The 144179-nt window shown below is 43.4% G+C and overlaps 1 protein-coding gene across 1 annotated transcript; it reads left to right on the top strand.

Annotated features, from left to right (window-relative positions):
• The first annotated feature begins 52528 nt into the window (after nucleotides 1–52528).
• CUNH3orf52 (chromosome unknown C3orf52 homolog) lies at nucleotides 52529–111148 on the top strand. Its single transcript, XM_077481402.1, has 6 exons — nucleotides 52529–52692; nucleotides 79166–79280; nucleotides 94557–94696; nucleotides 100681–100754; nucleotides 106080–106249; nucleotides 110560–111148. The coding sequence occupies exons 1-6, from the start codon at nucleotides 52585–52587 to the stop codon at nucleotides 110565–110567; spliced, it is 615 nt and encodes a 204-aa protein (XP_077337528.1). The 5' UTR covers nucleotides 52529–52584; the 3' UTR covers nucleotides 110568–111148.
• The last annotated feature ends 33031 nt before the right edge of the window (nucleotides 111149–144179 follow it).

Here is a 144179-nt window from a genome sequence, read left to right as displayed (position 1 = left end):
AATATGGCGCCGATCACCGGAAGGAGGGATGTGGAGAGGTGCAGTGGTATAGCGCCCAGACAGCACAGCTACACTCACAGCTGCAGAGAAGGCATTAAAATCAGCAAAGAAGCAGGAGGGGACGCTCAGAATGGTGCTAAGTTCCAGACACAGCGATCCTGCTGGGCAGAGAAAACGCTATGGAGAAGGAAGGCGCACCTGAGCAGACAGCTAGTGAGGTCGCCACAGGGGGTGAGTGATCTGGCTGTGTATTGAAGGGGCAGGGTATTCTGAGTGTTGCAATTTCCCTCTCCCCTCAGGACATGGGTAGCTTAACTTTACCTGTTTATTGTTTCCAGGGGTTGGCCAGTAGGTCCAAAGGGAAAGCTACCTCTAAGTCCCGGCGCTGTGGGTATTGTAACGCAAAGCTTCCACAAGACCACAGCAAATATTTTTGCGATAAGTGCATCTTTAAGCTAGCAGGCAAAGAAACCGCTCAGGTAATGAAAGAGTGTCGCGCTTTGCAGTCTGAGATGCTAGCAACCCTCCAGTCCTTCCGGACTACATTTGAAAAAAGGCAAAAAGAGGGTCCCTCTGGTAGAGACACCCCCCCCCCCCCCCTCGCAGGAAGACCTGTCCACGTCATATACGGGAGGGTCCCAAGACCAGGTCTCCTACGTGGAGGAAGGTCAAGTTCCAGACTTGAGCTCTGGGGAGGTGGATTCAGACCAGGATATTCAGGGGGAGGCTAAGCCTGGGGGTCTCCTGTTTTCAGCAGACAACATGGAGGGTTTGCTAAAAGCTATTTATGCCTCAGAGGATATACAGGTACCAGCCCAAGATGGGGTATATAGGGGCCTAGGAAAACTGCAGTCCAGAACGTTTCCAGTTCACCAGTCCCTAAAGGATATAATCCTCAGGGAATGGAGGGAACCTGAGTGTAAACTTCTTAGGCTAAAAGCCTGGAAGAGAAGATGTACCTTTTTTAAGGACGAGGAGGAAGAATTTTATTTTTTTTTTATTCCTCGCTTAGACGCTGCCCTAGCACAGGTGTCCAAAAGGTCTGATCTGTCCTCTGAAGATTCAGGTAATATTCAGGACCAGATGGACAAGAAGTCTGAGACTTTGCTCAGGAGGGCCTGGGAGGCGAACGCGACGGCGATGTCCCCCGCCTTAACTTCTGCTTGTGTAGCCAGAAACGCAGATGCCTGGCTTGGTAGATTAATGGACCACGTCTCGCATAAGAGGGAGTCTAAGGAAATAGTTGCATATGTGGTGGACGCAGCGGTGGAGACTCAGAACCACGGCCAAATCAGCTGCACTTCTGAATTCCGCTAGGAGGGCCCTATGGGTAAAAACGTGGGATGGGGACTTCACCTCTAAGTCCCGTCTGTGCAGGATCCCCTTTGAGGGCTCCCTGCTCTTTGGCTCGGGTCTGGATCAGGTCCTCTCCCGGTCCACAGAGAAGGGAAAGAAATTCTCGATGAAGCCTAAGAGAGAAAAGGGCAAGAATTTTATTTTATTTATTTTTATTTTTTTCGTGGCCCCCGTCAAAAGGTCAACACAAGGGGAGAAGTGACCAGAGGAAGAAGTGGGGTATTGGGAAGGGAAAGGAAAAGAGTATGATCCTTTTTTCCGGTTCTTCCCATAAAGAAACCAAATGACGCCACCGTAAAGGTGGGCGCAAGGCTCTGCAAGTTCCTTTCGGAGTGGGAGAAGGTTACGCAGAGTCCATATATATTACGCAGAGTCTAGCACAGGAACCCCTGATAAAAAGATTTCTGTTGGCCAGGAAAAGGATAGTCCCGGTTAGTTCGGTCAGATCCCTGGGGACCTCCTGGGCAGAAAAGGCAGGCGCCTCAATTGACCAGATCTGCAGGGCAGCAACGTGAACGAGCCATAAGACATTTCTGAGGCACTACAGAGTGGAGCTGTTGTCTCCTCAAGACTTGGCATTTGGCAGGAAGGTCCTACAAGCGGTTGTCCCACCCTAAGGTAGACCTGAACTTCTTGCTCATCGTGTCAGGTGTGCCGTCCTGGAAGATGACTGGAGAAAATGACCAGTTACTTACCGTTAACGGGTTTTATAGGAAATCTTCCAGGATGGCAGGCCTACTTCCCTACCCTTTATGTTGGTATGGTGTATACACTCCTCACAGAATGTTCCTTGTGACACTGGTGTGGGTCTATCCTTTGCCATAACTGAGGGTCCGAGGGAGGGGTGGGGACTTTTAACTATGTTGTTGATTGTGTTTCCTGTCAGGTGGACCAGTCATCTCTCAGGTGTGCCGTCCTAGAAGATTTCCTAGAAAACCCATAACCGGTAAGTGTAATTGGTCATTTTTTTTTCCTTTAGAAATGTAAGAGATATCTCCAGATGAATATTGCAGCAAAGTCCCATTGCATGGCACCCTGTGGATGATCTGGCATCTATCTTTGTATCAAAGACCTGAAATTATGATCTACATTGATAAGCAGACCCTTCAACCATTCTGGAACACAGTCCTAGTTATCTGTCACACTGCATGTGAGACAGTATTAGGGCAGAGATACTCTGTTTGTCATGAGAATTCAGCAAAGCACACAAGAAGCTATGGGTAGCTGCAATTAAACTATTAGAATGTAGACATACTTGCATAATTATCTCTTCTGATCTGGTGTTAGTAGCATGGATAGGACATGTGGCTTAGACCGTCTCTCTCTTCTCTTCCTCCTTCTAGTATCTTTAGTAGACATGTGCAATTAGTTTCATAACAAATCAAAATTCAGACAAATTTTGAATCTTTCAGACATTTGGATGCATCCGAATAAAGAAAAATGAATTTCAACTAATACGAAAGAAATTATAGCAGCTATAACAAGTGAATTTGACATGATTCGGTAATTTGTTAAAGATCTAATGAAACAAAAGGCCAACTCAAAGTAAAACTTACAGTCCAATCAGCTGATTAATTTTGTGCTGGAGGTTGGATTACTGGCAAAGTGCAGTCCTGAGAACTGAGTGAGAAGGGTGTTGTATTGTATTTGAGCAGAGGAGAAGAGATAATGTCAATGGAAAGTCGTTTGTTTATTGAATCTATTAACACACACAAACTACGAATCATTATCACGAATATATATACATACATAAATATCGGATTTCAACTAATACGAAAGAAATTATAGCGGATATAACAAATTAATTCGACACGATTTTAGATTCAGTATAACGAATATCGACAATCTACAGAAATAATGAATTATCTGAAAATGAACGAATATAACAGAGCAAAATTATGTATTTTATGCATAACAATGAAATTAAACTAAAGCCCCATACACCAGATTTTCTTCTGATTTTTGTCTTCATATTTACCAAAACCATGTAGTGCAAGGGCCTGCCTGATTGCATACAAATTGAAAAACCTAAGGTTTTACCTCATATTGTATGGTTTTGGAAAATCTGCAGAAAATCTGATAGTGTGTATGGGCCTTTAACAAAAATTTTCGTTGTTCACAAGTCTAGTAGACCTACAGGAACATCAGAAAAAAAGGCATTAGGAGACCTTCCAACTTGCACCAATAGTCACAATACAACCTGAACCATCCCATAAGTTCCCCAACTATGGGAATTCTACTAATTATCCAGGGAAAAAAAGTAACAAGATGGATGTTTTCTTTGTGAGAGAGAAAAACGGGTTGCATTCATAAGCAGAATGCAAGGATCCAGAAACAAGACTTTGAGGCCTGCATGCAAATAGTATATACACTATAAAAATACAATTTCTGTCCAGCGTAAGGAGGCTGAATGCTCCAACCTGTCATGACTGGCAACTATTTCCTCCTGAAAAGAGGATCTTGCACATCCTATTGAAACACAGCAGGAGTCAGCCAAATTGACTCATTCAGAGATTCCATTATGACTTGAGAGGCTGTCTGTTTGATAGAACCAGACCCATGAACAGGAGAATGGTTATATGGAGTTAGAAACATATACAAAAAAGACTTTCCCTGGTAGCAGCGGTAAAATGGAGCAGTGTGGGAGAATATGCAGCTGGGTAAGAAGGGTGTTAAACCCCCCTTTAACTTCGCCATGCAATGGTTAAGGATTTGGTCAGATATATATATATATATATATATATATATATATATATATATATATATATATAATTTAATTTTTTTTATTTATTTTTTTCATGTATTATTTGGTTAACCTTTTTAAGTAAAACAATTTGCAAAAATGAAGTGTAACTGTACATCTTCTAAGAATATTAAATTGTGAAACCAGTAGGTGGCACTAGCCGTAAAGAAAAAGATTTTGTCTCAGGGTGTTGGTTCATAGTTCTGGTGCCTTGGATGCCTTATGCTGTGTACACACGGCTGAACTTTTCGATCGTGTGTGGGCTTCATCGGACGTTTGCTGTCGAAAAATCAGACAGACTTTAGATTTAGAACATGTTTCAAATCTTGTCTGTATGCTAGTCTGACGGATGAAAACTGACGATGGGACAGCTATTGGATACTGGCTATGAACTTCCTTATTCTAGTCCAGTCGTACGTCATCACAGTGGAATCCATTGGACTTTGGTGTGATTGTATGTGGCCAAGCATTCGTGAAGTCTGCCAAAAGTCAGTCGGGAAGACCGTCGGACCTAGTCTGCCGGAAAGTTCGGTCGTGTGTGCACGGTGTAAGTTATCACAGTGCATGATTTGGCACAATTTTAAATGGTGAATGTGTTCCTATATCCCCTATTAAGTAATGTTTGCTAAATGACTAAAACTATTTATTTTTTATTTTTTCCATGTTGTCAGTTAAAGTAATTTAATTTATTTGTCAAAAATAAAATAAAATTTATTGTAAGGTCATCAGCCTGCTTCAGACTGTATTCTTTAGTGTATGTAGAACCCTAACAATAAGCTTCTCATTTATTCTTTTTTGGTCTGTTAAATATATTATCGAAAGCATTTTAATATAACTGTTCAAAAAGATTTGATCCTGCCGGAATTGTAATGAGCTGCTCTCTCCATCTTCTTAGTTAACATTGTTCCCAGTTCTCTCTGTGGACTACAGAACACCTCACCCCTAAACATGTAGATGAGGAAAGGGGTAGATGTTCTTTAGTGCTAACACACTTGCTGCCTAGACAATGACAGTGGCAATGCTGCTCCTCCATAGATAAAGCACAGTAAGTGGGTATCCTCCTAGGACAGGAAGTGCGTTACTTGCGGATTCACCAAGTAAAAATACATTTTAAAAATGCATTAAAAGAGAAAACTAATAAAGTCAACACATCTAAGGGTTCTTTAGCGGCATTATATTACATTTTTGTTCTTAGGTTTAAAGAAAAAACATTGAGCCTTTTGTATAAAAAGTACGATAACCAGAATGTTTTCTGTTTACCCTAGCAACCTATCAGAGCCATTACATCTTCAATCCTGCACGGCAGAAATGACAGTTCTTATCAGTTCGGTCTTTATTCATAACACAAAAGTGAGCAATGCTTCTGTGATATTTAGCCTGAGGAGACAGTGCTGCATCTTTTCAAAAGAACTGCTCCACTCTTCTATTGGTCTAATGGGGAGAGCATTTCCTTATCTTTGCCCATAACAAAGGAAAGTCTTATTTCCACTGCATTATACTAGGAAGCTGCTTGGCACTAAACTCATATAAAAGTTCAGTGTGGGAGAAAAAAAAAAAAATGTATTCCATTTCTAAACTTGGTTAATTCATATTGAGGTATTATATACAGAAGCACACATCGGTCAACCTATTCCTTGAATCAATTATGAAACATAAAAAGTATCAAAAACATTAGATCTAATTAAATATGTTTTTATATCTAGTAAAATGTATTGTGTATGTGTGTGTGTGTGTGTGTGTATGTGTATATATATGTGTGTGTGTGTGTGTGTGTGTGTGTGTGTGTGTGTGTATATATATATATATATATATATATATATATATATATATATATATATATATATATATAGCACTGACCCCCGAAGGAGCAGCTGAAAATTTGTTGGGCTTACTGTTGCCTTCTCCACCTCGCATGCTTCTAGGGGTTTCCCGAGGTAGTTGACCCAAGAACTGCAGAGACTGACGCCAGATCCACTTAAAGGGATTTTTATTTGCAAAACGTAGTTAACGACACAGTCCTTTAGCATAGGATTAGAGGGTTTAGGTGGAAAGTCCAGGTACTCTTATTGTCAAACTCAGTAAGAAACAAAATCTCTCACTTCAGTAAATCCAGAGAATAGCCATTCACAACTGGGTCCTCACCCTAATTGGATAGTCCTTCTCTCACCAGGCCTAGCAGCCAACAGGGTGTTTAAATCAGGAACAAGTCTCTGCCACCGCCTTTGCTATAGAACACATGAGGGAAACTTGAAGGCTTGTAGAACACTCGTGTGGTAACAGTATCTTGCAGCCAGACCGGCGATATCACACAAGATTGGATTCACGTAGGTCCTTCAGCTTGTCCAGGCTCTTGTTGAGAAGCCAACCTTTGCGTGGCCTTCTCCCAAAGAGTCCTCCCCTGGATACCTTCACAGTTGCTGGGCCTCTCCACTAACCGAGACGGCACCGGATCACCTCCTTCTTTCAGTTTCCGTGCCTCGGGCTAGCCAGCCCCAAGACTTAAAGAAGGGTGGATCCACACCCCAGGCCATGGAGGTCCTGGGGGCTGGTCAGGAGGACCAGGACCAGGACCATGCAGTCAGAACATGCTTCTGGACTGGAACCCTGAAACATGTGACATCCCCACCTTAAGTACCCTCTGCCAGCAGGCGCAGCAAGAGCGACACTCCCACTGGGCTGCTTCAGAGAGAAAGTAACCTTAATGCACCCAACTAGACTGTGGTTCAATTCCTGCCAAAAGTGACAGCCCAACCCATTACCAGGCAGAACACCCTGCAGTCGAGCCAGACTAATGCTGAGGTCAAAATTTAGAACAATTAAACCCAAACCAAACTACGGTTTAAAGGTGAATTTAAAATTGAAAAAAAACACATAACGCATGCTCTTTAGGAGCTGGCGCTATATATATATATATATATATATATACATATATATATATATATATATATACATATATATATATATATATATATATATATATATATATACACACACACACACACACACACTTTCTCACAAAAGTGAGGTATCTTTTCATGTGACAACACTGAAAAAATGTATACATTGCTCCAATGTAAAGTAGTGAGTGTACAGCTGTCCCCTCAAAATAACTTGACACACAACCATTAATTAAGGAGGGGTGGGTAGATATAACCAGGGCTACTCCAAACCATGTTTTGACCCTTAATCACCCAAAGATCATAGGACTTTTGCGGTACCCAAAATCACAAATCATAAATAAAAAAGGAACATATCATTTATTAGAATATATAAGAAATTCATAAATCACAACATAAATATCAAAACTATTTTTTACAATACAAATATATTAAAATTCCTGGGTGGTACTCCCCACAATTGAGTGGGGGTGTAATTGATGTTGGTGTAGACGTAACCTCAACTAGTTTTGCGGCACTGGTTGCTTCCTCAGGAGGCGTCAGCCCAAAAACGTCTAAAGAAGATACAATACAAAATTATAGTAACAAAGCAAAAAAAAATATTGATAATTGAACAATTTGACATTGATAATCATAACAAAACAAAAATATTGGATTATTTAATTAAACTATGCGACTCACCAACAAAACCCAAGAGGAGTTACGCGGCAAAACAGACACCAAAATGAGGGTGTTTCCCCTGGGGGCAGGCACGGGGGTATATGTTTGCAGGGTAGAAAAGTTCTATAAATAAACATATCGGGGGGTTTCCATTTAAGGCTTGCACACAGGTTAGAGAAGAGAAAAGGGGAAAAAGGAAGAGGAATAAGGAGAGTGAAAGAAGAGAAGGGAAAGGGAAGGGGAGAAAGGGGGGGGTGAGGGAAGAAGGGGAGGGGGAGAGAAATGAGAGGGGAGGGGAGAGGGAGGGAGGGGAAAGAAGATGGGGAAGGGAGAAGCCCGGGGGGAAAGGGGGAGGGGAGGGAAGGGAAAGTGGGTGAAGGTGGGAGAAGGGAATATAGGGGGAAGGGGGGAGAGAGAGGGAGGGAAAGGGGGGGTTGGGGAAGAGGGGGGGGGGGGAAGGGAAGGGAGGTGGGGGGGGGGGAGGACAAGCTTTAACAGGGAGAAGCTCAGTGGTACAAATTGATCAAAAGCACTCTGAGCTGGTGCCTGGTGAGAAGTCAAGCAGAGCCTGAAACAACATGTAAAAAGTATGAATATAAAATGGGGAAGTGCAAACAGGCTCACAGGTCGGAATGTCAATCAGACCGACAGAGGGACCAGAACTGGCATCAGCGGGGGGTGCAGTATAAAAGGGCTTACCTAGCTGCCAAGGTATAGAGAGTGATCCTGGGTGTAGAGCCGCCCTGCGCAGGCGAGCGAACGATAGCCTTTTAAGCCCCCAACCCGCTCAGAGTACTTTTGATCTGTTTGTACCACTGAGCTTCTCCCTGTTTAAAGCTGCATATTTCTTAGTTACCAATTCCCGGGTGCATTATTCCCAAATCTTATTGTCAGTAGGTGGGTGCTTTTTTAGCACACCTTCTGGACATTGGGTGATCCTTCTGGGTTTTCTACTTTACAACATTTACACAAACCCTCCTTCCTCTTCCTTGCCCTCCCTTCCCTTTTTTTTGTTTTGTTATGATTATCAATGTGTAATGGCTCAATTGTCAATATATATATATATTTTTTTTTTTTTGCTTTGTTACAATAATTTTGTATTGTATCTTCTTTAAATGTTTTTGGGTTGACAACTCCTGAGGAAGCAGTTCTGCGAAACTAGTCGAGGTTACGTCTATACCAACATCAATTACACCCCCACTCAATTGTGGGGAGTGCCACCCAGGAATTTTAATATATTTGTAATATAAAAAATTGTTTTAATATTTATGTTGTCATTTATGAATTCCTTGTATATTTTCTAATAAATGATATGTTCCTTTTTATTTATATTTGTTGTTTTGGGTACTGCAATAGTCATACGATCTTTGGGTGATTAAGAGTCAAAACATGGTTTGGAGTAGCCCTTGTTATATCTACCCACCCCTCCTTAAAGTGGTTGTAAACCCTTACAACCAACTTTGACCTACAGGTAAGCCTAGATTAAGGCTTACCTGTAGGTCCAAGAAATATCTCCTAAACCTACACGGTTTAGGAGATATTTGCCGAAAGGCAGGCGCACTGAGCGCCGCGGTCAAAGGCGATATGCCGCAAGTGGCTGCTCCCATGCGCGGGAGTGACGTCATCACGGCTTTGCCGAATGACAGCGGCGGAGCGGCGAGGCCCACCGAGAAGATGAATGCGCCGTACTACAGGGGACAGCGGTGACTTCGCTGGCTCCTATGTCAGGTAAGTGACACATAATGGACTACTATGAGATGCATAGTAGTCCATTATGCTTTACCTTTGCAGGGAATGAAAGAGGAAGTAAACTCATCAGGGTTTACTTCCTCTTTAACTAATTGTTTGAAATGTAGGATGATGGTACCTTTAACTTTATTGTTACATTATTTTGAGGCTAAATTTGTCTAAACCACTGGCAACAAAAGGGAGTACACCCCTAAGTGAAAATGCCAATATTGGGCCCAATAAGCGATTTTTCCCTCCTGGTGTCATGGTGCTCATTAGTATTACAAGATCTCAGGTGTGAATGGGGAGCAGGCGTGTTAAATTTGGTGTTATCACTCTCACTCTCTCATACTGGTCATTGGAAGTTCAACATGGCAAAGGACTCTCTGAGGATCTTTTTTTTTTTTTTTGTTAATCTTTTTATTTAATTTCTTAGACAAACAAGCAAAACACGACAACAAATGATACACATTGAATCTGAAATACATTAGTAGAATAACACGATCCCATCACAGTGCATAGCAAAAAAGGAAAAAAAGAAACAAACAAAGATTATAGTAATTACCAAAGAGAATATATTATACATTTTCTAGGCTATCCCATGTAGACATTCAAATGTCAAGCCTCACCCCATATACTGCGGGAACAGGAGGAAGCATACATAGGTCCACTCTATCACCAATAGCCCCAGGTATCCCCTATGGGGAACACCCATACAATGAATCATTACGCCTATCTATATTAGATGCCTTGTACGATTTGTCCACTTTGCCCAGACTTTATCATATTTACTAGGGAAACCTCTTCCCCCCCCCCCTTTTTTTTTATTAGGTGTCTCTATAGAATTGAAGATTATTTATCAATTGTTTCGAATATAAAAGCGTAGGAGGACAGGGTTTCTTCCAATATAATGCAGTGGCTTTCTTGCATAGAATAATGTTGTATTAATAAATATTCGCTGAATCACTATAGGGGTAATAGCCTCTACCAAACCCAGCAAATAAACAGACATTAAAGGAGCAGAGGTGATAGTTTATTAAATTCACCACCTCCACCCAAATTTTTTTTTATACATAGGCAAGTCCAAAAGAATCCCCTCGAGATGCTCCGCACATCCAGCAGTTAGAAGAGCAACCAGAATTTATCTTTCGAAGTTTATAGGGCGTGATATATGCTTTTTGTACCCATTTAAATTGGATCATGCGGTCCCTCAAGGGAACCAGAGATCTCAGAGGGAAATCCCATACACAGATCTGGTATATCTCGCATCCACCTAGCTCGAAGACCCTCTAGTGGCAAAATAGAAATTTAAAATAAGATGAGCGTACAGTCTTGAGGTAGGCTTATTCAGACACTCAGACCTAAGTACTAATTCCAGAGTGGATTGTATCCTCATTAAATCCTGTGGAAACTGTGCATAAAAAGTGTGTAGAAGCTGGTAGTATCTAAATAGATAGGAACTAGGTAGAGTAAAAGTTGAGGTAAGTGTGGAGAAAGTAGATAATTTAGTAATCACTTGAGAAAGTAATTTAGAATTTTTTTTGGTCCATGCAATAGGCTCTGGTGTTTTAAAAAATTGGGGAAGAGTAGGGTCAGGGGCGTACCAAGCGGGGGGTGGGGGGGGGCGTTCCGCCCCAGGTGCCACACATTGAAGGGGGTGTAAGTGGCTGGGTGGCATTGCTATGGGGTTCACTTTGCACTCAGACACTGTCTGACAGAATCCTGAAGGGAATCCCTGGCTCTGGCTGCTCTGTTTTTTGTGAACTGGAACACCCCCAGCACTGCGTCCAAAATGGTATGGTCTAGTTTCTGTTTTCACCTGCTAGCTCCACCCACCACTGCTGAGCAGCCGAGCTGAGTGTGTCATCATTCAGCGTGGGGGTGGCTGCTGCTACACACTGTGTGTCCACACCATCTTCTGGAGTCTAAACCTCCCCAGCTGAGAGCTGAGGTGAGCTGGTGATAGAGGGTGTGTGGGTTGTTAGAAAACACTGGAGGAGTGTGTCTGTCCTGCCATCCTTACTGTGCTGGTCTGTCATAGAAGGGGGGGGGGGGGTGTTGCTGTGTCCACCGCCACCCAGGCATAGTGTAGCTGACCTGATGGGGGGGGGGGAATACAGGCGTGTGCTGTGTACAGGTTGCAGAATGCAGGCGTGTGCTATGTACAGGTTGCAGAATGCAGGCGTGTGCTGTATACAGGTTGCAGAATGCAGGCGTGTGCTGTATACAGGTTGCAGAATGCAGGCGTGTGCTGTATACAGGTTGCAGAATGCAGGCGTGTGCTGTATATTGCTGTGTGACCACCACCCACCTATAGTAGCTGAGCTGTGAGCTTACCTGGTAAGGGGAGGGGGGGTGTTGCTGTGTTCACAAACCAGGTATAGAGTAGATGAGCTGATCTGATAAAGGGGGGACTTACACCCACATCTTGCAGCCATCAGATTCGTCCAGCAAGCAGCAGGTCACAGCAGCATCTTGCCATCTTCCCTGCGGCCATCAGATCCCATCCACAGTCCAGCAAGCAACATGGCTTGTCAGCAGGTCAGTTCCCAAATCTGAATCAAATCATCAATGCCAATGCTGTCCCCAGGGAGGGATCCAATCCAGAGATCGCCATACAGTGGGATCGCCATACAGTGGGATCTCTGGATCGGATCTGTCCCTGAGGACAGTAGATAATGCAAAGTATGGGCCATACTTTGTATTGTCGGCTGTCTCCCCGTCTCACTCTGTCTCCCTCATAGTAGCTACAGTCCAGCTATCCACTTTCCTGACCTTGGCACGATATGTCCAAAAATGTGGCATCTGCTCACACCTGAGTGACTGACACCTCTGTCCTGTCCCGTCTATCTGTCACTGGCTACCATGGATGAACAGCATCGGCTGTTATTGCAAGGAGTGGGAGGGGACGTCACCATCCCCCCACAGCTCCGCCCAGGTCTCCTATCCCACCCACAGACCTGAGCCACCAGCCAGCTGGCCAGAGACCCGAACAAAGCCAAATTTGCCTTTGATCAGGTCTCTGATGTAGAAATCTGGAAGCGACAGCACAGTGTCACTTCTGGTTTACTCTGTAGCCAACAGCGCCATTTAAAAAAAAGCAGAATTAAAAAACACTGATCTTGGCAGAGGAGGGTGTTTTTTGTGGGTGTTTTTACAGCTGGGGGGGGGGGTGCCAGATATAGGATGGGCCTTGGGTGCCAAATGCTCAAGAGGTCAAGGAGAAGGTTCAGGTGAAGCCGGGTCAAGACACTGGAAACAGGAACAGATCAGGTTAACAAGCACTAGCTGAAAGACCACTCAGAAAGGTTCATGTGTCAGTGCTCAGTTTAAATAACTACTTGGTGCCCATACATGCACCTGTGCACGTGCATTGGCGTGCACCTGTGTGTGCACATTGGCGGATGCTTTGGCGCACGCCTGTCCATGCACACGCCAATGCAAGTCCTTCTTTACACTGGTGCGCCCATACGTATGCGCAGGCATGCATCTGTTAGCCGGACTTCTCTTACAGAGCCATTGTGGAGAATGTCAAAATAAATACATAAATTTAGGTATAGTTTTCATTTTTAAAAGATTAATGCAAAACAACAATGTCCAATTTACCTGCCCTGTAACTGTTCAAAAGGAATCCAGTATATCTAGGGCCCCTTTTAACGAGGGGCCAGCATCATTTAAAAATAATAGAAGATCGTCTGCATACAAAGCTACCCTCTCTTCCAACTAACCAAACCGCAATCCCTTAATATTGCGGGAAGTGCATAGAGCCTCCGCCACCAGCTTCATGGCAATCGCAAAAAGGGCTGGAGAGAGAGGGCAACCCTGCCGAGTTCCCCTAAATAATGAAATGGGAAATGACAACCCTCCTCCCATTTTTACTGCAGATGTGGGACCTGTAAGACCTGTAACCATTTTATAAATACCATTGGAAAACCCATTCTGCGGAGTACTTCCCTCAAGGAGGGCCACTCCAGGGTATCAAAAGCCTTCTCGATATCTAAGGAAGCAATGACCCTAGATCCTATATTAAGATGTGAAGCATAAATATTAGTATATAATCTTCTCAAATTCACATCAGTAGCCATGCCAGGCATAAAACCTGTCTTATCTGAGTTGATAATATTCGACATCAAAGGTTGTAGTCGTCAGGAGATTAACATAGTCAAACTCTTGAAATCTACATTCAAAGGAGCAATAGGCCTATATGAAGCACAAGAGGATGGATCTTTTGGATGCTTGTAGATTAAAACTATATGAGCATGACTCATTGATTGTTGGAAGGAAGGAGCCTTGCCAGTACAGGAGCTAAGAGCTCTCCATGAACTCTATAAAATTCAATAGGAAGGCCATCCGATCCCGGTGACTTCCCCAATGTAAAGGAGCCAACGACAGAAATGACTTCCTCTGATGTTATAGGACGTACTAGCATCTTCCTCTCATTATCTGTTAACCAGGCCAGTGCGACTGAATCCAGCCACTAGGCTAAGTCAGTCGGCTGGAAACCAGAAGTCAACTAAGATGTATATAATGTCTGATAAAATTGCCAAAAAGTCTCCAGAATTTTAGGCTGTGTACAGGTCATATCTCCAGAGGAGGTGTGTATTTCCGAAATCGGAATACTAGGTTGTTCATGTTTAGCCATCATGGCCAAAAAACAACTATTACGGTCTCCCTGCTCAAAACAATTCTGTTTATTTTTATATAGGTCTATCCTCGTGGCCTCAGCCATATGCAAATGTAAAGCCCGTTTGCTATGGAGTAAAGCATTAAAATTAAATTCTGAAGGATCTGCAGTATATTGGGCTGTTTTTTTTCTCCACCATAGATTTCAAAGCATCATTCTTTACTCGTTGAGACTTCTTGAACACTTTAATAGCGGACATATATCGTCCTCTTAAATAGTCATTCCATAGTATTGTCGAAGTGGATGACCCTGTGTTAAACTTCCAATAATCTACTGGAAGGGGCGAGATTTTATTAGCTATATCTGGATGTGAAATCCAACGTGTGTCTAATCTCCACAGTGCTGCATCATGAAAGTGCAGACGAAGTGTAAGCATAAGCAGAGCATGGTCAGCTAAACTACTCAGTAAATATTTAACATCTACCATATCCGCTAGTGTTGCCAAATTAACAAAAGCTAAATCTATGCGGGATGTCGTCTTTTATAAGAGGTTGGAAAACACGAATATGATCTAATTAATGTTTTTTTCCCCATCGCAAAGCTTCTACCATGTCTACCACCTGGGCCAATTAGAGAGCTCTACAAAGAAATTTTTAGGACAAATTATTCTATCCAAAACAGGATCATGTATAGCATTAAAGTCGCCCATTATAAGTAGCTTAGCTGGACTGTAATATTTTTTTTCCCACAAGACTATATAGGGGGTCCCCACAAAAGGAGGTGGTATATATACTGACCATTATATATCTCTGGCCCCACAGAAGAAACACAGCCAAAACATATGTACCCACAGGGTTAGAGAATACATCTTCCACCATGCAGGGTAAGGATCTACTAATCAATATTGAAACCCCTCTAGAAAATGTGGAATATGTAGCATGGTAAGCCTTCTATACCCAAGGCTTCTTAAGGGCCAAAAGCTTGCTCCCCATAAGGTGAGTTTCTTGAAGTAACGCTATGGGGGTTATTTATGGAAGGCCTTTCCTACCTTTCTCCAACACCATCCCCAAAAAACAAGGCGACGTGGAGAAGGCCTTATCCCCAAATCTATCAAAAATAGGCAACTATAAAATATTTGTCCTATAAAAAGGGGGAAAGAGTGAGAGTAAAAAAAAAAAAACAAGGGGGTGGGGAGGGGCAGCAGAGGTGTGGGGGAAGGCAAGAAGAGGTGCCTCCACAAAACAGTTCACTCCCACCGCCCCAGATCTGTGCTCCGAGGCAAGAGGGGAGAACTGTAGTTGATTCTGGGGGTGTCTAGGAGAGGTCCACAAAGCGCTGATTGGATTATTAATTCACTTATCTTCCATCTCTAGCCAGACGGAAGCAGCAGCTGGGGTGTCAAAAAAAAAAAAATGTCTGTCCACCATCTATAATGCACAATCTGCTAGGAAAAAGAAGACTGAACTGTATACTCTTTTCACATAGTCTCTTACGGATCTCCGTAAAGAACTTACGGAGTTACTGAACTTCTTGAGAATAATCTGGAAAAAGTCTTCTAGCGTGGAGACCCTATTTTCCACCTCAGAGACCCTTGTTTTAAACCTATCTAAGTCCCGGCGGCTCCGAGAAACATCTGAAGCTATAAGATGCATTTACCCTTTAAGAGTCTCTTTACACTCCATAATATCTGCCAAAATAGCTGCGGCTGAGGAGGAGTCCTCCATGGAGGTGGCTGTGAGGGATACACAGAGGAATATAGTCGCTCCACAGCACCAGGCAGCACTAGGTAGCTGAGAAATAGCAGTCATTATTGCTTTTGCTGTCTTTGCTTTCTTTGTAGGGATAATTACTGCTGCAGAAGTTGTATCTGGCCCTTGATGTCACTAACTTGCTTGTTGTTGCTGAGCGAGTCTGCGCCTGAGACATCTATTTCCAGCCAAAGGGGACCGTCTTTATTCTCTCGGAAGATATAATTATTATAATGAATAATTAGAGCCCTATTAATGTGTAAATTGACTGAGGTTAGCTATAGGTCAAGATATATGAGAAATATAGAAGAAATCCCCATCCTTTACTCTGCAAATGGTGTATAACAGTAATTTTAATATAGTATAGTAATGATGTAAAATATGATAGCACGTGCTGTAAGGATGGGTCAAGGGTCACAGCACAGCAACAGATGAAAATAAAAATGTCTGCTTTTTTTCCCCCTATTTTCCTTACCAACCCCCCCGCCCTTTTCATCGTTTGCAGCAAAGTCTTATTCCACGTACACACAACCGGACTTTTCTACGGACTTTGTCCGACGGACAATCCGACGAACTTTGCAGCTGAGGTCCACCAGACTTGCAAACGATTGGACTTGGCCACACACGATCACTCCAAAAGTCAGACGGATTTGAACGTGATGACGTAGAATAAGGAAGTTAATAGCCAATATACTAATATTACAAGAAGGATTTGAGGCAGCCTACATCGTCAAAAGATCTGTGGTGATGTTAAGCGCTGCACAAACTGTTGACGCTATATAAATCCTGTTTAATAATAATAATTCTCCAAGATATTTGGAAAAACCTTCCTGCTGACTTCCTTCAAAAACTATATGCAAGTGTACCTGAAAGAATTGATGCTGCTTTGAAGGCAAAAGGTGGTCACACCAAATATTGGATTTCATTTGGATTACACTTCTGTTCATTTACTTTCTATTTTGTTAATTGATAAAAAGTAAACTATTAACCTTTCTATTTCTGAAAGCATTCTTAATTTACAACATTTTTTCACACCTGCCTAAAACTGTTGTATGTATACAGTATACAATGCCTTGAAAAAGTATTCATACTGGTTGAAATTTTTGGGGATTTTATGTGATAGACCAACACAAAGTGGCACATATAATTGTGCAGTAGAAGGAAATTGCTAAGTGGTTTTCAAAATTTTTCACATATAAATATCTGAATCTGTATATCCACCTTTCACTGCAATTACAGCTGCAAGACTTTTTGGGGATGCCTCTACAAGCTTTGCACATCTAGAAGTGAAATTTTTGACTATCCTTCTTTTCAAAATAGCTCAAGCACTGTCAGATTGGATGGAGAGCGTCTGTGAACAGCAATTTTCAAGTCTTGCCACAGATTCTCAGTTGGACCTAGGTTTGGACTTTGACTGGGCCATTCTAGCATATGCATATACTTTAATCTAAACCATTCCATTGTAGCTCTGGCTGTTTGTTTAGGGGAGTTGCCCTGTTGGAAGTGAACCTCTGCCCCAGTCTCAAATCTTTTGCAGACTCTAACAGGTTTTCTTCTAAGATTGCCCTGTATTTGGCTCCATCCATCTTCCCATCAACTCTGACCAGCTTCCCTGTCCATGCAGAAGAAAAGCATCCCCACAACATGATGCTGCTGCCAGTTTTCCACCATACATAGCGTTTTGCTTTTAGGCCAAAAAGTTCAGTTTTTGTCTCATCTGAGCAGAGCACCTTCTTCCACATACTTGCTGTGTTCCCCACATTGCTTCTCGTAAACTGCAAATGGGACTTCTTATGTCTTTCTTTCAACAATAGCTTTCTTCTTGCCACTCTTCCATTAAAGGCCAGATTTGTGGAGTGCATCAGTTGCCCTGCAGACCGATTCTCCCACCTGAGCTGTAGATCTCTGCAGCTCCTCCAGAGTTACCATGGGCCTCTTGGCTGCATCTCTGATTAATGCTCTCCTTGCCTGGCCTGTCACCTTAGGTGGACGGCCATGTCTTGGTAGGTTTGCTGTTGTGCCCTGCTCTTTCCATTTTCGGATGATGGACTGAACAGTGCTCCGTGAGATGTTGAAAGCTTGGGATATTTTTTTATAACCTAACCCTGCTTTCAACTTCTCCACCTGTATACCTGACCTGTCTGGTGTGTTCCTTGGCCTTCATGGTGCTGTTTATTCACTAAGGTTCTCTAGCAAACCTCTAAGTGCTTCACAGAACAGCTGTATTTATACTGAGATTAAATAACACACAGGTGGACTCTGTTTACTAATTAGATGACCTCTGAAGGCAATTGGTTCCACTAGATCAAGGGTGCCCAACCTTTTAAAGAGCGAGGTCCACTTAAGCGACTTGGTAACTGGTCGTGGGCCACAATGACCATCTGTTCAGATAAAAGGGGATGGATTGGAGTGGAGATAAGTGGGGTGTAAACGGCCACAGGTCAGTTTTTATATCTGCAGCTCAATAGAGGTGAACGGAGGGTCAGACTGGTAGCGTCAATGGGGCCTGAGGCTGTTTTTACACTGAAGGGTGCAGACAAGTGCACCTGTGGCTTTCCTGCAGGTTAGCTGTACTTTGCCATAGACTTCTTTTTATATCCTGCGGGTGTGGTGCATTTTCTGAAAGCCCACCAAACCTGCAGCTAACAGAAGTCTATGGCCCAGTGCAGGTAACCCGCAGGTGTTCTGCACTGCACCTGCGGATCGGTTTGAAAGCGGCTCAGTAACCACCGCAGAACAGATATGCCCATATATACACTGTGATTTAAGTAATAATAAACTTACCTGAATGGAGATCTGTTATTAAAGGTATCAGTGGCTGTTGTCCAAGGCAGAGTGCATTTGTTATCACTCCACCTGTGATAGGAGTTGGCGCTATATAGGAAGCATCGGCTTATGCGGCTCTGCAGCCACTTCCTCTAACGGTGTGTTTTTGTTTTTTTTGTTTTTTTTAATAGAAGCTCTACCAGTGGATTTATTCACAACACTGATGCTCTGGGATGGTGGGTTAGCGACCCATGATCTGGGCTTGCCAACCCATCATCCCAGAGCAGGAGGTCCCGGGCCACATCAGAGGGCTCATAGGGCCCCCGGGCCACCGGTTGGACACCCCTGCACTAGATTTTAGTTAGGGGTATCAGAGGGAGGCTCTGTCACTGTAAGAATTCAGGAAAATGTCACAGGATCTGCATTTAGGGTCAATGCGAGGTTCACAACTATAATTTCTGAGTGGAGAAAGGCTTTCTCCAGATTCTGTTGTCCTGGATCAGGACATTCCATCCTATTACCGTGTTTTTCTAAATGCCTGCATCTACCGCTTCCAGTGTGGGAGATGGGAGGTCTCACCCGGGATCAGGGGGCCACACCCAGAAGCCAAGAGACAGAGGGTCTCATTGAGGGTTCAGACGGTCCAGCCAGAAGACAGTAAGTCTTGCTTCCAGGAGAATGCCAATCCTTAAGCTATAGGTGGGCTGTGCTGTGACTGAAGGCTAGAGAGCCAAGTGTTTCAAGAGAGCAGGACAACTCAGTCAAAGGGACTTGTAAGAGGAGCAGGAGTGCTGCCAACAAGTGAGCCAGGTGATTCCGTATTTTCGTTTATGCATGCTATCTGGAAGAAACCTCTGTGTGGGCAACTAATATACATGAACTTTTCCATTTATTGAATAAAAGTGGGCTTCCATGCCCTAAAACACAGTATTGGACTGGTGCAACTCATTGTAAACGCACCCATTGCTTGAGTTTAATCACCTGAATTCTACAATATCTACTGTATAGCAAATCAAAGGGTGTAGTCCATAAATCTGTGAAAATGTGTGTGGTGTTTTTTTTTTGTTTTTGTTTTTTTGTTTTTTTTCTTATAAAGCCGAGTGCAAATCATAAATCCCAGTTCATCAGTAAAGCAACCATTTCAAATCACCACATTCTTTGTCAAGCTACATTTATTAGTAAATCAATGATTTTGGATGACCATGTTCTTTTGTCATTCAGCTTGACAAAGAATGTGGTCTTTCGAAACCATCGCTTTACTGATAAAATGTGATTTTTATATTTGCACTTTGATATACAAGAAAAAAAAAAAAAAGCATTTTTACAGATTTAACCACTTGCCTACTGGGCACTTAAACCCCCCCTCCTGCCCAGACCAATTTTCAGCTTTCGGTGCTCTCACACTTTGAATGACAATTACTCGGTCATGTAAGACTGTACCCAAGTGTTTTTTTTTGTCCTTTTTTAAATACAAATAGAGCTTTCTTTTGGTGGTATTTGATCACCTCTGGGTTTTTTATTTTTTGCGCCACAAAGAGCAAAAGTGGTTAAAAACATTGTGCTCAATCCTGACACACAGTCAAATGCTCTGCTCTTTAGGTGTGCCATTAATTATAAATAGTACCCCACATATTGGCAAACATGGGGTACTTTTGGTGTGGCGCAATGTTAAAAAAAAGGGTCAGGGACTTCTTTTCCTGCATTTCTCCGGGTAGGGAAGCCCATTGAAATGAATGGGCTGCCCTACACGCAGCACGCAGCCACACAGATGTGAACCAAGGGCTTGCTCACACGTCAGATTGGAGGGGTGGTAAAACCACATGGTTGAGCTGTTTTTACCACCCCCAACTTCTCCGGCTTTAGCTGCAGAGGCAGCAGCTAGGAGTGTATACATGCTGTGGCTGCAGGTGGAGGTATACCCAGGGGGAATGGGGCTGCACTGCAACTACCCCACAACTGTGTGCATTGCATGGTTGTGGTGTGGTGATGCTGCATTTACGGGCTTAAAACCTATTGCCTCATTAACGCCTGCCAAATGCCTCTGAAAAGTGATCCGAGCATGGATTGCTTTTCAGAGGAGAAACAGTCCTTGCTGCTATCACAAACAAGTCCTAAAAAAGCAGTTCTGATGGTACAGGAATGGGGGAGGGGGGGGGGGGGGTGGCAAGATTAAAAGTAACATATACACATACACACATGTATAAAGCCCTTTTGAAACATTCTAGCCAAGTACTGCACTGTAGGGGCAAGTAGAGAGCACAGCACACTCCTCCTCCCTTTACTTTCACTTTGCTGAGGCTGATGAAGCTCCCTCACAGTGCTGATGGGAATAGGGAGATTGGGCTCATCTGACATCCCTTCTCTACCATGATCTCACGTCACACCTGAGGACCTCTGACAGTCTAGTGTGTTACTAGTAGTGATAGTAGGTAAAAGCAGTTTTGTCATTGAATTGGGGTCAGGGTTAATAAAGGCCAGGGCTGGAGTACTCATCCTGGCAGTTCTTTAAGAATGTTGGCAAATGTTCTGGAACTAGTGGGTGGAGTTGAGCAGCTGTCTTGAATATTTATGCGCCCTCAGCTAATCCCAAGGTGTAGACCTGGCAGGGGACTGAGAAGACCATAAGTAGACATGAGCCATGCCAGTGGAGGAAGTCGGGTGGAAGATGGAGAAAACAGTGCTGTGGAGAGGCTGTCCTTGAGGGGTCCCCTGCTAGGGAGGAGTTTTGCCTCAGGCTTGAGCTTGGGAGGCTCCCCTGAATGGATTCCACCACAGAAGGCATTTGAAGGAATTTATGACGCAAAGATAGCAGGAGAGACAGGGAGTAGATCAGCACAGTACAGGGACAAGAGGGGGGAAAAGGGTCAGCTGGAACAGTGCTCTCTTGAAAACCATGATGTGCCAAGTCTTCATCTAACCATGCCCTGGGGAATCTCCATGTGTATGTGTGCCACTTGGAAGGACTGTGGGAGGGCAACAGCCAGGTGGGCTGATGGCATCCAAGTGGGCTAGCAGACTTCTGCAGTGGTAGAACTGGTCTTGGTGTCTACAGAGTGACAGAAGGAGATGTTGTTCACTCTACTAGTGCTACTTTATCCACAAAGGGACGAGAAGTTCCTAATCTGTAATTGGATGTTGCTGAATTAGCAAAGTGACTGTTGGTTCACTATGTACAGCACCTGCTGATTACTCCAGATGGAACTAAGTTTTTGCAGGAGGAACAAAGAGGGTTTCTTTGTAAATAGGAAGGAAGTTGTCCCCTTTTGTTCTATGTTGTGGACATTTTCAAGTTGGGCATCCCATCCCAGCACTGGGCTCCACTCAGTAGTATTGCACTCATTGAGGATACTGTGTGCTCTCACACACAGCACCGAATGAGGATTACTGTCAGCAAAGCTTGCCCCCCTCCCCATGCAGTCTTTGGTTGCTAGGACTACCAGCATCCTAGCAACTGATGACACACTTTTCAGTCCACCTCCCAGCTCCACTCCACCCCCTGCCTTCAGCTTCTGCTTTCTGCCTTTCTCCCCCTGGTAAGAAAGCTGCATTTTTAGCACCAGGCACCACAAGAGACAAGACCCACATTTGCTAGTGGGTGCCCTGGGCTTCTTTCCCCACCTGTCAGGAGTGTAGCATGAAGCCAAGTGAAGTGCTGTGAAACGCCTCCTTGGCTCTGTGCTTCAGTTCGGACAGGTGAAGGAGAAAAGATGGAAGGCATGTGATCTGACCCTTTGATCAAAAGATGTATACAGTTTATTCACATAAAAAAATGATAAAAGCATATGCAAAATATCTACGTATTCATAAAAACAGGTTAACAACATATTCACGTTAAAAAACGTGTTTTTAAAAACAGGCATGCCCATACAAGGACAAGCATTCAAAGGGTGGGCTAACACGTTTTGAGGATGTCCTTAACCACCTCAATACAGTGCAGTTACACCCCCTACCGGACCAGACCAATTTTTAGCTTTCAGTGCTCTCACAGTTTGAATGACAATTACTCAGTCATGCAACACTGTACCCATATGAAACTTGCATCCTTTTTTCCACACAAATAGAGCTTTCTTTTAGTGGTATTTAATCACTAGTGAGTTTTTTATTTTTTGTGCTATAAATAAAATAATACGTCAATTTTGTGAAAAAAATGCCTTTTTCTTTGTTTTTGTCATAAATTTTTGCTAATTAGTAATTTTTCTTCATACATTTTGGCCAAAATGTATACTGCTACCGTATATACTCGAGTATAGGCCGACCCGAATATAAGCCGAGGCCCCCAATTTACCCCCAAAAAAACTGGCAAACTTATTGACTCGTGTATAAGCCGAGGGTGAGACATGCCTGTCCATCCCTGTGTGTGTGTCCGTCCATCCCTGTGTGTCCGTCCATCCCTGTGTGTCCGTCCATCCCTGTGTGTCCGTCCATCCATCCCTGTGTGTGTGTGTGTCCATCCATCCATCCATCCCTGTGTGTGTGTGTCTCCATCCATCCATCCATCCATCCATCCCTGTGTGTGTGTGTCTCCATCCATCCATCCATCCATCCATCCCTGTGTGTGTGTGTCTCCATCCATCCATCCATCCATCCCTGTGTGTGTGTGTATCCATCCATCCCTGTGTGTGTGTGTGTCTCCATCCATCCATCCATCCGTGTGTGTGTGTCTCCATCCGTGTGTGTGTGTGTGTGTGTGTGTGTGTGTGTGTGTGTGTGTGTGTGTGTGTGTGTAACTACATTTCCCATGATGCTCAACTACACTGCAGAGTGCATGAGCATTATGGGAAATTTAGTTCCAAAACATCTAGGGTGCCAAGGTTCGCCATCACTGCACTAAGCCCTTGTACACACGGTCGGAGAATCTGTCGGAATGAGTCTTATCGGACCGTGTCGTCAGATAATCCGACTGTGTGTGGTATGCATCGGACTGATTCTGTCCGAATCTCCGTCCGACCCAATTTTCCAACATGTTGGAAATATTTCCCGACCAACTGGGCCGGACGGACCTAATCCGATCATGTGTAGAGCATTTTGATCGGACCAAGTGCCACGCATGCTCAGATCAAATTCCTACATCAAAGCTATTGGCTACTAGCCTGAATGTAGTCCCATCGTAACGAAATTACGTCATCACGTTCTGAAAGATAGGATTTTTCGCCAACTTGGCCCGACCGTTTTGTATGCAACAGTTTCGGACACAATCCGTCGGACTAAATCCGACGGGCAAAATCCGACGGATTTGGTTGGCAAAATCTCCGACGGTGTGTACGTGGGCTAACAAGTCAGGAAAGTACAAATACCCCCCAAATGACCCCTTTTTAGAAAGTAGATATTCCAAGGTATTAAGTAAGTAGCATGGTGAGTTTTTTTAAGTTGTAATTTTTTCCCACAATTCTTTGCAAAATGAAGATTTTATTTTTTATTATTATTTTTTTTTTTACAAAATTGTCATATTATCAGGTTATTTCTCACACACAACATATGCATACAACAAATTACACCCCAAAATACATTCTGCTACTCTACCCGAGTATTGCGATACCACATGTGTGAGACTTTTACACAGCCTGGCCACATACAGAGCACCAACATTGATGTAGTACCTTCAGACGTTCTGCGAGCAATAATGACGCATCTCATTTCTCAACCACCTATTACACTTTTGAAGGCCCTGGAGTACCAGGACAATGGAATTGCCCATAAAATTACCCCATTTTGGAAAGCAAACACCCCAACGTATAATCTGTGAGGCATAATGGGTATTTTGAATGGTTAATTTTTTTTCAGAAGTTTTTGGAATATGTGGAAAAAAATTAAAACGCATTTTTTTTTTTTTTTTTTACACAAAATTGTCAATTTATGAGATATTTCTAACGCATAGTATGTATATAGCAAAAATTACAACCCAAAACACATTCTGCTACTCCTCCCGAGTATGGCGATACCACATGTGTAGGACTTTTACACAGCCTGGCCACATAGAGAGGCCGAACATTGAAGTAGTACGTTCAGGCGTTCTAGGAGCATAAATGACACATCTCATTTCATTCCTACCCATCACACTTTTGAAGGTCCTGGAGCACCAGGACAGTGAAATTACCCACAAAATGACCCCATTTTGGAAAGCAAACATCCCAATGTATATTCTATGAGACATGGGCTGCAAATAGGTACTGGGGTACTCTTATGGGCTGGAGATAGGTACTCTGATGGCCTGGTGACAGGTACTCGGGGTACTCTGGTGGCCTGGTGACAGGTACTCGGGGTACTCTGATGGCCTGGTGACAGGTACTCGGGGTACTCTGATGGCCTGGTGACAGGTACACTGATGGCTTGGTGACTGGTATTTGGGTACTCTGAAGGGCAGTGACAGGTACTCATATGGACTGTGACAGGTACTCGGGTACTGAGATGAACTGTGACAGGTACTCGGGTACTGAGATGAACTGTGACAGGTACTCGGGTACTGAGATGAACTGTGACAGGTACTCGGGTACTGAGATGAACTGTGACAGGTACTCGGGTACACTGTTGAGCCGTGACAGATACTTGGGTACCATGATGGACCTGTGACAGGCACTCGGGTACCCTGATGCGCCGGGACAGGCACTCGGGTACCCTGATGCGCCGGGACAGGCACTCGGGTACCCTGATGCGCCGGGACAGGCACTCGGGTACCCTGATGGGCCGGGACAGGCACTCGGGTACCCTGATGGGCCGGGACAGGCACTCGGGTACCCTGATGGGCCGGGACAGGCACTCGGGTACCCTGATGGGCCGGGACAGGCACTCGGGTACCCTGATGGGCTGGGACAGGCACTCAAATACTCTGATGGACTGTGATTGACAGGTACTATGAGGGGTGGTGACAGGTCCTCTTTATTGGGGGGGGCAATCAGTGTGATTGGTGTACACTAGGCGGTAACGAGCTGTTACCGCAATTTCCTCCTCCCACACGATCGGTGTGTGAGGAGAACAACCCGGTAACATCTCGTTACCGCGGTTTGTTTACATTTTAGTGATCGGCTGTGAAAGGATCACAGCTGATCACATGGGTAAACAGCCGGCCAATGGCTGTTTACCAGCGTCGGTGACGAGCAGTGTTCCCGGGGAACACGCCGCCACCGGCGTGCGCGCATGCGCCGTGCACAGCCGGGGTGTTGCCATCTGTGATCGGCCGTGACTTCATCACAGCCGATCACGTGGTAAACAGCCATAACCAATGGCTGTTCACCCCCTTCGTGGCGAGCGGTGTCTCCGTGACACGCCGCCACCGAAGAAACAGGGATGCGCGCACGATCATATGACAGCCTCCCGCCACAATAGGTGCGCCGCCTGGCCGTCATTTGACGGCCGGCGGTCAGCATCTAGTTAATCAGAGCCATGAGTAATAATAACACTGCATATATATATATATATATATATATATATATATATATATATATATATTATAATATGGACCAACATTATAGGGGAGTGGTTAGTAGGGAGATGTTACGTGATCATTACTCCTTAGATTTTCCGCTATCCATGTCCCAGCGCTCTATACAGTGTAGAGGAATGTAGTTCATGTGGTTTTATATAACTTTAAACAGATTGTTTCCATGTGCGTGAATCGGTTAAGACTGTATAGATGTATTGTAGCTTGCAGGCATTAGGAAGCAGATGCTTCAGTGTGTATTCTGAGTGCTGCTTGTCAGAAGGTTACCTTGTGCTGCCAGACAGAGTATAACTGTTTAAGGGTATGAGACGTTATCAGTGTATAGAAAGTATGGGCTTGTTTAAAGAAAGAGACAGTGGGCGGATCTGTCTTCTTCAGTTCTGATAGACAAAGCTCTGTCAGTAGCACTGTGCTGGGGAAAAAAAAAACACAGGAATACCAATGAACGGTGCCAGTTGCAATCTGAAATCACCATTCAGCATTGGTGAGAGAGCAGGGAGGGGGGGGATTATTGAGAGAGCTGGCGGGAGGGGGAATTGGTGATAGAGCTGGAGGGGGCATTTGTGAGAGAGATGGGGGGGGGGGGCCTTGGTGAGAGAGCTGGGGAGGCATTAGCAAAGATGACAGTTTGCAAGAGCTGGAAGCATTTGCAAGAGGAGAGAGAGGGGGGGGGGGGCATGTGTGAGAGAGTGGTGGCATTTGTTAGTGCTGGGGAGGCATTTGTGAGAGGTGAGAGAGCTGGGGGGGGGTATTGGTGAGAGGTGAAAAAGCTTGTTTCATTTGTAAAAGCTGAGAGGGGCATTTATGATAGATGAGAGAGCTGGGGGTCATTTGTGAGAGGTCTACTGGACCTGACTCTTACTATGGATTGCACACTCCTATCCCCTGCATTCTGTGGATAACACTCTTGTTCCCTGCATTCCATGCATTATGTACTCCTGGAGCCTGCTCTCTGTGTGTTATGTGTTTCTAAAACCTGGCACTGACTACAGTCCTCTCTGCATTACATACTCCTGATCCTTGAACACACTCTGGACCCATGCAGATGGCCTCAGCAGCATATCAGTGGGCATGCCTCCCGACCCAGGGACTGGGCCCCGACCAACCCGCACCATGGCTGGAGCCTGTGAGCACTCCCACCACCACGACCCTTTAACCACCTCAATACAGGACACTTAAACCCCCTTCCTTCCCAGACCAATTTTCAGCTTTCAGTGCTCTCTTACTTTGAATGACAATTACTCAGTCATGCTACACTGTAACCAAATGAATTTTTTATCATTTTGTTCACACAAATAGAGCTTTCTTTTGGTGGTATTTATTCACCACTTCATTTATTATTTTTTGTAATATAAGCGAAAAAAGAGCGAATTTTTTGAAAAAAAAACAAAATTTTCTACTTTCTCTTTTAAAAGAAACCAAAAAAATCTAATTTTGGCGAAAATTTAGGCCAAAATGTATTCTACTACATGTCTTTGGTAAAAAAAATCCTGATAAGTGTATGATCATTGGTTTGTGTGAAAGTTATAGAGCCTACAAGCCATGCTATGCATAATTGAAAATGTATCAATCCTAATGCACTGATGGCCTATCTCAGTTCTTGAGGCCCTAAAATGTCAGGACAGTACAATAACCCCCCAAATGACCCCTTTTTGGAAAGAAGACAGTCTGCGGTAATTGGTAAGAGGCGTAGTGAATTTTTTGAAGTTGCAATTTTTTCCCCACAATGCTTTGGAAAATTAAGAAATATATATATATATTTTTTTTTTTCACGAAATTATCATATTTACAAGTTATTTCTCACACATGGTGCAGGCATAATTGCAATTACACCCCAAAATACATTCTGCTATTCGTCCTGAGTATGGAGATACCCCATGTGTCAGACTTTTCCACAGCCTGGCCACATACAGAGGCCCAACATCCATGTAGCACCATCAGGCGTTCTAAAGGCGTGAATTAACACATTTCAACACATGAAACACATTTCATTTCCTGAGTACCTATTACAATTTTGAAGGCCCTGGAGCACCAGGACAATGGAATTACCCACAAAGTGACCCCATTTTGGAAAGAAAACAACCTAATGTATATTCTATGAGGCATAATGAGTCTTTTGAACATGTAATTTCTTTCCACAATTTTTTGGAAAATGTGGAAAGAAAATAAAAACCTATTTTTTTTTCACAAAGTTGTCAATTTAGAAGATCTTTCTAACACATAACATGTACATAGCCAAAATGACACCCCAAAATACATTCTGCTACTCGTCCTGAGTATGGCGATACCCCATGTGTCAGACTTTTCCACAGCCTAGCAACATACAGAGGCCCAACATCCATATAGCACCATCAGGCGTTCTAAAGGCATAAATTACACATTTCATTTCCTGAGTACCTATTACATTTTTGAAGGCCCTGGAGCACCAGGACAATGGAATTACCCACAAAGTGACCCCATTTTGGAAAGAAAACAACCCAATGTATATTCTGTGAGGCATAATGAGTCTTTTGAACATATAATTTCTTTCCACAAGTTTTTGGAAAATGTGGAAAGAAAATAAAAACCTATTTTTTTTTCACAAAGTTGTCAATTTAGAAGATCTTTCTAACACATAACATGTACATAGCCAAAATGACACCCCAAAATACATTCTGCTACTCGTCCTGAGTATGGCGATACCCCATGTGTCAGACTTTTCCACAGCCTAGCAACATACAGAGGCCCAACATCCATATAGCACCACATTTCATTTCCTGAGTACCTATTACATTTTTGAAGGCCCTGGAGCACCAGGACAATGGAATTACCCACAAAGTGACCCCATTTTGGAAAGAAAACAACCCAATGTATATTCTGTGAGGCATAATGAGTCTTTTGAACATATAATTTCTTTCCACAAGTTTTTGGAAAATGTGGAAAGAAAATAAAAACCTATTTTTTTTTCACAAAGTTGTCAATTTAGAAGATCTTTCTAACACATAACATGTACATAGCCAAAATGACACCCCAAAATACATTCTGCTACTCGTCCTGAGTATGGCGATACCCCATGTGTCAGACTTTTCCACAGCCTGGCCGCATACAGAAGCCCAACATACAAGTACCACCTTCAGGCTTCTAACATATAGCATGTACACACCAAGAATTACACACCAAAATACATTCTGCTGAGCAAAGGGTAAAAAAAAGGCTCACCTGTGGTTTTAGCAGACAGGGACACCGTTCCAGAGCAGTCAAAGCATTTTCTAGACAGCCAAAGGAAATGTCCAGGAATTGTCCAGGCAGCAGACATATATGGAAAATTATGAACATGGTTCAGTACAGTCCAAGGTTTAGCAGGCAGTTCAGGCATAGGCATGTCCAGTTCAGGTGGCAGGCACAGGCATGGCCAGTTTAGGTGGCAGGCAAAGGCAGGGCCAGTTCAGATGGCAGCAGGCGGCACTTTGTACATTGGGCCTTGGTCAGGTAAGACCCGAGGACAGGGGTAGAGGCTTCTTCCCACCCAAATCTCTACGAAGCCTCCGAGTCTCCAGACCCTAATCTGAGAAAACGAAAAACCTGGAGAAAAAGGTTTTCTCCACTCGGAAAACTTTTTCTGGAGCCCCTCACATGTGAGACCCCTGTGCTGTACAGTGGCAGGGCAAATGATCAGTTCAGGAGGCAGGCAAAAAGCATGGTCATTTAACAGGCCGAGGTCAATTCACGTTGAAGGCAGAAATATGTTTGGCAGAGGCATAGTCATTTAACAGTCCGGGTCATACACAGAAATGGCAGAAAGTGGATACTGGAAAGAAATCATCTTCACTTTACTAATAGTTTAGTGAAGTATGATAGCTTCAATAGCAAGTTCCAATGCAGAGGCCTGGCTGGGAGGGACAGTCTGGACAGTAGTATCGGGTGTCACGGCGAATTCCTCTACTTGTACACACACGGCATTTTTTTGGGGGTTTGCGATATGTTTGGGTAGGAGGGAGGATGTCGGGAAAGTGCCTTTCATGGAGTCTGGCTACTGCATCAGACCGAATTAGTTGAGTGGGTTGGCCATGGGGATAGACAAGGGCTGTGATGACATCTTCTTTGGTATCTTAGATAGGTCAGGGAACTTTGGGTGCTCTTAGAAAAAATAATATAAGAATTGAACATGGCCAATTGCATCAAAATAAACGGCGACTTTCTTGTACCAAAACCGTGATCTCCTGGTGGCCAAGTAGGGCTGCATCATCTGGTCATTCATATCCACCCCCCCCCATGTATAAGTTATACTCGTGGATACATTTTGGCTTCTGGATGGGGCCTTTTCTTCTTTGCAGTTCCACCAAGGTGTCATTGTGTATTGTGGAAAGGATGTAGACATCTCTTTTTTTATCTCTCCACTTCACCGCTAGTACCTCGTCAGTCCGCATACTGGCCATTTCACCCTGTTTTAATTTCTTGGTGACCAATATCTGTGGGAAACCTTTGCGGTTGGTCCGTGCTGTCCCACAGGCCACAGTCTGCTTTAGGTATAGATGGCGGAAAAGTGGGAGACTTGTGTAGAAATTGTCTACATATAGGTGGTAACCTTTCCCAAGCAATGGTTGGATCAGCTGCCAGACAATTTTGCCACTTGTTCCCATGTAGGTAGGGCATCCAGGGGGGTTTAGCTGTCTGTCTTTTCCCTCATAAATTATGAAGTCATATGTGTAACCCGTGGCCCTGTCACACGCCTTATAAAATTTTACCCCACGTCTGGCTCTTTTACTGGGCATGTATTGTTGTATTGCAAGTCGCCCAGTGAAGTGTAATAGGGATTCATCCACACAAATATTTTTATCAGGGGTAAACATCTGTTTGAAACTGGCGGAAAAAAAATTGATTAGGGGCCGAATTTTGAATAATTTATCATAACTGGGATGATTTCGAGGGAGGCATTGGGCATTGTTATTGAAATGTAAAAATCTCATGATCATCTCATAACGGTTTCTGGGCATAATTGATGAATAGACCGGCATGTGGTGGATAGGTTGGGTAGACCAGTAGGAATGGACTTCATTTTTTTTTGTTAGCCCCATGTTGAGGGTTAGGCCAAGGAAAATTTTAAATTCTTCCACGGTGAGGGGTTTCCAAAAAAAAGGACGGGCATAGGAGGAACTGGGATTGTTGGCTATATGTTGGCTGGCATATAGATTACATTGCTCCACAATGTCAGTTAGGAGATCATTGGTAAAAAATAAATGAAAATAATAAAGTGGGGTTACATTTTCCGTCTGTATCTGAGGGCCTGGCTGGGATGTAAAAAGGGGAATAACAGGTTCTACTGACGTATCGGGCAGCCATGTTGGATACAGCAGAACATCTGGAAGGCTAGTATGGGCACTGCCTCGTTGATGGGATGCTCCGTTGCTGGTATCTGGCCTATCTTCAAGGAAGGTTGCAGAACTGCTGGTGGATGCCTGCCTATCCCGGAGTGCTGCGCTGCTGGTGGATGCCTGCATATCATCCTGGAGTGGTGTGCTGCTGTTTGATGTCTGCGCCTGCTCATTTCTCCTGTTTCTCCTTGTTAGGATTCTATCTTCCTCGGTTTCCATCTCGGAGCCACTGCTTTCCACTGGCTCATAATCGCTATCCGAGTCTGACGGAGAGAGTTCCCCGCTACTCTTGTCCGACATACTCTGGAGCATCTGGAAAGCCTCCTCTGCGCTCTACGACCTTTTAGTCATGTTGACGGGCAGATGTCAGATGGCGGGCGGAAGATGTCAGATGGCGGGCGTCAGATGGGCCTGATGGCGGGCGTCAGATGGGCCTGATGGCGGGCGTCAGATGGGCCTGATGATGGCGGGCGTCAGATGGGCCTGATGATGGCGGGCGTCAGATGGACCTGATGATGGCGGGCGTCAGATGGGCCTGATGATGGCGGGCGTCAGATGAGCCTGATGATGGCGGGCGTCAGATGGGCCTGATGATGGCGGGCGTCAGATGGGCCTGATGATGGCGGGCGTCAGATGGGCCTGGTGATGGCGGGCGTCAGATGCGCCTGGTGATGGCGGGCGTCAGATGCGCCTGGTGATGGCGGGCGTCAGATGCGCCTGGTGATGGCCGGGCAGATGCGCCTGGTGATGGCGGGGCAGATGCGCCTGGTGATGGCGGGGCAGATGCGCCTGGTGATGGCGGGCAGATGCGCCTGGTGATGGCCGGGCAGATGCGCCTGGTGATGGCCGGGCAGATGCGCCTGGTGATGTCCGGGCAGATGCGCCTGGTGATGGCCGGGCAGATGCGCCTGGGGATGGCGGGTCAGATGCGCCTGGTGATGGCGGGTCAGATGCGCCTGGTGATGGCGGGCAGATGCGCCTGGTGATGGCGGGGCAGATGCGCCTGGTGATGGCGGGGCAGATGCGCCTGGTGATGGCGGGTCAGATGCGCCTGGTGATGGCGGGTCAGATGCGCCTGGTGATGGCGGGTCAGATGCGCCTGGTGATGGCGGGCAGATGCGCCTGGTGATGGCGGGCAGATGCGCCTGGTGATGGCCGGGCAGATGCGCCTGGTGATGGCCGGGCAGATGCGCCTGGTGATGGCCGGGCAGATGCGCCTGGTGATGGCGGGGCAGATGCGCCTGGTGATGGCGGGTCAGATGCGCCTGGTGATGGCGGGCAGATGCGCCTGGTGATGGCGGGGCAGATGCGCCTGGTGATGGCGGGGCAGATGCGCCTGGTGATGGCGGGTCAGATGCGCCTGGTGATGGCGGGTCAGATGCGCCTGGTGATGGCGGGTCAGATGCGCCTGGTGATGGCGGGTCAGATGCGCCTGGTGATGGCGGGCAGGTGCGCCTGGTGGCTGATGTGTCAGATGGCGGGCCGATGTGCCAGGTGTTTTTGGGGACACTGTGTTTTTGGGGACACTGTTTTTGGGGACACTGTGTTTTGGGGGACACTAGCTGGGAGATCAGTGGGTAAACAGCAGACAAACAGCTAGAAAACTCACTGATCTTCCCGGCTGAAGCAAAGATTTCTCTTCCTCTCCTCACTGACAGGTTCTGTGTGAGGAGAGGAAGAGATGAGAGCAGTTACAACTGCTCTCTATTTACATTACATGACGACTGTGATTGGACACAGTCGTCATGTGATCAGGAGGGCCAATCACATGGCCCTCCTGTTGTATTTTTCTCTCCGGTCTCCGGGGGTCTCAGGCAGATCGGGATTGCGCCACTGCGCGGGCACGTGGCGGCGCGATCACCGGTTATCTGCCGCCCATCCCCCTTTGTTTACTTACGATGGCTGTGATTAGACACAGCCATCGTGCGGATCAGGAGGGCAAATCACATTGCCCTCCTGCCGATCCGAGATGCGGCGTGTGAAGGGGGACACGCGCGCACCGGGATCGCGCAGCTGCGCGGGAGCGCGCCCGCGCGATCCCGCTTCTTTGACAGGACGTTCAGGAACGTCCTGTCAGGAGTAGAGAGCTCCCACCTGGCCGTTTATATGCAGTGGCCGGGTGGGAAGTGGTTAAGCATGGTCACAGGGAGAGTGGATCCCTACCCTGCACTATCCATGGAGTAGTGGGGGTCTCTCTCCAGCAGCCATGGATGAATCATACTGAGTCCTGGAGATCGGACCCCTTCAACATCCATCCATCGATGGTGTCATGAACAGGTGTGACCAGATTGTATGGACTGTAAAGAGGAAATAAAAACGCATGTAAGTGAATAAGAATAACGTTTATTTAAGATAAGTGATATAAATAAGTAAACACCCCAAATACAAATGGTGCTCAACCAACCAACAGATAACATATACAGCCAAAGGCAAGTACCGAAATCAAACACGTTATCCAGGCCAGGTTCATACACAGGGGATCAGCAAATGAACAAGGGCAGGACAAGAGAGGGAGATGATGGATGGGATCAGGCTTGCAAGGGAAAAGGAACACAGGAGGGACAGGATCAGGATGGTATTGGGTACAGGCTCAGGTTACAGGGTTCTGGATACAGGTTGCAGGTACAGGCAAGGAAGAAAGATGCCAAGACAAGCATGTGAGGGCTTGCCGGATATTTATGGGACTGCCAGTGATTATCCTCATGTAACATCTGAGCGCAGGGAGTGTTGTCTGCTCCATACTGCCAGGATCCATCCGCTGGTGGACGTCAGTACTGCAGCCCAATGATGACATATCACCAGCAGGGAAAGACTCTCCTGACAGCTCCAAACTGCCAGGAGACACCTGCTGGTGGACCTCAGTACTGCACGCCAAATGATAGATCTTACCAGCGGACGGACCCTTTCCTGACAGATGGCTACTATATCTATGTGATGTCCAGGAGGCACAGCAGTTACTAAACAAGAATGGCAGGGTAAGATTTTAAAGAATCACAGTTCAAAATCTCTGGCTATCTCCTATATCCTGTCCGCAGTCTCTAACCACTTCCTGTATCTTGTCTGCAGCCTCTAACCACCTCCTGTATCATGTGCACAGCCTTGAACCATTTTTTTTTTGTATCATGTCTGAAATCTCTGACTATCTGACTATCTCCTTGTATTCTCCTTGTATCATGTCTGTGTCTAATCATCTCTTGTATCCCCAAATCTCTGACCATCTCTTGTCTTGCATCATGTCTGCAGTCTCTGAGGGGGAACCATGGAGTGGAGTCAAGATTGAGAGCACCACCAGGATGGGGATCATGGAAGGAGTCAGACATGTGTGGACTGCGGAGAAGAGACTATAGTATAAAACCAGAGCTGGAGCCCAGAGAGGCCCGTCTGACTGTGCCCTGCACTGTGCACCTAAGAGGACGTCAGTGACAGCGCTGCCAGTCCAAGGGTGTTTCACTGATGTAAGGGGGGAGTGAATACAGTAATGTAAAGGGGCATGCATATGAAGGTTCCCCCCTTATATCAGTAACCCCCCCCCTTAGTGTATTCACTCTGCGGAAGGTGATCACTGGTCTCCAGAGACCCCCCCCCCCCCACATCAGAGTTCACAGCATTCCCCTTTACATCGGAGACTGTAGGATTCTGCAGACCCTAATGTAAAGGGGAACTCTGATGTAAAGGGCAATACTGCAGACCCTCATGTAAGAAGGACATTTAGTGTAAAGGAGAATGCAGTGGGCTCTGATATAAGGTAGTCTCTGGTTACCAGAGCCCCCCCCTTCCCCCTCCCCCTTACATCAGTTTCCCCTTAGATCATGATCTGCAGTGTTCCCCTTTTTATATAAGCGTTCTCATGCAGTGTAAGGGGGAATCCTGCAGCAGACTCTTGATGTATGGTGGAACTCTGTGCTGGCTGGGTTATTTTAACCTGACCCCCATGTAAATGGAGAAATGTGTTTTGTTTTTGTTTTTTTGTTGTTTTTTTTACTTTTGTTTAACTTAAACACATTGCTAATAGCACTAGCTACATGTCAATAGTTTAAATATTGATATTTTTTACTGTTTTGCACTGAAAATTGCCATTTTATGTACTTATGTCAGTAAATATGTGGTTCTGGCAGTAAATTTAATGATTCTTGTCCTGTTAGTAAATTTCACTTTGAGGGGTTGGCAACACTGCTGCTACACACACACAGCTGTGCCCGGTATGCATGACCATTACAGGAGCCCTTGCATAAAGTTGGGGAGTGCTAAATCTTTTTCTTTTTTTTTTTTTTTTTATTCTATTTATTATTTTTAAAGTAAGTGCTAAATCTTTGCAATAAAAAAATCTTCCTATAACATTTCAGCTGAGAAATAAAAATACATTAACATTTTTTTTTTCAAATATATCTCCTCTTTGAAGCATGTGAGAAAAGAAAAACTGTTTATATTAGTGCCTATTTACAGACTGTAAAACTACAGACTGTGATGCCATTATGTAAAACAATGATAATAATGCAGCATCTCTCATTAGTATGAGACTCGCTTTACTGAGATGCCAAAATAAGAAGATCTGCTTCCATAGTTTTAAAACAGCGTATTTATCTTAACAGATTGCCAACACTTTGCCAGTAACAAAGCAAACAACCTATTAGATTTAGCCAGCCTTGCAATGCAATAAAAGAGCCTCTCAATCTTGTTCTACAGGTCCTGAAAAAAAGCTACACCACCTCTTCATAGATGGGGAGAATGTGAATGAACCATTAATCCTGCACTGCAAAAATGACAGTCCATACATGTGCAAGACTGCATTTACCATCTGTAAACAATGACAGAATATAAATAATTCATAATAATAGTGCAGCATATGTAGTGTGACAAACACTAAACTCACATTTTAAAAATAACTAACTAATACATTTACAAATTTTTGGATCTTTATATGCAATATGCAAATGCTACAATACAATAATTAGTTAAAGGTTAACAAGGTCATATATTTGAGAGATACATCATACCTCCTTAATATTAATAATACAGCATACTGTGTTTTAAAAATAATCAGCTAACACATTTTCTTAGGCTGGATTCACACCTGTGCATTTTTAGTGTTTTTTGCATTTTGCAGATTTGCACTACAGAACGTGTTCCATAGGAAACCATGGTAAATGGACTATAGTGCAAATATGCAAAAAGCACTAAAAATGCATAGGTGTGAATCCAGCCTTAAAGCGTCTTAGCGAATTGTTGGATCATTCTACAGTATATGGAATATGCAAATGCTACAATGCAATACTTAGCTTACTGTATACTTTATGCATTTTTTGCTAACAAGGTAAGATATTTGAGAGATACATCATACCTCCAACTGCCCTGGGTCCCAAAGGACAGTCCTGCTATTTACTAACTGAATTCCATTCTCACTGGTCCAGGTGGCAGCTAGGCTAAGTCATCTACCATAGAAATGAAATGGTGGCCACTGAGCCAAGCTGTCTGCTGATTCATTTCTATGACAGGCAATTTGGCCCAGCAACTGTGTATTCACTTCTAGGGCATACCGTTTCGCTGCTGTACTGGGGTATATGCTGATGTTGTTGTTAACACGAGTACAGCATACAGGCATATGCGAAAAAAATCTAAAAACTTTTACCTGTGTTGAAGATATACAGTACATGAGTACAACAGAGCACAGCCATTCATGTCTATGAAGCCGGTGAAACTTTATGATGCACCTGAGCTTCCTGGGTGGTGGGAAAGAGGCCGGCATTTACATTGAATGGGCTGTGTTGCCCATGTGCAAAAGCTATAACTATGCCTCTTTAAGCCAATATTCAGTGCAATACACATACCCATTATTTGCCATCTACATGTGTCCTTCTTGATGGTGTATTTATAAAATAAATTGCAAAGCTATTAATCCTGTGATACTGTCTGTACATATTTATTCTATGCGAATGGGGACACGTAAAATGTTATCAGGCTATCTTCTCTCCAGGTCAAATGCTTTTCTTCATACAGAATAGAGCGAATCAGAGAAATACAGCAGTATGGCCACTAGATGGCGCTGATGAGCATAGTAAACAATTATTTATATCCTATGGTCATCACAGGGATGGTGGGAGCCCCTCATAATGAGCATAGCACAGGGATGGTGGGAGCCCCTCATAATATGCACAGCAGAGGTACAGCCCCAGGAGGAAATCAGCACAGCACAGGGATGGTGAACTTTACAAACCTACAGGTCATATTTGCAGCCACAAAATAATTACTAGCTGTGCACACATAGTCCCACCACATGGCCAATGACATAACACATGTATGAGGTGAATCTGGGATCGACAACTACAAGCATTCTTTTTTTTTATATGTGAAATTCTGAAAATTCAGGACTCTTGAGACAATGGAGGCGAGGGAAGGTCAGGGTAGGCAAAGAAGAGGGTGCAGGAGATGATGATCATCACCAGCACCGTGATATAGAGCACTGACACCTGCACCATGATAGAGTGATCTGACACCAGCACCGTGATAGGGAGCACTGACATCAGCAGCGTGACATAAAGCACTGACACCAGCACCGTGATATACCAGTCCTTAAGGATTAGCAGACTGTACCTCACTCAACCCTATATACTGTAGTACGCTATACCTTACCAGTCCTTAGAAGGACCTTTGTGCAACTATTAGGTTGTGATTAGCAGACTGTACCTCACTCAACCCTATATACTGTAGTATGCTATACCTTACCAGTCCTTATAAAGACCTTTGTGGAACTAGTAGGTTGTGATTAGCAGACTGTATCTCAGTCCCTAAACTGATAAAGGACTGCTGCAGAATTGGGCAGCAGTCAGCAGTAGTGCACCTCAACCCTATATATTGTGGACCTATACCAGTCCTTAAGGATTAGCAGACTGTACCTCACTCAACCCTATATACTCTAGTACGCTATACCTTACCAGTCCTTAGAAGGACCTTTGTGCAACTAGTAGGTTGTGATTAGCAGACTGTACCTCAGTCCCTATACTCATAAAGGACTGCTGCAGAATAGGGCAGCAGTCAGCAGTAGTGCACCTCAACCCTATATATTGTGGACCTATACCAGTCCTTAAGGATTAGCAGACTGTACCTCACTCAACCCTATATACTCTAGTACGCTATACCTTACCAGTCCTTAGAAGGACCTTTGTGCAACTAGTAGGTTGTGATTAGCAGACTGTACCTCAGTCCCTATACTGATAAAGGACTGCTGCAGAATTGGGCAGCAGTCAGCAGTAATGCACCTCAACCCTATATATTGTGGACCTATACCAGTCCTTAAGGATTAGCAGACTGTACCTCACTCAACCCTATATACTCTAGTACGCTATACCTTACCAGTCCTTAGAAGGACCTCTGTGCAACTAGTAGGTTGTGATTAGAAGACTGTACCTCAGTCCCTATACTCATAAAGCACTACTGCAGCAGAAGGGCAGCAGTCAAGTATAATATTCTTTCTATATTTGGAAGAAAGAATATTATACGTGTACAACCCTATTACCATACCAGTCCTGAAAAGAACCTTTGTGGACCTAATAGTAACAGCTACTGATTAAACTGACTGTCCCTCACTGCCACACACAGCTTCCTGTCTGTCCCTATTTAAACTGACAAAACACAGGCTGCTGCAACAATAACTTGAATAGCACTCAAAAATATATCCTGTACTACTTTACCATACCAGTCCTGAAAAGGACTTTTGTGGACCTAATAGTAACAGCTAATGATTAAACTGACTGTCCCTGCTGCACACAGCATCCTGTCCCTCTCTGCACTGACAAAAGACAGGCTGCTGCAACAATGACTTGAATAGCAGTGCCTCAAACCTATATCCTGAACTACACCTATACCATACCAGTCCTTAAAATAACTTTTGTGGACCTAATAGCTAGCGATTTGGGTCACTGCAGTCTCTCCCTGCTCCACACAATAACTTCTCCCTATAGTGACATACGAAAGAATGTAAAATGGCCGCCGGATCGGGTCTATTTATAAGTTAGGGGGAATGTCCAAGTGTCCATGTGCTGTAATGTCTCAATTGGCTGTCCTGTTCCACATGATGGATGTGTCATCATAGGTCAAATTTCTTTTACACAGTAAACACGTAAGTCCGCCGGGCGAACAGCGGCATAAGTCCGCCGGGCGAACAGCGGCAATAGTCCGCCGATCGGGCGGACCGCGAACAGCCAAAATTCGCCGTGAACCGACCACCGGGCGAACCATTCGGTCATCCCTACTTGCCAACTATGCCAGTTTAAATTCCCTTGTCCTTTGAAGTTTTAGTCATGTGCTGTGTCCTGATATCTCAGTGTGAAGTGCTGCTACTAATGCTGCCCAGCTCTGCCCTATTGTTGTGTACAGATGACTCACCTGCAGACCCTGCGTTTACATTTAAATAACCTTAATTTATATGTAAATATCGGGGGCATTGATATGTAAAGAAAGGTGACATTCATATGTATATCATTCCCCCCTGCAGTGAGGAGATTATGTGCTGTAACCTCTAGCAACCAATCAGTGAGCAGTATTACTGTACAGTAATCTCTAGCAACCAATTAACAAGCAGAAATCATGTGTTGTAACCTCTAGCAACTAATCAGTGAGCCATAATGTGTGCTCTAACCTCTAGCAACTAGTCAGTAAGCAGTAATGATATGCTGTAACCTCTGGCAACCAATCGCAATCGCTGCCTGATCTGATACAGTAAACTCATTTTAAGTCTAGCTGCTAATTATTGTATGTCTCAGAGAAGGTGGAGAGCGAAATTGTATGGGGGAGGGGGGCCCCAAGAAAATTTTTGCCCTGGGTCCAATCAATATTAAAGACGGCCCTGATCGTGGCGGCTTTTGTAACACAATGAAGAAGGTAGAAATATACATATATCAAAACGTGAATAGCTCAGCGTAAGGTATGTTTGAAATTTACAAAAAGATCAAAAGCAAAAGTATTAAGTTGTAGAACACAATGGCCATATCACTTTATCATATACTATAAATGTACTTACTGAACAAACAAAGTAAAATCAATCAAATAGTTGTTTTGAACCCCAGTTGGGAGAACAAGCAACACACCAGGAAAGAAATATGCATCAAACAGGTATGCTGAGTATAGGGAAGATTCTAAAAGATAGTACTATATTGGGCTGAGGCCAGGGAAGTAAAAACTGCCTGAAAACACAGAAATACAAAGAAGATGGAACAAATGAGTTAGTACATAAAAATAATAACCAGTAAATAATGTAAATGTTAAACCCAACATGAGGGCAGTAATAAAACTTACCATGTTCAGATCCAAACGAAAAAGATTGTGATCTAAAAAGCGTGTATATCCCTAAGCAACAGACTTTGTGTCAGGGCTGGCTTAGCCCTTCCTTCTCTGGGCTGGCTGCTCAGCTGTCAGCTAATTGCCAGCTCTCATCTCTCTCCACAGTCACCCAGCTGTTCCTGATCTTGCTCGTCTGACCTGCTTACATAAAGCTGTCCAGCTCACTTAATTTCTGCCTTTGCCTTGGTCACATCACAAGAAACCATCTCCTGCGGTTATGTTTAAAGACTAGCTTGCTGACATCCCTTCTGGCTCCTTATCCTGCTTGCTGTTGCTCCACTTGGATCCCTGATTTTTGGCCTGGCTGATGACCCGATCTGGTTATTGAACTCTGGACTGGTTGACTACTCGATCCGGTTACTGGACTCTGGCTATGCTTTGATTACGCTTACTCTATTTACCTTTTTTATTAATAAACAAGTGTGATTTAATTGTACTTCTGTCTCGGTCTGGTTCATGGTTTCAGGAGATACAGTCAATCCACTTGTCAGTAACATTTTTTCAGATTGGAACAATATGATAACCAGGGTAATTGGCGCTACCTACAAGTAAAACTCCTTATATGTATGTGTATCAATATATAATTCCGAATATATCATGTATTCATCTAGAAGAATATATATATAATAGAAGGAGGCATAACCCCAAAAGACTACCAGTCTGCGATTAAAAATTTACAAGCTACTCAGAAGTCCCAAAAAACAACAAAGTTCCTATTAGAGATTAGTTCCTGGAATTAACAAATAGTTCCAATAAGCAAAAGAAAAGGAAAAAACGAAAACCAAACAACAAACTAGAAACAAGAGCAAGAGCACCGCATGGATCAGTTTGCCATAGCGTTACAAATGCTCCTGAGTCACACGCCTCACCTGGAATCCCCCACTCTGGCTGATCCGGTACAACCTGAGTTGCAGACCATCCCTGCTGCTGTGTCAATCTCTGTGCAGGCACCCGCCTCGAGTATTACCTACTATAACAGGTATGTCTGGTTCCGCTCCGCTTTGCCAGCAATTTGGGGGCGATCCAGTTCAATGCAGAGGGTTTCTCAACCAGGTTGAGATTTACTTTGAAATGCTGCCCCAGGTGTTTCCCATGGACAGAAGCAAAGTAGGTTTAGTGATATCTTTGCTTTCTGTGAGAGCCTTGGCCTGGGCAAACCCTCTATGGGAGACACAAAAATCTGTTGTCTTGAGTTACCCTGACTTTGTGGCCTCCTTTAAAAGGGTATTTGACGTTCTCGCACACATTCCGCTTCTGCTGCCAAGTGCCTCATGTCCATCAAACAGAGTACGAGAACTGTTGCCGACTACGCCATTGAATTCCGTACTCTGGCAGCAGAGGTTGCTTGGAACAATGAGGCCCTTGTGGCTGTTTTTTCTCATGGTCTCTCGGATTCCATCAAGGATGAGATAGCAGCCCGAGATATACCCAATGAGCTGGAGAGTTTGATCTCATTTGCCATACTCATTGACTCCAGAGTTGACTCAGAGAATGTTCTTCTTTGAAAGAGCGCTTGCGGAAGCCTCCTGTACGTTTGCCTCTGAGCTTTGCAGTCCCACCCGTGCCTCCCTCACCTCCCATGCCTCCTGGTACCGAGTCGGTCAGTGAGTCGGCCTGGCTGATTACCCGATCTGGTTATTGAACTCTGGACGAGAAGGCTGACTACTCGATCCTGTTACTGGACTCTGGCTATGCTTTGACTACGCCTACTCTATTTACCTTTTTATTTTTTATTAACAAACAAGTGTGATTTAATTGTACTTCTGTCTCGGTCTGATTCATGGTTTCTGACCCTTTGCATACAGGCAGCAATCACTGAGTTGAAAAGCCAGCCCAGCCATGGGTAATTAAATCGAACTAGAGATGTTTGAATCAGTGATAAATAATACCCACCAAGATAGATAACAGATCAGTAGCCTAGAAAGCCTAGAAAGATGAAAGCATATATATTTCACCAACAGCTTATATAGGTATAAGATGGTGAGAAAAGTGCCAAATAGTGTAAGAGAAAAATAGTCATACCTTGTTCAAAGCCCCTGTAATCATTAGCAGCTTCAGAGAGTGACACAAGTAGTGTGGGTAATCTCAGCTAAAGCACGCCGGGGGCGTGCTCTTTATACACATGTCCCATTCGTAGTCAGCAAATCGGCGAGCAGCCGATGTGACGTAGTTCGAACCGGCCAGATAGTCACTGCGCATGCAACCGCCCTAACATATCGCGCCTGCGTATAAAGATGGAAAGCAACACAGTCCGCAATAGACAGCAGGGCACGGGAAGTGACAGGGAAAGGCCGGCGAGGCAGCATAGAAGAGCTCACCCCAGCGGCCAATACCTGTGCCACATTTACAAGAATGCAAAACATGACACTAAGCGGCCACATAGTGCCTAGACTGGACCTCAAAAAGCCCTATTGTGCCTAAAGAACCAAGGCATCTACAGGAGATGAAATACTAAACAATTGATATAACAATTCAACATTGTATGACAAATCTGAATTACAATGGGTATTAAAAAAATCATAATAAAAAAAAATACCAATTATGAATACCTATAATGGACTGTCATCATAGAACCATCCTGACGCCATTACAGAAATACATAATATAGCAATATAAATATATTAGTGTGGAATTAACAGAACAGCAAAGATTAGGAAACATGAGAACCAGACAGATAAAACACGCTCTAAATTTAAAGTACTATGTAAGTAATAAGCTACTACAAAATGTTAGTGGGCCACACTTGAGAAGTGTATTAATGAGCCATAATTAAGGCCAAATGATAGATTCAAAGGAAAGGTCTGTATGACTGGGCCTCATTGATACCAGGGTCATAAGTCTCATTAAGTCACTCTATCCATGTGGTCTCTCTCCTGAGGATCTGCTTGTCCCAATCACCCCCTCGTGGGTCTTGAGGGACCGCAGCGAGGGCAATGAGAGAAATTATAGAGGCATCAAATTTGTGGTATAAATCCAGATGTCTGCTTACTGAAGTAATAATTTTTCTGCCCGAAGAATAGTAAACATGATCTTCAATGTGAGGTCAAAATTGTCTGATGGTTTTGCCCACATAGAAGGTGGTACATTTGCACGACATCAGGTATACCACACCTTGAGTTTCACGATCGGCATGGAATTTTGGGACAAACAATTCGCCATTTGGGAGTATAAACTGACTACCTGTTTGGATCCAGAGACAGAATGCGCATTTGCCACATCTGTTGATCCCATAGGGACAATGTGTGGATAAGGATTTGTTCGAGAAATGACTAGAAGTGAGCTTGTCACGTAAGGATCTAGACCTATGAAAAGTAATGTCGGGGGAAACATTGACATATTTGGCAAGAACAGGGTCCTTGCATAGTAATGACCAGTGGGATACCAAAATCTCACGCAATTCTAAATGATGGTTCGAAAACCAAGTTATAAATCTTACTGTTTGATTCTGTTTGATAGTCTTATTGTTATAAAGCAAGGAATTTCATGATTGGCATAGGGCTTTGTTGTACATGTGCATCCAGTGTGCTTTGACGTGTAAACGTTTGTAACTGTGACACTGGTGGAAGAGTAGTCAGTGAATTATTAGAAAGTGATGATGTACTGTAGGTGGCAGTTTTGTTTTTTTAACAATCAAAGGTGCTTTATTGTCACAAAAGGAAAAAATACAGTATATTAGTTGACACAGTATATAACACTGCACGTGAGTTAGACATAATTCCTGACAGAAATCAACTTGGTGCAGGCAAGATATAGACCATAGTGCATTTGTACTAGTACATTGAGGAGGATAGGTCCCTTATTTTCCCTATTCCCACTCCTCTCCTAATGCCCTTAGGGATATGAAACGAAGGGTATTAGGAAGATGTCCATGGAGCCCACACCTTCTCAAATTTCCATGGACAACCCTGGTTCACATAAGTGATCCTATACATGGGCAAGGCTGCCTCGATCTGTGCTTCCCAGGTGGGGAGGGATGGTGGGGAAGAATCGAGGAGAATTTATTTTTTGGCATAAAACAGAAGATAAGAAATCAGCAGTTTCTGATGGTGGGAACATTGCTCATCATCATGTACCCCCCAGTAGGGCAAGTGCAGGTGAGGTTGGGATGGACATTTGTAATCTAGAAATGATCTCGCTGAATACCGCTGCCCAAAATGTCGCTATAATGGGGCAGTCCCAGAACATGTGGAAGAAGGTACCTATTTGGATCTTGTATTTGGGGCACATAGGGTCTCTATCTGGGAAAATGCGATAGAGTCTCTGAGGAGTATAGTAGATCCTGTGAAGGAATTTTACCTGGATTAGTTTGTCTTTGGATGCTATTACTAGCTTGGGGCCATGATCCAAACAGTCCTCCCATCCCTCCCTATCTAGTGTCGGTATATCAATATGCCATATTTCCCATAGTTTCTCTATCTTGGGGGAGTTCTTGCCTAGGAGTGTGCTATATAAAGTAGATAGTGGTTTATTAAGGTCCTCAGGGGTTAGTAGTTCTTCAATGGGATCAGCTTGGAGGAAGGTTTTTTGAGGGAACTGGGCCCTAGCTGCATGTTTGAGTTGTAGTTATCTAAATTTCATCCATTGGGGTAGCCGGTATTTAGTCATCATCTCTGAGAGAGGCATCAACTCGCCATGTGGCATTACCTGCTCCAGAGTTGTAATGCCATAGCAGGCCCAGACCTGCAGGTCCAGGATAGTACGGGAATGTGCCAATGTTGGATTTCCCCAGAGTGGCTGTGCAGGGAACAATTGGCCTGGATTCAGGTAGCAAAGTCTAGCAGCCACCCACACCCTCCATGTCGCGCGCGTGGGTCCTGGAATCTCTGGTTACACCTCCGGGCCTCTATAGGGGAGGTTGCGAAGGTCAGCCAGTGAGCCCAGACAACTTGCCTCAAGGCATACTGCAGCATTAGATCTGGATCCCTGGAACCACCAGTGGACCGAGACCAGCATAGCTGCCCAAAAATAAGTTTGAAAATTCGGAAGGGCCAAACCTCCCAGATGGGCAGGCAACCATAATCCCCAGATGAAGGAACCCATGCAGCGATCAATCTCCTTAAATATGAGCCAGGGACCCATACAGTAGTTCAATTTAGGCAGTATCATCATCTTAAGGAGGTTGATTCGCCCCAGTAGGTTTAGTGGCAGGTTTGCCCAAGCAGAGCATTTTGTGCGCAGGGTAGTCATAACTGGCGTTAAATTCTTTTCTATATAGTCAGAGGGATTTTTGGTAATCAGGACCCCAAGGTATATAAATTTCCTCACCCGCTGCAGCGGGGAGGAGGGAGCCCCCAATGCGGCACCTTCATCAATTGGGAACAGTACTGATTTAGTCCAGTTAATTCTAATGCCTGAGAGTTCCCCAAAATCATCAAACATTCTTAGGGCCTCTAGCAGTGAGGGACCGGCGTTGTTTAGATATAAAAATGTGTCGTCAGCATACAGGGACAGCCGCTCCTCCAGCATACCCACCCGCAAGCCCCGGACATCTGGTGCACTCCTGATAGAAATTGCCAGGGTGGACAGGCTGGGGGAGAGTGGGCATCCCTGCCTCGTGCCGTGAAACAAGTCAAACGGATCTCTCTCTCTCACCTTCTCTCTCTCTCTCTCTCTCTCTCTCTCTCTCTCTCTCGCTCACCTTCTCTCTCTCTCTCTCTCTCTCTCTCTCGCTCACCTTCTCTCTCTCTCTCGCTCACCTTCTCTCTCTCTCGCTCACCTTCTCTCTCTCTCTCTCTCTCTCTCTCTCTCTCTCCCTCCCTCCCTCTGGCTCACAATCTCTTGCTCCCCCTCTCTCCCTCCCCCCTCCCACTCTCTCCTTCCTCCTCTCTCTCTCTCCCTCTCTCTCCCCCTCTTTCTCTCTCTCTCCCCCCCTCTCTCTCCCTGCTCTCTCTCTCTCTCTCCCGCTCTCTCTCGTGCGCGCACTCCCTCTCACTCTCTCCCTTCCCCTCACTCTTCCCCTCTCGCTCTCCCCCTCTAGTCTCATCAAACAGAACCAGGATAGACAGTGAATCAAGGAAGGAAGAGAGGGCAGAGTCTGATATTTCTCTGGGAGGAATAAACTTCTTTGAAATATTCTCTAAAATGACTATTGATATTGGCGCAGTGAGTAGCTGGCCAGTGCTGTCTCTTATGGAGCCTTTTCGAGTAGAGGGTATACTACCTTTAGTCAGCCATGCCAGAAGTTTACCATTTTTCCCCCTATGTTTAAAGACTTGTTGTGCTGAGTATAGGAGAGCCATGTCTGTCTGAACCACTCTAGCAGTGGATAGACTGCGTAGTGCCTGTTGCTATGCCCTGTACCACTTTTCTCCCGGGGCAGAGAAAAATTCAGCCTCTAATGTGGCAGCCTTTGCCTCAAGCTCCTCCAAGGATCGGGTAGATTCTCATTTTAGGCGAGCGATGCTGGTCATAAATTCCCCCCTAGCCCAGGCCTTAAAAGAGTGCCAAAGGATAGGTGGGGTAGTGGAGTCAGAGTTTTCAGTCCAGAAGTTACAGATAGAGGCTGTTAGAGGTTCCTGCAGTCTCTCATCATTTGCACAGAATCTGGACAAACGCCATAAGCGGGTCTCAGGGGGAGTAGTCAGAGTGAGCGTTAAACATAAGGGCCCGTGATCGGATATGCCTCTGGGAAGCAAAGTCAGGTCATGTACATATTGTAGAGCTAGGCTAGAAGCATACACCAGATCAATTCTAGATAGGGTTTTGTGTGAGGAGGAATGGCAAGTGTATTCCTTCAGCGTCGGGTTCATGTGTCTCCAAACATCAGTGAGGACAAAAGTGTCAGCCCACTGCCTGAGATCCCAAGTGTCACGTGGCGATGAGTGCAGCCTGTCCATTTCCACCGAAGGAGATATTGAAGTCCCCCAGGAGGAAAACAAGGGCTGTATAAAACTGTACAACAATTTGCATGATTTCATGAAGGATCTGGCCCGAGGCTGGTGGTGGGATATAAATCCCCACCAGAACCATATCTTTATCATAAATGTTAGCATGAACTATGATAAATCTTCCCTCCCTGTCGGTTTTGACCTCCAGAAGCCTAAATGGCAGAGTCTTGCACACTAGGATGCTGACCCCATGAGCATATGATCTGTTCGCGAGGGTAGCTATCCGGCCCCGTCAGCACATATAGCATCATATATAGATCTGTGTCAACAACCTTTAAGTACAGACAACATAAAGCACATATGGAGAAACATATAGTTAACAAATAAACCAACAACCCCTTCCCCCCCACCCCGCATCCCCACCCCAACCAAGGAATGCTTTGGTTCCCAAACATCAAACACCCAATGTCAGGGAGTGTGAACCAGTGGGCGCAGTCACTCAGTGGATTTAGTCTGTTAACATTTCAGTTTATAGGCCACATTCAAGGGACAGTAGAGAAAATAGCATGTGCTCTTGAACTGCAGGAAACTGCCACTAGAGTCCGCTATTGAATAGTCAATAGTGCCATTGGAATCACAGTGAATGGAGCACTATATGTTGTGAAAGCTGTGGTCTTGTAATAGTATGTAAAAAGCACACCAAGTAGGTATATCCCTTCCCAAGGAGTCCATTAGACTACTGGTAGTATTAGGTAAGGCACAATTAATCCTAATTCGCAGGACGGCAGACTTACAGTCAAACATCACCTGGTATTACCAGTACTTGAACTTTTAAAGTCAATCAACAGAGCACAACAGGTGCAGAAAAAGCCTCGCTTGCAAGTGGGATGCATCCATCCCACATCATGTAAGATAGGTGAGCATCAGAGACAGGATTTTAGCTTTCAGCGATTCGGAGGGAGCGACTCCAGCAATACGGACGCGTCTCGGGTGGAGGTGAAAAATCTGTCTGTCTCCCCATACAGGACCTTTAGTCGTGCAGGAAATAAAATGCTGTAGCGGATGCCTTTTGAGTCGCATGGCTGCTTAAACATGGTCAAAAGAGCATCTCAGCTTTTGGGTTTCAACTGAATAATCATGAAATATGAGGAGTTTGTTATTTTGGTACAACAATTCGCCCTTCACTCTGGCCACCCTGAGCAACCTGAGTCCTGCCTAATAAGCCCCTAATCCAATTGTACCGCGTCCACCTTAGTGGTTAGGGTGGTTAGGTTAGGGTGGTGATAGAAGCCTGGCAGCCTGCTATAGCTACCAGGACTTCAGCTAAGCCAGGCTGGGGAGAAGGGCATAGCTCTGCCTGCTCCGTCTGGGACACCATGCTGGTGAAGGGACGTGCTCCAGCCTCCACGCAGCCTGTGCAGGCCGGCACCAATTCCTTTAAGCTTCTTACCCCTTCCTCGTGGAGCCCGTGGTGAGCGGCAGTGCATGTAGGTGTGTTTCGCCGTAAATCCGGGACCAGTTGCTGCTGTGGAGGATGAAAAGCCTAGGATCTCAGCGGAGCTCTTGTTCCAGACATCCTCTCGCAGTGCCATCTTGGCCATGCCCCCTATTTTTATGTACTAACTCCTCTGTTGCATCTTCTTTGTATTTCTGTGTTTTCAGGCAGTTTTTACTTCCCTGGCCCCAGCCCAATATAGTACTATCTTTTAGAATCTTCCCTATACTCAGCGTACCTGTTTGATGCATAGTTCTTTCCTGGTGTGTTGCTTGTTCTCCCAACCGGGGTTCAAAAACAACTGCTTGATTGATTTTACTTTGTTTGTTCAGTAAGTACATTTATACTATATGATAACGTGATATGGCCATTGTGTTCTACAACTTATTAATACTTTATGACCTTTTTATATATTTCAAACATACCTTATGCTGAGCTATTCACGTTTTGTATGTATTTTCTACCTTCTTCATTGTGTTACACATGCCCCCATAGTGCCACAAGACTGTTTCCTCTTGCCTATTATGTACCGACTGGGCCTGGCTACTCAGGATACAGTTTATAATATTGAATATAATGCATTAGTATATATTTTATCTCTTTTGCATACATTATATTTATGTTGTTATTTTCTTTCATTTTCGTTAGCCAGTCATTTTAAGCTCCAGAAGAAGCGTGATTACACACAAAACATGTCGAGCCTATCACTACTAGTGAATCATCTTTGATGTACCGCGTTTCTGTCTCTATACCAGATTCCCAGATCATGGAATGTTCATTAGATATTTTTCTAATCACCAATTGTATCATGGTTATGCTACAGTAGCGGTATCATCTGTAGATGACTGACCTAACGTTAAAAAAAACACAAAAAAATCATTACGTTTATCTTTGTTATATGTTTGAATAAAATACATTTTTATGTAAAAATTATTTTGTTATCGTGCCTAGAAAGTCCATAGTCCCCTCTCTTTTTCTATTTAAAAGTGAGTACACCTCTAAGTGAAAATGTTCAAATTGGGCCCAATTAGCCATTTTCTCTCCCCAGTGCCACATGACTCGTTAGTGTTACAAGGTTTAAGGTGTGAATGGGGAGCTCTCATACTTGCCACTGGCACCTCATGGCAAAGCTCAATATAAAGATGGCCTAGGCTATAAGAAGATTACCAAGACCCTGAAACTGAGCTGCAGCATGGTGGTCAAGACGATACAGTGGTTTAACAGGATAGGTTCCACTCACAACGGGCCTTGCCATGGTCAACCAAAGGAACTGAGTGCACGTGCTCAGCATCATATCCAGAGGTTGTCTTTGGGAAATAGACATATGAATGCTGCCAGCATTGCTGCAGAGGTTGAAGGGGGTGGGGTGGGGGGGTCAGCCTGTCAGTGCTCAGACCATATGCTGCACACTGTATCAAATTGGTCTGCATGGCTGTCATCCCAGAAGGAAGGCTCTTCTAAAGATGATGCACAAGAAAGCCCGCAAACAGTTTGCTGAAGACAAGCAGAGTAAGGACATGGATTACTGGAACCATGTCATGTGGTCTGATGAGACCAAGATAAACGTATTTGGTTCAGATGGTGTCAAGCATGTGTGGCGACAACCAGGGGAGGAGTACAAAGACAAATGTGTCTTGCCTACAGTCAAGCATGCTGGTGGGAGTGTCGTGATCTGAGGCTGCATGAATGTCAAACATACTGTGACATACTGAAGCAGAGCATGATCCCCTCCCTTTGGAGACTGGGCCACAGGCCACTATTTCAACATAACGACCCCAAATACACCTCCAAGACAACCACTGCCTTGCTAAAGAAGCTGAGGGTAAAGGTGATGGACTGGCCAAGCCAATTTTCAGACCTAAACCCTAATGAGCATCTGTGGAGCATCCTCAAATGGAAGGTAGAGGAGCACAAGATTTCTAACATCCACCAGCTCCATGATGTCATCATGGAGGAGTGGAAGAGGACTCCAGTGGCAACCTGGGAAGCTCTGGTGAACTCCATGCCCAAGAGGGTTAAGACCGTGCTGGAAAATAATGGTGACTTAGGGGTGCACTCACTTTTGTTGCCAGCTGGTTTAGATATTAATGGCTGTGTGTTGAGTTATTTTGAGGGGACAGCAAATTTACACTGTTATACAAGCTGTACACTCACTACTTTACATTGTATCAAAGTATCATTTCTTCAGCGTTGTCACATGAAAAGATATAATAAAATATTTTCAAAAATATGAGGGGTGTGCTTATTTTTGTGAGATACTGTAACAGGGTAGTTGCAGGGGGCTCTCATGACAGTGGACTTCGGAAGAATAAGGATTCAGGCATTCGTGTCCAAAATGTATAAAATATGTTTATTATAGCCCTCCCTGTTCAGCTCTTTATTTATCTTATGTATGCCGCCATGTTGGCATCAGGCAAACAGAAAATTGTATCAAAGGCTTACCGTAATTTTCCTTTCATGACGCCAATACATGGCAGTATACAGACCCTTCCATAAGATCTTGTTATTTTTACAAAGAACGGGGAGGGTCTCTGATGGAAATAAACACACGGCCGTTTTATTTCCATCAGAATAAACGCTGACAATTTTTCAGAGTTCCACTGAAACGGACTTGCCTACACACGATCACACCAAGGTCCGATCGTTTAGTAAACTGTGACGTACAACACATACGACAGGACTAGAAAAAGGAAGTTCAATAGCCAGTAGCCAATAATTACCCTTGCCCAATAGGAATTGATTCCGTCAGAAAGATTTAAAACATGTTCTATTTCTAGGTCCGTCAGAATTTTCTTTGGGCTGAAGCCCACACACGATCGGAATATCTCATGAAATTATTCCATCTGACTTTTTCTGATGGAAAGTCTGACCGTGTATACACAGCATTAGTCTCCTTCTTTTTGTAGAATTAAAGTGGTCCTGTGGTTGGATATAGGGGCAGAGTTCTAGCATATATATGCTGCCACGGATTGGCATCAGGAAAGGAAAAGTACAGTAAGTATTTGATACATATTTCCGTTTTTGGGTTTGATACCATTTTAAATGCATTTTGTCTCATTGCTTCTCAAAATGATTTACCGTGAAGATCTGTCATGATTGATACTATTCACCACACATTCAATGCACTGCACATTTTTACTTTTTCATTATATGTCAGCATTTACTATCTGCGACTGCTACAGAAAGATATTATATATCAGAGGAATCAGAGTGAACGAGAGCAAACTGTTTTTTTATAAATATGCCTTGTGTAACACAAAATGACAAAAACAAAGAGCATAAAAGATATGGATTGGCAAGTGTCCATCCAACCTTGTCCCTTTGAGTTGCTCAATATCAGATGATTTTAATCAGAAGGCTGTAAGTGCTTTGATTATTTTGGAGAAAGTCATTTTGAAGGATTTGTAAAGTGTTGTTTCTCTTTCCCTTTCTCTTGTTAACTTGTATCTTTATTCACGTTTTCCTGTCTCGCCCAGTGCATGGGCTGCTGGGAAATGAGAGCAAACCAGAAAAACCAGTCAGATGGTATTTGCTTAGTCTTGTTACTCTTTAACCATTTAGAGAAGCGTTGGCCACTCCTTTAAAACTCTGTAACTTCATCAGCTTTGAGAGCAGACTGATATGCTTCTGGGTATTTCAGTATCGTATAATCTGGGAGTCCCTTCCAACATGGAATTAGAGCAGAAAAACCACGAAGCTCAGCTGGAGACTCTCATGCCACAAAATCCGGTAAGTCTTTGTGTAGCCTTACGTAGAGTGTGTGTTTTATTTGATTATTGTTTTTTTTTTTTATATTTGTGTTTACATTGTGTAAAACCATATGAGCTGAAACTACAATCTATCAAATATATGTAAACTTCACATAACTAAAGTTGTCCAAACATAGAGATACCTTTCATTACTTAACCACTTACAGACCAGAACATTTTCCCCCTTAATGACCAGGCCATTTTTTGCGATACGGCACTGCGTCGCTTTAACTGACAATTGTGCGGTCATGCAACGTTGTACCCAAACAAAATTTATGTCTCTTTTTTCTCCACAAATAGAGCTTTCTTTTGGTGGTTTTTGATCACCTCTGCAGTTTTTATTTTTTGCGCTATAAACAAAAAAAGAGCAAAAATTTTGAAACAATTTTTTTTTACTTTTTGCTATAATAAATATCCCCAATTAAAAAAAAACAAAAAACTAATTTCTTCATCATTTTAGGCCAATATGTATTCTTTTACATATTTTTGTTTAAAAAAATCGCAATAAGCGTATATTGGTTGGTTTGCACAAAATGTATAGCGTCTACAAACTAGGGGATAGATTTATGGCATTTTTATTATTATTTTATTTCTTTACTAGTAATGGCGGTGATGTGCGTTTTTTAGTGAGACTGCGACATTGCGGCCGACAGATCGGATACTTTTGACACTTTTTTTGGGACCATTCACATTTTTATACAGCGATCAGAGCTATAAAAATGCACTGATTACTGTAAAAATGTCACTGGCAGGGGAGGGCTAAACACTAGGGGGCGATCAAGTTGTTAAATGTGTTCCTTGGGTGGTGTTTCTTACTGTGGGGGGATAGGACTGACTAGCGGAGGAGAGAGTTCACTGTTCCTAATCACTACGAACAGCAGATCTTTCTCTACACCCCTGTCAGAACAGGGATCTGTCTGTTTACATTGACAGATCCCCGATCTGGCTCTTTCCCACGATATCGGGTGGCCGGAAGACATTGCGGCCACTGACCATGTGCATTGGGTCCCCCGCCATGCAGCAGGTGCGCGCCTGCTATGGCTCTTAACCACTACAATACAAGGCCTTTTCACCCCCTTCCTGCCCAGGCCAATTTTCAGCTTTCAGCGCTATCACACTTTGAATGACAATTGCGCAGTCATGCAACACTGTACCCAAATGAACGTTTCATCATTTTTTTACCCCCACAAATAGAGCTTTGTTTTGGTGGTAATTGATCACCTCTGCAGTTTTTACTTCTTGCGCTATAAATAAAAGAAGAGTGACAAGTTTGAAAAAAACACAATATTTTTTACTTTTTGCTATAATATCCCAATTTTTAAAAAAACAAACACACTTGTACTTAAATAAAGTTTTGATAATTTGTTTTCCGCACAAATATAACTTTCTTTTGGTTGTATTTGATCACCTCTGTGTTTTTTACTTTTTGCGCTATAAACAAAAAAATTCTGCCAATTTTGAAAAAAACACTATTTATTACTTTTTGCTATAATAAATACACCAATTTTTTAAAAAAACATTTTTTTTTCTCAGTTTAGGCCGATATGTATTCTTCCACAAAAAAATGTGAAATTAGCGTATAATAGTTTGCGCAAAAGTTATAGCGTCTACAAAATAGGTGATAGATTTATGTCATTTTTATTATTAACTTTTTTCTTTCCTTTTTTTTTTTTTACTACTAATGGTGGCGATCTGTGATTTTTATCGTGACTGTGACATTGCTGCGGACAGATCGGACACTGTTGACACTATTTTGGGACCATTGACATTTATAAAGCGATCAGTGCTATAAAAATGCATTGATTACTGTATAAATGTCACTGGCAGGGAAGGGGTTAAATATGTGTCCTAGGGAATGGTTCTAACTGTGGGGGGAGGGGACTGATGAGGAGAGGAGACCGATCGGTGTTCCTATATACAAGGAACATACGATCAGTTCTCCTCTCCGCTGACTGGAAATGAATCTGTTTGTTTTCACACACAGATCCATCTTCCTGCTCTGTGATGAGCAATCACAGGTGCCCGCCGACATCGTGGGTGCTGGGCATGTGCACCGGGGTCCCCAGCGTGGTCCCCAGCTCTCCACAATGCCAGGAAGACAGACCGTCATATGAAGGTTTCCTGCTGCTGTCATTTTACAATACAGCGGTAGACAAGTGGTTAAAGGAGCCGACGTACACCTATGGCGATTTGCGGGAATGAGCCGACCTGCTGCAGTATGACGGCGGCGGCTGATCTGCAAGTGATTAAGATCCATACATACATTAGATAACACTCACCTAATCCCATCAGTTATAGTCAAATTGAAGACTGTTTGTACCCCACATCATGACACTTGCACTCCACCCTTTTACCATCATAGGCAAGTCTGATGAGAATTTGAAGTGAATATTGAGTGTTGTTGTGCTGCCCCAATGGGGCATAGAATTGATATAGACTGTTTTCCTAACCATTTTCTATGGACATTTATATTTAGTTCACATGCTGCCATATAGTGACCTTTTGTGGTAATACACTTGTTTTCTCAAGTTTTATTTTCCCTTATGTTATGACATGTTATGTAATGCTCCACCCTTCTTCCTGTGTTTGTACTTCCTGTGTCATGGATGCAGCAACAAGCCACATGTAGCAGGGCACATGTATTCTGTATTGTAAGCTACAGACAATATCATCTTTTGACCACATAAATGCTACAACCTATTCATCTGTTTGTATCCTGTCATCTGCTGTAATCTAATGTTCAGAATAAAAGCATCTTGTGGATGGAATCGGTATTTGCTGAGTTCAAACTATCTGATGAGGATTGTCCTCAGTGATTATATCTTATACAGGCCAGGCATAGAGGTCTCGCAAGGGATAGTCACTTCACAACAATCGGAGTCAGAATAGTCAAAAGATGTATAGAATTCCCACAGCCTGCTGTGTATATGTGTGTGCCTGATCTGCAATCAAGCTTAGTGCCATCCTCCATCTTGTGAAGCACATGGTCGCACAAGTTTACTGCACCTCATGTGGATGTTAAAAACTGTTTCTCTACATTGAACTGTCTCCCCACCTGTATAAGCTGTTGTTCGTCTTGCAAAAGTACAATTTTTTACAAAAACGTGAAAAATGTCTAGACATGACTCTGAGCACCCTTTTGTGGCTGAACCAGATTCATCATGCCTCTGAACCCGCAGATGTACGGGAAGCAGATTCTACAGATATTGCCGAACAGAGTGTAAGACCCAAACAGGCAATAAAACCTACACAATAACTCAGAGAAAACTATGAAACCACTAGAGATGAGTTCTCCAGCAATCTGTCAGACTTATGGGACATAACTTCACACTGCATGTCAGTTATGTCACAGTTTAATGATCGACCAGCTGAACTAAGAGACTCTATAAATCGCTTATCTGCCACGTACGAATGCTACCAGCAGCTGTTTGCAAAATACACAGCTTTCTTGCAGGGCTGTAATATGGAGGACTCCTCAGCAGAACTGACCAGGGCTGATGCAGTAAACCAACAAAGGGATCTCTTAGTGCAAAAAGCCCAGTGTAAGGCAGAACTCCGTATTGCTCAACTGCAGGAGACCAGATCTCACAGATTCACATGAACCAAGCACACTGCACATTCTTCTAGATCCTCTTGCTCCAGAAGTTCAACATTAAGCTATAAGAGGCCCGCACTGATGCAAAATCAAAAAAAGTTAAAGCTCCTTTACCAGAAAGAAAGCAGAAGTAGAAACACAAAAGGCAGCTCGCCATGCAAAGATGGTAACTCACCAAGCAGAGATGGAAGCTAACCAAGCAGAATTAGAAACACAAAAGGCAAAGATGCAAGCAGAGAGGAAAGCTCAACAAGCAGAGATGGAAGCTCAACAACCAGAGGCAGATTCCAAAATAAAGATTCTGCAAAAAGAAAGAGAGGAAGCAGCTACCCTAGCAAGGCTGAGAGTCCTCGAACAAGCGATGGGAGAAAGTGTTAACTCAGACTGGTCCATCCCAGCGGACCTGTAAGACCCTTATACTTGCAATGATACAGAGTTATCTCCTGTATATCTTACTAACAACACTGTTCTGACTCTCAACACAGAGACCTCTCAGCTCCAAATGCCTGAGCCTCTTCAAGTCTACAACACAAGTGCATCTATGCAGCAACCCGCATCACCTCTTACTGACAACAAGGTGACTTCCAGTACCAGCCACAGCTCAAGCCATAGGGACTATACCACAGGTATATGCTCCTGCAACATAATTTCATGCTGGTAAACCTCACCCTACTTCACCAAAGAACGTTCACACCCAAGGGGTTCTACAAGTTACTTTGGCACCGAAGAGTGAGAGTACCAGATATATGGTACACAGTGAGCTCAACACTACCTTCTCAAGGTTTGACTACTGTACAGCGAGCTACAGGGCCTGGAGATCAACCTTCAAAGCTGCCATTGCTGATCTCAACCTTACTACCAAGGAGGAACTTGATTTGCTCAAAGTGGCTGGGGTCAGAATCTGCAGACTGAGAACAGTGCATGTTGACCACCCAGATGCAGGTCTTGTTGCTGCATGGGCAAGACTTGAGCAAGCCTATGGTAGCTCTGAAGCCATAGAACGCGCTCTATTCAAGAGACTGCAAAACTTCCCAAATATAGGGAACAATGACTACCGCAAGCTCCAAGATGTGAGTGATCTTCTCATGGATCTGGAGTTGGCAAAGACAGACCCACGTCTACCTGGACTAAGCTTCCTGTACACTGCTCATGGTGTCAATCCAGTGGTGTCTAAACTGCCACAAGGCCTGCAAGAGAAATTGGCACAACGGGGCTCAAGGTAAAAAAGAGAATATAACGTATTGTTTCCTCCATTCTCATATTTTTGCAGCTTCATCAGTGATCAAGCCTGGACGAGAAATGATCCCAGCTTCAGCTTCATTGAACCCAACTTGCCTGCTTCATCATCTTCAACAATGTATGATAACATAGCAGCTAAACATAGAGATATTAATAGAGCAATGTCTGTTAAAAGGACAGACATCTCACCACCCATATCCTCTCCTGCTCACCAGAGCAATTCGGGTGACCGAGATAAAGACCCTAATCGTCAGTGCCCTATTCACAAGAAGCCTCACCCGAAAAGAAATGTTGTGGGCTTAGGGCAAAGATGTTACAAGTGTGCTGGGAGATTCTTCAGAAACTTGGAATATGTAACAGGTGCTGTGCTTGTTAACATTTTGTGAAAGACTGTAAAGTTGTCATCAAGTGCACAGAATGCAGTAGACAGACATGTTACAGCTATGCATCCGGGCCCACCCTCAGACGATTCACAGCAGCCTCCTACCACCAGCCCTGTCTCAAGTCATGGTGGGGAGCAACAAGGTCATGCTCCAGCTACAGCTAATGTTTCTTCTTTATGCACAGAAGTCTGAAGTGGAGAAGGCTATTGCCCCGTACAAACGGTCAGAAATTCTGCCAGTAAAAGTCGGATGTGAGCTTTTGGTCAGAAATTCTGACCGTGTATGCTCCATCCGACTTTTGCTGGCAGAATTCCAGCCAGCAAAAGATTGAGACCAGGTTCTCTATTTTTCATTCAGAAAAAGTTCCGATCAGAAATTACGATCATCTACAAATTTCGATGCGCAAAATTCCTACGCATGCTCGGAAACAATTCGACACATGCTCGGAGGCATTGAACGTCATTTTCTCGGCTCATCGTAGTGTTGTATGTCAACACGTTCTTGACAGTCTAAAGTTCAGAGAACTTTTGTGTGACCGTGTGTATGCAAGCCAAGCTCGAGCGGAATTCCATCAGAAAAGCCATCCAAGTTTTTTCTGATGGAAAATCTACTCGTGTGTACGGAGCATTAGATCACAAATGCTGTGCTAAGATATGCCTAGTCCTACTCCAGAGGCTGCATATCACCAACCTCACTTGAGGCACCTTGTTAATGAAATTCCTGCAATGGGCATGAATGCTGAAATCTTGATCTCGCTACAAGTCAGAGGAAAGAGCTTCACATCTTCTCAGATGCATCTACTGAGGCCATAGCAGCTGTCGCTTACCTCAAGGTAAGAGATTCTTCGAGTCAAGCTCACCTAGGGTTTCTGTTTGGGAAAGCTCAGTTAGCACCTAAGCCTGAACACACGATTCCCAGGTTTGAACTTTCTGAGACTGTGCTAGCTGTAGAAATAGCAGATTTCATACTGCGTAAGCTAGAAATTCAGATAGATGACGTCCAATTCTTCACAGACAGCAAGGTTGTTCTGGGTTACATATACAACCAGACTAAACGTTTCTATGTTTGTCAGCAACTGTGTAGAGAGAATCATGAAATTATCTAAACCTGATCAATGGCATTATGTTCCATCTGAAATTAGCCCTGCAGATCATGCCACCAGGCCAGTGTCTGCAAGTGTCTTTGCAAATTCCTCTTGGTTAACAGGTCCTGAATTCCTGGCGGATCTTCCAGAAGAAACCACAGCTGATATCTTCAGTCTTCTAGGACCTGACAAAGATTCAGAGATTCGTCCTGAAGTTAAAACCCTCGTCACCAGAGCTGAACAAAGACTCATCTTGGGCTGTCAATACTTTGAACGTTTCTCCAAGTGGAGAAGGCTTGTGTACACCAGCGCAAGATTAGTTCATATTGCAGAGTGCTTTCACACAAAGCCCACAGATGTTCACTGTCAAGGTTGGCACGTGTGCCAAAAGCTTCTTACTGCAAAAGACATTGCTGAAGGTGAACTGGTCATAATAGGCAGTGTACAACAGAGTGTCTTTGGCTCAGAAATTAAATGTATCCGTGACAAGAGGGACATTGCAAAAAATAGTCCAATTGCCAACCTGAATGCATTCATTGACAATGATGGCAGATCACAGCTACACTGCACAGCTGTGTTCAGTGCCGCAAACTGAGAGGGAAACATCAGCAACAGCAAATGTCAGATTTGCCAACTGACAGGCTAAGTACTGACCCACCTTTCACTCATGTTGGTTTGGATGTTTTTGGGCCATGGATGGTAACAGCCCGCAGAACTTAAGGTGGCCAAGCAAATAGCAAACGATGGGCAGTGCTGTTTACTAGCATGAGTGTGCGTGCAGTACGCATTGAATTAAAAGAGATTGATAGGAATCACACATAAAATATTGTACTCTATGCTTATGGACTTTAACTTCACAAGACTTGCCCATGAGATTCTAACCACTTTCCTGGTAGAGGCATCTGCCATAATTAATTCAAGACCATATGTTCCAGTGTCCAAGGATCCAGAGATCCCAACTATCCTTACCCCAGCTACTCTTCTTACCCAGAAGCTTGGGTCTGTTCCTGTTCCACCTGGAAACTTTAAAGCAGGAAATCTGTGCTATGACCAAGTGGAAACGAGTACAACACCTTAATCATTGGAAGATGGAAGCAGGAAATGGCAATGGCTAAACCCTGATTTGCAAGTTGGAGATCTTGTTCTGCTTAAGGACCAGCAAGCTGAAAGAATTGAGTGGACCATGGGACTTATTGTAAAGAGCGATCCTAGTGATGAAGTAAGGTACGTAAGGTGGAGGTGAAGGTTTCAAGACAAGGGACTGTAAAGACTTTCATCAGACCTATAACGGAACTTATTCTGCTCTTGCCCTTTGGAGAATGAACTTGTTTGCCTATGCTGCTGGATCCTACCTGTGACTTCAAGAAGAAAGTGTCTTGAACTTTATTTGACATAACTTGAAGCCTGGAGGGCACATTTTGAAACCCCCGCCCACCATCCTCCCACCAAACCTGCCACACACAATACCACATCACCTATATTAGTGTGCCCTCACTCTGGATGAAGGCGCACAGGGGGCAGTGGGGAGAGGCATGTTAAATGCAGTAGCAGGTTTAAATACACTAACAAATTGAAGCCATACTTGCCAGATCACCAGATAAAAATACAAGAAAGAAAGTCTAAAAAATAAAAATAATGTAGACATCACATCTAAGGGTACCTGGGAAGTATAACAGAAGAGGGGGACAGTATGACAGGGGAGGTATTGTGACAGGAGGAGGGCAGTATGATGGGGAAGCAGTGTGACAGAAGGGGGGCAGTGTGACAGGTGGGGGGTGGTGGGATGGGGGTAGTGTGACTGGAGGGGGCAGTGTGACAGGTGGGGGGCAGTGTGATGGGGGGTATCATGGCATGAGAGGGGCAGTGTGACAGGTGGCGGTAGTGTGACAGGAGGGGGGCAGTATGATGGGGGTAGTGTGATGGGAGGGAGCAGTGTGACAGGTGGGAGGACTGTGTGAAAGGCGCAGTGTGACAGGTGGGAGGGCAGTATGACAGGAGGGCAGTGTGACAGGAGCGGGGCAGCAGTAGGACACCTGGACACACTCAAGTACCAGGCACTGCTGTGACTGAGAATATATTTTCTAGTCTTCCTTGCAGGAGCAGCCTGGGAAAAGTAAACCCTCTTACCTTACCGGGCAGAAGCAGCCTGGAACCAAGAAGTGGGAGCCAGAGATGGGGCAGAGCTAGGCGGCGGATCCAGCAGTCCCAGTGACCAATGGCTGCCAAAAAATCCTAGCGCCAGGCCAGTTAGGAGGGGCAGCATATAGAGCAACCAATGCTCTGCATTCTCCTCCCTGCATCCGCTGAATGTCTGCTTCTCCTCCTGTCCCTCCCACAGGCATTCAGCGGCAGCAGGGAGGAGAATTCAGAGCATTGGTGGCTCTATATGCCACCCCTCTTATCCAGGTGTAGTCAAATATGACAAGGGAGCTGCACGGGCCTCCTGAAGCATGGGGCCAGGTCATACCAATACATTAAGTTAATTTACCAGTAAATGGTCGTGTGTCTATTTCCTAGTACTAATTCACAGTTGAGTTCAAGGTATCCACACTTGTGTTTCTAAAAGTGCGTGCAGTAAATTTCACTCAACCACATGTGCTAGAAGGCCTGGGGTTGTTCTTGTAGTCGAGGCGCAGAGCAGTAAACCCATATTACCAAGCGGCTCTTTTGAGGATAGCTCCATACATACAGTATCTCACAGAAGTGAGTACATGCCTCACATTTTTGTAAATATTTTATTATATCTTTTCATGTAACAACACTGAAGAAATTACACTTTGCTACAATATAAAGTAGTGAGTGCACAGCTTGTATAACAGTGTAAATTTGCGGTCCCCCCAAGATAACTCAACACACAGCCATTAATGTCTAAACCGCTGTCAACTAAAGTGAGTACACCCCTAAGTGAAAATGCCCAAATTGGGCCCAAAGTGTCAATATTTTATGTGGCCGGCATTTTTTCCCAGCACTGCCTTAACCCTCTTGAAAAAAAGAGGGGACAAACTGCGCTACGGAATACAACAAAAAAATAGTAACCCAAAAAATAAGATCTATCGAAAGCTGCAACTCTGATGTACACCAAATATACACAAAATCAAGATAAGAAAATAAGGAATTGCGCTAACCTATAGACTAAAATTGGTGTGAACCCAAAGAAATATATGTACCAATCAAAGAGTGAAAACAGCTGGAAATCTCCAGTTGTTACACCTGAAAAGTAAAACCACCTAAACAAATTGTGTATGTGTATATATGTGCAACACTAGCCAACAAATAGAGGATACAGCTGTGTATCTCCAGTGTTCGCATTAAAGAAAAAAACACTGTGTGCTAAATTAGTAAAAATTAAAAAATACAAAGCATGAATGATGAACTAAAACTCAAACGAGGTGCAAAACAATATAAACATAAATGATATGGTAAATAAATGAATAAAAAAATGAATATAAATAAGTTAATTAATAATAACAATATAAAGTGTCCATATATGATTTAAATTGAAATGAATAATAATAATAAATAGTGTCCATATGGTTGACTGACCACCCGTGATGAATTTATAGTGAATGACAGGATTCCAAACAAAGAGAACTTTTCAAAGTGCGAATGTGCTCTTGCCACCACCACACATATAGGTTGGCTCCTTACCGACTCAATATGACCCCCCGTTACAGAGGGTCTCAGCAGGCAAAAATAGATTGAATGGGCATTCACATTAATGAGCTGCTTGTCCAGTCTCAAATCTTCCACAAGATGGAGCTAATACAGTCTCTGTCATCTTTCCCCTCCCGTACACCACTCTCCACTCAGCGCAATACCACATAGAAGATAAAGGCTCCAAATAGTGTAAAACCCTCTTGAGCATGGAGTTCACCAAAGCTTTCCAGGTTGCTACTGGAATCCTCTTCCACTCCTCCATGTTGACATAACGGAGCTGGTGGATGTTAGAGACTTTGCGCTCCTCCACCTTCCATTTGAGGATGCCCCACAGTTGTTCAATAGGGTTTAGGTCTGGAGACATGCTTGGCCAATCCATCACCTTTACCCCCAGCTTCTTTAGCAAGGCAGTGGTCATCTTGGAGGAGTGTCTGGGGTCGATATCATGTTGGAAAACTGCCCTGTGGCCCAGTCTCCGAAGGGGGGGATCATGCTCTGCTTTAGTATGTCACAATACTGTCAGGCCACCAAGGGCCAGCTGACGGATGCGCACTGCTAAGGTTGTGGACCCTTCGGCTGGTTGCTGTGGCTGGAGTTCTGGGTGGCTTAGGAAAGCAGCTCCACCTGAACACAGACACGAGCCAAGCAGAAAACAAAAGCATAAGATTCCCCAGGTTGCGGAGTCTAAGCGCCAGCAGGTATTCACCACCTCTAGTGGTGAGGCTGGATTTGGTCGCAACTGACTCCAGGTTGCGGCCCCTGGGGTCTCTCAGCTCGTGCTCATAGCCAGGCTCGGGTGAACAGAGCGGAAGCAGCAGTTCAGGGTTAAGCACAGGATATTCAGGAGAACAAACCAAAGTTGGGGCAACTAGCAGGCAGGGATCATCAGGGAGGCACGCAAAGGTTGGAGTTACTAGCAGGCAGAGATCATCAGAAAGAGCACACCAAGGTTGGTATAGGAAAGTCAGAGATAAACATACAGCAGGACTCCACACAGAAGCCTAGACACAACTGTTGCTCTGGCAAAGTAGGCTTGTAGTGCGTGGGGTTAAATAGTGTTTCCTGTTGAGAGGCTGGGGTGGAGCCATGCTGAGAGCTGATACTTAAATGCCCAGGTGTGGGGGCATGGTCTCTTAAGGCTGAGACATATAGCATATAGTCATTACTGCAGATTCATGACAAGTACATATTGGCATTCATGGTTCCGTCAATGAATTGTAGCTCCACAGTGCTGGCAGCTATCATGCAGCAAACTGTTTGTGGGCTTTCTTGTGCATCATCTTTAAAAGAGGCTTCCTTCTGGGATGACAGCCATGCAGACCAATTTGATAGCAGCACTCATACGTTTATTTCACAAAGATAACCTGAGTATGTTCTGAGTGGAACCTGTCCTGTTAAACCACTGCATGGTCTTGGCCACGGTGCTGCAGCTCAGTTTCAGGGTCTTGGCAATCTTCTTATAGCCTAGGCCACTTGGAGTTCTTTGCCATGAGGTGTCATGTTGAACTTCCAGTGACCAGTATGAGAGAATGAGAGCGATAACAACAAATTATTTTTTTTTTTTCACAATCAAAGGTTTTATTGAAATTAAGATCATGTTTACAGTCAACGTTTGAATACATGTATTATTTCAGGCAGTCTGTAAACAACAAAACATATAAATACATCGCTATGGTGTTCTAATTTAGTCAGTGACTAAGTTGGGGAGAGTGCACGATTGAATACAGTGAGTAGCGTACACTATTTGGGGATATGTGGTGTGGAGGACATGGGGGGAGGGGGAGGGGGGGGAAGGTGAAGTGGGTAAAAAGGGGGGGGGGGGTGTGGGGTGTGATCAGCCCTTTGCTATTGTATCTAACTCCGTTTGTTATAGATGCTCTATGTCAGACCAAACCTTTCCCCCACCGTGTTAAGGATCAAGAGGTGCCGACGAGATTAATCCTTGAGTGCACGAAATTCAGGGGAGAGTGTGAAGGCCAGCCATGGTTGCCATGTTTTGTTAAAATTTGTGCTATTCTCGTGTTTGGTAGCCACGATCTCCTCCATCATGTAGATATACTGTACTCTATCTAGCCAGTCCGTGATGGCCGGGGCTTTAGTTGTTTTCCAGTGGATTGGTATTAGTGTTTTAGCGGCCGTGAGTAGGTGTCTGGACAGCGATTTTTTTGTAGCGGCATATATTGATGGGTACCAGATTGATCAAGCATGCGGCCGCATTCAATTCCAGGCGAGTTTCTGTTATATGCTTAACCCAGTATCTGATTGTTTCCCAATAGGTTTGTATTAGTGGGCATTCCCACCATATGTGCATAAAGGTACCTGTGTCTGTTTTACATCTCCAGCATGTGTCTGAGGCGGAGGGAGACCATCTCCTGGTTTTTTGTGGCGTAATATACCATTGAGCTAGAATTTTATAGGATATTTCCTGATATTTAGAGCTTAAGGAACACTTGTGTGTCAAAACGCATGCCTTATTCCATTGCTCCTCAGATATGCTGGTCTTGAGATCACGTTCCCACTTTGTTTTGAATTTATTTTTGTCAGCCTGCGATGCTTGAGTTAGCATCAAGTATGCAAGAGAAGTGGTGTTCGTTATTGGTGATCTTTGTAGACATATATGCTCGATCTGAGTTAATGGGAGGCAAAATTGATTTTTGTGTTTGTTGTTGACCAGGAAGTCCTTTAGCTGGATATAGAACCAACATCCAGGAAACAGCTCCCCCACCTCTGCGGCCAGTGTTTCAAATGTCTTAACTCGTGTACCTGACATGCAGGTGTGTACTAAAAAATTTTGTGGCATGTTATGGTGTAGGCCTGGAATGAATTCGGGATTATTTGTGAGCGGGGTCAGGGGGCCTGGGTTTGTTGCGATTTTTTGCGACTTTACCAGCGTCTGCCAAATCTGTATTGTAGTTTTGATTAATGGGTGGCCTATAAGTTTGGGCCTTCTGGAGTGAAGCGACCATGGGAGGTAGAGGGTGCTGCGCTGTGCCAGATTGCTTTCTAGCTGGACCCAATCTTTATTTAGTCCGTGGCAATGCCAGTCTATCACTCTCGTGATATGGGTAGCCTGGTGGTACTTTTTGAAGTCCGGCAGTCCTATGCCCAACAACAAATTTAACACGACTGCTCCCCATTCACACCCGAGACCTTGTAACACTAACGAGTCACATGTCACTGGGGAGAGAAAATGGCTAATTGGGCCCAATTTGGACATTTTCACTTAGGGTTGTACTCACTTTTCTTGTCAGAGGTTTAGACATTAATGGCTATGTGTTGAGTTATTTTGAGGGGACAGCAAATTTACACTGTTATACAAGCTGTACACTCACTTCTTTACATTGTAGCAAAGTGTCATTTCTTCAATGTTGTCACACGAAAAGATATAATAAAATATTTAGAAAAATGTGAGGGGTGTACACAGTTTTGTGAGATACTGTACATACACACACACACTTAGGAATGCTGAGGAATAGTCCACTGTCAGCACATGGGGAAGTTCCGTCTGCTAGGCCAGTGCAGGATCGCATGAATAAAACTGCCCTTTAAATATACATACTCTGCATTACAGACATTTTAGATTTCTGGAAGTTAACCCTTCATCCAATGCCTCACTTACCTGCACCTTACCACTTTATCTAATATTGCTATCCCCTGATCCATACCCCCTAACTGACACTGCTGTCTCATATTCCTCACCCCCGCATTCAAAACTACTGTCCCCTATTCCTCGCCTGCCACCCATTCAGTACCACTTTCTCTCACTCCTTACCCCATTACCTTAGACTGTTGTCCCTCATTTCTCAACCTCATCCAATACAACTGTCTTCTGTTCCTCACCCCCCCCCCCCCCCTTTTGCCCATCCAATGTTGCTGTCCCAATCTTTACCCCTGATCTAATGCTGCTATTAGCCATTCCTCATTCCCAAACTCATGCTGCTGTCCTCCACTCCTCTTCCCTGATTTGACCCTGCTTTCAGCACCTATCCCATGCTTTACCTAATTTATCACCCCTTGATGTTATGCCGCTGTCTCTCACTCCTCACTCCTGATTAGGGATGAGCTTCGTGTTCGAGTCGAACATACGTTCGACTCGAACATCGGCTGTTTGTCCGTTCGGCGAAGTCCGAACATTTTGGCCCGTTCGCGCCAAATTCGTGTGGCGCTCACGGCCCACAATGCACTGCGATGGCGCAGTGCATTGCTGGCTCATGATTGGCCAAGCATGCACTGTGACCCCGCATGCTTGGCCAATCGCAGCGCCAGCAGCGAGGAGAGCCATGATTGGCCACAGGCAGGATGCCTGTGGCCAATCATAGCTCAGGCTATGTAGTGCACGCCCCACACTATATAAGGCCGCCAGCGCGGCGGCCTTGTGTAGTGTGTTGGCGTCTGAAGCAGTGGGTGTTCTGTGTACCTTCAACACAGTACACACCGATAGTTTTCGGCCGATTTTCGATCTTGCTGTTGTGTAGTGGTTGTTGTCTGCGTGCCCTGACCGCAGTATACACCGCTATATTCACCTCACCTATATAGCTAGTGATCTATCTTTTATAATAGAGCTTGCAGTTAGTAGTGTTAGGAGCTTGTGCGTGCTGTCTGCGTGCTCTGTACCCAGTACATACCGCTATATCCACCTACATAGCTGTTCTCTATTTGAGTCCACTTGCCATCTGCAGGAGTTATTGGAAGTTGTGTGTGCCTCCAGCACAGCACAGTATACATCTGTATATACCCCTTTATCTCTGGTGTTCTATAATAAAGGCATCTGCAGGAGTTAGTGGGTGTTGTGTGCCTCTAGCACAATATACACTACCCAACTGCTTTTTTACCCAACTCCCTTCAGGCCATTACCATGTCTGGAAGGCCAGCAAGGAGAGGCAGACAGGCGCGAGCCGATAAAAGAGGGCAAGCAGGCTCTGTGTCTAGAGACAACAGTGCTGTTCGTGGACGCGGTGCATTGTCATCAGCACGTGGCCATGGGACACGCTTGTCCTTCTTTTCGGCAGCTGGACATGTTGAGCCGCAACATGCCAACGACTTGGTAGAGTGGATGACCAAGCCCTCTTCATCCTCCTCATCCTCTCTCACCCAGTCTCAGGGTACTAGCAAAGCAGCTACCAACGCATTGTCTTCCCTCCTCTCAATGTCATCATCAGTGACTCCTTCCCTAGACCCACCACGTCCTCCTGAGGAGTCTCCTGAACTCTTTGAGCACAGTGTTTGGTACATGCTCCAGGAGGATGCCCAGTGTTTTGTGGGCTCTGATGATGACACTCAGCTAGAGGAAGGCAGTAGCGTGAGCGCAGAGAGAGGGGATGCTCAAGAAGGACAGCAATCTGGCAGTCATGTTCCACAAGCTGCAGCATACTGCCAGGTTTGCTACAGCGATGAAGAGGGAGGGGATGATGAGGGCACTGACTCCACGTGGGTGCCTGGAAGGAGAGAGGAGGAGGAGGAGGAGGAGGCACATGTCCAACGAGGCAGGATGCCCTCCGGGGGCCAGCTTAGGGGCAGCACACCGACTGAATCACACCGCAGAGCTCCGCCTGTGCAGGGCGCTGCCTCTGCGTGTTATTCTAAAAGTTCTTTGGTGTGGGCCTTTTTTGAGACAAGTGCATCAGATCGCACCGCTGCTATTTGCAACATATGTCTCAAGCGTATCTCACGTGGCCAAAACATCAGCCGCTTGGGCACCACATGCTTGACCAGACATATGTTGACCTGCCATGCAGCTCGTTGGCAAGCGTACCTCAAAGACCCACACCAAAGAACAAAGCGGACCTCTCCTTGCTCCTCATCAGCTGGCATCTCCAACCCCACTAGACCTTCAGTCCTCTCTGAAACCTGCTCTGAGAGGAATGAAGGCGTAGAATTAGGTGTGTCACAGCCAAGTGGTTCCGGGAACTCTGCTAGCGGTACACCCACGTCCGATTATAGCAGGCAAATGTCCCTGCCCCAGCTGCTGGACCGCCGAAAGAAGTTCACTCCCAGCCATCCACATGCCCAGCGGTTGAATGCTAGCTTGGCTAAATTGCTAGCACTTCAACTGCTGCCTTTTCAGTTGGTAGACTCGGCCCCCTTCTGTGAGTTTGTACAATGTGCGGTTCCTCAGTGGCAGGTCCCCAAACGCCACTTTTTCTCACGGAAGGCGATTCCGGCTTTCTACCGGCATGTGGAAGGCAATGTCCTTGCCTCGCTGGACAGGGCGGTCATCGGTAAGGTGCATATTACCGCTGACTCATGGTCCAGCAGGCATGGACAGGGACGTTACCTGTCTTTCACGGCCCATTGGGTCACTCTTCTGGCAGCTGGGAAGGATGCAGGACAAGGTGCAGTAATGTTGGAGGTTGTTCCGCCACCACGCCTCCAAAATGCTACTATTGGTTGTGACACACCTCTCTCCTCCACCCCCTCCTCTTCTTCTTCCTCCATGGCCTCTTCCAGTGCTCTGTCCTCAGAACCAGCGGTGCTTCGTAGGCGTTCCAGGGGCTACGCAAGTACGCAGGCAAAACGATGCCATGCCGTGCTTGCGCTGGTTTGTTTGGGGGACAGGAGCCACACTGGGGCGGATGTTTTGTCAGCTCTGCAGGGGCAGGCCGAGAGGTGGTTGACGCCACGCCAGCTTAAGCCAGGAATGGTGATTTGTGACAATGGCACCAACCTCCTCTCCGCCCTCCGACAGGGACAACTGACCCATGTACCCTGTGTAGCTCACGTCCTTAACCTGGTGGTGCAGCGGTTCTTGGGCAGGTACCCCGGCTTACAGGATGTCCTGAAGCAGGCCAGGAAAGTCTGTGTGCATTTCCGCCGATCATTTAATGCCTGTGCTCGGCTGGCTGAGCTCCAAAAGGAGTTGAACCTGTCCAAGAACCGCCTTATATGTGACATGCCCACCAGATGGAACTCAGCGACTACGGCACCAGGACAGGGTCAGGGGAGCTCGGTTTTTTCTCACCACGCCAGTGGGGCATGATCAGGGATGCATGCACTGTCCTGTCACCGTTTGAGGAGGCCACAAGGATGGTGAGCAGTGACAGTGCATGCATCAGTGACACTGTACCTCTTGTCCACCTCTTGGAGCATACGCTGCGTGGAATAATGGACAGGGCACTTGAGGCAGAACAGAGGCAGGAAGAGGAGGACTTCCTTGCCTCTCAAGGCCCCCTTTATCCAGACAGTGTTCCTGCTGTGCCACCCATCACACAGGAAGAGGATGAGGAGGAGGAAGAGGAGGAGGAGGATGATTGAGTCAGCATGGAGGTGGAGGCTGGCACTCAGCATCAGCAGCAGCAGTCTTGTAGGGATGATTTACAGTCCCAAGAAACATGTGGACTTGTACGTGCCTGGGAGGAGGTAGCTGCGGATCATGTTGTCCTTAGTGACCCAGAGGACTCCGGACCGAATGCCTCAGCTAACCTACGCTGCATGGCCTCCCTGATCCTGCAAAGCCTGCGGAAGGATCCTCGTATTCTTCGGATCAAGGAGAGGGACCATTACTGGCTGGCCACTCTCCTTGATCCACGGTACAAGGGTAAGGTTGCCGACCTTATCTTGCCATCGCAGAGGGAGCAGAGGATGAGACATCTCCGGGAGGCCTTGCAGAAAGGTCTGTGCAACGCGTTCCCAGAGACTGGGAGGTTACAAACTCCTGGTCCTGGACAACGTGTTGCTGAGGAATCGGTCAGAAGGAGCGGTGGAGAAGGTGGCCGTCTGACTGATGCTTTCAGACAATTTTTTAGTCCGCAGCCCCAAGGTATGATCGGTTCCAGCACCCATCGCCAGCGTCTGATTTACATGGTGCAGGAATACCTAGGGGCAAGGTCAGACTTGGACACCTTTCCCACCGAAAATCCTCTGGCTTACTGGGTCTTGAGGATGGATCACTGGCCAGAGCTTGCACAGTATGCAATTGAGCTACTGGCCTGTCCTGCATCCAGCGTTCTTTCGGAACGCACCTTCAGTGCTGCTGGTGGCTTTGTTACCGATCACAGGGTGCGCCTGTCCACCGAATCAGTTGATCGACTGACCTTCATCAAGATGAATCAGTCTTGGATCACCCACAGCTACCAAGCACCTGAAGCTGATGTAACAGAATAATTTTTTTTGAAATATCACATCCCTTCAAGACTGCCTATGCTGATGCTGAGTGACTGTCCTGTTATGTTGATTGTCTATCCTCTTCCTCCTCCGCTGATATGTTGGAAGAACATTTCTGGTTCTGGTTGATGCCATCAGCCCAATTTTTCTGTCCCTGTTTAACAGGGGCGTTTAAGTACAATTTTTGATGCAATGCTTTGCAGCAGGGCTAATTCCTGCAATAAAACTAGAGTATATGGGAGAGGTTGCAGTGTGGTGGCACCAGCAGCAGTGCCTAAGGCCAAATTTTTCTGCCCCTGTTTAACAGGGACATGTAATTACAATTCTTGATATAATATTTCACAGGGGGGCCCCTTCCTGTGCCCACCCAGAGTAACGGTGAGGACTTATAGTGTTGTGGCACCAGCACCACAACCACCAAAGGTCAATTTTTCTACCACTGTTCAACAATGGCATGTAATTACAATTCTTGATATAATCGTTCACAGCAGGGCGCTCCAGCGCCCACCAAGAGTCACTTTGAGGGCTTACAATGTTGTGGCAAAACCAACACCTTGTTCCGCCATTTCTGCAGAGCATATAGGGCAGGCCCCTACTTTCAAACATCCAATTTACAAACATCTCCTACTTGCAAACGGAAGGAGACAACAGCAAGTGAGATGAAAAAAGATGGACGACAAAACAAATTATACAGGGGTGATAACCCTTCCCTATGTTTTCCAAAAAGCTTAAAAATAGGTTTTTTGACTGGAGCTACACTTTAAAAATTTACCAGTTGAAAATTACAAACAGATTCAACTTAACACAACAAATCTACGCAGTCCCTGTCTTGTTTGCACCGCCTGTATACTGCTGTTCTGAGTATATAGGGCCTGGGGGCCACACGCACGGTACAGGGTTCCCCTTAATATGCGTACAAGACCCGAATAGGCTGGTAATGGGCAGGGAGGGCTACCCATGCCATTTTTCTCAATGATTTTCAACCATATTGCAGGAACCAGATATAACATTAAAACCGCAAGCAGTTTTAAATGGCGTTATTTCCGTTTAATGTCATTTTGTGCAGGGACTGTTCTAAACACGGGAAACACGTGGCACTTCACAGGCATACTACAGACACCCCCCAGGCACCATATTTAAAGGAATATTTCACTTTTCTTTTCACTTTAATCGTCATTAAAATCAGTGCTCCCGCCAAAACGGCCATTTTTAAAAACATTTTAGGCATTGACCCATGTCCCCTGGGGCAGGAGCCAGGTCCCCAAACCCTTTTTAGGACAGTATCTTGCATATTAGCCGTTAAAATTAGCACTTTTAATTTCGAAAGTTCGAGTCCCATAGACTTCAATGGGGTTCTAAAGTTCGTTCGAATTTGGGGTCCGTTCGAAAGTTCTGGTGCGAACCGAACCGGGGGATGTTCGGCTCATCCCTACTCCTGATGATCTGGCCCCGCCAACTTGCACCGTGCTGTCGCCAATCGAACCTAAAAATGTCACTGTGTGACATTTCAATAAAGGTTGTTTAAAAGTATACAGTGTGATGTGCTCAGATCAGTGCATCGACAATACTTTAATTCTACTGCACACTAGTGGCTACATACTAATGTAGCTGCTGATGTGAGCCAGCCCTATACATTACACTCTGCTCCACTATACAAACTTGCCCATTCTGGAATGGGCACACTTTTGCTAGTATAGTTTACCTTTCGAGTCGCTTTGATAAAAATATATTTATAGCTCTTCTGTTTTTAATTACATTTTAAATAATTTATTATTTAGAGGAAGCGATGTTTAGTGAACCATTTTGTATTCTACTGTGATAAAACACACAGAAGCAGACAGTGACTGACTAAGTCTACACTTTGCAAACAATAAGACTGCAGGAACTGTATTTAATGTGTACATGTCAAGTGCCATTCCTAGAATTGTTAGAATACCTGCAGCACACCAGTCCTGGATATCATTCAGCTGTTCTACAGAGGATTAAAGTGTTAAGCTGTTCATTTATCAGTCATGTATTTTTTTTGTTTTGACTGATACCTCTGAGATTCAAGCTTGTGTCTTAGAAAGTTATTTGAATAGCAAAATATGGCAAATGAAAATTTCATAGTAGGAAAATCAGAGAAAACCTGTTCAAGGGGTCATTGGAAGGGCCTAAGCTAGCACAATGTTTCTCTTTGGTATATTGTAGACAGTTAATTGAAAGTGAAACACCAACTTCTTCTGGGGCACAATCCCCTCCATATTAAAACGGCAAAATATTACTGTAGTCAGGTTCTTGGCTAGTGACAGCTAGTGATTTAGGATATTGTGCCATCTGTGTTCCCAATGGACTTCAGCTGGATGGGTTAACACTACCTTGCCTCCATCCACCAGAGGGAGCTGACTAACAGAAGGAGCTCCAGAGACTTGGTGGTTGGCAGCAACTGGATATGGAGAGAAAGCTGTATTTTCACAGGCTGAATACCAAGGGGTTTCCTCTTTGCTGCAAGGAGAGCGAGGTGTGCACATCAGCCTGCTACAAGCCTGTCATGAGGATCAGAGTCACTCAAGGCAGACCCAGAAGAGAGCTGATCTCTGAACAGCGGGGCTCCTGTTTCTGTATCCCTAGGATTGGTGAGAGGACCGTACTGCTGTTAACCCGTGGCTGCTGGCAGAAACCGAGAACATAATGATGTGCCATCTAACTATGCGCATTATTTATTGGATGCAGACTCTCTTACGACTGTACTCAAGTGCATCACTGTGAAGACTGGGCCCCAATGCTAGCTAGCTGAAGAACTAGGAGTAAAGACTGCTCACTCAGTTGTTTCACATGAACGTTGCTGATTGTCCATAGTAAGAGGTACTTCTTTAGGTAGTCTTTTCAATTTCATCACTGCCATTAATAGAGAGTACTGTTCACTAAAGTGGATACTTCTGTTACAGAGGAGTTATTGCCGTATTGATTCTGCTTGCTGTTACTGTTTCTAATGCAATTACTTATTGCTATTTTTTCTGGATTACCGGGTTTACTTTAATTTAGCTGCACAGAACTCCATTCTATGCTGCTATAACCTAGTAAACATACAGTATTGTATACAGAGCTGTGATTGAACTAATCCTTTACTTACCCATTTATGTGCATACTACTATTTACTGCAACCGATGATGATAGTTTGGGTTAATTTACCACTAACCAATGTGATGTTTGGTTTTAAATACTGAACCTTGTTGTGTGCACAGTAAATGGTAAAGAGTGACTACATGTCCCAGGAGCGCCACATCAAGTCAAGACCTGGTGTGTAATAGAGAATGGCACACACCCCCGTTGTGCAGCTCCCGGGACACCTAGTTACTCTCTACCATTGCCTGGAGCATGGAAAAGCTCCCTTCCTGGCCAGCACCCACAGCAGTGGGCACAGGACTTTATTCCCACACAGTCTGAGCGGCCCAAACACATATCCTTGGTTCACTGTGTGCACAGTATCTATATTTGTGCTCCCAGTAGTCTTGCAGTATCTATTTTCTTAATCTGGTGGGTCAGATGGGCTGAGGCTGTTCTCAGAATTGAGTATGAAGAACAGAGAACCCAATCAACCAATGGGGGTAGAGATAAACTACATACTGCGGGACTGTCCCGAAAGTTGAATGGATTCCTCTGTGTGCTGTGGGGGGGGGGGGGGGGTCACAGCTACCATCTTATGTGCAGGAGTCAGAGCAGCTTTGAAATGGAGAACTCAGGATAGGTGGTGAGTCAACCTGGGAGGAAATGCTCTTTAATGCAGTCTGCCGTGTCCAGGGCGGAATGTTGCTATAGGATAACCATATCGCCCCTCTATAATACATAGGGGTAAGACCCATATTTTTGATATTTTTCTTTATATGTTTTTGAATGCCATCTCTTCCCCAGTCTCTCTTATGTTCCACATATGAGTTATTTGATTTGTTATGGATTTATTTGTAATGGATATTTTATGTTTCCCTAGAGTTATTTTTTCCTGTACTAAGTGCAAACCTTTTATTCCAAAATAATTGCTATTGATCTTGATGAAGCAGGGGATCTTACAAAACGTGTAAACCTATCGACCTACTGGAATGTACATGCAACAGCATTGGGAATGATCCATTTTCTATTGTAATCATTATTGTTTTACATTTTATAACGGTCATATGTTTGTCTTTTTGAAATTCTTTTTTGTGAATAAAGTGTTGAGGTGGCAGCAGGAAAGCACTGTTTTTCAGTGGATCAGCTACGCTCCCAAAACAGTGCACATCAGTCGCTACTTTATAATGCAGCTGCTGCTAACGAGTCCTAGGTGTTTATGCCAGGCTTATGTTTACGCTAGGTTTATGCTAGCCTGCATAGTAACACGCAGTGTTTTACCATGCAGGATAGTGTAAGTGTTATATATTTTTTAGACCAATAGTATTTTCTTGTGGTGGTATTAAATCACTACTGGGTTTATTTTTTGCTTTGTAAAGAAATCCACATCTGTCCCTCGGGACAGCAAAACAATGTATGGGATTTGTTAAGGTATATCATCTCTCAAAGAATCAACATACATCAGATCAATCGTATTCATGGTCATATTAAAGGCTGTAGTGTATGGGGTTCTGTTCATAAATCCCATTCACGTGTTATTATTACTTCTGTGTTTTAATATGACCACTCTGGTTGAGTCACTCCAAGGTATTTAGTAAAAGGCATTTTTTTTTTCAACACAATTCTTAAATTATAAAAGTAAATATCATTTTTGAAGTTTTTTTTCCACAAAATTTTAATTTCAACAAGTTGTTATTTTTTTACAGAGTTGACAAATAATATACTTCTAAGCATAGCCATACTTAGAACTACACCCCAACACATTCTGTGACTCCCAAGTATGGGAATACTGTGTGTGTGTGTGATTTGTTTTTTAGCAGCTTAGCCACATAGAGAGGCCTAACTCCAAGAAGCACTTTCTGAAGTTCTAGTGGATTAAATTCTGCATCTAAATTCTTGACTACCTATCATACCAGCAAAGGGGAATCGCCCACAAAATTACCACATTTTGGAAATGGGGATACTTTTTTTTTTTTTGCCATAAATTTTGGAAAAAGCAAAAAAAAAAAATGTATTTTTAAACAAAATTGTTGTTTTTTTAAGATCTTTTTTTTTTACACACACAACATGGGCATACTTAGAATTGCACCCCAAAACACATTCTACTACTACTCCTGAATATGGGGATACCACATGTGAGACATTTTGGACATCACAAAAATCAATTTTATCAAAAACAGTGTACTGTTATGGTCACTTCTGTTCAAGTGGTCAGGGAATATAGCTTAGTGTAGCACCACCTACATCTCCAGCCAAACAACTTGGCCTATTGATATGAGGAATGCTATGTTCACTATATGGCACACATTGATATGCTCTGTGCGACTGAGGCCTTATGGTGACACTGGTACTGGTGCAGCGTTTTTCAGGTACACTGATTACACTCGTGGTAAGGGGACGATAAAACCCCATGGTTGAGTCACATTTTTACCACCACTCAACCGCTCCCTCTTTTACGGGGAAAGTAGTGGATAGGGTGTTAGTGTTGATTGCTAAAAGCACTTGTGATGATATATAACCATATAAAAGAACGACTTATACAGCCATGTTCAGCCACATCTTCTTTATTGAAGAGCCTGAAGAGGACTGTTTTGCTCTGAGACTGGTAATTACCAATAGATAACCTTTGCACAGGGTTTTGTGTGCCATTTAACAAACCAGCCCATAAAAATAATTAAATGCAGTAAAATAGTTTGCTTAGTAAAAAAAAAAACTAAACGGTTAACCACTGTTGGAGGGAGACTGAAGCCTCCATCTACAGCCCTGATTCACCAGGTGGTTCATGAGCTAAACCTTGCCCTGCCAGGAATCGGGACACAATGAAAAAGTTTGTTCAGAACAGTGACAAAAAAGGTAGGAATTTTTAACAGAATTACATAACCAAGGGAACTGTAAACATAAACATGCTTCTCCCCTTCGTTTTGTTTTTTTTGGTGAAAAACTGGAGAGCACATAGAAATATAAAAGGATATCCTATATCTCAACAGGCCAACGCGGGCTCCAGTAGTCATCCACCGGTGACTCCTCTACTGTCTCTGGAAATGCAGGTCTTTTGAGGGGGTTGGCATAATGGCACAACAGTAAAGCAAACATGAGAAGCCACCAACAGGTTATTGCCATGTGTGAACAGACAAATGCTGCGTACACACGACCAGACTTTCCGGCAGAAAAGGTCCGACAGTCTTCCAGACAGACTTTAGGCAGAGTTACGACGGACTTCCGAACAAACGGGCTTGCCCACACATGAACGGACTAAAGCCTGTTTGAAAGTTCATTTTGAACATGATGACGTACGACAGGACTAAAAAAGGAAGTTCAATAGCCAATAGCTACCATTGTGTCGTACTTGGTGGACTAGCATACAGACGAACGTTTTTTCCGATGGGAATTGAGTCCCTCAGATTTGAAACATGTTCTATTTTCTAGGTCCATCTGAATTTTTTAAAGAAAAACGATCGGACTATCCCACACATGATCGGACTATCCAACGGAATGATTCCAATGGACCTATTCTGCCGTAAAGTCTGGTCGTGTGTACGTGGCAAAAGTGTTAATTTGTGTACCTGTTATGCAGAGTACTCCCTGTGGAGGAGCTCAGGCTATGCATAGAGGCTGCAGGGAGCAAGGCACCACAATACCCAGCAATACAGCATTCATTTGCATTTGTTCCATCAGTAGACATCTATGTGAGTATTTAATATGTCCAATTTCTCCACCTCCCATGTGGCTCTTTTGTATGAAAATCTTCAATTAATATTCTAATTGATAATCTTTGTGACTTGCATTTTTTTTCAAGGGGGTGTGGTTTATGTGTACACGTGTATGAGTATCCAGGAGTTTGCATGGAAAATACTGACCAGGAATTGTTTTATATTATTTTGTACAGCCCTGAATGCTGGTAGGAGCTGGAGATCTACTTCTTTTCAAATTAGCAAGCACGTAGTCACCTGCTTGTTACTATTATCCAGATCTGCAGCTCCTCTCGCCCCTGCCCTACTGATAGGATGACAGCGCTAGGGGCGGAAAAGGTCACAGGCTGACTCCTTACTTTGCTCTACAGAAGATAGGGTTGTGCAGGGGAGGCAGAGAATAAAATGGGGTTGTGAAAGGAAAAAAAAAGGGGGGGGAGTGTGAGTAGAGTGAATAGGGGATGGGGGGCATGAGAGCAAGAGGAAATGTGATGGGGGGTTGTGATTGCTAGGGGCACTGTGATATAAAGGGCGCTGCACTGTAAAGGGGCATGTAATCATTACAGTGCAGTCCCCTACATCTCACAGTGCCCCTTTATATTACAATGCCAGACAGAGGACCGACTCCCCTCTATCTCGTCACCAGCCATTCCCACAAACGCCCGACCAAACCCCCTTGGTCCCTGGAAAAATTGGCTGCTCAATCTAAAATGCCTAATTTTTGTCCCAGTCCGGGCCTGCACACACCACACAAACTTTGTTTCAGTGCTGCCAGTCATTTCAGACCAAAGTCCCAGATGTGTCTACTGTGAGGGTTATTACTGTATGCTAAAGCAGATATTAAAGCTGATACTCTGAACTACATTCCAGCAATATTTGTGTGGATTATATATATTGTTTGTGACTTTCTTGGTTTTTAACCCCTTTCATTCTGTATGCTTCATGTTTTTTTTATTATATCCTTTTGCTATTTAAATGTATATCTATTTACTTTTTATATTTTTATTTGATTTGCAAGTAGTTTATTGCACTTTGTTTTTTTTGTTTTTTTTGGGTGTTTTGTAGTCTACCAGTTTATCTGGTGTCCATAGCAGCAACTACCTGTAATAAGATTACATTACAAAGCTTATTGCGCTTTGTGGTTTGAACTAAGCTATATAGGATTTAACAGACGTACTATTTATGTCCCTAAATATTGCAGTGATCATTTATGATTTGACCATGCCTCTTAGACCACAACCATAAGGCCTTAAGGGATAAAAGCTGCCGACTTGGTATTCCTTTACACAAGCGTGAGTTTTGGAAAATATTTCACCAAAGATGACACTCATAATCCTGTGGATTGCTGTAATATGATTTAAAGGTGTGTAGATGTCTGGGAAAAGGATAAAATCACAACAATGGGAGTGCAAGCATGGGAATGTCGAAGTTGTAACATACCGTGTACCAAACCCTTATGTTAAGAAAATACTATGCAACATAAATTCACCTTTAATCTACTACTACGTTGATAATTTTAGTTTTCCATGACCATCAAATGATCTCAGATGGTCTGTAGAAGTCCTTGCATACATATTACAGTATAATGCGTTTTTTTAATCATTATTTTATTTTTTTATTAGGAAAATGCTCCGAACAGGCACAAGAAGAAAATTTTTAAGAGACCTATATTCTGGATAGTCTCCATATTTGTACTGTTTGTACTTGTAATAATTATCAGTCTTGTCGTTTATTCACGTAAGTAAACATGCAATTTATTTTAGTTTTTATGCCATACATCTTTCTTAAACTGGCCACACATCAATTCGATTTTCCTTGAAAGTATTCTTTTTAGATCAGGAAAATGTAACACTACCTGTCTATCTAATTTATATCCAGTCAGGTAGTATCTCACGCTACCTATTGGTAAATTTAGCTGATGTGCTAATGTGATGAAAATCTGTTTTAGGCTGGGTTCACACTGCGAATCTGCTGCGGGTTCCCGAATCGCATGCCTCCCGGCGGCAGTTCACACTGCCCTATGTGAACTGCTGGGAGTGTTAGTGAAAAGTTAATGACACCCCCAGATCAGTTTGCATATAGCAGTGCGATCTGCAAACTCGGACAGGAATCAGATCGCATGTTGTGAACACCCATGCGATCCGATTCTGCTGTGGACCAAATAAAGGGTCCTGTGTGAGTTTTGGCCAGATGCGATGCAAATTCAGCCATACTATTTATATGGCTGAACTCGCATCGCACAGAGATCGGATGTGATTTGCACTGCAGTGCGGTGCGAATCACATCCGATCTCGTCATCGCAGCAGTGTGAACCCAGCCTTAAGGTAGTGAGATGTTCTCTGTAGAATCTAATTTAGAGTCATCACATGTTTGTAATGGAAAGGGCCAACCTAAAGAACCCATTCAATTTATATCCAGTTTGGCAGTCCAATAAACTATGTAGTTGTCGATCGATCATTATATTGAGCTTCTCCAGCCTCAAAACAGTAAGCCCTTGTACACACGGTCAGAAATTCCAACCACAAAATCCGTCGGATTTTTTCCGACGGATTTTGTCCGAAACTGGTGTTGCATACACACAGTCGGACAAAGTTGTCTGAAAATCCGATCGCTCGGAACATGTTGATGTTCGTTTGTTCCAACGGGAATATGTTCAGCCTAGTAGCCAATAGCTTTGCTCTCGTACTTTGATCTGAGCATGCGTGGCACTTTGTCCGATCGGAATTCTCTAAAAACGATCAGAAAAAGTCTGATCGGATTTTGTTGTCGGAAAATTTGAGATCCTGCTCTCAAATTTTTTCTGTCAGAATTACCGATGGAAAAAGTCCGATAGAGCCCACACGCGATTGGATTTTCCGACAATATAATCCGATCGGATCTTTTCCGTTGGAATTTGTGACCGTGTGTACAAGGGCTTACTCGAGGCTACTATTAAAGAAGACTGGTGTCTGTTAAGATGGTTATTTAATAGTAGAATTTTCATTTTAAGGACCTTCATTTAAATGTTCTAATTGTTAGTGGGGTCAAATTAATGTTTTGTTTTTGACCACAATGACTAGAAATTTTAAATGCAAGATGAAAATGTTTTTTTTCTAAAAACAAATTTTAACAGTGAATGGATTCTGTTCTAAAATCTTATTAGTATTTTTGAATGACATCTAGTCCTTGAATCTGCAAAGAACGCTTGTACAATTGTGATGTATAATCAGGGGTCAAGTCCTAGGGAAAAAAGTGTGGGAACTCCCACCCAAGATCCACTCCCCCACCAAAAAAAGATGATACGCTCATATGCACGAACGCTTCAAAAGTGGTATTTTTCTTTTTGCAAATTTATATTTTATTCACAGGACAGGGAAATATGGAGCAAGACATATAAATAAAACAATGAACCAATCGGCATACAAGGTAGATTGATATTATAGCATGTGGCCATACAGCATGCCTCTGTAGTAATTCGCAATATGGAACAGAAAAAAAAAAAGGGAGCATCTAGCATCTCTAACCCATCTAGACAACTCCTTCCATAGCTCCCAGAGGAAGAGCCTTTCTCGTAATGGGGTCTCCAGTTCCATACCAAAAAGGCCGAATGCCCTTAGCACAATTATTCCCCAAACACTAGTCAGCCCCATAGAACCCATCCAGATTTCAAACCTATATATAGAGAAAAAGTTTTGGGCGTGGAGGGCACTCTAACTTACCCCCCAGGCCCAAACCCTTAGACAAAAGAAAAAAGAGAGTGTTAAAAGGAAAACAAAAAGTAGCTGGAAAATTAGACACAAGAAAGTGTAGAAAGAAAAAAAAAAAGGGGGGGGGAGGAGGAGAGGGTAAATTGAGGGATAAGGTCCATGGAGGCAGGACTGCCCCCCTGTATCAAACAGCCGATACCGGACACCTAATTCTCCATGATGATCTGTACGTTCTGTCAATAATTTATACCCAAGGGGTGTCCTCCACCATTCGGGGCATCATTCAGGGCATCCCCATCCAGAAGTGCCCTACCCTCCCGCGAGGATATAAATATATTCCATTTTGACCATGTCTTAATAAATTGCTCGTTCTGTCCCCTGTATGTCAAAATTAAGTCTTCCATTCTCTTAATGTCCTCTACCCTTCTCAGCCACATACCAATTGTTGGTGAGTGGGTATTCTTCCATCGCAGTGGAATACATGCTTTAGCGGCATGTAAAAGATGCCTAAGCACAGAGGTCTGATATTTCTTGCGGGACATGTTCGTGGCATGAAGGAGATAAAAGGCAGGACCCTCCGGAACCGGAATGTCGGTAAACTTAGTGATCGTTTCCCCTACTGTCTTCCAGAACCGCTCTAAAAGTGGGCATGACCAGAAGACGTGGAGGATCGTACCTTCTTCCCGCCGACATCTCCAACATCTGTCTGAAGATGTCGGAAAAAGCCGATGCAGCTTCGCCGGGGTATTATACCATCTGGTTACAATTTTAAAGTTGGTCTCCTGTGTTCTTGAACAAATGGAGGATTTATGTGTAAAATATAGAATATTTTGTTTTTGGCGTATCGAAAATCTGCACCGCATATCCCTCTCCCAGGCCCTCAGGCAGTTCGGCCCACTGTCGTCCGGTGCAACGGTCAGTATATGGTATGTGGCAGATAAGGCGTGGGACATGGCCCCTCTCTCCGAGCAATAGGCTTCATAACAGGTCAGACTTTGGTTATAGCTGTCAGGGGGAGCCAGGGACCTTAGAAAGTGATTCAATTGGGTTGCTTTCCAATAATCTAATTTATACGGACCCTCCGGGTCCATTAGATCAGTGGTAGTCACCCATTTGCCCCCCTTCAGAAAGTGGAATACCTGGTAAATCCCAGAAATCCTAAGGGAACGGAATACTGGTTCCGTGACCCCGGGAGAAAACTCCGGGGTCCCTAAAATTGGGCAAAGTGGAGAAGTCCGCGAAACAAGCCCAGCACTCACAAAGAGAGACGCACAGATACGTGAAGTTATTCCTATAAGAGGATGGTTTTTCACCTTGTTTGGTAATCTACTGTGGCACCAAGGAGCCCTGTTCAATGCTACTCCTATTTGGGCTTGATCCAACTGGATCCACAGTTTGGTATCGTAATGTCTGTTCCAGTCAATCAATCTAGTCAGATGAATGGCCTGATAATAATTACGGAGATCCGGTATCGCTAAACCTCCCTGTTGTTTCGGACGGGTCAATTGTAGATAATTAAGTCTCGGTCGTTTGTAAGCCCAAATATAATTAGATATCAACCTCCTAGTCTGTAAAAAATAGTGAGAAGGGATCTTGACCGGCAGTGCTTGCAGAAGGTAAAGGAACTTAGGTAAGATGCACATCTTCACGATGTTGCATCTACCCAGCCAAGAATGCAGACCTTTATTCCATTTAACAAGCAGGGCCCGAATTGTCAATAGTAATGGTGGGAAATTTAAAGCATAAACTTGGGATATAGTTGGCGGAATATACGTTCCCAAATATTTCAGGGCCGTCCGGGTCCATTTAAAATTAAAGTCCTGATGGAGTCTTACTATAAGGCCCTGGGGAAGACCTATGCCCATTGCCTCAGATTTATGAAAATTAATCTTCATATTAGAGATATCACCATACTACCTGAATTCCTGCATCAAATTGGGGAGAGAGATCGTTGGATTAATCAAGGAGAATAACATATCATCTGCATATGCAGCAGTTTTATATTGTTTATCTCCCACTGGAATCCCCATAATATTAGAATTGGCTCGCACCTTGCATAGAAAAGGCTCCAGCGACAGGGCGAAAAGGAGAGGGGACAAAGGGCATCCCTGGCGAGTGCCGTTATGTATCTCAAAAGGTTCGGACAGAACTCCATTAACCCGGACCCGAGCTATCGGGTTAGAGTAAATAGAGCCAATCCAATCCAATAGCCTCTCGCCGAAACCCACATAACGCAATACAGACGTCATGAATCTCCAATTCACCCTGTCGAAGGCCTTCTCCGCGTCCGTCCCTAAAAAAACACAGGGGGTCTTGGTGTCGTTAACTATATGTAAAAGATTAAGCACTCTGATCGTGTTGTCTCGTGCTTCCCTGGTGGGCACAAAGCCCACCTGGTCCAAGTGGATCAGTGACGGGAGAAGGCCTTGTATTCTGGAAGCCAATAATTTCGTAAATATCTTAAGGTCTGTATTAAGTAGTGAGATTGGTCTATAACTGCTACATTGTGAGGGATCCTTTCCCTCCTTAGGGATTACCGTAATATGAGCAAGCAGGGATTCCCTTGGGAGTATCTGTGTTGTCCCCAGCGAGTTGAGGAATTTAAGCATAAAATTCCCCAGTGACGGTAGTAGCATTTTATAATATAGGGCCGTAAACCCATCTGGTCCCGGGGCCTTCCCTATCTTTGTCCCTCTTACCACCTCCTGCAGCTCTTTCTGGGTAACAGGTTCATCTAGTGCCCTTCTTACCTCCTCTGACAGCTTAGGCATATTGGAGGCAGATAGATAGTCCTCGATGTGAGTGTGAGGAGGCACAGGGGTTTGTAGGTTATATAGAGAACCATAAAATTCTTTAAATTCCCCCGCTATTTCCCGTGGGAGGGTGGCTTTCTGGTTATGGGAGGTCCTAATATGGGGCACGTAATTAGCAAGTGCTTGTTCTTTTAACGTTTGAGCTAGGATTCTACCGCACTTATTACCAGACTCGTATGTAGTTCGTTGGCATTTTTGTAAGGCTGCTTTAGCTTGAGATTGCATTAAGTCAGTAATTTTATTCCGCAGGAGCCTAATTTCTGTTTCGCCTGCTATAGTCTGAATGTGCTTATGCCTAGCCTCAGCTCTATGCAGATCACTAAGTAAAGCTTTCATCTGTGCCATGCGTATCTTCTTGATACGGGCCCCATGCTTGATCAGTACCCCACGAATAACCGCCTTATGTGCCTCCCACACTATTCCTGGGTTACTGTCAGGGATGTCATTAAATACGAAATATTGATCTAATTCCCTGACTACGTCCTGGAGCACCTCCTTATCCTGCAACAAACTTTCATTCAGCTTCCAGTTCCGTGTCTTAGCAGTGCCACCGTCCATTAAGGAGTAGGATATTAAAATGGGGGCATGGTCTGACCACGTAATTGGTTCGATTGAGGCATCTCTAAGGGCATGCAAGTAGTCGTGAGGGATAAAAAAGTAATCAATTCTTGAATACTGTCTATGGGGCGAAGAGTAGAATGTATAGTCTCTCTCTGATGGGTGGAGTAACCTCCACGCATCGATCAGCTGTGCTCTATGTATGGAGCGTACAATGCGATGCCTGACACTTGGGGTAATGGAGGAGGCTCCGGAGGATGTATCCTCCGTAGGTATCAGTGGTATGTTAAAGTCTCCTCCGACTATCAATTGGCCTGAGGCAAACATCTGAAGAGTAGTCAGCGTCTTAGAGATAAAATGGTCTTGGCTAGAATTGGGTGCATATATGTTCGCAATTGTAACAGCCACTTCCCCAATTAAGCCCTTAAGAAACAAGGATCTACCTTCCTGGTCCATTTTTACTTCTAAACATTTCCAGGGGACATGTCGAGCAATTAAAATAGAGACACCTCTGGACTTAGAAGTCACATTAGTAGAATGATACACAGTTGGGTACAAATTACTGCGCAAGAGGGGCAGGCTCCCACTCCGAAAATGGGTCTCTTGGATTAAAGCCAGGTCTATTTTAAGCCGGCGTAAGTCCTGCAGCAGCATGCGCCTCTTTTCCGGAACATTTAAACCCTTCGCATTCAGGGAGAGAATCTTGACTGTCTCCATGGATCCCAGATAAAAGTCCCAGGTCAGGGACTATAATAGGGAAGGAATTACAGAAAGACTAAGAAAAGACAAAAAGACCAAAAAAAAAAAAAAAAAAAGGGGGGGAGGGGAGAAACCAATAGCTAGTTCTCAGAAGGAGAACAGCACAAAACTAAATTTACAGCACAATAGTGCTATTACGCCCACCAGCAGAGAGCTGGTAATCGGGCGCAGTCCTATGTGGGGGTTGGGGAAAACGATGACCGAGAAAAAGGTAGCCAGTCCTCCCCCTCCCCAGACTTTAACTAATAATAATAAATTAATTATATCGACAGCTACAGCAACCCTAATATACAGCCCAAAAAAATAAAAATAAATAAAGATTAGTACATATACTTTACCAATGACAGACAACGAATTACTTTGCCACATTGTTTATAAACACTGGGCCTAGTGCCGCTAAAAAAAAGCTAGAGTGACCCCCTTACCCCAAAAATACTCCCATACCTCAACGTAAGATTTTAAAACAAGTAGGCATTTCCCCAGACGTTTCCTTTCTCCTTTTTACAAAATAAAACCAGCCACCTCCCCAACTTCCCCCTCCATTCCCCCCAAAAAAAACAAAACAAAAAAATGACCAAAACTCCTCCCCTCACACATACACTGATAGTCTAACCCCTTTCTGAGTCTGATAAACCACAAAGTCCTCTTTCCTCTGGGTTTAGGGGGCATTCCATCGATGAAGAGGGGGGAGCACTAGGCAATCTAATCAAGCCCCCCTTATATAGTCCATTTCCCCAAAATTACTATTACCTTAGGAAATCCCCATACGGCCAAATAAAACATTGGTGAGTATATAAGAGAGTTCCCAGGGAAGAACGAGGCCTACAAAAATGATCACATCATCATAATAGGGGGGGGGGAGGGGAGGGGATGGAAATAGGATTATGGATACAGGGATACCGGGATATAGAGATACCGGGATTCAGGGATATCTCCACACCAAACAGTCTGGCTCAGCATCCAGTATAGTCCTGGCGGATGGCGGTTGTAGCTCCCGTGACCCCGCCTCCTACTGTCGCCACCGTCACTTCCTTGCCTTGCTCTAATCTTAACACTAAAGCAGATGAGGAGGTGAAAGGCTGAAACTAGGGAAACTAGGGATGAAGGAGTCTTTAATTCGATGAACGATGTGGAATCGACTCTAGCCAATCAGGGACAGGTACCGGGTCTGCTCCCACGAAAGCAAAAAAAGCTGGCAAGTCCGCAATGGAGCGAAGAGTGAAGGAGCCATTATCTCTCCGAAATGTAACCGCCAGGGGATAACCCCAGCGATAAGTGCACCCCTGTCTTTTCGCCACTTCTAACGCCGGTCGCAGCAGTGCCCTCCTCTGCAACGTAGCTCTGGAGAGGTCTGGTAATACTTTGACCATTGCCCCATTAAAACTCATTTCTCCATGCTCCCATGCCTTCCTAAGGATCAATTCCTTTTGGGAGTACCTGAGAAGTCTGCAGAGCACATCTCTTGGTCTTCCTGGGTCTGTTGATTTGGGTCCCCGAGTACGGTGAACTCTGTCCAGTTCAACCGTCATGGCAGGGGTCACAGCAAGGATCTTTTGAAATATCTCCCCCACCATCCCGGCTAGGTCCTCTGCTCCCAAAGTGGTATTTTTCATCCAATTTTCGTATTGTGTGTATGAAGCTTAGCTGTTAGTACATAAAAAAAAAAAAACAATCCTCAATAAACATAAATACGGTAATTCTATGAATAATCAGCATTCATTCAATTGTGCTTCCATGCAAATGTGAACATCATGTTCTGATCTTTATTGTGGAATTTTATTTTGTATGTAGAGTGTTTATGTGGTGAGTTTACACTTTTATCATTGAACAGAGTTTGAATAACACAGGGTTAAACGGAAAGGTCATAAATAAACTGCACATTATCTGGACAGAATGCTTGGGGAGATAGTGATGTGTTCCTGCTTAGGAGATGTATGTTAGCTTGGGGGGCTGCAAACTCTGCAGGGCTCCAACACACACTCGCTGCTATTCCAACCTAAGCTATTTCCACATAAACTTCCCTCCTCGCATTAAACTTTGCCAGGTATTGTGCTCAGCTTACCACCCCAAACTGATGTTCCTCCCTCAACTCACCTCTCTCCCTGCATGTCCTGTGAGCAGAATAGCTGTGCTCCTCCTCTGGGTTCTCTCATCATATGGCACTGAAGATGGAGGAGGGGGAGATTCAGCAAGACACACAGAGCAAGTATGCAGGAGACTGGGGGGGGGGGGGGGGGGCGAGGGATGAGGAGACAGAAAATCAGGAGGGGAGGAGTGCACTAAGAGAGGTCTGACTAAATACAATCTCTTAGCAGCAGGGACCTGATCTACCCATCAGCTAGCTGTGATTGACAGGTAGATTGAAGCGGAAGCTGTCATGGGGTCCCCTACTGGCAATGCCTGAATAGTGAGGTGTGCGGCACTTACTATTGTGAGCTGTGTCTGCAGCTACTGGTGTATCACCTGCCACACAGCTCGCATACGTCAAAGTCTTGCAGGACACGGCTGCTAACGGGAACTGAGTTCCTGTTGTGGAAAAAGTACAGGAACTCCGTTCCCATGCGTTCCCACGGGGCTTGAGCCCTGTGTATAATCAATACCAGGTTGGATACTATTGATCTATTCTTATTGTACCTGTCACCTTTATAAAGAATGGAACTGGATCCAAAAACAGTTAGCACCCATTGGGGTGGACGGATCAAAGGACACTATACAAACTTATTTCACTGCAAGATCTTGTACCGTGCGACGGTTTACTATTTTACTTATAACTTTACGGTTGTTAGTTGTTAAATAATGTTAACCATAACATACTTACTGTAACTAATGCCGCGTACACACGGGCGGACTGTATGGTGTACTTAGTTCGTCATACAATCCGTCGGACAGTCCGTCGTACTTTCGACTGAACGGACTTGACCACACACGGATACCCAAACAGTCCGTCGAAAGCTTGCGCGATGACGTGTACAGCACGTACAACGGGACTAGAAATAGGAAGTCCAATACACAGCAAAGCACCCTTCCGCCGTGTAAATACTTTCTGAGCATGCGCCATTCTTAGTCCGTCGAACTAGCATACTGACGAGCGGATTGTCCGCTGAAACCAAAGTATGACGGACAGAATTTCGAAAAATCCGAAATTCTTAGTACGCCGGACTGCACGCTGAAAAAGTCCGCTGAAGCCCACACACGAGCGGACTGTCCGCTGAAATGTGTTTCGACGGACTAAGTACGCCATACAGTCCGCCCGTGTGTACGCGGCATAAGAATGCTCACACTCTTTGGATTGCTCTTTATCAAGCTAATAAAAATGTAAAGTTAAAGCGGAGGTCCACCCTAAAATGGACCTCCGCTCATCCGAATCCCCCCCCCCCCCTCCGGCGCCACAATTGGCACCTTTCAGGGGGGAGGGGGGTGCAGTTACCTGGATAATCCAGGTAACTGCACCCACTTCCGGGATAGCTGTCTGCGGAAAGGGGCGTAGATTACGCCCCTTTCCGCAACTGCCCGCCCCTTTGCACAAGTGCCCCGCTGCCTGCTGGGAAACACACAGTTCCCAGAGGCAGCGGGGACCGTCTGGATTGCGCCGCGCGGCTCGCGCATGCGCAGTAGGGAACCGGGAAATGAAGCCGAAAGGCTCCATTTCCTTATTCCCATACCCAAGATGGCGGCAGCAGGACCCGACAGACGACCTAGCGATCGGCTTCGGGTGCCGACATCGCGGGCGCGCTGGACAGGTAAGTGTCACTATTTTAAAAGTCAGCAGCTGCAGTATTTGTAGCTGCTGGCTTTTAAAAAAAAAAAAAAAAAACGCGGAGTCCCGGTGGACTCCCGCTTTAAAAAAAAAAAAAAGAATGTTTGTACGATTGTTCATATGAATATTCATACAGACATTTGCACAAGAATCTAGTAGCGTTTTAGCCAGCTTTGCTCATTCTTTAAAATTAAATGTTAGTCTTATTTATAATAAAATATTAAATATATGCTTTTTAACAGCTTGTTATAAAAAGGTTTTTTTATACAGAAACAAACAACAACAAATAAAAAAGTATAAAACACCATTACAAGGCAGAAGTGCAAATATGTAAAACACTTTTAAATTATAGAGATTGTACATTTTGAAAAAATAAAAAATAAAAAGAAGAAAAAGGAAAAATCTTATATATTTGCTTTGTAGTTATTTGGGGTTGGTTTGCTAAATGAGTTTACACTGTTCACTTAGCAAAGTAAACATTTTTAAAGGTGTGTGTGTGTGTGTGTGTGTGTGTGTGTGTGTATGTGTATATACTGATATACTGTGTGTGTGTGTATACATATATATAATTTATTATACACTATATTAACAAATGTATTGGGACACCTGCCTTTACACACACATGAACTGTAATAGCATCCCCGTCTTATGCCCTGTACACACAGTTGGACTTTCTGACAGAAAATTTGCAATCCGATCATGTGTGGGCTCCAATAGCGCTTGAAAATTGGCAAAGCTGCATGCAATATGGCCCAGTTCACACTAGTGCACCGCATTGCTGTTCACATCACATGCAATGTCTGTGCAAACTGCATGGCTGAAATCACATCTCGTTCGCACCAAAATGGTGCAGGACCCTTCTTTTGATCCGCACTGGAATCGGGTTGCATGGATGTTCACACTTATGCAATCTGATTCCTGTACCATTTTACAGTTTGCACTGCGATCTGCGAACTGATCAGGGGGTGTCGTTAACTTTACAGCGACACCCGCAGATCTCAGTGTGAACCACTATGCGATTCAGGTGCGATGCACTGGATTCGCAGGGTTCTCGCATCGCACTAGTGTGAAGCGGCACTCAATGTTGCTATACTCCAAAATACCTCTGATCACTATATAAATTGCAGCGTTAACAATAAAATAAAGTGCTATAATGCCAATAAACAAATAACGTGATTAGTCCACAAATGTGGAGGATCAAAAATGAACATTGGTGCTCAGTTCTGGATTCATTCTAGGGTTGCCACCTGTCCAGGATTCACCGGGACAGTTTGGGTTTGGAATCATGTGTCCGGGTTTCAAACTACCTGAAACCCGGACACATTATTCAGAGAGGAGAGAGGGCTGGATCTGCTTCTCTCCATCCCGCCCCTACCCCTCTGTGTCTGCCCACACTCTAATCCTCAGCACTGTGCCTCAGAAAAGGAAAACCCGGCCGGAAATTTGAAGTTCAGCAACCTCAGATACATCTGGATGAGAGGTGCTGACTGCCAAGGGGTGAGTGAGCTCACCAACCTTCTCCCTCCTACCTCTGAGTGAGTACACTAAGGTAAATCAGGGTTCTCAGAGCACCCCTTACTTCAGAGTTCCCCTTTACACCAGAAGCCATAGTGTTCCCTCTTACATCAGATTTCTCAGTGTCCCCCCTTAAATTAGGGTTCCCAGAGCATCCCTTATGTTAGAGTCCCCAGAGTTCCTCAGAGTCTCTCCTTACAGTGTAAGGGAACTATTCGAGTTCAGATGTAAAAGGGGAACTCTGCGGATTCAGATGTAAAATGGGAACTCTGTGGACTCTGAAGTAAAAGAGGAACACATGATTAACTTCATGAGATTAGACATGTTATTTAATTGCTAAACATATGTATAGCTTATACGTTTATACTATATACAAAAAAAAAATGCTGTGCGCCGCTAATGTGTTCGGGTTTGACTTGAAGAAAAGGTGGCAACCCTAATTCATTCTGGTAGAGGAACTTCGCACACATTTGGATGTGACTGTTTCTTGTATTCTAAAACATTTTGTATGCTCCTTTTTTGTAAGTTTTTTCAAGCAGTTCATACCGGCTTTGCTGGCAAAAAGACAGATGTTTGCACAGCTAAATAGCTTGAGTTGAAACATAATAGTTAAGTTTTAATTAGGGAATGTATAAAAGTAAATAGTTTTAGATATGCTGTCTTTAAGAAATTCAGCATTGCTCTGTGAAGCTGTGTGCTCTTTATTAAATGGTTATTTTATAATTAAAAACATATTTTATATACATAGTAGAAAAGAATAAAATACAAAGTGCACAGGATTCCACGAAAACAATCTATTAACATTAGAACAAAATCCATAAAATGCGCTTGCAAAACAATTGCTTGCAGGCAGGTAACCAATCCAAATATTAGGCAAATCTATCAACTGATATGTGTGCAGACTAATAAATCATTGCAGTACATTTTTATTTATTTATGTTTTGTATTATATTTAGTAATCATTTGCAGTGCTTCTTTTAATATGGCTAAAGTTTAGAGTATTTTGACAATAGTTTACTATGATAGTTCCTATAGTAGTGAAGCTGCTATGGGCACAAAGACTGCTGCCACATAAAAAAAAACACAAGCATTTAATGGAATGATTTATTAAAGTGACACTGAACAATATCCTTATTCTTCAGAAATAATCTATGCACATCCACTGCTTGGAGGTCCAGTAACAATTTTTCATTAACCACTTCAATATAGGGCATTTTACCCCCCTTCCTGCCCTGAAATGTGCATAGTGTGTTCTGACAGGTATGATCATCAGATAAGATGAGAGACGGTCCGGAGCTCTGTAGGATCACGTCTCTATCCCGCCATGTCTAGGCCACGCCCCCTCCCCAGGCCAATTTTCAGCTTTCAGTGCTATCACACTTTGAATGACAATTGCGCAGTCATGCAACACTGTACCCAAATGTCCCCACAAATAGAGCTTTCTTTTGGTGGTATTTGATTACCTCTGCGGTTTTTACTTCTTGCGCTATAAACAAAAGAAGAGTGACAAGTTTGAAAAAAAACACAATTATTTTTTACTTTTTGCTATAATAAATATCCCAATTTTTATTTTTTAAAACAAACACATTTTTCTCCTCAGTTTAGGCCAATATGTATTCTTCTACATATTTTTGATAAAAAAAAAATCACAATAAGCGTATATTGGTTTGCACAAAAGTTTTTTAGCGTCTACAAAATAGGGGAAAGGTTTATGGCATTTTTTTTCTACTAGTAATGGTGGCGATCTGTGATTTTTATCATGACTGTGAAATTGCGGCGGACACATCGGACACTTTTGACACCTTTTTGGGACCATTCATATTTATACAGCGATCAGAGCTATAAAAATGCACTGATTACTGTATAAATGTCACTGGCAGGGAAGGGGTTAACACTAGGGGGCAATCAAGGGGTTAAATGTGTTCTCTAGTTAGTGTTTCTAACTGTATCCAGGGGCGGCACAGTGGCGGCACAGTGGTGTACTGGTTAGCAATCTCGCCTAGCAGTAAGATGGGTCGCTGGTTCAAATCCCAACCACGACACTACCTGCCTGGAGTTTGCATGTTCTCCCTGTGCCTGCGTGGGTTTCCTCTGGGTACTCCGGTCTCCTCCCACACTACAAAGACATGAAGGTAGGTTAATTGGCTTCTGTCCAAAATTGACCCTAGTATATGAATGGGGACCTTGGATTGTGGGCTCCTTGAGGGTAGCGACCGATGTGAGTGTGCAATGTACAGGGATAGGGACAATTATAGACTTTCACTCAGGTTGAACTGGATGGACTGGTATCTTTTTTCAATTACCTTACTAACTATGTAACTATGTATGGGGATAGGACTTACTGGGAGAGGAGACATATCATTGTTCCTACTTACTAGGAACAAACTCCACTTACCTAGGAACAAGTCCTCTCCCCTGACAGAACGGTGATTCGTGTGTTTACACACACAAATCCCCATTGTAGCTCTGGTTCCTGCGATTGCGCCCTCTGGCCATGCGCTTTGTGTCCCCCGCCGTGCTGCTGGTGCCGCCAGGGGGTTTTAAAGGGGAAAACGTCCCCAAACAGGGTTTCGCGGGAACATGCCACTTTTCCGACGTATATCAGCATGAGGCGGTCGGCAAGTGGTTAAAGCAGAACTTTACCCAGAACACATTGTCAAAAAATAATTTTCTTTAGCAAGAAACATACATTCCACATTAATCATTTATGCTACCAAAATTTGTGTGTGCTGTAAATTGCCTCCAGCATTGCTCCTGTTTCTTTTTGTTGAGGCTGCCATTTTGCTGAAGCCCAGAGCCCCTGAACAGCAGTAAATCATGAAGCGGAACTAAACCCATCAATTTTTTTGCAGTTTCAAAAAACAGTTACGTTCTTGGAATGCTGGGATTGCTAACTGTCCCATTTGCTTGTGTCCTCAGCCAAACTGTCAAACCATCAAATGGTTGGTGTCATAACTGATCACATGTGCAGCACCATAGTGCAGATCAAACAGAAGCAGAAGCAGATCAAACAGAAGCAGCTCCCTTGGCTAAAAAGGATAGGAGGATGTGCTTCTGCTTTAAGGCTGTAATATTGGAAAAATTGGTACTGGACTTTATAGGCACTGAAGTACACAATGTTATAATTTAAAATGATTTTGATTAAAAAAAGAACAAGACAAACACTATTTAAAAAAACTTTGCAAATTAGAGATTACCTATATGCTGTTAACGCACACAACCCATACACCAAGGGGTATATTCCTGAATGATCATGACGATGTCCTTGTTGAGGCAACAGTTAATGTTCTATCAGGTTTGGTGTGAGTTGATCATAGTGTGCAGTAGCTCGGCTCAACATGTTACGCGTATATACGCTTCCTCAGGAGCTTGAGCATACATTCTATATAAAATAGAAAAAGCAACAATAAATCTTAAAACGAAAAGGCTGGTATGCATCAATATACATAAACATCATATTATTATTATTTTTTTTTTTACTTTGGTATTCACAGCACCACTCTGTGGTGATACCTCAAAATGTTTATTTTCCACTTAAAAATAGAGAGCAACTGAGCATGTGCAGAGCAGGATGAAACTGTGTATTACTGGATTTTAAACAGTGTAGGCACTTACGGTATTTTTAAATGTTTTACACAGCATTCCTTTTCCTTTTTTTCTTTCTTTCCATTCTGTCTATTTTTTACTTTTATTCCTTTGTTATTTTTCTTTCTTCCTGAGACTTCCGCTGATTCCGGCTGTCCAGCAGTATTTTAAAGCCTCCTTAATACTATAGTAGACCCGGCCTAGTGCAAATAAGAAAAAGTACCGTAGTTTTGCAGATACCACCGTGCGCTGTGCCTGCAATGTCAGTCCTGATTAAAAGTGTAACATTTATTTCACTAAGAACATCTCTAAGATAAACTTTATTTTTATTTTTTTGTAGATGTCTATGAAGATCAGGATGAAAATCATTTAAAAACGTCATCAACAAATCAAACCTGTACTTTCACAGGATTTCTGAATTTAACTGATCCCTGTCTTTGGGATTTCTGGATAAAACATGAACAAACATTTCAGGAGAGGGTAAGAGTCACAAATAATGATTTTAAAATGGATGCCATGTGCGTGTTTCCTACGCATAGAAAATACACTATAATACCAAAAGTATTGGGACGCCTGGATTAACATGCACATGAACTTTAATGGCATCCCAGTCTAATGCCCCATACACACTATCTGATTTTCTGCTGATTTTTTTCCTTCAGGTTTACCAAAACCATATAGTGCCTGATTGCATACACATTGAAACCCCTAAGGTTTGACCTCATATTATATGGTTTTGATAAATCTGAAGGAAAAACTCAGCAGAAAATGTGATAGTGTGTATGGGGCTTTAGTCCATAGGGTTCAATATTGAGTTGGCCCACCCTTTGCTGCTATAACAGCTTCAATTCTTCTGGGAAGGCGATCCACAAGGTTTAGGAGTGTGTCTATGGGGGAATATTTTTAACATTTGTTATTTCAGGCACTGATGTTGGACAAGAAGTAAAGGCACAGCTTTAATGCCTCATGTACACTGGATGTTTTCGCCAAACCTCATAGACACCTTTCCTTCTGACAGCAGCAGTGTTTTGGCAGAAAAAAATGCTTGCTGCTGGTAAACTTGTGTAATGAATTTAGGCGCATCAAGCGCTCAGGCGGTAATTCATACCATTTATCATTTTCTTACCACTTCACAATTATGTGTCTCAAATCCCAACAAAATACATTTACATTTTTGGTTGTAACATGACAAATATGGAAAATTTCAAGGGGTGTGAATACTTTTTACTTTTTCAAGGCACTATGGGGGTTATTTACTAAAGGAAAATCCACTTTGCACTGCAAGTGCACTTGGAAGTGCAGTCGCTGTAGATCCGAGGGGGACATGCAAGGAAAATAAAAAAACAGCATTTTAGCTTGCACATGATTGGATGATAAAATCAGCAGAGCTTCCCCTCATTTCAGATCTACTCCTTATATTTAGAGTGACTGCACTTCCAAGTGCACTTGCAGTGCAAAGTGGATTTGCCTTTCATAAATAACCCCCAATATGTTTTCTTTACCCCTGCTGAGCATTCTTTGCAATGGTTCCCCTGCAAGGTAACCTGTGGGGGGAATTGGAAATCACATGCACCAGTACAAAGGTAAATGGGACTTTTTTTTTTATTAAAAGCTCTATTAAACCCAAAACTAAATTTTTTTTGCAGCTTACCAATCCATGAGCTGGCTGCATTAGTTTTCTTTAAGTCCCCCCCCCCCGTGTTTTCACCTGGTGATCTGTCCAGTAACACAGCTTCTGTATTAGAGTGCCACTACTCTGGATGAAGGAGAAACAGAGACTGATTTTGTACAGCAACATTATCAGTCTGAAGGGAAGGGAGTATTAAGTGCATTAGCAGATCTAGATACACTAACAAATTTAAGCCAAACTCCAGCTAACCCCTTTTAAGTAGTTACAGCAACATTTGCTTTTTTTTTATTGGAATAAAGGAATTACATCAATAAAAGCTGATCATTGGAAGCACCCTGTCAGTGGTAACCGCTATCTGCATGTCAGCTTGTTCTGTTGAAAAACAACAGACTTACTGGCCAGATTACCAGGTGAAAAAACATGAAGAGAGCCTGCAAACGAATGCAACCATCATATCTAAGAATTGGTAAGCTGCAATAAATGTTTGCTTTTGGGCCTAAAACCATTTTTAATTATATTTAAAATTTTCAAAAAGAAGGTGGTCATTTGTTTGCTTGTTTTGCTGGAAAAGTAAAAAGTTTATAGAGCTAAATATACATTGTAGTGGCAGCAGAAACTTAGGCCCCTTTCACACTGACGGAGCGTTCAGGTCCGCCTGTCAGTTTTGACGGTGGACCCGAACAGGCGCTCCATGCTGGTCTATGGAGCGATGGATGTCAGGGGAGACATGTCCGCTGACATCTGACATGGTCTGATCCGCCAAAAGCAGATGGATGGCCCTACGTCCGGATCTGTCGCTGGCGGATCGGATCGGGTGAGATCTGATGAAAATGGACATGCAGTCCTTTTTCATCCAATCTATCCATAGAGACCAGCGGCGCTGGACAAGCCCCTCCCCGCTCAGCGAGCAGAGAGGGACCTGTCATCCGCCGGCTCAGCGGAGATCAATGGAGAGAACTCCCGCTGAGCCGGCGGACAGAGGCGGACTCCATGGAAGCAGAGTCCGATTCGTATGAAAGGGGCCTTACTCTCACACATGAGTGAGTTCAATCAATGCCTCATCCACATCCCTTTAGACAACTTTATGCAAGCTAAAGCCTAATGCCCCTTACACACGATTGGAAATTCCGCCAGCAAAAGTCCAATGAGAGCTTTTGGTCAGAAAATGCGACCGTGTGTATGCTCCATCAGACTTTTGCTGGCGGAATTTTGGCCAGCAAAAAATTGAGAGCAGGTTCTCAATTTTTCAGTCGGGAAAAAGTTCCAATCGGAAATTCCAATCGCCTGTATAAATTCCGATGTGCAAAATTCCTACGCATGCTTGGAAACAATTCGACGCATGCTCGGAAGCATTGAACTTCATTTTCTCGACTCTTCGTAGTGTTGTACATCAACGCAGACGGTCGAAAGTTCAGAGAACTTTTGTGTGACCGTATGTATGCAAGACAGCTTGAGCGGAATTCCGTCGGAAAAACCATCAGAGCTTTTTCTGACCAAAATAACGTTCGTGTGTATGCGGCATAACTTTAGACAAAAATGATTTTCTGGCTTGATATGGGTTTTTGGGGAGGGTTATAACCCCTGTCATCTCCTAAAAGCTGTTGTATTACCCATAAAAAAGCATGGGGGAGAAATAACACATGGATCATAAATTGAGCAGGCCGGTCTCTTTTTCCACTGTAAAAATGCCAGGGATGAGCTATGATTTTCTTTAGGATTTTACAATTTATTAGAGAAGCCTTCAGTAAAAAATTTAAAAAAAAAATCCCATTTACATATTGTGCAGAACAAAATGCGATAATACATTTTTTGTGCACGCGCATTTCCACGAAGTATGATAGCATATGCACGAAAGTGCATGCAAATACATACAAGAGAAAAATTTGATGCTCAATCGGGAGTATCGTGTGCAAGAGGCCTAATGCATTTTAATATTCAAAGCAAACTCGCCCATCCAACCACATTTGCATGCTTTATTTTGCTGAGAAATCACATTAAACCCCCCAGCATTTCTGTCCACAGCCATCTTGGATAAGGGCAAGTTATTTAACCACTTAACAACCGCCCATTGCCGATTAACAGCTTCAGGGCGGTTGTTTAACTCTGAGAGGCCGTTGATTAACGGCTTCCCAGAATTCTGCTCTCGCGTGCCCCCTGGGGCGCACACCCGAGAGCACCCGTGACCCACTGGACCCGGCAGATCACGGTAAACGCCCGCTCATCGCGGCCGTTTACCACGTGATCGCGCAAATAACGGATTCATCACTTGTAAACAAACCGGCATCATGTTATGACGCTGGTTCCTCCCTCCCCCTCTCTGTACCGATCGGTACAGCGGAGGGGAAAGAGATCGGTGTCAGCAGTGCTGTGGGCTGCATCTGCAGTGCCCACATCGCTGCTCACCGAATTTAACCCCTCCATACCCTGGCAATACTCTGCAATACCTGCCAATACTCTGCAATACCCGCCAATACTCTGCAATACCCGCCCAATACTCTGCAATACCCGCCCAATACTCTGCAATACCCGCCAATACTCTGCAATACCCGCCAATACTCTGCAATACCCAGCCATACTTGGAGATACCCTGCAATACCCAGCCATAGATGCCCCCTCACCACCCTCCGGTGCTTCTACCAACTCGCCAATACGATCAAAATCAGAATCTTTTTATTTTTTTATTTTTTATTTCAGGCTTCCCAGCCTAGAGGTGAGATGTGGGGTCTTATTGACCCCCAGATCTCACTGTAAACAGGACCTGTCATCCCATGTTCCTATTACAAGGGGTGTTTACATTCCTTGTAATAGGAATAAAAGTGATCAAAATTTTATTTTTGGGGAAAAAAATGTCAAACTAAAATAAATAAAGTAAAATGAACAATAAAAAAATAAAAATAAATTTAAAGCGCCCCTGTCCCCATGTGCTCGCATGCAGAAGCGAACTCGTAAGCCCCACCCACATATGAAAACGGTGTTCAAACCACACATGTGAGGTATCGACGTGAACGTTAGAGCAAGAGCAATAATTCTAGCGCTAGACCTCCTCTGTAACTCAAAACATGTAACCAGTAAAAAAAAATGTAAGTGTCGCCTATGGGGATTTTTAAGTAGCGACGGTTGGTGCCATTCCACGGGCATGTGCAATTTTGAAGAGTGACATGTTCGATATCTATTTACTCAGCATAACTTCATCTTTCACTTTATGCAAAAATTGGGCTAACTTTACTGTTTGTTTGTTTTTTAAGCACAAAACAGTTTTTTCCCCCAAAAAACACGTTCGAAAAATTGCTGCGCAAATACCATGTGAGATAAATATTTGCAACGATCACCATTGTATTCTCTAGGGTCTTTGCTAAAAAAAATATATATATAATGTTTTGGGGTTCTATGTAATTTTCTAGCAAATAAATGATGATTTATGTGATACATGTAGGAGGGAAATGTCAGAATTGTCCTGAGTGCTCCAGAACGCCTGATGGCGCTCCCTGCATGTTGGGCCTCTGTATGTGGCCAGGCTGTGTAAAAATCTCACACATATGTCGGCCTATATTGTTTAGACCTTGGATATACCAATGAACTGAGCCTCGGGAGTATATAGACCCGGGTTATATTTTCTTTCTTGTGCTGTTGAAATACATGCTGTATTTGGTATCCTGTCAGGATGTGTGACTTGGAGGCTGCGACCTCCATTTTTATGCTACCGCTGTATGTTAAACGGGCCCTTGCCCCATTGTTGAAAACTAATAAAATATATATTTGAAAAAAAAAAAAATCTCACACATGTGGTATCGCCGTACTCGGGAGTAATAGCAGAATGTGTTTTGGGGTGTAATTTGTGGTATGCATATGCTGTGTGTGAGAAATAAACTGATAATATGACAATTTTGTTGAAAAAAAAAAAGGAAAAAAAATCTTGATTTTGCAAAGAATTGTGGGAAAAAAATGACAACTTCAAAAAACTCACCATGCCTCTTACTAAATACCTTGGAATGTCTTCTTTCCAAAAAGCAGTCATTTGGGGGGTATTTGTAATTTTATGGCATGTTAGGGTCTCAAGAATTGAAATAGGCCGTCAGTACTTCAGGTGTGATCAATTTTCAGAGATTGGCACCATAGCTTGTGGACTCTATAACTTTCACAAAGACCAAATAATATCCACCAATTTGTACTTATTTTTACCAAAGATATGTAGTGGTATAAATGTTGGCCAAAATTTATGAAGAAAAATTACTAATCTGCTAAATTTTATAACAGAAATGAAGAAAAATACATTTTTTTACAGAATTTTCGGTCTTTTTTCTTTTATAGCACAAAAAATAAAAAACCGAGAGGTGATTAAATACCACCAAAAGAAAGCTCTATTTGTGTGAAAAAAAGGACAAAAATTTCATATGGGTACAGTGTTGCATGACTGAGTAATTGTCATTCAAAATGTGAGAGCACCAAAAGTTGAAAATTGGTCTGGTTATTAAGGGTGTTTAAGTGCCCAGTGGTCAAGTGGTTAAATAGCATTTTCTTCCTAGAATCCATCTGCCCTTAGCTCAGACATGCGGACATGTGCTTAGCTGAGAAAGCCAATCCTTCCCTCCTCCCAGATGAAAGAAAGTGCCTATGAACACTCCTGGGATGTATGACATTCAAAAACGGTTAAAACAAATAAATATGACATACCTTCCTATACTATACTGTCCTGTTAGTTCTGCTTTATGCCATAATCATAACGCAGGGTAATACACTACAGCTTTAAAAAAAACTATAGTTTTTATTTTTATTTTTTATTTTCCAGTCACTGTCCTTGTGTTTTTTCTAATGATCTATATATTTTGTCTTGCAGATCAACAAGTTGTATGAAAAATCTCCTTCGCTTCAATATTATTTTATCGATGCCAACATAGACTATAACTCAATGTAAGCCAACATTTCATTTTGTTGTATGTTGACAGCTGTGAAAAAAAATAATTACATACATCTTTTATATGGAGCCATATGGAGAGAGACATGATGTCATAAATTTAATAATAACAGATGTTCACGCTCTTTCATGTTTTCAAACTTATGCGTAGTTATTCTGTATAAATGATGAATAATAATAATATGCAATCTTATCAGAACAGTAGGCACTGTTGTATGCATGAGCGCTCAGGATCAATCCAGGAAAGGGAATATTTACTAAATGTGAGAATTATGTACAAGGAAGCATTGGTTTATATTTGTATCATCAATCTGTCTGTGCCAGGAACAGCATCCAAAGCTTTTCATACTTCTGCTGTGTGGACCTGAGAGCTGCGGTGCTTGCATTCTATAAGCACAAATGAAAACACGCTTGTCGTAGAAAAGTGTTGCTGGCCCCACTTTTGATAACGTTAGTTGCGGCTTTAGTACTTCTAAAGCATTGGCTTGGCAGGCAAGGAAGTTACACTCCTTAAATAACATTGGCAAGCTACACAATTTTCTCATGGTGGGTAATTAAAATTCATATTATGTGCCCATAAGCTTTAAGGATCCCATAGATCAGCCCTCAAAAGTTCCACTCGCCTGCTCAAATTTTGCGAGTGGATTTTGAGAGCTGGTGAGGAAGGGCTGTCTGGGAGCGGGGGGGGGGGGGGGTTGGAGCACCGCCGGCAGGTGGGTTGTATGGGGGGTTCCCACACCACAGGGACACACACTTTACAGGAGTTATAAGACTTCAGTTCTTTATACGAGTGGCCTGTCCTGGAAATTTGGAGTCCCTGTGGCTGTGTGTGAGTAAAGAGATGAGCTCAGGCGTGTTATTTGGACATACTGTATTGATTGGTGTGTAACACACACCTTCACTTTAAGAGGGAAGTTTCAGGAAAAAAACTTACATTTTAAATAAAGAACTGTGAAACAAAATAAGGGTCAGTGCCCATCTGCAGCCTCACAAGTGCCATGAATGCTGCCCCACCATTGCCATCAGTGCAACACCCCCATTGCCAGGAATGCAGCACCCACCATTGCCAGGAATGCAGCACCCACCATTGCCATTAGTGCAGCCTGGTTGATGCTCATCCATCTGCAGCCTCAGAGGGAACAGGGAGGGGGCGGGACAAGTGCCAAAAGATTACAAACAGGAAAAACTCCTGGTTTCCTGGTGGCCTTTTTAATAGAAAGCCCCGCCTCCTTTGATGGACAGAACAGTTGTCCAATGGCAGTGCCGGAGATGGGACTTCCTATTACAGAGGCTGCTGTGTAAACGGTAAATACTCCTGTATGTGCCGCACTCGTTCCCCCTCCTCCCTGTCCCCTCCAAGGCAGCCAGCATATATATCTTTTGTGGCCCCAGTGCTGGGAGATCGTGGGGGCCACAAAAGATATATATATGTCCAGATAATCAGGCGGGCCGTTAAAAATCTGAATGCGGGACGCGATTGGCCCGCGGGCCGGACTTTTGGATATGCCTGCTCTAAGTGGACAGCATTCCCTGAAGAAGCCCAGATTGATGGTGATACATGTTGGGAACTATATCATATTTGCTGTATCCATAAGAACCGTACTATATGTACTTGCTGTGATACTGTTTATATATAATTTTTACCCTATGCTAAAATAAAATGTCTTTCTTTTAATACTTTTTTTGGATATATTTCCTAGTTTACGCACCTTAAAAATATCATAACATACTCAAATACTTCCTAGTTGGAGAACGGCGATAAGGAGGTGGAACTCTATTCCACAATTGGTGATTTCAGCAGGGAGTATTGATATTTTTTAAAAGACTCTGGGACGTGCATCTTAATAAACACAACATACAGGGATATGGGAAATATTATCGACACTGACACACATAAACCTACACAAGTTGAACTGGATGGCCTATTGTCTTTATTCAACCTTACCTACTATGTAAGGTAAATGAACCATGTAAAATCCTTTTCCAAGAATTTCACATGTTTTTACTCTAGCTCTAGTGTCTTAGGCCATCCTTTTAACTTGCCTCCAAAAATAACATCCTTCAACTATAGGCAAATTTTCTATTTAGAGGGACAGTCCTCTAAACCAAATTGTTTTGTCCCCTCTTTCCCCTTCAGTTGTCCCTCTTTTTCATTTTGTGCAAATCGTGTCCGTGTGGTGCACTGCCAGAAATGGTTCAGGTCAGTTTTCTGGGACCTTTAGGTGCCTAATGCGTGTAAAAAAAAAATGAACATTAACGCGTATGCATTAATGTAAAGCATAAACCTAGCTCAACTGAATTTTTGTTGCCATATTTAATTATTTATGAATTCTAAAACTAGCCATAGATGGATCAAACTTAATGTGGTTCAGCAGGGACCAGCTGAATTTTGATCTGATTATGGCCATTCCAGCTCAACAAAAGTTAATCGATCAATTTCTGTTGCGTGCTGGCAAATTTTTAATTTGATCAGTGGCTGCAGCCAATCAGCTGCAGTGCTGATCAGTGTATTCTGACTGACTGACTGACTGAAAAAAAAAAAACATCTATGGGCAGCCTTAATGTCCATGTAAGGAGGAACATGGCAGGGGTGTGTCCTTAGCCTGCATACTTTATGCTGAAGGACATCTCTCTCCTTATTTTAGAAAGTTGGGATAGATGCCAATTTTTCTGTGAAGATAGCAATTATCAGAGGCAGAAGTTAAAGGGACATGCTTAACATGATTTCACACGGCAGATTATGCAGATCAGCAACTTTGAGTCAGGAAGTCTACTGCTATATTTGACAAGAAATTCCAGGGAAAAGATCAACTTTCCAGGGCACTGTTTGGCCACAGTGAAAACAGAACTTAACCCATTACCACAACCTGTTCTTTGTTTGGTTCCTCTCTTACTTGGTTAAAAAAAACTGTGGAAAAGTTTCACAATTATCTGCAAACTACAGTACCTTTTTGGGTTGCAAAGCAGCACTTCCTGCTTTCTGACCTAGGTGTCATGTACCTGATGGTTGAGCCCACTGATGCAGGGAGTGGCTTCTTGTATTCCTCTGGCTGAAGAACCCCTGATAGAGCAGACAGGGGTTCAGGAGTGCAAGGGGGCACAAGTGCCTGACAGGTCACAGATGAAAGGGCTGGTCCGGACTCCAAGAAGCAGAAGAAGGTCCAGGTGTGGACTGGAACTGGGACCAGCGGTGAGCAGGAGCAGCAGGAACACTCAAACCGGAACAGAGAGGGAGGTGCACTGTAGTCAAGGAGTAGAAGCTGGAAGCAGAGGACCACAGACAGCAGGATGGTGTGGCCAAGTAGCAGGAACAGCCGGAAAAACTGCACAGGAAGCTGAATGCAGCGGCAGTCGGGAGGTGTCTTGTAGATCAGGAGACAAACGGATCTCTAGCAGGCCGGGTTGAACACTGGCAGGCAGGACAGTACCAAGGCAGCAGGCAAGGCATAGTCCTAAGCAAGCCGGGTCATACACAGGCGAGCAGGATCGGTACCAAAGCAGCAGACAGGAGAGTAGTCAAGACAAGCCGGGGTCGGTGGCAGGCAGCAAACAGAGAATGGTCAGAATGGTTCCTCCATGTCTTCTAGAACCCACATACATGCCATTCCGATAGAGGGACCCTATTGCTGAAATATCCTAAAGAAATCCCTTAAAGGGACAACATAACCTGCCAGGACCTGGGAACACCACAATGGGATGTTAAAGGGAAATACCACCAAGGATCCCAAAGATCATTATACACACTGTTACCTTAAAGCGGTAAGGTAAGGGGACACCCATCACCAGATTATACGGGACCACAAAGGATATATTCCCCACCACTGGCACCACTGCCCCCCCCCTCCCCCCCATCGCAATTCCTTCACAATCAATCACAGTTGTTACGTTGAAGCACTAGTACTCTGTGCAATTTTGAGGATAATCGCAGCACTTTCCACTTTAAATGGACATTTGTCTTTTATATTAGTTTTGTCTGTTACCATATATTTGCATATATTTGGAAAGGTTGTCTGTCTCTATTACATTAGAGCACTTGCACTTTATGCGATTTCTAACTTATCGCAACACATTGCACTTTGGAATTTTGCCTTAATTTATATTCTATATATTTTTTATTGTAGATTGCGTATTAATGTTTTTTTTACAACTTTATGAACACCGAAAGTATCACTACTTGCTATTGTTGTATGCCACACAGATTCACACACATGTTTTATTTGAGCAATTGATTTTATGTCGTATCTATATCTATACCTATTTAATTTATAATTTCTAAGATTACTATTTGCTGAATCTAATTATGGATTTAGCATACTGTTTCTGTGGGGGGAAGGCGAATTCCACCCCAGTACAGTGCACCACTACTCTTTTTACTTATAATTTGTTTGGGTTCAGACATTTCCCCTCAGTGCGTGCAGCAGTACGCCATCTATCTCTATCCTGACTTGGCGCAGGAATACCCTCCTATACTAGTATATATCCATCTTCCTCAGCCCTATACTTTTGAGAATGTAATTCTCTTGATAATTGGTACCATGTATCGTATATGGTGGGAATGCCTGAGGTTGAGGAGTTTCTGGAACAAGGTTTTTGATTGGATACAGAAAATCTCAAGAATTCCGGTCCCCCAACAACCTTGAATTGCTCTATTAAAAGAACCTGTTAAAAAAAAAAAAATTGTCATTTACATCGATGTAGATTTTCATGTTAGCAGCAAAACTCACTATAACCTGCTCATGGAAGTAGACTTTTGTGTGTATGTCATTTATACAGAGGAAAGGTGTCTGGGATTATGCTCAATGAACAAAATACTAGTGTGGCCAATGACACTACTAAGCGTTTTGAATCTGGAGCCCTTGGGCTGACTATGTACATGTGAAGCTCTAGGGGAGGTGGTTAGCTTGGGGTCACTCCCTATGCTCTTTATGCTGTACCCCTCTCTCTCTCTCTCTCTCTCTCTTTTTTTTTTTTTTTTCCTTTTTCATCTCTTTTTTTGTTTTTTTTTGTTTTCCATTGTATTTAATGTCTTGTCATGAATGACTAATTGCCTTCTCAGATGGTCACATAGACATTCTATATGGTTCTCTTCTCCAATCTTATTTTGGAGGGATACAGTCTGAAATTACTTAGACTTCCTTTTTATATGGCTTTGCAATTTTGAAGAACGTTTACTTTTTTTTTTTTTTGCTGTTTGTGAAAGCTTGTACCACGGCTCTGGTTGTCGAAATGACTAATGTGCATTTTCTCTCTGTCTCATTTAAAGTTTTCAATAAAAATCATTGAAAGTAGAAATATAAGCTATTTATTTATTTATTTTACAGCAGTGAGAACAAATCTGCAGTTATAAAACTGGAGTTTTCAAGTCCCTCAAAAACATCAGAATACTTCATCAGTACAGAATTGGTGGAGGGTATACTAATGCAAGATATTCATGATTCTGCGTGTCAGCATTCCAATAAATTGTTGGATGCATTTCAAGTCACTTTGCTGAGTAAGTATATTCTGTAAGGCGTAGCTAAAATGTTTCATATAGAACATGGTTGTTGGTATGCAGGACCCTAATAGTCACTATGGGGTCACATTTTTTTAAGTACGTATCGGTTTGTCAGATGCATTCTTTTAGCTATGCTGGCATAAATGTTTGTTTCTGGAAGAAGGGTTAGATCTTGCTTCAGGCACAAAATATACACAAAACCAATCCATATCATATGTATGACATGACCAGTTCTGGTGCCACATCCATTTTTGGATTTTGGTTTTCTTATCTCTACTATTATTAAATGGGATGGGGAAAGTTATACTATAATGTACAAAACACAGAATATATAGGTTTTAAATGCTATAAATTCTATACATTATTTCATACACATTATATATCTTATCTTAAGCATCAGGTTTACTACAGAGTGAAATGCTTGCTTCAAACACCCAATCATGTGCAGGACATGTTCATATATTTTTATTTTATTTGCTGCACACAATTACATAATAATATTAAAGAATACAAATAAAAAGTAACAAAATAAGCAGCACACAAGTTTAGTTGACTTCACACATTAGAATGGGCCATAATACTCCTTGAGCATGTTCCCTTGGATTCATTTTTACAGTAGTATGACCTCTGCTTTAACAAATCTGCCAAAACCAAATTTTCTTGGAAAATGAACACTTTATTGGAAGGGATAGTAACCATAAATTGGGACTGTCTTGTAAAAATGGTAAGAATTAATGTGTATGAGATTGTAGATCTGTTTACTCAGAAAGCCCAGTGAAACATCCACAGCTCTTACTCACTGCTCAGATGTGTGTCTGTGTGTGTGTGTGTGTGTGTGTGTGTGTGTGTGTGTGTGTGTGTGTGTGTAATTTTTCTTTTCCCCATACATATAGCATGTATGATACTGTTATTAAAGCGGGAGTCCGGCGTTTTTTTTTTTTAAAAGCCAGCAGCTACAAATACTGCAACTGCTGACTTTTAAAATAATGACACTTACCCGCCCAGCGCGCCCGCGATGTCGGCACCCGAAGCCGATCTCTCGATCGTCTCTCGGGTGCTGCCGCCACCATCTTGGGTATGGGAATCAGGAAGTGGAGCCTTGCGGCTTCATTTCCCGGTTCCCTACTGCTCATGCGCGAGTCGCGCTGCGCAATAAGGATGGTCCCCGTTGTCTCTGGGATCCGTGTGTTTCCCAGCAGGCAGCGGGGGACCTTCGGAAAGGAGCGTAGATTCTGCGGAAAGGGGCGTAGCTTCTGCAGAATCTACGCCGGAAGTGGGTGCAGATACCTGTACTGTACAGGTACCTGCACCCCCCTCCCCCCTGAAAGGTGCCAATTGTGGCACCGGAGGGGGGGGGAGGGTTCCAATGAGCGGAAGCTCCACTTTAGGGTGGACCTCCGCTTTAATATATATACACCGATCAACCATAACATTATGTCAAGGCATGGACTCCACTAGACCTCTGAAGGTATGCTGTGGTATCTGGCACCAAGTTGTCAGTAGCAGATCCTTTAAGCCCTGCCAAATGGATTCTCCGTGGATCAGACTTGTTTTTCCACCACATCCCCCAAATGCTTGATGTCAGAAACCATAAAATCAGACCGAGACAGAAGTACAGTTAAATCACACTTGTTTAATAATAAAAGTAAAAAGAACAAACGTCAAAACATAGCCAAAGTTCAGTAACCGGAATGGATAGTCAGCCAAGCCAGAAGTCAGGGATGAATGTAGTGGAACAGCAAGCAGGATCTGGAGCCAGAAGGGATGTCAGCAAAGCAAGCCTTGAACATAATTGTAGGTGATAGTTTTTGTGATGTTGACCAAGGCAAAGGCAGAGATCCTCTGGACTGGATGGCTTAAGTAGGCAGGACTGATGAGCAGGATATCATCAACAGATGAGTAACTGTGGAGAGATAGGTGCTGGCAATTAGCCAACAGCTGAGCAGCCAGCTCAGAGAAGGAAGGGCTGAGCCCAGCCCTGACACTTGATTGGTTTGAGAGCTGGAGAATTTGGAGGCCAAGACAACACGTCAAACTCAAGGTGGAGTTCCTCAAGCCATTCTTAAATTAATCAGACCATACCACCTTGTTTCATTGCTCCGTGGTCCAGCTCTGATACTCGCATGCCCACTGTAGGCATGTTTGGCCTTGGACATGAGTCAATATGGGCATCCTGAGTGGCCTGTGGCTACGCAGACCCATATGTAACCAACTGATGTAGAGCAGATCTGACCAGATAGATCCCGCTGATTTGTCACAGTTTCCTTTCCCATCTGGATCCTCAGACAGCCAAGCACACAACACTTGAACAGTCTCTCTCACAATAACCAGGCTGTGGATGTCTTTTTAGGCTTTTGATTAAACTGGATCCAGAGGAGATCCTCCTGAGCTGGGACCTCACTGAACTCTATGCAATAGACCCCCCAGCTCCCACTGAGCTGAGACAATGGTGAGATCTCTGCAGGTTTCATCTAGCCTGCTCAGAGGGGCAGCAGCCCTTTGGGCTGGGATCTCCTCCAGGACAAGAACACTGCTGCTCCAGGGCTCAGACTATTTCCTTCTCAGCCACCTACTGGGCACTCCCCTCCGGGGATTAGCCAAGACCACTTACATATTCAGGCCCAGGGTATGCCTCCTCGAAACCCCTACATTCTATAACCTACTAGAAGGCAGGGAGAAGTGGTTGAGCCTACAGACAGTGAGATGCAGAACAGCCAAAAATAATCACACACTGTTCCAATGTTGTTTTTCAGCAATTGGAGTTACAGTAGCCCTTCTATTGGAATGCACTACATGGGTCAGCCTCAGGGCTGGATTTACATTTCCAGAGCCCATGGGCAAAGAATTCTGAAGCCCCCCTCCTCCAAAATTCTTGATAAATTACTGCAAATTTCAGTAAAAAACATTAAAGGGAATTTTAGGGCAAATAAATTATTATTATTATTATTATTATACAGGATTTATATAGCACCGACAGTTTACGCCATTAGGGCAGACAGCACAATTACAACACAATTCAATACAGGGGGAATCGGAGAGCCCTGTTCATTAGAGCTTACAATCTAGCAGGGAGGGCCGAGTTATACAAAAGGGTAATAGCTGTGGATGAGCTAATGGAGAAAATAGTGCAGTTGTTAGATATAGGCAGGATAGGCTTCTCTGAAGAGGAAAGTTTTCAGGGATCGCATAAAAGTGGATACATTTGGAGACAGTCTGACTGATTGGGGTGGCAAATTCCAGAGGATGGGCGAAGCTCAGGAGAAGTCCTAGAGGTGGATATGGGAGGTGGTGATGAGGGAGCTAGAGAGAAGGAGGTCTTGGGAGGAACGAAGAGGGCGATTAGGTTGGTATTTTGAGCCTAGGCTAGTGATGTAGCTGGGGGCAGAGTTGTGGATGGCTTAGTAACTTATTGTTAGTATTTTGAATTTAATTTGTTGGGCAAGTGGCGGCCAATGGAGGGATTGGCAGAGAGGGGTAGCAGACACTGTGCAGTTTGTAAGGTGGATGAGTCTGGCAGCAGTATTCAGCATTCAAATGCAATAAACTACACTGAGTTAATAGATACCCAACATGTCAAACCTTAAATTTGTGTGTGCGTGTGAAATGGTGACAGCCACTCATATGCTTCCAAGTGATAGGCAGGAGTCTGCTTGTCATTTTACACACAATCTCAGTGGCTGAAGCCACTGGATTATGGGTGAAACCCCCCGCTGTCAGGTCCATATGACGTACGGACCTGGCAGTAAAAGGGTTAAAAAAAATACTCATACAGACGGTCGACCCTCTAGCAGGGGCTCCTGTAGGCACATGCTACAGAGTCTAGTGGGAAATCCGGCCCTGGTCGGCCTTCGCTTACCATGGGCATCAATAAGCCTTGGCCATGCATGACCCCGTCACTGGTTTGCCAATTTTACTACTTTTGGTAAGTCCTGGCCACTGCAGACCAGGAAGATACCACAAATGCTGCAGTTTTGGAGATGCTCTGACCCAAATGTCTAGCCATTACAATTCGGCTATTGTCATAGTCCCTTAAATTCTTACGCATGCACATTTTGTTCTGCTTTCAACACGTTCAACTTCAGGGACAACATGTTCACTTGCTGCCTAATATATCCCACCCACTTCAGGTGACATTGTAACATGATAATCAGCGTTATTCAGTTTGCCTGTCAGTGGTCATAATGTAAGAAAAAAATATATATACAGTATATATAATTATAAAAAAAAATTCTCCTACATATGTGATAGATTATAAATATAACAGTATCTATATAACGGCTGTGTTTATCCTTTACTATCTGTTACAGGTTTGTAAGCAGCACTCTGACTACATCAATTCAAATGCCACCACAGTTCAGATACTTCCACAGTGATGATGCTTCAATACTGTCATTTGCCTGTTGTGTTTTCAGTAAACATATCAAACTTTTATATGTAAAAAAGTGTGCTACCTTTTATACAGCAAACACCCCTAGCTACTGCATATGTAATTGGCCTCTGTTGTCTGAATATGAATCTCATGGTACTGCGACCCTTTCAGCTATGCTGCACTTACGCTGCACTATCTGCCCGACAAACATACTTCTTTGGTATGTGTATGAAGACAATGATGATAATGTGATACTGCATACTGTTTAATGAGGTAGCAGATTCATCCATAAAGTTGATCTGTGCAATTTAACCTATAATTTCACATCTTTTGTAAAAAAAATTTTTTTTATGTTTTGTAGACTAATGAAAAAAAAGTCTCCTAAAAAATCTATGCTTTATGTAAACTAGAATGTTATGTAGTGACTGATTCAATGTGACAATGTATTTTTTTTTTCAATGACATAACTTAAACCAGAATGGCATAACTATGTATGTCAAAATAAATTAGTTTATATTTTTATACAATCGTGGACTTGATGGTGTGTTTTCTGCTCATCAGATTGTGGTATTTTCATCAGTAACACACATAGGGTAGAAGGAAGTCCAGTGAAGGTACAGACTATACTTGGGTCCAATGCTAAAGTCTTGGTGTATATAAGAACAGCAATTTAGGGCCTACTCAAATCCTGCCCCAATATAGTATACATTATATTACCAAAAATATCAGAATGCCTGCCTTTGCACGCACATGAACTTTAATGGCATTCCAAAGGTGTTCTATTGGATTGAGGCCAGGACTCTGCGAAGGCCAGTCAAGTTCCTCCACCCCAAACTCTCTCATCCATGTCTTTATGGACCTTGCCTTGTGTACTCGTCCAAATCATTTGGTGGAGGGGGGATTATGGCGTGGTTTTTTTTAGGGGTTGGGCTTGGCCCCTTAATACCAGTGAAGGGAACTCTTAAGGCATCAGCATACAAAAACAATTTCATGCTCCCAACTTTGTGAGAACAGTTTGGGGATGGCCCCTTCCTGTTCCAACATGACTGCGCACCAGGGCACAAACAAGGTCCATAAGAACATGGATGGGCACGTTTGGGGTGGGGGAACTTGACTCACTGGCCTTAGCAGAGTCCTGGCCTCAACCCAATAGAGCACCTTTGGAATGAATTAGAGCGGAGACTGCGAGCCAGGTCTTCTTGTTCATATCAGTGCCTGATCTCACAAATGCGCTTCTGGAAGAATGATCAAACATTCCGAAAAAAAACACACTCCTAAACCTTGTGTACAGCCTTCCCAGAAGAGTTGAAGCTGCTATCGCTGGAAAGGGTGGGCCAACTCAATAAGGGATGCCATTAAGGTTCATGTTCGTGTAAAGGCATGTGTCCCAATACTTTCGATAATATAGTGTGTGGGGGTTATTTACTAAAGGAAAATCCACTTTGCACTGCAAGTGCACTTGATAGTTCACTGAAAGTGCACTTGGAAGTAAAGTCGCTGTAGATCCGAGGGGGACAAGCAAGGAAAATAAAAAACAGCATTTTAGCTTGCACATGATTGGATGATAAAATCAGCAGAGCTTCCACTTATTTCAGATCTACCCCTTAGGTTTAGAGTGACAGCACTTCCAAGTGTACTTTCAGTGCAAAGTGGCTTTGCCTTTTGTAAATAACCCCCTATATGTTGTTATTGTTTGGTGTGAAAAGCTCAGTTGTCATTCATATTGTGCACTGCAAAAAAACATAAAAAAGCATTTGTTAAACCACAATTTTAAAAGTACTCCATGTCTCCTTCATCAATCATAGCTAGTGAAAGTCCATCAATATGAAATAGCACCCTATTAGACTCTCAAAGCAAAGGATATTTATCAGTGTTCAGTAATGAATTGTAAATACTGGAGCATAAGGACTCAAACTTTAAAGCTTTTCATTATTCCCCAATGCATATATATAGTTACATATGCCTGTATTTAGTTGGTTGAGTATGCCTGTATACAGTTGGGAATTGATCCCCATTCATATTCTTTTTCTATATTCTCCATAACTCTACAGGGTTGGAGATCACGCTGGACTGACTCAGTTGTAGGTCCATGGTAAGGTGATGGTGGGTTGGAAGAGTTTTCTTCCAATGCTTTCTTTCAAACTAAAAGGGAGGCAGTAGTGATCCCTTTTTGGCGGCTTGGGTTGCTGCTTCTGGGTTCATCCTTGAGGTCCTTTTCACGTGTACTGGTAGAGAACAAGGTAACTAAAAAGGGAGCTCCCGATATCCAATGAAATGCAGGATGAAAAGTAAATTTGTGGTAGTTTATTGAAACTAGCAACACTTCATCAAACCAATGTGTTTCAGGGGAAAAATTACTCCCCTTTCCTCAGGGTGTCTGCTGTTTGCTTTATGCTGCCGCTGCAAACACAGCGGACAACTATGAATCTAATCTTGGTGTCACTGACACACCCGTTTGGAATTCTTCCCCTTTCACCATCAGCAAACAGCAGCAGCCCTGAGAAAGGGGGAGTCTTTTTTTTTCTCACAAAACACGTTGGTTTGATCACTTGTTGCTACTTTCAATAAACTACCACAAATTCACCTTTCAACTTGCATTTCATTGGATATCAGGTGCTCCATTAGTTACCTACTTCTACTCTATATTCTCCACGGCATACAGGAGTTATACACCTCTCGCATAAGCATGATCCCAATGTTTAAATATTCAGTTCAACAGGATCTTTTGCTCCATTGTATATTCTCCATAATATATCCACAATAATTGCAAACTTGTCTCTCCACTATTATGGTGGATTCTAGTATAATATTGCATTTGGTCCCAGTGAGTGCCTATTCTTAATTTTGAACCACTCCACACTCGAGCGCTGCGGTTTCCAAATATACAAGTGAACTGCCCCTTAGTGATAAATTTGACTGTACTAGCACACTAGAGAGTGCTACATACATAATCTTATTTGGCACATGGTAAGTGTAAGTGTCAGGGCACTATTCGCAACAGAGGTGCTCGAAGACCTGGCATACCTGCCAGTACCTTGCATGGCTGCAAGAATTCACACTGCCACAAAAATAAATGCAAAGGAGCATATTGGCAACAGGTGCATGTACTGATGCACGCCAGGAACATGCATGCACACTGATGCACAGTTTTGCACTTCCCCCAGCTTAGTTAGTAAACGGTCTTTATAAGGAACCCAGTATCTGCAGTTGCTGGTTGATCCTCAGCTCCTCCAGTGCTTGGTTCCTGTGATTTCCTGTTACTGATTTGGCTTGTCTTGAACCTGTCTGTCAGCTGCCTCCTGACCTCACTTTAATTAATTGATTTTCTCTTCCTGTTCTCCTGTATATGACCCCATCTATCCACCTGACCTGCTCTGAAACCCACCTGGCACCTTACCCTGGCTTCGAACGAACTGCTCTCCTGTCTCTGTGCTACCAAAGACCTACTATGCTTCACGGGTGCCAGCTGTCTGCAGACACCACTTCGGTGCATCAGCTGTACTCCTGGGTTCCACTGCAAGCATCCCAGCAGGTGACCTTTGCTACTTTGGGCCTGACACCTCCTGTTCCACCTTCAGGAGAGTCAAGAACTTAGCCGCAACACCAGGTACATGATAAGAAGTTTGGAATCTGGGTCATGGTTTATTGCAGGTCAGGTTGGATGACTCATACAGGCAGGTCTCTAGTGCCTCCCCCTGGTTCTGGAAGATTGAAGAAATGTCTGGAAGTTAGTGGGTGGAGGCCAGGAGGGTCGATCTGCATACTTACCCCGTTTCCCTGAATATAAGACCTAGCGTGATTGTCAGTGATGGCTGCAATATAAGCCCTACCCCCAAATAAGCCCTAGTTAAAGTCCTTGTAGGTTTTATTTTCAGGGTAGGGCTTATTTTTGGGAAAACACGGTCGGGCTTATTTGGGGGGGTAGGGCTTATATTGCAGCCATACCCGATAATCACGCTAGGTCTTATTTTCGGGGAAACGGGTTAGGGCAACTTAGCCAGCCTGCCAGGCCCACTGCCTGTGAATTAGCCGAGTCAGCTCTTAAATATGGATGAGTGTTGCCAGCAGGGAAGTTGGGTGGAAGATGGAGGTCTGAAGAGACTGTCGTGACCTAGGAGGGGTTTCCTAGGTCTAGGGAAGACCCCAGCTCCAGACCGGGCTCGAGCTGGCTCAGGGGGATCCATTCAGCAGGGTGGTTGTATATGGAATCTTGTCTGAAAAGCAGTGGGAGCAAGGAGTACATCTGCACACCCAGAGACATTCAAGGGGAGATACTGTCACATGTAGCAAGCTTTCTATAAGGAGATCTTCAGAGCAGCCAGGAGGGCTGGAAGGGCCAGCAAGCGGTGTTGCTGGGAGCAGATCTCCTGTATACAGCTTGCCTCAGGTTTGTGTGCGATTTGCAAAAGAGGCTGAGAGCTCCTAGCCTGTAATGGACTTTTGCTACTGAATCCACTAATGACTGTGTGTATACAGGAAGGGAAGTGGTCCAGGATCTTTTGCACAGAGGAAAGAAACCATCTCTGTTTTTTTTAATTCAAGTTTGGTATCCCATAGATCTCTTCATCCATCTAAGTTTTACCCTTAATAAAACATAAAAACAAAGCCAAGGGACTCATTTCTTGTGTCTGGATGTAAGTGGAGAATGCGTTTTGCCTGGCTATGCAGGAGTAGAAGATCCAGTTACCAGCAGCCCCTGTGGGGGGGGGGGGGGGGGGGGGCTACAAGTATAAGAGTGTTGTATCCATAAAAGAGATGTATCAACTGTATCGCTCCTAGCAATTGGGATGATCAAATGTCTCAATTTTTATTTATAAATCTTGTCTAGATTTTCAGGCCAGTCAAGAGGATCCCGATCCTCTTTAGATCTTCTCCCAGCAAAGAGCCACAAGAGCTACAATTTGCATCATTAAAATGTTAGTCCATAATGCAATGGTGACATCCTTTTAGGGGGTGGGTCCAGAATGCCTTGCACTCATGTTATGCCCCCAGTCTTACATTATGCTAGGCAACATTCACCCCAGAAGACTGAGGATATCAAGTGGCAATCTGGAAACACAGATCCTTTTCACTGCTGAAACAGGTTTCTTAAAATCTTTTAAATAGGCTATAAGAATATTACCACTGCATGGCTGAGACCAATGCTGACTGACATCATTGCAAACGCAGCAAGATGTCATGACTGCAAAGTGCATTGAACCATTTTCTCTCCTTATGTCAATTGAGGAGAATCATTAACCGCAGGCCGACCAGCCATAATGTCGCAGTCACGATAAAAATCGCTGATCGCCGCCATTACTAGTAATACATTTTTTTTTTATAAAAATGCCATAAAACTTTCCCCTATTTTGTAGACGCTATAACTTTTGCACAAACCAATCAATATACGCTTATTGCGATTTTTTTTTTTTTTTTAACCAAAAATATGTAGAAGAATACGTATCGGCATAAACTGAGGAAAAAACTTTATTTTTATATATTTTTTGGGGATATTTATTATAGCAAAAAGTTAAAAATATTTCTTTTTTTTTTTCAAAATTGTCGCTCTTTTTTTGTTTATAGCACAAAAAATCTAAACGGCAGAGGTGATCAAATAACACCAAAAGAAAGCTTTATTTGTGGGAAAAAAAGGACCTCAACTTTGTTTGGGTGCCACTTTGCACGACCGCGCAATTGTCAGTTAAAGCAACGCAGTGTCGAATCACAAAAAGTGCCAGCCAAATGGTCCGGGGCTTAAGTGGTTAACGGACATAGAAAAGCATGCCATTCGTTTTGTTGTGACTAGCAGGTAAAAGGCCATCTTTCCCAATTGCAGCCTCTTCACTGGATTTGATGTTCTTCATGCACATGTACACACCTATATGGAAGATTTACACCATATACATCAAATCTATGAACTTAAGCTGTTAAAGTAAGACACATTTCATCTCTTTAACCACATAAAGGTCAAGTACTGTAATTACTGTATTCCAAAATTTGGAGAATTTTATTACAGCGAACCTTAATGTGCAATGGAGTCAGAAGCCATTTAAATTAAAGATATATTCACACAACACAAGTGTTAATAAACCACATGTCCCACACATTAATTTAAATAATTGATGAAAGTCACAAGAGCAAGTTATTATGCTCTCATTTAAAAATGAATAGCACAGTTGTTTGCTTATTTACAGAGCTGATCTGTTCATTGCTGCACTTCTAAAAATCCCACGGCTTTAATATTGAGTAACAGAGCCAGAGCAAGCATGAATCCACTGAAATCAGAACTCCAGGTTAGTGACTCAGAGAGTAGATGCATAGATATAGATAGGTATAGATTTTGTTTTGTAACACACATTCCCAAAACGTCCCAGATTCCTCAGAACTGTCCCAGGATTTCACCACTATCCCAGTACTTTACAGCAGTGGTTCTCAACCCTGTCCTCAACAAGTACCCCCAACAGACCATGTTTGCAGGTTTTCCTTTATCTTGCACAGGTGCTTTAACCAGTTCCAGACCAGTTGTACTGTGGCAGGTTGGCTCTCCTGCGCGAGTCAAAGCCGTTGTACAACGGACGCGTATTTGGCAATCCATGGGCACGCGTGTCGACAGAGGTGCGAGTGCGTACCTATTCGCTAGCAGGAGAGAAAATCAGCGGGTCAATGTCCGCCGGCCACCAGCGATCGCTCCACAGAGAGGCAGAACGGGGATCTGCCAGTGTAAACAAACAGATGCCCATTCTATCAGGGGAGTAGAGTGAGATTGTCTGTTCCTAGTGATTAGGAACAGCGATCTATCTCTACTCCCCGCCAGTCCATTTCCCCCACAGTTAGAAAGGACCTCCCTAGGGAACATTTAACCCTTTGATCGCCCCTCGTGTTAACCAGGGCCATCTTTAAGGCAGGGCAAAAGGGGCAGCTGCCCTGGGCCCTGTCATTGTTGTGGGGCCCAAAACAGCTGCCTCATACTTGCCAACTATCCAAGTTTAAATTCCCTTGTCCCTTGAAGTTTTATTCCTGTGCTGTGTCCCAATATCTCAGTGTGAAGTGCTGCTACTAATGCTGCCCAGCTCTGCCCTATTGTTGTGTGCAGATGACTCACCTGCAGACCCTGTGTTTACATCTAAATAACCTTCATTCATATGTAAATAGCAGCGACAATACTAAGTAAATAGCTGCGTCTGGCGGCATTGATATGTAAATAAAGGCAGCATTCCTATGTATATCATGCTTCCCTGCTGTGAGGAGGTGATGTGCTGTAACCTCTAGCAACTAATCAGTGAGCCGTAATGTGTGCTGTACCCTCTAGCAACTAGTCAGTAAGCAGTAATGATATGCTGTAACTGCTAGCAACCAATCGCAATTGCTGCCTGATCTGATACAGAAAACTGATTTTATATCAAGCTGCTATTTATTGTATGTCTCAGAGTAGATGGAGAGGGAAATTGCATGGGGCTGAAGTGGTTAAATCAAGGTCAATGGCTTGGTAGCTATTTTATCTAAGAGACATTCCCAAATCATGGCCTGTTGGGGGTACTTGAGGACAGGGTTGAGAATCACTGCATTAAAGGAATGGAGTGATCTCCTGCTTAACAGTCTGTATAGTTTGCTATATAAAAAAACACTTGCGCCATGTGTATAAACGTGTGCAGCTGCTGTCCCAAACCAATTCTGTTATATAATCCTCAGAAGTAACCTACAAGAGTGTTGGCTCTGTGTGTTAATACAGCGCTTGCAAAATTAAATAATTCATTATAATACAACATTCAACTCTAAAGTGAGAAAACAATTATCCAAATTATATGGTGCTCAGTCCTGAATAGATCACTGATAACATCCAATATGAAGATCCTTTCACCATTTACAGACGTGACGTGCTGTATTTGCCACACCAATATTCTCTCGATGTCACCAAATCACGTGTTAAGTAAAGATCCCCCTCATTGGATGGAGTTGACCCTTTTGTTATATAACAAAAGGAGTCACAAATGCTTGGTGGTCACCTATGGACAGGGGGTATCCTCCAGCCGCTCTCTAGTATCCTCTGCTCATGGTGGTATTACTGATAACTGTAATCTGCCATTTCAGGTTCAGAAAAGGCCACCTGCAGGGCCCTCCAAGAAGATTACTGAAGTTGTCTGGGTTTCAGAATATATTACCTTTCAGGGTCAGAACTTATATTACGGAAGCCACAGATGACAGCCACATTGGGCAGCCACAGATGACTTTCTATCTGGTCCCAGTGTGAAAAGCTTCAGAGGACCTTTAGTTTGCCTTTTAGAACCAATGTAGAAATATGGGCAGTACAACATTGTCACCTCCGTTCCTGGCTGTGAAATCCCAAATGACCAAGATAAGTGTTGTGACTTGTGGGTGTTCCACCCCTCACTATTTATTAATGTTCTCCCACCCATCTCCCATTGGGCACTATTATTACTCACCACTGAGATTGATTATTTATCCCCGTCCACACCGCACACTATTTTCACCCCTGGCTAAGCCCTATGTTAACCAAGTTGTCCCCCCTTCCCACCACCCTCATATGCTGAATACAATTGTTTCCTGCCACCTGATGAGCTCAAATGTATTCACAGCCCCTAAACATCAATATTGCCCCTAAAACCCTCCCCAATACAAATGCTGATTTTTTCCCCACTGACCAAAAAATGTCAGGGCATTCTTCCCCCCCATGGGCACTGACAACAGACATTTTTTTCCTCCATCAACTACCAACTCCAAGCTTTTTTTTCCTCCCACCAACCATTTTTCTATTTCAACTGACTGCAAAAACACTAATATTTTTTTCTCTCGCTGACCACCAACACCAGGCATTATGCCCTTCCACTGCACCAGGTAATTTCCTCCCAGTGACCGCAGGGCATTTTTTTAAAGGACATGTTGTTTAAGGATATTGTTCATTGCATTTTCCAGAAAGCTGCACCCTATATGCTGTGTAGCACATATCTGTCCCCTGCATACCTCCCTATACACAGTTTTTTTGTTTTGTTTTTTACATAATCCTCATCAAAATAAACTATTTTTAATAAAGTTCTCCTGTAGCCTCCCTGGCGGTATTCCCGAGTCTGGCTTGGGGTGAGATTACCATAAGCGGTATTGAATGACCATAAGCGGTATTCCCAAGCCAGACTCAGGATCGCATCCCTGGATCCATGGAGGGGGTTACTTACCTTGTCCTCTGGATCCAGCGGTGTCTCCCCGCTGTGATCTGCAAGCCGCCGTGTCTCACTCGATCTGTCACAGTGCCAGGCTCCATTCCCTGCGAGTGTTGCGACGCACGGGGACGGAGTTCGGCGCCAAATTCAAAAAGTAAAAAACACAGTATAGATACAGTATAATGTAATCTTACAGATTACAGTACTGTATCAAATAATTAAACATCCCCTTTGTTCCTAGTGGTCTGCCCAGTGTCCTGCATGCAGTTTTATATTATAAATACTGTTCTTTATGCCTGGAAACTGGAGATTGTCCATAGCAACCAAAAAATGTCAGTTTACATCAAAAGAGTCTTTAGACCAGCTAGAAAACAGCGATAATAAATTAGAATCACTTGCAGAATTGAGCGATAGTGATTTGTGGGGAAATTCGTCATCAAACACTAAAAGTAATGACAGCGACAATTCTGCAACTCAGCATATTTCAGTGTTTTTGAGTTGATATTATTATTATTATATTATTATCTGTTATTATTTAAAGTTATTTATTTTATTATATATATATATACCGTATTTATCGACGTATAACACGCACGTTTCCCCCTTAAAATCGGGGGAAAGTCGTGGGTGCATGTTATACGCCGATCCCCACTGTCTGTGAGTCTAAAATACAGAGCGCCGCCGAAAAAGACCGAGCGCTGCCGAAAAAGACTGAGCCGACTGCTCGGCTCCGCTCATAGTCCAGCCTCCCTGCTGTTTCTGGTGCGAGCGCTGCCGAAAAAGACCGAGCCCAACTGTACTGTGTATTCGGCTTGGCTCCGCTCGCAGTCCTGCCCAGCAGGGTGCCTGGACTACGAGCGGAGCCGAACAGTCGGCTCGGTCTTTTTCGGCGGCGTTTGGTCTTTTTCGGTGGCGCTCGCTCGGTCTGTCTCGGCGGCGTGAAATTTAAACACGAGCAAGGCTGCAAATGACACTCTGCAAGGCTGCAAACGGCGCTGGGCAAGCTGCAAATGACACTGGCAAGGCTGCAAACGGCGCTGGGCAAGCTGCAAATGACACTGGCAAGGCTGCAAACGGCGCTGGGCAAGCTGCAAATGACACTGGCAAGCTGCAAATGACACTCTGCAAGGCTGCAAACAGCGCTGGGCAAGCTGCAAATGATGCTGGGCAAGCTGCAAATGACACTGATTATTCTGCAATGATGGACAAGGCTGCAGATGCACACTGATAAGGCTGCATTGACGGGCATTTAAATGTACGTTTTTTTTCCTTAAACTTCCCTCCTAAACTTGGGGTGCGTGTTATACGCCGGTGCGTGTTATACCCCGATAAATACTATATATATATATATATATATATATATATATATATATATACATATTATATTATATTATATTATCATTTATGATTTCATAATTCAAATTTTATCACATCCGGAATGTCTATTAGACTCTTGTTTGGACAGATTTAAGTGAATTATTTCTAAGAATTACAGGCCTTCAATGTAAAATGCCAAATTTCCATGCAAAATAATAGTACCACTTTCAGCACCTAAAATCTAAAATAATCATACCGCCAGAGAGGTTAACCACTTGACCACTGGGCACTTAAACACCCTTAATAACCAGACCAATTTTCAACTTTCGGTGCTCTCACATTTTGAATGACAATTACTCAGTCATGCAATACTGGACCTATATGAAATTTTTGTCCTTTTTTTCACACAAATGGAGCTTTCTTTTGGTGGTATTTAATCACCACTCGTTTTTTTATTTTTTGTGCTATAAAAGAAAAAATACAGAAAATTCTTTAAAAAAATGAATTTTTCTTTGTTTCTGTTATAAAATGTAGCAGATTAGTAATTTTTTCTTCATAAATTTTGGCCAAAATTTATACTACTACATATCTTTGGTAAAAATAAGTACAAATTGGTGGATATTATTTGGTCTTTGTGAAAGTTATAGAGTCCACAAGTTATGGTGCCAATATCTGAAAATTGATCACACCTGAAGTACTAACGGCCTATTTCAATTCTTGAGACCCTAACATGCCAGAAAAGTACAAATACCCCCCAAATGACCCCTTTTTGGAAAGAAGACATTCCAAGGTATTTAGTAAGAGGCATGATGAGTTTTTGGAAGTTGTCATTTTTTTCCCACAATTCTTTGCAAAATCAAGATTTTTTTACTTTTTACATTTTTTGCACAAAATTGTCATATTATCAGTTCATTTCTCACACACAGCATATGCATACCACAAATTACACCCCAAAACACATTCTGCTATTACTCCCGAGTACGGCGATACTACATGTGTGAGACTTTTACACAGTGTGGCCACATACAGAGGCCTAACATGCAGGGAGCGCCATCAGGCGTTCTGGAGCACCCAGGACAATTCTGACATTTCTCTCCTACATGTAAAAATCATCTTTATTTGCTAGAAAGTTACATAGAATCCCAAAACATTATATATGTTTTTTTAGCAAACACCCTGGAGAATACAGTGGTTGTCGTTGCAACTTGTTATTTCGCACGGTTTTTGCGCAGCCATTTTTCAAATGCTTTTTTTTTGGAAAAAAAACTGTTTTGTGCTTAAAAAAAAAACACAGTAAAGTTAGCCTAATTTTTGCATAATGTGAAAGATGAAGTTACACTGAGTAAATAGATACCTAACATGTCACTCTTCAAAATTGCACACGCTCGTGGAATGGCGCCAAATGTCGCTACTTAAAAATCCCCAAAGGCGACTATTTAAATTTTTTTTACTGGTTATATGTTTGAGTTACAGAGGAGTTCTAGGGCTAGAATTATTGCTCTCGCTCTAACGTTCGCAGCGATACCTCACATGTGGGGTTTGAGCACCGTTTTCATATGTGGGCGGGACTTACATATGCGTTTGCTTCTGCATGCGAGCACATGGGGACAGGGGCGCTTTAAAAAAAAAAAAATTTTATTGTTCATTTGACTTTATTTATTTTAGTTTGACATTTTTTCCCCCAAAAATAAATTTTTTGATCACTTTTATTCCTGTTACAAGGAATGTAAACATCCCTTGTAATAGGAATATGGCATGACAGGTCCTCTTTACAGTAAGATATGGGGTCAATAAGACCCCGCATCTCACCTCTAAGCTGGGAAGCCTGAAAAAAAAAAAAAGATTCTGGCTTTGATCGTATTGGCGAGTCGGTAGAAGCACCGGAGGGCGGCGGGAGGGGGGGGATGTCTATGGCTGGGTATTGCAGGGTATCACCGACTATGGCTGGGTATGGCTGGGTATCTCCGAGTATGGCTGGGTATCTCCGAGTATGGCTGGGTATCTCAGAGTATGGCGTTGCAGAGTATTGCGTTGCAGAGCATTGCAGGGTATTGGCGGGTGTTGCAGAGCATTGCAGAGTGTTGCAGGGTATTGGCGGATGTTGCAGAGCATTGCAGAGTGTTGCAGGGTATTGGCGGGTGTTGCAGAGCATTGCAAAGTGTTGCAGGGTATTGGCGGGTGCGCAGAGCATTGCAGAGTGTTGCAGGGTATTGCAGAGTGTTGCAGGGTATTGGCGGGTGTTGCAGAGCATTGCAGAGTGTTGCAGGGTATTGGCGGGTGTTGCAGAGCATTGCAGAGTGTTGCAGGGTATTGGCGGGTGTTGCAGGGTATTGCAGAGTGTTGCAGGGTATTGGCGGGTGTTGCAGAGCATTGCAGAGTGTTGCAGGGTATTGGCGGGTGTTGCAGAGCATTGCAGAGCGTTGCAGGGTATTGCAGAGTGTTGCAGGGTATTGGCGGGTGTTGCAGGGTATTGCAGAGTGTTGCAGGGTATTGGCGGGTGTTGCAGAGCATTGCAGAGTGTTGCAGGGTATTGCAGAGTGTTGCAGGGTATTGCAGGGTGTTGCAGAGTGTTGCAGGGTATTGCATAGTGTTGCAGGGTATTGCAGGGTATTGCAGGGTATTGCAGAGTATTGCAGAGTAATGGCAGGGAATTGAGGGGTTAATTTTCAGTGAGCAGCGATGTGGGCACTGCAGATGCAGCCCACAGCGCTGCTGAAGCCAATCTCTTCCCCCTCCGCTGTACCGATCCGGTTTGTTTACAAGTGATCACTCCGTCATTTGACGGAGCGATCACGTGGTAAACGTCCGCAATGAGCTCTCGAGTGTGCGCCCCAGGGGGCGCGTTAGAGCAGAATTCTGGGAGGACGTCATATGACGTCCTCCCAGAGTTAAACAACCGTCATTCGGCTATGGGCCATTTGTTAAGTGGTTAATGTAGGCTCAGATAAATGTTATCTCTCTGTGTATATTCAGTTTTACTTTATTTTGTTATTGATACTTTATGTGCAATAGACTCTCACTCATAGCTTGATAATAATGGATTATTCTGTGGGTACAAGGACTGTAGATTGTGTACAGTGTATACAATATGCATGCTCAGACCCTTTTACTAGACTAAGGTTGGGATGTTACCCATGCACTTTAATTATTGCAAAGATGTGAAAAGATGCTACAGGTTTACAGGTTAGGTTTAGAAAAGTCCATCTAGTGCAACCAAAAAAAAAAAATAGAATAAATAGAAATAAATAGAAAACCTCAATATACAGAACCCTATATACTGCACATACAGTTGATCCAGAGGTTAGGAAACCTATAAAGCAGTCTCCAAGCTGCAGCCCAAGAGCTGGCTGTTGCCTTTTGATTGCCTTTATCTTGGGGCAATATCCCTCTACTGATATGAGACACTATAATGCCAACTGATACCAACAATGGGGCACTATTTCTTCCAATGATACCAACATTGGGACACTATTTAACCCCCTAATACCAACAGTGGCTGCCCATCCATAGGGGGCACCCGGGCACCACCCCCCCCTCCCGTAGTCACAAAAAAAGTAAAAAAAAAAACATTTTTAAAACAGCCCCTTTAAGACATTAAAATTTTTTTTTTTAACATAGTGCACTGTGGCGCCGGTCGCAGTGCACTATGGGAAGCGTCACGTCGATGCATTCACAAAATTGCATCCATGGCGCTTTATATGCGGGTATTTAACTCGCCTTGCGGCGCAATGCAGAACGCCGTCTAGCTTCCGCCCGTAAAATCACTGTGATGCTATGGGCGGGAGCATTGTTGTTCAAACCCAGCCAGGTCATTTCCGGGTTTTGTGAAGCAGCCGAAAGCTGGAAGTGACGTCCGCAGCTCCGTTCCTCAGCCCGAGCGGAGCTGCAGTAAGGTGAGAGAGAATGTAAATGTTCTCGCTGAGGAAAAAACAATTTAATCACGTTAAAATCTATTTTAAAATGCACCCCTTTACTCAGAGTCTGAGTCACATTGAGCTGTAATATGTAAGCCATTTTAAAATGTTTTAGAATATATTTAAGCAGGAATATGAATAACATAACAATGCTTGCAGGAGGAGATGTACTGTAACATGCCATGCGGTATACTTATCAGCAAAGTGCAAACAAATGAAATGGTCTGCTGCTTGTTACTCCAAGTCATTTGCTGACAAAGACTAAATGATTTTGCTTGGTATAATTGGTGTGGCTTGTTGGGTGCTCTGTGCTAATAACATACATAGGGGAGTGTGGAGCATTTTTACCATGCTGATATACATCTCCTTGATTTCATAAACCTTTTTTGCATTTTAGTCCAAATATGAGATCTGAGGACATTTTGACCCCAGATCTCATATTTAAGAGGACCTGTCATGCTTTTTTCTATTACAAGGGATGTTTACATTCCTTGTAATAGGAATAAAAGTGACACCATTTTTTCTTTTTTTAAAACAGTGAAAAAATAAATAAAACTAATAAGAAAAACATTTATTAAAGCGCCCGGGCCCAGCGAGCTCACGTGCAGAAGCAAACGCGTAGGTGAGTAGCGCCCCGCATATAAAAAAGGTGGTCAAACCACACATGTGAGGTATCCCCGCGATCGTTAGAGTGAGATCAATAATACTAGCCCTAGACCTTCTCTGTAACGCAAAAGATGCAACCTGTGCTTGTAAGACCACTGCGCAAATACGGTATGAAAACAAGTATTGCCATGACCACCATTTTATTCTATAGGGTGTTAGAAAAAAAACAATATATAATGTTTGGGGGTTTCTAAGTAAATTTCTAGCAAAAAAACCTGTCCTGTGATGCTGGGACTGTATGCTCTGTCCTGTGATCTGAGCTGTATACTCCTGGCACTATGGGTGGAAGGAAGTGGAATACAGGGGAAGGATTGGGTGAATTATATAAGGGGTGTGGTTTGTGAGAAGTGGGAGGGGTCAAAATGATGGGCGGATTCTGGTGCCCCTCATCCAAAAACTTCACCAGCCGCCACTGAATACTAAATGTGGCTAATGCCAGGAAAATGTTCACTCCCGCTGGCCACCGTCTGGCCCCCCTGAAGTCTCAAAGACCATGAACCTTTTGTTTAGAAAGTTTGGAGACCCCTGCTATAAACATGACCCAATTTGCTCCAACGGGGAAAAAATAAATTCCTTCCTGATCCCCTGAATGCAAACAGATATTCCCTGGATCAATAATCTCTGGTGTTATTATCTATAAGGATGTTCTCTGTGCATTTAGGAATGCACCCAACTCTTTTTTTCAAAAACAATCTACTGAGCTACTAGTTCTGGAGGGAGTCTATTCTACATTTTCTACAGCTCTTACTGTGCATATGTATATGAATAATAGAACCTGGGATTAAAATAGTTAAAAAATAGTTTAGCACAGTTAAAGTTCACATATATTTACCTTTAAAATAGAAAAAAAAAAGATATATATATATATATATATATATATATATATATATATATATATATATATATATTTGTAAACTAGTACAATAAAACACTATTGAATGAAAACATTGAAATATACATTCACTTTGCTGCAAAATAGTTTTATAAAATTCTCCCTGTTATTATTACAAAAGTTCCAGTAGATGGCGATATAGCCCTATTAAAAAAACTGAAGAAAAAATCAAAAAGGACAAACACACACACACTGGGCCTAATTTACTTAAAACTGATCCACAAAAGCAGAAAGGAAATTGCTATGATGATGATTATGTTAAAAGTTTGCTTGAACACGCAGACTTTTATGCATTCAATAAACACAATGTTTTAAATGATCTGGTAAAGCATATACTTTTGTTCAAAGCATATGTTGCAATCCACACTGAACCTGAACGTCCAATGTTTTTGTGCCTTATATACAGACATGTTGCAATAAAATACAAGTTGCTTAAAAAAAAAAAAAGAAAAAAAGACTGCAAACATGTAAAGGAGTTCCCCCCAAATACCAAAATCAACATTATACAGTACTAAAAAAAGAGGGGATTGGGACTTTAGAAGCAATGACCTGGTAGGGTCATATGCCTCCATCCCTATCAATATGAAAAAAAAAAAAGGAGGAAGTGGGACAATAAATGAAGTACACAGTTGAAAATGAGGGGAATAATGAATATATGATACACTGATAAAAATTATTCTGTTGACTTGTAATTTTAACATAAATGTGTTATCATCTTCAACATATAAATAAATGTTAATTATTTTACTTTGATATTTTAAGTACCTTACTTCATTTTCATTAGTTCTATAAACACACCTTTTACATTTACAAAAATAATGTATAATATTGAGTAATCTAGACAAAACTTTCAAGGTATGTGCATTTCCATATTCTAATTGAGCTACATTTACTTTAAAATTACACCATCAAAACTCGTGCGGTTGCACGTTTGGCAAACGTGTCCCGCAATTTCAATCATATGGAAAGATAATTTTTTTAAAAGAGTTTAACGTCTTTTGGAACTTTGAAAGCCTGCACAAGGCAGTTCCCATACATTTGAGGCCCACCAGGACAAAAGATTGCCAGTGACAAGAATTTTTCCAAGTCACTACAAAGCCATGCAACGCCATTGAAAAGTGAGAGTGAACATTGAACAAATTATTGAACAAATTAGTAATACCGTGTACACACAACCGGTTTTCCCGTCAGAATAAACTCCGAAGGTTTTTCCGACAGAGTTCCGCTGAAACTGTCTTGCGTACGCACGATCACACCAAAGTTTGATCGCTAAGAATGCGGTGACTTACAGCACGTACGCTAGGACTAGAAGAAGGAAGTTCAATAGCCAGTAGCCAATAGCTTCCGTCTCGTACTTACTTCAGAGCATACGTCATTTTTGGTCTGTCGGAACAACATACAGATGAGCGGTTTTCCTGATAGGAATTGGTTCCATCGGTAATATTTAAAACATGTTCTATTTCTAGGTCCGTCAGAATTTTCCTTAAAAAAAAAGTCAGATGAGGCATTCACACAATCGGACTATACGATGAAAAGCTTCCGTCTGACTTTTTCACCCCTTTCACACCAGGGCGTTTTGCAGGCGCTATAGCGTTAGAAATAGCGCCTGCAATCCGCCCTAAAGAAGCTGCACTATTGTGTGTAGTGTGAAAGCCCCGAGGGCTTTCACACTACAGCGGTGCGCTGGCAGGACATCAGAAAAAAGTCCTGCCAGCAGCTTCTTTGGAGCGGTGAAGGAGCGGTGTGTTTACCGCTCCTCCACCGCTGCTCCCCATTGAAATCAATGGGGCAGCGCTGTAATGCCGCCGGCAAAACGCCACTATTGCGGCGTATTGCCGGCGGTTTTAACCCTTTCGCGACCGCTAGCGGGGGTAAAAGCGCCCCGCTAGCGGCCTAAATGCGCCGCAAATCCGGCGGTAAAACGCCGCTAGAAATAGCGGCGTTTTACCACCGACGCAGAGGGCGGTGTGGTGTGAAAGGGGTCTTTCTGTCAGACATTCCGCTGGTGTGTACGCGGCATAAGAGTGAACAAATTAGTAAGAGTGAATAAAAACAAATATGCCATATATGCCATATTTATGCTGCATTGACAAGCATATTGGTATAGTGTATTTTTGTTCATATTGCACTCTCACTCTCAGAAAGAATGATTATGGGACTAATTTATGCTTTTAGCCTGAGCTACCCTGAAAACCTAAAATATACCTTTGAAATTTTTAAAAAGATCTTTCTAGAGCTAGATGTGGGGAATCTATCATCAACAGTTCACACTTTAACCACTTCAGCCCCAAAAGGTTTTACCCCCTTCCTGATCAGAGCACTTTTTACAATTTGGCACTGCGTCGCTTTAACTGGTAATTGCGCGGTTATGCAATGCTGTACCCAAACACAATTTGGCCAAAATGTATTCAGCCACATGTCTCGGGTACAAAATAAATGCAACAAGCCCATATTTATTGGTTTGCGCAAAAGTTATAGCATCTACAACTAGGGTACATTTTCTGGAATTTACGCAGCTTTTCGTTTATGACTGCCTATCTCATTTCTTGAGGTGCTAAAACAGCAGGGCAGTACAAAATTCCTCCAAATGACCCCATTTTGGAGAGTAGACAACCCAAGGAATTTGCTGAGAGGCATGTTGAGCACATTGAATAATTTATTTTTTGTCATAAGGGATTTAAAAATGATAAAAAGAAAAAAATGTACACAAAGTTGTCAGTGAAATGATATATTGCTCAAACATGCCATGGGCAATTGGGCATATGTGAAATGACACCCCAAAATACATTCTTCTGCTTCTCCTGAGTATGATGCTACCACGTGTGGGACTTTTTGGGAACCTAGCCGCATATAGGACCCCGAAAACCAAGCACTGCCTTCAGGCTTTCTAAGGGTGTAAATTTATGATTTCACTCTTCACTACCTTAAACAGTTTTGGAGGCCATGAAATGGCCAGATAGCACAACCCCCCCCCCCCCCCCCCTTCAAATGACCCCATTTTGGAAAGTAGACATCCCAAGCTATTTGCTGAGAGGCATGTTGAGTATTTTACAGATCTCGCTTTTTGTCACAGTTTTGGAAAATTAAAAAATAAAAAAAAATATTTTTCCTTTTCTTTCTTCATTTTCAAGAACAAATGAGAGCTGCAAAATACTCACCATGCCTCTTAGCAAATACCTGGAGTTGTCTACTTTCCAATATGGGGTCATGGGGGGGGGGTGCTATCTGGACATTTCAGGGCCTCCGTAACTGTGATAGGTAGTGAGAAGTGAAATCTCCATTTTACACCCTTACAAATCCTGAAGGCAGTGATTGGTTTTTTGGGGTCCTGTACATGACTTGGCTCCAAAAAAGTCTCACATATGTGGTATCCTCGTACCCAAGAGGAGCAGCAGAATGTAGTCTGGGGTGTAATTTCACAAATGCTTGGCATGGCATGTTTGAGCACTATATAATTTAGTGACAACTTTGTGTAAAATAAAAAATGTATTGTAATTTTCCCAAAACTTGTGGCAAAACATAAATAATTCCATGGACTCAACATGCCCATGAGCAAATAGCTTGGGGTGTCTACTTTCCAAAAAGGGGTCATTTTGGGGGGATTTCAACCTGTCCTGGTATTTTATGCACAACATTAGAAGTTTATGCCACATATCACCCTCTCTTCTAAGGCTGCTTTCACACTGGGGCGGTATTCAGGCGTTACAGCGCTAAAAATAGCGCCTGTGTAACGCCTGAAAAAAACCGGCCCCTTTAACTCCAGTGTGAAAGCCGGAGGGCTTTCACACTGGAGCGATGCGCTGGCAGGACGGTGAAAAAAGTCCTGCTAGCCGCATCTTTGCAGCGGTGAAGGAGCGGTGTATTCACCGCTCCTAAACCGCTCCTACCCATTGAAATCAATGGGACACCGCGGCATTACCGCCGGCAAAGCGCCGCTGCAGCGGCGCTTTGCGGGCGGGTTTAACCCCTTTTCAGCCGCTAGCGCCCGCACACCGCCGCTAAAACGCTAAAAATAGCGGCACTTTACCGCCGACGCCGCTCCCGCTGCAGTGTGAAAGCAGCCTAACCACTTGAAGACAAAGCCCTTCCTGACACTTCCTGTTTATATGAAAAAATACTTTTCTTTTGCTAGAAAATTACTTTGAACCCCCAAACATTATATCTTTTTTTAAAGCAAAGGCCCTACAGATTAAAATGGTGGGTGTTGCAATTTTTTTCACACAGTATTTGCGCAGCGATTATTCAAATGCGTTTGTTTTGGAAAAAAAAAACACTTTTTTGGATTTTAATGTACTAGAACACACTATATTGCCCAAATGTTTTGGTAAAATATAAAAGATGATCTTATGCTGAGTAGATAGATACCAAACACAATGTGCTTTACAGGTTACCACTTTAGATTTGCAGAGGAGGTCTACTACTAAAATGTCTGCCCTCGATCTGACATTCATGGTGACACCTCACATGCATGGTGCAATTGCTGTTTACATATGACACGAGACTGACGATTGAGTTTGCCAATGCGCACAAGCACTGCGGGACAGGAGAGCCAGAGAAAACCATGGAAGATGGTGGGAGGGGGGGGCGTTCCCTCCCGCTGCTTGTAAAAGCAGTTTAGCTGCTAAATAGCCACTAGGATTGCTTTTACATGAAAGCTGACCGCTGGCTGAAAAGAACAAAACCAAGATGATACCTAAACCCTCAGGCATCTTTCTGGTATAACCACTCAAAGTCCAGCAATATACCAGTACGTTGCTGGTCCTTGTTGGGCATATATTGTAATGTTCTTATTTCTCATGCAGTCTGTGGACTGATTTACATATCGTGAGAGCAAATGCTGTTGCTGTCAAGATAAATAAATCAGTGCTACAGGTGAATTGCGTACCTGAAAAGCAAAAAAATTGTAACAATAAAACATTAACTCAATAAAACAACAATCTGTGCCAAAAAAAGAGTAAAAAAATATATGCTGAAGCATGGGGGCAATGTGCCCCTAATGTTAGAGGCAAATCACCCCTCTACCCCTGCCCCAATGCTTCGGCAGATATGCTTTTTTTTTAACTATAGTGGTGAAATCGCCTCCTACAGCGCTGAAGTCGCTTCTTTATGTATCGTGAGAGCAAATGCTGTTGCTGTCAAGATAAATAAATCAGTTCTGCAGCTGAATGACGTACCTGAAAATAAAATAATGGTTAGCAATAAAACACAGTAAACAGTAAAGTATAAAAGAATTACATACCTGAAAAGCAAACACAATAAAACATAGTAACAATAAAACATTGCAGTTAAAAAATACAGCAAAACAGAGCAGAACAATAGAGAGAGAACAATAGCATGAGAATAGAGAAAGAATAAAACAAAAACTATTTTTGGCCTTTTTTTTTTTTTTTTTCAACTTTTAAAAAAATGTTTACACCTTTATTTGTAACTGTAAAGATTGTAACGGTTCCAGCTTTGGGTCTTTAAAAATGGGATGGCATCTTTGGAGACCCCGTGTAAGTGTGTCCTAGATTGTGCAGTGCCCTATGTTAATACTCCACTAGTGTGTGGTAGTGTTTGAAACATTCACTGATGCAGATACCAGGTTGATTAGGGCAGGAGGGACAACAATAACGAGTGTCAGGCCTAAATCGACGCTTGCTACAGACACAACATCTTCTTTGGGGTGATCGACGGAAAATGCCTCCCATGCAGCCAGCTCACTGCATTTACATTGGAAAGTTGGGCCACAGCACCATCTGGAAACAGAAGGGCTGTGATGATCTCTTCCTGGAATTTAAGGAAGGATCCGGTTTGTCCTGAAGCTTTGTATAGCACATAAGCGTTCAACAGTGTCAATTGGAATAAGTATACAGACACTTTTTTGTACCAGCATCTGGCCTTGCGGGCAATTAATTACGGCGTCATCAGCTGGTCGTTGAGGTCCACTCCTCCCATATTAAGGTTTTATTCATGGACACAGAGGGGTTTCTCCATAACACCAGTCGCCGTTTGAATTTTATTTGTGTCTGCGTGAAGGGAGCATAAAACGAAAACATTCTTATTATTCCTCCACTTCACAGCGAGCAAATTATTACATTTCAAGCAGGCTCTCTCCTCGAGCCTAAGACAGGAATCTACAAGCCGCTGGGGTAAGCACCGGCAATTAGATTGCATGGTGCCACATGCGCCTAATTCCATGATCAAAAAAGTGACTAAAAAGTGGCACGCTTGTGTAATAACTGTCCACATACAAGAGCTTATACATCTTAACCCCATAACTGCCATGTTTGTTGGGAAGATTGACAAGCAGCCAGAAAACTCATCAACACAGCCAACTTGATCGGGAGTAAACAAGGCTGCAAACTGTTGTTGAAGTGGTTTACGAGGGGCTGAATTTTGTAGAGGGTCGTGTTCAGGGTCACCCCGAGGAGGACAGAGTTCATGAATGGCAAGATCTGCTCATATAGTGTCCTGGTCATGGAGACAGAGAACACAAGCATATGGTGAATTTGATCAGTGGACCGATATGACCGCAAATCAAATTTTGTAACTTTTACAATCTCTGGCAAAGGTCAACTGGGGATTAGCACCGATGAATTGACCAGCATGCAAATTGCTTTGGTCCACAATAGATATACAGAGATCTTCAGTGGAAACAGCGAATAAAAATGACATAAAATCAACTGTTTTCACTTGAATTCTGGGTTAGCCAGTGAATGGGGGAAGTACGGGTGCCGCAGAAGTGGTGGGCTCCCAATTCGGATTGGCAAATGCAACAGGAAGGGCACTATGGGCTCGACAGGCCTGTGTTTGTCTTCTTGGTGGCAGCGGGACACTAGTTGTGCTAGCCACCTCACCATCTTGAACTGCACTTATGGGACTCGCCACATCACCATGTGATACTGCAGGGATGGTTTGACTACGACCAGGGTGTACTAGGCCACTGGTGCTTGCCAGTTCACCAGAAGGATGAGCATCACTAGTATTGGCTCTCTGCTCCATACGAGAGCCCTGTGGTTCTTGCACCTCAACAACAAGAGAAGAGCGGCAGGGACCACAACTCTGTCATCAGAGCTATCTGTCAGGCTGCCGCTGCTGTCTAGAGGATCATATTCTGAGCCCATCTGACAGATGTGTGACTTCCTCTTCACTCTCATCTGTCATGCTCAGAATTGTGTAGGCTTCGCAACTAGTGTACCTTTGATTGGACATTGTGGCCTCTAAATTTATTGGTACACTCAGATTCACAGGAAAAAAGAGCACCCGACTGTCAGCGACTACTTCAAACGCTACCAAAAAAACTGTTAGCGTACGCAGGGATCATGCCTGATTTTGCAAACGCTGCAGTTATGTGTTTAGTGTTTTGTAAGTGACAGTGATAGATTAATACTGCTCTTGGGTGGGCTGGGCTGGGCGGAGGGGCTAAACGCAAGTGCTAGCAGGTATCTGGGCTGATCCCGCTAACACTGCGTTTTTTGAACCCTAAACTACTGGGGATGCTAGAAGAGATCTGGCATATTATTTTATTCCCTTTCTTCCACATTAACTATGAGCATTGAGCTATATCGCACACCATGGATTAAAACATATACAAATATTTTTAACAGAAGCCCCCCACAGTTGGCTTTGGTCTCAATCTTGATAACACATGAGGATCATTTTCTATGGAAACATATCCACTCTGGATATTGTTTTGTGTTGGTCTGCTGCCATGGAATACACCACCACAGTACCCAGAAATTATGTCCCCAGCTCTCAGCACCACACCATCAATACACAGCTGTTTTGTAAATAATATAGGGGGGTCCCCTTATTCATTCTCCTTTGTTTCCCCTTTTTGATCATGCCAGATTATTTAGGAATCCATGCATTTCATTGCAGATTGTCAGGAAATGTTCCATCTGCTGATAATATCTGTCTTTTAGCGTGCAGTACTGAGGTCCACCAGCAGGTGTCTCCCGGCAGTTTGGAACTGTCAGGAGAGCTTTTCCCTGCTAATGTTATGTCATCTTTGGGCTGCAGTACTGGCATCCACCAGCGGATGGATCCTGGTAGTGTGGAGCAGACAGCACCTTCTGCAATCAGGTGTCACTTGAGGCCAATCATAGGCCTATAAATACCCGGCAAGCACTCATATGTTTGCCTTGGTTTTCTCCTTGAGCCTTGACCTGCATCCTGTTATCCTGATCCTAGATTTCTGCACCCTGAACTTGTTATCCCTGATCCTGTCTATTTCTGCATCCCTGGAACCTTCTCCTGCAATTTGATCTCTTTCTCCTTGTTCTGCTGACCTCCTGTTTATGGCCTGGCTTGGCTTAACTACGATTCTGGTATCCCCTGTGTTATATATACTGGTTGGTTGTCACTGTTATTTGGTTTTCTCACTCTGTTTGGTATTGGTGGTGTATTCACATTATATGCATTTGTCTTAATAAAATCACTTACTTTCACCTACTTATGTTTGGTTTACTCTGTCGCAGTCACACAGTTCTGGTCACATCCGGTTTATGACACAGATATACAACATGTACTTGCTTCTGGTTTTAGACACAAAACGCATCGAGCTATCATATGCCGTGTTCAATATTAATTATGTGTTTATAAGATTTTACATGGAACTGTTTCATATGCATTATGTGTTTATAGGATTTTATATGAATTTCTCGCAATCATGTTAATTTTTTTTAATAGAATAGTTACACACTGTGACAGTGCCCAGGCATCTCTGTAGTCCTCTAGGATGCCTGGGCACTGTCACAGTGTGGACTGAAAATCTGGATAGTAAATATTTGGACTTCTGTTCAAGTGAACCTCATTTACTGGCAGCAGCAAATACACTGCACTGGGCCTAGCCTAAGAGAGGATCCGAGTGTATTTGGAGACTACGTGATATCCGAAAAATTTGGTAGTTTCCCGGCTTCTTGCACCGAAGGATTGGGTCGGCTTTCGGCTTCCTTATTGAAACGTCTATGTGATCGTATCTGCGCAGACTGACCTCCCTTAACAGGGAGTCACTGGTGATCTGGTAAGCCTCCATTCATTATTGGTTTACAGAGGTGAAGGGTCCACGTGGTCAAGCATTATTATTGTTGTTTTGAACAAACAAGATCAATCATCATTTTTTGTCTTATATTTCCCATGGGACTTTATATTGTGTCACATTATTTTTTATGATTATTTGGTTTTTCACTTTAATGGACATTTGAGTTACAGATTAATATCTTTTGACTTCATTGGACATTTGGGTTTTCAAAGTATTTTTCACTAATGATTTTTCACATTATTTCGGTTTTTCACATTATTTATACACACACATTTTTCCTATTAAGTCACATTTATATTTAAGAGGCTAAGCGCTGCACTTTTACTTTTTTCTTCTTTTTTTCTTCTTTTTCTTTTTTTCTTCTTTTTTCCCCATATATATATATATATATATATATATATATATATATATATATATATATATAGATAGATAGATAGATAGATAGATAGATAGATAGATAGATAGATAGATAGATAGATAGATAGATAGATAGATAGATAGATAGATAGATAGATAGATAGATAGATAGATAGATAGATAGATAGATATAGATACAGAGCTCACCAAATAAATATCGGGGGTGTAATCAGTATTACACTATACGAACAAACAGAAAATAAAAAAACACAAAGACTTCTACATACCCTTAACCACTTCAGCCCCGAACACTTTTGCTGGCCAAAGACCAGACCAATTTTTGCGATTCGGCACTGCGTCGCTTTAACTGACAATTGCGCGGTCATGCGACGGTGCTCCCAAACAAAATTGATCCTTTTTTTCCCACAAATAGAGCTTTCTTTTGGTGGTATTTGATCACCCCTGCGGTTTTTATTTTTTGCGCTATAAATAAAAATAGAGCGACAATTTTGAAAAAAAAAACGCATTCTTTTTTACTTTTTTTTTTTAAATAAATATCCCCCAAAAATATATTAAAAAACATGTTTAGGCCGATACGTATTCTTCTACATATTTTTGGTAAAAAAAATCGCAATAAGTGATTATTGATTAGTTTGTGCAAAAGTTATAGCGTTTACAAAATAGGGGATAGTTTTATGGCATTTTTATTAATATTTTTTTTTTTTACTAGTAATGGCGGCGATCAGCGATTAATTTTTTTATTGTGACTGCGACATTACGGCGGACACATTGGACATTTTTGACACATTTTTGGGACCATTGTCATTTATACAGCAATCACTGCTATACAAATGCAGTGATTCCTGTGTAAATGACACTGGCAGTAAAGGGGTTAACCAGTGGGTGGCAGTGTAGGGGTTAAGTGTTCCTAGGGGTGTGTTACTAACTGTTGGGGGCTGGGCTTTCTTTTAGTGAACACTGATCTCTGCTCCAATCACATGGAGCAGAGATCAGCGTAACTTGTTGCTAGGCAGAACGTGGAGATGCTGTTTACAACGGCATCTCCCAGTTGAGCCGCCCCGTGAGACGATCGCGAGTATGCCCGCGGCGATCGAGTCCGCGGGACCCGCGACCAGACTCACGGGGGTCCCAACAAGCATGCGAGCACGCCACCGGCAGCACGCTCGCGATGGCAGGGCGGCATTTAAGATTGGATGTACCTGTACACCAATATGCCTGCCCGTGCCATTCTGCCGACGTACATCGACGTGCGCTGGTCGGGAAGTGGTTAAGCTACAAAAATAATTTATTGCTAAAAGAAGCCATGTACAACAGTTTATTAGCACAATGACCCAAGACCCCCCATATAATCCAACCCTCCCCAAAAATATTCCTCTTAAAACCAAACACACTAGGTAGGGCAAAAGTACCCGTCGTATGACCGAGGGTCAAAAAAAGTGCAAAAAAAAAAAAACCCACAATAGGCAAGCCCACCCTCCTCAATGCATAAAAAAACCCTAAATTCCTAAATAATGTCTCAAAGCCAGCTAAAAAACGGCTCTTTCCTAAAACAGCATAGTGTGTGTGTGTGTGTAAAACACATATAACATATATCACACTATCCCGTAATGGAAAGATGCACAAAATAAGAACCATACTCTATAATATCTACAAAGCTACCCTGGTCATAAGTCCATCAGTCAGTGGGGCTGAAAAGACAAATGGGATTGAACATGGGCATATAATTCAGTCAAATATTATACATTCATATTCCATGTGAGTGTAATGAAAGCTATAATCAGTCCCGACTGCTTAATCCAGGTAAGTAGTCATTGAGAACAAGGAGATATAACACCACTGGAGAAAAATAAAATGCACAATACTGATCCAATCTGCTCAGATATTCATATTTTGTATATAGGAGTAGAGAGGGACAAACTTCCGACAGGACGTTTCGTGAACGCAAACCGCGAACGCGGGCAAAAGTTTGCGAATCGCAAAGTTTGCGGCGGGCCCCATTGACTTCAATGGCAGGCGCACCTTAAAAACCTACAGGTCATATTTTCAGCCACAAAATACTTACTAGCTGTGCACACATAGTCCCACCACATGGCCACTGACGTAACACATGTATGAAGTAAATCTGGGATCGACAACTACAAGCATTCTTTTTTTATCTGCGAAATTTTGACAATTCAGGATTTAGGAGCGCATGAAGGCAATGGAGGAGAGGAAAGGTCAGGGTAGGCTATGAAGAGGGTGCAGGAGATGATCACCAGCACCGTGATAGAGAGCACTGACAACAGCACCGTGATAGAGAGCACTGACACCAGCACTGTGATATAGAGCACTGACACCAGCACTGTGATATAAAGCACTGACACCAGGACCAAGATAGAGAGCACGGACACCAGCACCGTGATAGAGTGCACTGACACCAGCACCGTGATATAGAGCACTGACACCAGCACCGAGATAGAGAGCACTGACACCAACACCGTGATAGAGTGCACTGACACCAGCACCGTGATATAAAGCACTGACACCAGCACCGTGATATAAAGCACTGACACCAGCACCGTGATATAGAGCACTGACTCCAGCACCGTGATATAGAGCACTGACACCAGCACTGAGATAGAGAGCACTTACACCAGCACCGTGATAGAGTGGAAGGGCAGCAGATAGAGCAGAATATGGGCAGCAGTCAGCAGCAGTGCACCACAACCCTATATATTGTACACCTATACCAGTCCTTACAAGGACCTTTGTGGACCTAGTAGCTAGTGATTTGCAGACTGTCCCTCAGTCCCTACACTGATAAAAGACTTCTGCAGAAACCAGCAGTAATCTGCAGCACAGACCTGCACCAGCACCCTATATATTGTACACCTATACCAGTCCTTAAAAGGACCTTTGTGGACCTAGTAGCTAGTGATTTGCTGACTGTCCCTCGGTCCCTACACTGATAAAAGACTGCTGCAGAAACCAGCAGTAATCTGCAGCACTGCCCTGCACCAGCACCCTATATATTGTACACCTATACCAGTCCTTAAAAGCACCTTTGTGGACCTAGTAGCTAGTGATTTGCAGACTGTCCCTCAGTCCCTACACTGATAAAAGACTGCTGCAGAAACGAGCAGTAATCTGCAGTACAGCAATGCACCAGCACCCTATATATTGTACACCTATACCAGTCCTTAAAAGGACCTTTGTGGACCTAATAGTAATAGCTAGCTAGTGATAAAACTGACTGTCCCTGCTGCACACAGCCTCCTGTCCCTACACTGACAAAAGACAGCTGCAATCACCAGCACAGCAGTGCACTGAACCCTATATACTGTACTACACCTATACCAGTCCTTAAAAGGACTGTTGTGGACCTAATAGCTAGCGATTTGTGTCACTACAGTCTGTCCCTGCTCCACGCAGCAACCTCTCCCTACACTGACATAAGACAGAATGTAAAATGGCCGCCAGATTCCCACAGCACGCATGCAATTATATTCACTCCCAATAATAGGTAACACTTTTCAATGTTTCTTCATGCTAAATTTACTCACAGATCCCGCTGGTCACTGGACAGAGATCTCCACATACATTCAGGGGAATCAACCTGTCTGTGTGCTCCCACTACAAAAGTTTTTTCCAACCGGCAATGTCCTTAACTGTAAGATTCAGATTGTGCTGATCAGTATTTCTATTTCAGTATATAGTATAGTGATTCTCCAGAGTCCTTGAGAGGAGGTTGGATGGATTTCTCCGGTCAGATAGACTTCTCAGGTCTGTGCATCTGTGGATGGAATGATTGGGTTAAAATATCCCTAAAAGTGGGTGATTGAGCCAGGTAGGGAATGGGGGTGTCGGCCCCAGGGACATATTTGGAGAGAACATCTAAACGCTGGGACAATCACCAAACATCATACAGTGCTTGTGTCCACCTGTGTGTAATTTAATCTCAGTAAAATACAGCTGTTCTGTGAAGCCTTCAGAGGTTTGTTAGAGAACCTTAGTATACAAACAGAATCATGAAGGCCAAAGAACACACCAGACAGGTCAGGGAGAAAGTTGTGGAGAAGTTTAAAGCAGGGTTAGGTCATTAAAAAATATCCCAAGCTTTGAACATCTCACGGAGACCTGTTCAATCCATCTTCCGAAAAAGGAAAGAGTATGGCACAACCGCAAACCTACAAACACATGGCTGTCCACCTCAACTGACAGGCCGGGCAAGGAGACCATTCACCATAGAAGCAGCCAAGAGCCCCATGATAACTCTGGCGTAGCTGCAGAGATCCACAGCTCAGAATCTGCTCAGAATCTGTTAGTCGTGCACTCCACAAATCTGGCCTTTACGGAAGAGGGGCAAGAAGAAAGCTATTGCTGAAAGAAAGCCATAAGAAGTCCCATTTGCAGTTTGCCAGAAGCCATGTGGGGGGACACAGCAAACATGTGGAAGAAGGTGCTCTGGTTTAACTTTTTGGCTTAAAAAACAAAATGCTATGTGTGGCAAAAAAACTGCACATCACCATGAATTGAACACACCATCCCCACTGTGAAACATGGTGGTGGCGGCATCATGGTGTGGGGATGCTTTTCTTCAGCAGGGACAGGGAAGCTGGTTAGAGTTGATGGGAAGATGGATGGAGCAAAATACAGACAATCTTAGAAGAAAGCCTGTTAGAGTCTGCAAAAGACTTGAAACTGGGACAGAGGTTCACCTTCCAGCAGGACAACAACCCTAAACATACAGCCAGAGCTACAATGGAATGGTTTAGATCAAAGCATAGTTATGTGTTAGTCCAGACTTAAATCCAATTGAGAATCTGTGGCAAGACCTGAATATTGCTGTTCACAGATGCTCTCCATCCAATCCGACAGAGATTGATATCTTTTGCAAAGAAGAATGGGCAAAAATGTCACTCTCTAGGGGGCTGAATACAAATGCATGCTACACTTTTCACATATTTATTTGTACAAAATGTTGACAACCATTTATCATTTTATCACATAAAATCCCAATAAAATACATTTACGTTTTTGGTTGTAACATGTCAACCCTACATGTTTTGTCATAAAAAGGACATCTGCCAGGGCCTTTAACATGCATTAACACTCCTATAGCATCAAAGAGCATTTCCAATGCATTGCACAGGCGTTCAAGTCTTGTCAGACAATGTTCCTCAAATGGTAAATTATCACTTTTGACTGATTGCAACCATGCCCTAAAGTGGAACTAACATTCAGCTGTTACAAACAGTGAGCAGGCAGGCTCTTTATTGCAGAAGAGATATGTAATGTCTCTTCTGCAATAAAATACATTTACTTGCTTTCTGTCTTCATCAGCATGTAAATGGAACTGCAGATGCACAGCTCAGCTTACATAGTCGACGCTGTTCCTGTGTTCCAGCATGACTGACTCCTGCTCAAGCGCAGGAGTGACATCATCCCGCACTAGCCACTGAAGATGGCAAATGACCAGCACCCAGAAGAAGAAGCTGTCACCATCAAGGGAAGGAGACTGTTGAAAAAAAGTAAGTTTTTCTCTGCATTATACAAGCCATCAATACATTTACAGTGTGTTTATAGTGCACTCCATAGAAGTGAGTATAGGCATTTGTAAAGTGTAAGAGCAGATCGAGGCGTTTATCCCTGAGCACATACTGTCCTAAACATTAGCACAACTGTGCATCATCTAGCCCAGTGATTCTCAACCAGGGTTCCATGGAACCCTTGGGTTCCTCCAGAGGTTGCTAGGAGTTCCTTCAGCATTGGGCAATTTCTGCCTCTCAGATAAGTTCCCACTGACACCATTGATCTTTTTAGCTATCTGTAAGGAGGTAATTCTTCCCAATGACCACAAGTGTAAGGACCGTTCTTACCACCGACCATCACACTGTTGTATCATGAGTTGTAGGTTTCTAATTTTTAGCAGGGGTTCCCCGAGACCGGTAAACTATTTGAAGGGTTCCTCAGTGTTGAAAAGGTTGAAAAAAGGCTGATCTAGCCCCTTTCAGCTGACTAATTTTTTTATTCACTCATAGACTTTTACAGACTGCTGGCAGCATGGTGCACTGTGCCTACTACATGCAAAAATATGTCAGAATATCAGGCACAGGAGCTAAACTCCCTGTGTGCATGAAGCCTAAGTCAGCCTGACCAGCTTGCAAAGGAACAAATAATGCTTTGCCTACGTGCATACAGTATATTTACAAAATATACATAGGAAAAATATACATACATGTCTACCCCAACGCAGGTGGTCAGACTCTATAGCTGACTACTGCGTTATTCACCTAGAGCAGCCCCCTTTCCCATAAGGCAAGCAGCCCTACCGGTACTCGGTTACCCCCAGGTCTTATACACAATGCTATAGTGCCTGGCCACCATGCCAGGGCAGGCGCAAACTGATCAAAGCAAACAGCGTATACACCGCTCCTACAGCACCTCAAAGATGCTGCTTACAGGACTTTTTTGAGCGTCCTGCCAGCGCACCACTTCAGTGTGAATGCCCTCGAGTTTTCACACTGGAGTGAGAGGCGAGGCGTTTTGCAGGTGCTATTTTTAGCACTATAGCGCCTGTAAAGCGCCTCAGTGTGAAAGGAGTCTTAAGGTGACAAAAACATCTGACAGTCATGATATTATTGATATTTTTGTCAGACCTGCACATTTTTACGATAGGATTGGGGACCAAGCTTAAAGAAGAAATCTAGCCAAAAATAAGATAAAAATGAACATTTCAAAGATAAAATAAAAGCAGCTTTTGCTGCAATATTCTGCTTCAATACAGATTTTTTTCTCCTGCAGTACATTTTCGTGCCACTAGATGTCTTCAGTCTGATGGCCAGCATCATTTAACCACTTACAGACCTTAAGATTTTCCCCCTTAATGACCAGGCCATTTTTTGCCATACGGCACTGCATCACTTTAACTCACAATTGCACAGTCATGCAATGCTCTATCCAAACAAAATTTACATTCATTATACCCCACAAATAGAGCTTTCTTTTGGTGGTATTTGGTCGCCTCTGGTTTTTATTTTTTGTGCTATAAACAAAAAAAACAATATTTTTTACTTTTTGCTATAATAAATATACCAAAAAGTAAATAAAAAAACCGAATTTCTTCATCAGTTTAGGCCAATATGTATTCTTCTACATATTTTTGGTAAGAAAATCGCAATAAGCGTATATTGATTGGCGGACATTGCGACCACCAGCCATGCATATCAGGTCCCCGCCGTACAGGGGACATGCATGCGCCTAAAACAGCTCCTTGAAAGAGCCGACGTACCCCTACGGCAATTTGTGAGAACGAGCCGACCTGCCGCCGTATAACGGCGACTGGTCGGCAAGTGTTTAAAATGCAACAGCATCCAAAACCTTTTTTTAATTTTAGGACTAGAACACCTCTCAGGTTTCTATTGCGGTCTGTGTCCCTGTTAGAGAGACTCACTACTTCTGTTTAGTATTGTTATGAAAGATTGTGAATGTAAAAGAAAATCCCAAATGTTGTCACCAGAAGAAGAATAAAGGAGAAATCTTAATTGGGACACTAGTTCTGATGACTCTGATGCCGACCAGAGATTTCCCTCACTTTGGAGAGCTTTCATCTCATTTACTGTTGTGACAATTGGACAAGAAGTGAAGGGAAATCTCCTCGATGGAACACAGATAGTAAAAAAAATTACAGGTTAGGAAACCCTCCATTACGCTATCCAAATTTAGAAAAAAAAGTTAGCTTTTTTTTCTATTTTAACCCATTTTCTCTAGGCCTATTTTCTCTTGGATCCACCCCAGCCTGTGAAAGTTGAAGCAGAAACGTGATAAGCTCATCTCTGATTGGCTCCTTGTATTATGTCTTCCTCTCAAAGTCCAGCTCTGTTTTACAGGCAGTTCCTGGGTTACAAACATCTGACTTACAAAGGACTCCTAGTTATAAGCGGAGGGAGACAACAGGAAGTGAGAGGAAATCTACCCATAGGAAAGGAAATTTACTTCTGTAAGCGCTATCATGGAAAAAAGGTTTCTCCACTGAGACTTTTTTTTTTATCGCCAATCCTTGTTTCCACAACAACCCAAAATGTTCTAATTCCAATTGTCTAAGCCCACGTACACACGGTCGGAGATTTTGCCAACCAGATTTTGTCTGTCGGATTTAGTCCGACGGATTGTGTCCAAAACTGTTGCATACACACGGTCGGGCCAAGTTGTCTGATTTAGCGGTTGCCAAGAATG

The sequence above is a fragment of the Lithobates pipiens genome, unplaced genomic scaffold, assembly GCF_037356315.1.
Source record: "Lithobates pipiens isolate NorthernLeopardFrog02 unplaced genomic scaffold, aLitPip1_a1.2 Scaffold_16, whole genome shotgun sequence".
NCBI lineage: Eukaryota > Metazoa > Chordata > Amphibia > Anura > Ranidae > Lithobates > Lithobates pipiens.
This window is presented reverse-complemented; position numbering and strand designations above follow the sequence as displayed.

Bases quoted from the DNA above. Each gene is read 5' to 3' on its own strand.
- CUNH3orf52 (XM_077481402.1), top strand. From the start codon at position 52,585: ATGCTTCTGGGTATTTCAGTATCGTATAATCTGGGAGTCCCTTCCAAC. The intron at 52,693-79,165 runs GTAAGTCTTTGT...TTTTTTTATTAG, and splicing joins CTCTCATGCCACAAAATCCG to GAAAATGCTCCGAACAGGCA. The intron at 79,281-94,556 runs GTAAGTAAACAT...ATTTTTTTGTAG, and splicing joins CAGTCTTGTCGTTTATTCAC to ATGTCTATGAAGATCAGGAT.